The sequence below is a fragment of the Aphelocoma coerulescens genome, unplaced genomic scaffold, assembly GCF_041296385.1.
Source record: "Aphelocoma coerulescens isolate FSJ_1873_10779 unplaced genomic scaffold, UR_Acoe_1.0 HiC_scaffold_77, whole genome shotgun sequence".
In the NCBI taxonomy this organism is placed as follows: Eukaryota; Metazoa; Chordata; class Aves; order Passeriformes; family Corvidae; genus Aphelocoma; species Aphelocoma coerulescens.
This window is the reverse complement of record NW_027184063.1, coordinates 377673-516343: the sequence shown is the minus strand read 5'-3', so window position 1 is coordinate 516343 and position 138671 is coordinate 377673. Positions and strand designations below refer to the sequence as shown.

The 138671-nt window shown below is 54.7% G+C and overlaps 5 protein-coding genes and 1 pseudogene across 5 annotated transcripts; 3 read left to right on the top strand and 3 right to left on the bottom strand.

The window, feature by feature from the left end:
* Window positions 1–7456: 7456 nt before the first annotated feature.
* On the bottom strand, window positions 7457–9926 carry LOC138102474 (serine/threonine-protein kinase pim-1-like). Its single transcript, XM_069000174.1, has 7 exons — window positions 9591–9926; window positions 9402–9534; window positions 9174–9253; window positions 8605–8971; window positions 7811–7987; window positions 7675–7678; window positions 7457–7559 (listed from the first exon to the last, which is right to left on the bottom strand). The coding sequence occupies exons 1-7, from the start codon at window positions 9924–9926 to the stop codon at window positions 7457–7459; spliced, it is 1200 nt and encodes a 399-aa protein (XP_068856275.1).
* A 12349-nt stretch (window positions 9927–22275) lies between these two features.
* LOC138102493 (maestro heat-like repeat-containing protein family member 7) lies at window positions 22276–28411 on the top strand. Its single transcript, XM_069000190.1, has 15 exons — window positions 22276–22387; window positions 22941–23005; window positions 23120–23449; window positions 23633–23781; window positions 24038–24185; window positions 24394–24581; window positions 24664–24801; window positions 25054–25168; window positions 25341–25478; window positions 25719–25895; window positions 26450–26605; window positions 26765–26866; window positions 27246–27348; window positions 27738–27794; window positions 28108–28411. Exons 1-15 carry the CDS (start codon window positions 22276–22278, stop codon window positions 28227–28229), a joined length of 2100 nt encoding a protein of 699 aa, XP_068856291.1. The 3' UTR covers window positions 28230–28411.
* A 15756-nt stretch (window positions 28412–44167) lies between these two features.
* LOC138102473 (zinc finger and SCAN domain-containing protein 2-like) lies at window positions 44168–108242 on the top strand (annotated as a pseudogene).
* LOC138102520 (serine/threonine-protein kinase pim-1-like) lies at window positions 70326–79425 on the bottom strand. The gene is made up of 7 exons (XM_069000220.1): window positions 79401–79425; window positions 72252–72756; window positions 72043–72175; window positions 71474–71840; window positions 70680–70856; window positions 70544–70547; window positions 70326–70428 (listed from the first exon to the last, which is right to left on the bottom strand). Exons 1-7 carry the CDS (start codon window positions 79423–79425, stop codon window positions 70326–70328), a joined length of 1314 nt encoding a protein of 437 aa, XP_068856321.1.
* On the top strand, window positions 85118–91392 carry LOC138102489 (maestro heat-like repeat-containing protein family member 7). The gene is made up of 15 exons (XM_069000186.1): window positions 85118–85229; window positions 85863–85927; window positions 86042–86371; window positions 86555–86703; window positions 86960–87107; window positions 87316–87503; window positions 87586–87723; window positions 87976–88090; window positions 88263–88400; window positions 88641–88817; window positions 89373–89528; window positions 89688–89789; window positions 90169–90271; window positions 90719–90775; window positions 91089–91392. The coding sequence occupies exons 1-15, from the start codon at window positions 85118–85120 to the stop codon at window positions 91208–91210; spliced, it is 2100 nt and encodes a 699-aa protein (XP_068856287.1). The 3' UTR covers window positions 91211–91392.
* Window positions 108243–133304: 25062 nt separating the features above from the next.
* On the bottom strand, window positions 133305–135756 carry LOC138102472 (serine/threonine-protein kinase pim-1-like). Its single transcript, XM_069000173.1, has 6 exons — window positions 135385–135756; window positions 135022–135072; window positions 134453–134819; window positions 133659–133835; window positions 133523–133526; window positions 133305–133407 (listed from the first exon to the last, which is right to left on the bottom strand). Exons 1-6 carry the CDS (start codon window positions 135754–135756, stop codon window positions 133305–133307), a joined length of 1074 nt encoding a protein of 357 aa, XP_068856274.1.
* Window positions 135757–138671: the final 2915 nt, after the last annotated feature.

Here is a 138671-nt window from a genome sequence, read left to right as displayed (position 1 = left end):
CAAAATTTACCAGTGACCTTTGGGTCCTGGCCAAGCATTTTCTGGAGGGTATTTAGTGTTACATCCCTGAGCAGCCATGGCTAAAGAATTTGTATTGTCAGCACTATTTCACATTATTATTTATTATCTATACAATATAAATATTATTTTATAGATATATAAACTAGGATATTATACTAGTTCACTTGCACAAAGAAATTTGAGCTCAAGATTAAAAACTTCTTCTATTGCTCCATGTGGGAGCATTCCAACAACAATTGCTCCTTCTGTTGGTGCTGTTTCCAATACGCTGTTAACAAAATCCATCCTCCTCTTCCCGAACCCACAAGCTCTTTTCCTTTTTCCATATCCAATTTCGGGATGCATTTTAAGACATTCAGCGCTTCAGCTCCTTTTAACCGACTGCCCCACTGCTCACACGGTGCTCCGACCTCAGCCCACTCCAGAGCCAGCGAACTCCAGGGAAGCTCTTCCCATCCGGGATTTCAGACAGGACTGATTCCTTACATTTACATTTAAAAAGCGACATTTTGGTGTGATCCGGCCAGACTACGCCAATTTTGTTGTACCAGTGGGCAGGGCCAGCACCAAAGACACAGACACCAACTGAAGGAACTGCGTCATTTGCTACAGCTCAAAGCAGCAAAGAATCACAGCAGGAACGGCTCAGCAATGCCCCCAATCATCAGTGCCAAAGATTGCCTGCAGTGATTAACCAAGATCCAGCCCCAGTGACCCTCAGACTTTACCATCACCCAGAGCCACCCATCAGCTGGGGGAAGCTGTCCCAGCCAAGGACTGCAGAGCCACTCCCGGACACTGGGAATTCCTGCAGCTGCCTCCAGCCACAGCTGAGGCTCCAACCCCGCTGCGAGAGGGCCCAGCTTTGACAGTGCTGGAGAAACAACCTGACAGCACTTCTAGTGCGGGAACATCTGCTTTCATCCTCCTCTTGGCTTCCTCCTAAGCCTGGCCAGGGCTCAAGGAGGAGCCAAGGGAGCCGACTTTGACCATACAGCCCCAAACAAGGCCAGATGTGGCCTTGTCCAGTTTCTACATACAGAAAGGTAAATCTATGTTTCACCAATGCACAGGTACATAGAACATATTGTTAATAGTACTTTGTTAATGAGTTAATGAGTGGGATACAAATATAACCTTTGGTTGGAATGTTCATCAGGAGGTCAGCTTTGGCCCAGGGCCTGTTGTTCAGGCCTCACTCAGGGCCTGGTGTTCAGACCTTGGAACTTCAATTGCTACTTTGACCTAGAGATGAACTACAACCTTCACAACAATTCTTTCAATAACAGAGTCTTAGATTTAGGTATTAGGCATAAAGGCGTTGCATCTTGTTCTCCAATTAAGTGCTGCTCAAAGTCATCACTCACAGCTATAATTCACATTCCTTTTAAAACAAGCCTCATTAGTTGCTATTCTCTGTTATTTATCAAATCCCCTTTTTTTCTAGAGACTGTGTCTCTTTTTAGACAAGTCTCAGTGCTCCATTTCCCAGCACAAAGTGTCACAACAGCTCTAACATGGAATCAAAACACACCAAGTGCTCACACTGCAGTGATTACAGTGACTGCCACAAATGCATTTCGCAGCAGCCTCCAGTTTGGCAGCCCCAAAGCCAATCCCACCAAGAAGAATTTTCTTCTTTCTGCCACTCTTCCACTGCTCTTTCCATCAAGGTGATTCCTGACTGTTGGACTTCAAACCCATCCCTGATAACAGTGCAGCATTCCTGTCCTAGAATAGCCCAGGCTCCTCCTTGGCCAGCAAGCAGATAATCCAAGGCCATGCGGGTCTGCAGGGCCCCCGTTCGTGTTTGTTGGAGCTCACAGGATGTGCTGTTGGATATTTTAACAGTATCATTTGCTGCTTCTTCTAATAATCAATTTAGCTCGTTAATGTGAACTCCACAGGACGAGGCAGCGCATGTGGGGCACAGGGTGAACCAGAATCTTTGGCTTTCTGAAATCCAAGGCACTCCTTGGGTGGGAAATGCTCTCTTAACATTAAACTCTTGCTTGTGTTTGTTGCTGAAGTACCCTAAAGGGAGGCATCACTCTTTTTCCTCAGTCTCATTCGGGTTAGGAACAATAATTCCATTGTCCATGGAGCTGGCACCTTTTTAATTCCAGAATAATGCCCCCAAGGTCCTTTGCTGTTCAGCTTTACCGCGGTGTCAGGGGTAACAAGGCTTGGTGGGTCCTTTCCCCTTTGGCTGGAGAGGTGCCGGGTCCCAGTCCCTGAGGGGCACCCAGGCTCCTGGCTGGAATTCATGTGGAAGTCACTCAGAGTCACATCAGCCTTCACACGGAGCCCCGTGGCTTTTCCAAAGGGGGCCATTGGGGGCAAACAGGGAGATTGGGTCTGGCAGGATCTGTAAAACAATATCCTGTAACATCTCCTTGTTTTCACACAGAACACTTGGCTGCAGGGACACATTCCCATCGTTCTGCCCAGGTTCCAGGATTCAAACAGTGCTGTCTTTCCCCGGAGCTGTTCCTTCAGCTGCCTCGGGAGGGCCATTGGGCCTCTGGACCCACACTCTGGCTCCATTATTAGGATTGCTGGATCCAAACCCTTTATCTCCACCAACAGTGGTCATTTGAGGTGGATCTCCTTTTTTCACAATTGTTTATAAAACTGCAATATCAAGAATTGTGCTGGCCTGTCATGGAGTTAAATAATCCAATCTTGTTCATTATCGTTTAACAGCATTACTTTGATTTCTCCTTGATAATCTGCATCAATTCCTCCTCCCATGACATGAACGCTTTGCAGGGCCAAGCTCCAGCGAGCAGTTATCAAACCTAAGTGTCCTGGAGGAATCTGAATTCCTATTCCTGCATTGATAACTCTCACTTGCTTCTGATTTATCCCAATTAATCCTAATGCAGGAAGGCCCAGCCCTGCAGCCTCTGGGGTGGCCCTGTCAGGGCCCATCGCACCCAGAAGGATTTCCCAGGAAGTCCAAGTCTCCCTGTCCATGGGTGGATTTGCAGACTGGGTGCAGCCGGGCACACCCAGGGGTTTCCATTTCCCCAGCGGGGCCGTTGTTAAGGGTATGGAGCACATCTGGGAGATGGGTTCTCCATCGGGACGGGTTCCCATCTCCTCATTTTTTCAGCTGCTCTTTTAACAACCCCTCCATCTGTTCAACCAATCCTGCAGCTTGTGGATAGTCTGGGATATGAAAAACCCAGCAGTCTTCATCACTGTCTTTTTCACAGGAACAGACAAAGCATTCCAGATCACAGTATCAGCAAACCCTATAAAAACAGCCAATTCCATCCCTTCCTCCTTTATTCATTGTGTGCAATCTCACAAAATTTACCAGTGACCTTTGGGTCCTGGCCAAGCATTTTCTGGAGGGTATTTAGTGTTACATCCCTGAGCAGCCATGGCTAAAGAATTTGTATTGTCAGCACTATTTCACATTATTATTTATTATCTATACAATATAAATATTATTTTATAGATATATAAACTAGGATATTATACTAGTTCACTTGCACAAAGAAATTTGAGCTCAAGATTAAAAACTTCTTCTATTGCTCCATGTGGGAGCATTCCAACAACAATTGCTCCTTCTGTTGGTGCTGTTTCCAATACGCTGTTAACAAAATCCATCCTCCTCTTCCCGAACCCACAAGCTCTTTTCCTTTTTCCATATCCAATTTCGGGATGCATTTTAAGACATTCAGCGCTTCAGCTCCTTTTAACCGACTGCCCCACTGCTCACACGGTGCTCCGACCTCAGCCCACTCCAGAGCCAGCGAACTCCAGGGAAGCTCTTCCCATCCGGGATTTCAGACAGGACTGATTCCTTACATTTACATTTAAAAAGCGACATTTTGGTGTGATCCGGCCAGACTACGCCAATTTTGTTGTACCAGTGGGCAGGGCCAGCACCAAAGACACAGACACCAACTGAAGGAACTGCGTCATTTGCTACAGCTCAAAGCAGCAAAGAATCACAGCAGGAGCGGCTCAGCAATGCCCCCAATCATCAGTGCCAAAGATTGCCTGCAGTGATTAACCAAGATCCAGCCCCAGTTACCCTCAGACTTCACCATCACCCAGAGCCACCCATCAGCTGCGGGAAGCTGTCCCAGCCAAGGACTGGAGAGCCCCTCCCGGACACTGGGAATTCCTGCAGCTGCCTCCAGCCACAGCTGAGGCTCCAACCCTGCTGGGAGAGGGCCCAGCTTTGACAGTGCTGGAGAAACAACCTGACAGCACTTCTAGTGCGGGAACATCTGCTTTCATCCTCCTCTTGGCTTCCTCCTACGCCTGGCCAGGGCTCAAGGAGGAGCCAAGGGAGCTGACTTTGACCATACAGCCCCAAACAAGGCCAGACGTCGGATTTCATGGCCTTGTCTGGATTCTAAACACAGAAAGGTCAATACATGTTTCACTGACGAGAGGATACATCAATCACAAAGCTAATGATCACGGAAATTTCGGTAATGAGCAGATACAAAGATAACCTTTGGTTGGAAGGCTCATCCAGAGGTCACCTTTGGCTCAGGGCCTGTTGTTCAGGCCTCAGTCAGGCCTCTTGTCCAGGCCTTGGCACTTCAGGGACGTGGTTTAGTGCTGGGCTTGACAGTGCTGGGATAATGGTTCGACTTGATGAGCTCAGAGGTCTTTTCTAACAGAAAGGATTCTGCAATTCCAGGATTCTGTCTGCTGCATTCAGCCAGGTCCATGGCACCAGCATTACTTTGGTCAAAAAGGCTCCTCTTGCTCAGCTCTTGTGGCCTAAGGCTTCAGCTCCTTCAGCTCCTGGTGCTGAGCTGCTCATGCTGAACGAGACGACTCGGAGAGAAGAATACAGTTCATCCAATTCCTTCTGGCACACGGAGAGGGGAGGCTGTGAAAACAGGAGCATTGTTTGCTGTGGCCTCCTCTGTGCCCTTCACGCCTTTCAGCACTTTGAAACAGCCAAGAGCTTTCTCCAAGAGGGCAATGAAGCAGCTGTTCCTGCTCCCAGCTCTCGCCCTTCCCAGTCTCTGCCCTTGACTGCTTTTGTCCCTCTTGCTGTGCCCTCTGTGCCCCCGGGGCTCGGTGGCTGCTGCCCAGGGCTGTGGCACTGGCACAGCTCCAGTGCTCGAGACCCTCCTTTCCCTGCCCTTGGAGCTGCCTGCTCACAGCAGCCTTTTCCACCTGCAAGCTCCACATGGACAGGGAGTGCCCACCTCTGCTCCTTGCACACCCTGCAGGAGCCCAGGGCTGCCATCTCCAGTCCCTGCTGGCACTGAGGGCTCCCAGGTGCCCCAGGCTGCTGTGGCACCGCTGCCAACAGGAGGGAACAGCGGCAGGGACTGTGCTGAAAGTCAGCTCCATTTGCTGCTGCTGCTGCTGCTGCTGCTGCTGTGGGGGTCATTTGTCCAGCCCTGCCCCAGAGTCAGGGATCAGATCCAGGCCCTGCTGCTGCTCCCTCGGGATCAGCCACAGTTTGGGTGTTGCTGTCAGTGCCAGCAGGAGCGGGCGCTGGAGCAGCGGGTGCTGACAGTGCCCCAAGCCCCGGGGCCCGAGGGGTGCCTGGGCTGCGGGGCTGGCAGGGAGCTGCCCCTTGTTCTCCCTGTGCCTCACGCAAAGCTGGGCCGCTCACAAGTGGGGCAGCACAGCAAACAGGGAGCCTGCCAGTCTCTGCCAGCCCTGTCTGCTCTGAGATTGGGCCTTGGAGCTGCAGGGGGACAAAGGCAGCTGCTTCTGGTCCCTCTGCATGTCCCCGTGTTCAGCAGTGCTGCTCCATCATTTAGGATGTTTTAGGTTTAATTAATAGAAAAAAACAAAAGAAAAAGACCAGAAAATATTATGAAACATAAAACCAAAACCCAAATGTGGAGTGAAAAGTCTTATGTAACTCTGGATTAAGAGGTAACTGATCTTTTCAAAAAGAAAACTCAGGTATTTGTAAATATGCTGATTGCATTGATCCATCTTACTGACCTCAGCAGTCCTTTTTCAAAGATTTTGGGCTTTGTTTCCAACATTGTTATTTTAAGTTGTGGTTGAAGCAATAGGAAATTGATTGTGCTCTGCCAGCTCCGAGCAGGACTGGCAATCTAAACTCTGTCCCACCCCAACTCACTGAGAAGAAGCCCTTCCTTCTCACCCTGCCAATGAGCTGCACATTCCCTTGGAAATTGTCAGGGGGTTCTTAAAGACACCAAGTCCCACTTAGGGCTTTTTGCTCTGGTTTGGCACTGGAGAAGGGCAATTCTTCATCCATCAGCTCCAGACTGCACTGCCTCAGGGACACGGCCCACTTGCCAGGTTGGGCCCACTCATGGCACTTCTAGAGGAGGAAGAAAGTGCAATGGCACAATTCCAGCCCAAAAGAAAGGAAGAGTGGGACAGACAGAACCCCCTGTGCAGATCCAGGCGTTCAGCTGGGACTGTGCAGAGTTTGGCTTCTTGCCAGTGGGATGTGTGTCCCTGACTGCAAGCTCTTGGCCTGCATGAGAGTCTCACTCACCTGCAAAAGCAGAAAGCTCCGTTGCTGTGCTCGCAAGGGGCTCGTCTGATGCAAAGCTGTCAGAGCCCTGTGAGGGGAGAGCGGGCCCAGCGGTGCGCGGGGCTGAGCCCCAGCAGAGCCCTGGAGGAGCCCAGAGCAGCCTCAGCATCCGCAGAGCCCGGCTGTAAGGAGAGAAACCAGAACCCCCCCGTCAGCTGAAGCCTCCTGTCCCCTTGTCCCAGCGGCCTGCAGTGCCCAGGCCGTGCTGGCCGTGCTCAGAGCAGGGCCCAAAGCTGCCCAGCATTGCTGCCTTTGGGAGCAGAGCAGGAGGGCAGGACATGTGCCCAGCCTGCAGCCAGCCATGGCACAGCCACCTCCTCAGCAGCTGCCCAGAGCCCAAAAGCAGCTTGGCAGCCACTGAAGAATTCCCTGCAGCCGCCCCAGCAAAGGGGGAACCTTTGGTGCCCGGCCAGGCCGTGCCATGCCCAGCTCTGGCAGCATCCCCCTGGCTCTGGACTCACCTGCACGCTGGCCGTGGAGCGTGTCTTTGGAGAAGGTGCCAGAATCAAAGGCCATCATCTTCAGCTGCCACTGGCCAGCTCCAGGAAGAGGTTGTCGTCCTTGAGCTCGTCCTTGGTGGCTCCAGCAGCAGCAGCCCCACCTGCTACAGCTTCTCCAGGGGCTCCTTCTCCTTCCCTGGGGCCACACCAGGCTCTCAGGGTTCTGCCCAGGGCCCCAGCCATCAATGAACCAGACAAGCAAAACCAGGGGGGATGGTGGCCCCCAGTGCTTGCCAGAGCAGGCCTCCAGCTCAGCTGCAGCCCAAGAGCTGCGTGTTCCCTTCTGATGCTCCCTGCTCAGAGCTACAGACAGGACAAAATAGTCTGCTTTGCTTTGCCACTGATTGCCAAGAGATGTGTGGGGCTGTTACCTGCCAGGCCCCTGGATCACACTGTGCCCGTGGGTCCCTGCCATCCTCTAGGGCACATGAACACCCTGCAGCCAAGGGGCACTGAAGAGCTCTTCCAAGGACGGCCTGTCCAAGGGCTGCATGGACAAGCACCTCTTAAGAACATTCTGGGCACAGAAACCAGAAACCACCAGGCAGCTGCAGAAGGATCCCGCCCGCTTTGCCCCCCGTTCCCGTGCCCAGGCCATGCTGGCTGTGCCCAGAGCTGGGCCTAAACTTGCCCATGCATTCTGTGCTTTGGAGGGCAGCAGGAGAGCAGGACATGTGCCACCTCCTCAGAGCTGCCAGAGCGGGATGCTCCTGAGCCCGCTGCTGGCTCCCAGCCCTGCTATTCCCCCCGTGCTGCAGAGATGAGGATCCACCGGGAGAGAGCCATCGTGGGAACAGGATCCGCCCCCAGATGATCTCCTGGCCCCTCCTGAACGGGTGCTTCCCCACCACCAGGTGGTACAGCAGGAGGCCCAGGGACCAGATCGTCGCTGCCTCGCCGTGGTAGCGGTGGTGGTGGATCCACTCGGGTGGGCTGTACAACAGGGTTCCTGTGGAACACAGACCGAGTCCATCAGGGGATGCTGCTGCTCCCAGAGCCTCGCCCCAGCATCCCTGGGCACGCAGGGGCTACACCAGTGGCACACGGGATGACCCGCTGCCCTTTTGCCAGCACCTGGGACTTGTGTACAAACTGGTGTTGGAAAAGAGGCCGCTGGTGTTGGGAAAGGGCAGCGGAAGCCCTGGGGAGGCCCAACCATGACATGCAAATGAAAAACCCACCCAGTGGTGGGGAAAACCCACTCTCCTCCCTGCCTGCAATGCCCCAAGAAACATCAATAAGCCAAGGCAAACCAGGGCAGCGGAGCAGTCCAGGCCCTTCCTCGCCTGCACACCAAACCGGCCGGTGCACGGAGTCTGACCCCCCTCTCTGCTACCCCCATGAGGGATTTTGTTGGGCTGGCTGCCCCCGCTCCAGCCCCAGCCCAGGGCAGAGTGGGTGCTGAAGGCTGCCGGCAGGGCCGGGAACTGCCTCCTCCCAGCCCCACCCAAAAGCAACTTGGCTCAAGAATTAATCCCATCCTGGCAACAATGAGGGGAAGCCCCGGTGCTACTACACCCAGGCTGGGCCATGAGATGCCCAGGAGCATCCCCTGGGAGGGCTCACCTGCAAACTGAGTGTAGGCTGTGTCCTGGAGAAAGGCGCCGCAGCCAAAGTCGATCAGTTTCAGCTGCCTGGTGGCCAGGTCGAGCAGGATGTTCTCGGGCTTGATGTCCCGGTGCAGGACCCCGCAGCTGGTGCAGTGCCGCACGGCCTCCAGCACCTGGCCGAACAGCCCCCGCGCCTCCTCCTCGGGCAGGAACCTCCGCTCCGCCAGCAAACCCGACAGGCCCTGACACCGCTCCGGACGCTCCAGCACCAGCAAGAAGCTGCTGGGCAGCTCAACCCACTCCAGGAGCCGGATGACACCACGGAACCCAGTGGACACCTTGTCCAGCAGCACGATCTCCAGGGGCGCACGGGCGCCGTCGGGCTGCGGGAGGAGCACGGTGCCGTCGGTGGGGCTGAGGCCGTGCCGGGGCTCTGGGACCCCTCACCCAGCCCGGGACGCTCTGCGCCCCCCGCTCACCCCCGCCCGCTCTCCCTCCGGGGCTCCCGGCGGCTCCCACCCCGCCGGGCCCCGGCTCCTCGCCGCCCGGCACGCCCCGCCTCTGCCGCTGGCCCCGCTCACTCACCAGCTCGCCCCAGTGCCGGACGCGGTCCCGCGGCACGCATTTGAGGGCCACCTGCGAGCAAGGGGCAGCAGCGGGCTGAGCTCGCCGCCCGCCCCGCCGCGCCCCGGCCTCCTCCCCCTCCGCCCTCCTCCTCCTGCACCCTCCTTCTCCTTCTCCCCCGCCCTCCTCCTGCACCCTCCTTCTCCTTCTCCCCCGCCCTCCTCCTGCACCCTCCTTCTCCTTCTCCGCCCTCCTCGTCCTCGTCCTCGTCCTCGTCCTCGTCCTCGTCCTCGTCCTCGTCCTCGTCCTCGTCCTCCTCGTCTTTCTCGTCGTCCTCGTCGTCCTCGTCGTCCTCGTCGTCCTCGTCCTCGTCCTCGTCCTCCTCCCCGACCGCCCCCCGACCGCCCCGGCCCGGGCATCCCCATCCGAACGGGACACCGGCGGCTCGGGGCCGGCGGCCGCGCTGCCGAGCGGCGGAGCTCGGGCCGGGGAAGCCGCAGCGGAGGAGGCGGCGGGAGCAGCCGCGCCCCGGGTGTCCTCCGCGGGTCCCGGGAGGAGCCGGGCCCGGAGCCGAGGGCGGAGCCGGGGCCGGGGCCGGGCTCGGGACAGGCGGAGCCAAAGGGTGGCGATGCCGCCCCAGCCCCGGGCACCGATGCCCGCCCGGCAGCGCCACAGCCAGGACGGCGAGAGCCGGGCGGAGGCGAGACCGCGGCGGGACGCCCGGGGCCGGGAAGGGGACGGCCCTGCCCGGGGCCGGGGGCGGGCCTGGGGCATGGCCCGGCCCGGCAGGGGGAGGGGGAGAGACCGGGAGAGGAGGGGGACACGGGGAAGAGGAGGCGGGGAGAAGGTGCGGAACAGAGGGAGAGGAGGAGCAAGAGCAAGAAACGGAGAGTCTGTTGAGTCGATTCGGATTTCGCTGCTGCCGCTGCTGCCGCTGCTGCCGCTGCACTGAAGCGCCGGGGCCGTTTGTCCGAGTGTCCGAGTGTCCGCGTGTCCGCGTGTCCGCGTGTCCGAGTGTCCGTTCCCCGCTCGCCCCACGCTCCCTACGGCCGAGCCCGCTCTCCCCGGGGGCAGCCCCTGAGTCTGTGCGAACACGGGAACTTTGCCGTGTCCAGCCCTGATCCAGAGTCCTCGCTCCTGCACGGTGGCAGAGAAATCCCCTCGGCTGCTGCTGTGCCTTGCCCCTGCTGAGGGTCAGACACTGCCGGGCCACATTCCCTGCCTGTAGAATTCGCGTCCCACCCAAGCTCTGCACTTTTGTCTCCAGCATTGCTTTCCAATAAAAACGGGGGAAGGCAAACTGTGTGCAGCTCATGATATTTCAGAGTGTCTAAAACTCGCTAAGGCACAGATCTTAGAGGTGAGATCCATTTGGAATTCATGGGATGGAGAAGCAGTGAAACATGGAAAAGGGGAGCACAGAAATAGAGAGGAGAACACCTTGGATTGTTTCTTTCCATTTTCATTTCACTTCTGGAAAGCTGTTTCAGTTTTCTGGGAATCTTCTCCACAGTCCTGTCTGCTCTTTTCAAGAACCTTTCCGGGAGAACGAGGTGCAGCTCCTGTCACAAGATGTGCCCCCAACTGCAGCTTCTCTTGGCTTCCCACACTGTGAGTGCAGCACGACTGCTGCAGCAAAGCAGGACAAATGCTGGGAGAACTTTACAAGTTGTCCTTTCTTTTCCCTGTGGGCTGGGCAGTTGTGCCATCGGTGAGGTTTTCATTGTGGCTGTTCTAACCTAAGAAACCAGGAGGTGGAACCAGGAATTGTTAGGCACTGCAACCCTGGCTGAACTCAAAGAATCCCCAGAGCCTGCAGCCAGAAATGGAGAGGTGTGTGATAATCATTCCCACATCTCCATGGGCATCTGGAAAGTGATCTAGAACATGAAAATGGGCTGACAGAGGTACTTTGTTTCTGTGTTCAGTTTAGATCAGTCTACATCTCTTGCATTGGTATAAATCAAGAGCACAATCAGTTCATGCAAGCTGGACCTCTCAGACACTGAAATAATCTGAAAAGGAGAAATGCAGAGAATGATTTGGTGAGCTTTGTCTAGAAGAAGGATAATTTTTTCTAATAATTTCTAATCCATTTCCTCTGCTTTTATCCTTCCTAACAAGGCCATTTGCATGCCAGATTCCTCATCAAATGAGAACCCTGAGCTTGTGGAACTGCCTGAAAGATGCCCTGTTCTTCTGCAGGAACACTCAGGCTGAAACAGGAGCCGAGCCCTCTCTTGGGAAGCCTCCTCCCAGCTGGAATTTGTGCCGTGCTGGGAGAGCAGGAGGGGGAGAGCGATGGGCGCTGTGTGGGAGGAGCAGGAGGTTTGGACCGCAGGACGTTCCCTCTGCGCCGCTGCCCCGCAATCGGCGGCCGTGCCCAGGGCTTCGGGCCTGGCCCCGCGTGCGCTGAGCTCCCGACACTGCGGGAGCTGCCCGGGCTGGGCTCCGGTTCCGCTGGGACCCTGCGGCAGGCTGGGCTCCAGCTGGGATCAGCAGCAGCTGCAAACAGCTCTGGGCGTCTCCCATTTCTGCTGCTGGGAAGAAGCCATGAAGAGAGTCAAGAAGTTCTGTTTTCTCTTCCTCCTGGTGGATTTCTTAGTTTTCTTTGCCACTCCACAGGCAATTTCTGAGATGGGCTCTGTAAGCTGATTTTATTTCAACAGCACCAGCAACAGGGCTGTGTTTGAGCACTGTGACTGTGGTCTGGATGGCTTCAATTCCCCTCAACTGAGTGCTCAAGGACTTGTGAGCATTTCAGTCTCTGCTAATCATGATGCCTGTGACAAAAATACTGAGTTCACTGTCACGAAAGCACCGTGGGTAGTGCTGATCAAAAGAGGCAATTGCAGTTTTCCTGATAAAATTCAGGTGGCAACCAGAAGAGGGGCAAGAGTAGCCGCGATCTCCAGTTCCCAAGACAAAGGCAACAACAGCCCCGTGCTGTCAGCTCAGGGGGAGTAAAACCGTGCTGAGAGCAGCGCTGGAACCCGATCCTTCCTTTCTCTGAAGGCTGGCTCAGGGCAGCACAGCCGGGCCCTGAGGAATCGGGGCTGTTTGGGGGTGATGGTTGCTCTGCTCCAGAATTCACCTGGAAAAAGCCCTTGGGAAGCCGAGGCGGGAGCGGGCGGGAAGGGCCGGCGCTGCTGCTGCTCGTGCCCGGGAGCCCCGGCCGGGCCGGGCCGGCGCCCGCTGCGCTGCGGCTCCTGCTGCTGCCAGAGCCGGGCGGGACTCGGGGACAGGGAACGGGCCCGGGGGACAGCAAAGGCTCGGGGGCTGCAGGGATGTTCGCGCTCGGGCCAGCGCCGGCACAGAGCTTCGGCCTCGGCATTAACCCCGAGGGAAACGCTGGGGAAAGGCTCCGGTTCAGCCTTTCTGTGCTCGTTGCTGTGAAGTGCCCGAAATAAAAGGAGAACAAGCAGGGCCTGACCCCTTCTCCTTGGGAGGAGCCCACGCCTGGGGCTGTGAGGGGCTGAGAGGGGCTGAGAGGGGCTGTGAGGGGCTGTGAGGGGCCGTGAGGAGCGTCAGTCATGGCAGGAGGATGTCCTGCCATGTCCCTCCCTCCCTCCTTTTCTCTCGTTGCCTTTTTTTTTCTTTTCTCTTTCTCTCTCTCTCTCTTGTTGGAGAGGACGAAAGTTTGGTAAGAAAGTTTGGTAAGGTATGTAGGCTTGGCAGAAAGATCTCTGAATGTAGAAACTGAGGATGAGCTAGAAATGAAAGCAAGTTTTGATATAGACTAAAAGATGTTTTGCTGAAACACTGATCGCTGAGTAACTGAGAAGGCAAAGGTTGGAGATGAGTTGGAAGGAGATTTTTATGATTAGGACAAAGGTATGTGACTACAAACAAAGACCTGTTTTTCACCAAGTAAATAAGTCTCAAGAAGAGCATAAGTAAATAGAAAACATGTCTTTACCAAATAGAGAGCTATTGCAGGCAAACAAGAAATGTTGATGTAGCAAGAAGAAGAGAGGTCTAAGAATTTTCCACTGTAAGCTTAAATTGTAACTTACTCTTGTGATTGGATAATAATGACCATAATATGGTGATGGTAGTAGTTATGATAGGCTATAGGCAAATGTAAAGGTATTGTGTATGGTGCTTATTGGTTGTTATGTGTTAAGATACTCTGCAAAGAAAAGTATAAAATGCTTTGTAACTTGAACAGCAAGTGGCTTCAGGTATGTCTACAGCTGGAGCTGGCAGCTGTAGGGCTGGCTCTGGATACCCACTCCCTGAGCTGCTGTAACTTCGCCTATGCAATAAACAGCTTTCAGGAGAGCTGCCTGAAGTCCAGACATCCTTAGTGAAACATTCTCCTATACTTTTGCAAAAAAGACAATAAACACGGCACAATGAGCAGGATGCAAAAAATAACCAATAGGATCAGGCATCTAATTTTAAGCAGATTTTTGATCTATCTTGCAATTTGCCAGTTGCCAAACAAACTGTTGAGCCAATCAGATTCTGATTCTTCGTGCAATTTTGACACGCTTGTTTGTAATTCTTTAATGTGGGCATGAATAGATTTTGAAAGATCAGACAAATTCATACAACACATTCCATTGAAATCCTCACATCTACGTCCATGTGCTAAGAACAAAAAATCAATGGCAGCTCTATTTTGCAGTGTAGCGTGCCTTACTGAACCGACACCTGTTCATAATCCGGCTAAAGCAAGGGAAGTGGTGTTAGCCTGCCAAGCTAGCCAACATCCTAACTTGTTTAACAGTCCCAGGGCTTTAGCAGCTGCTATTTGTGGAGAAAGGAAGGAAACAGCCCATCGAGCACCTGATGGCCAAAATTTGGTGTTGTCATCACAATCAGGGGCAAACACACGGGTGCTGCATTTTCCTCTCCGTAGTTTATGCTGTAAAATCATAGCTACGTGTTAGGTGTTAACAGTGAGAGTCGTCCTAAGCTGCAAGGACCTCCCTTGATGTGTGATGGAATCGCAGCCCATGCTCGGGTCTCTGCAAATAAAAAACACCCCTGGAGGCAAAGCCAGAGGAACAGTAGTAGAGTGTGAAATATGTGGTGAACTGGAATTGCACCAGGCACTTTCATTTGCAAATATGGGTTGGTTAGGAGAAACATCCCATACTTTGGACTGATCAGATCCAGAGTAATTAAATTTAGCACAAAGGCCTATTTTCACAGATCCTAAAAGCTCTATTTCTTGCAGCTCAAGAGTTGCCCGGGGAAGGTGTGAAGCCCACTGATCTCAAGCATCAGCGTGATTGCGTGATTGTAAAAGCTTGCTAACTGCCTTAGGCTTTGGCCAGTCACCTATTGGCAAGCCAACAAGGCCGGTAGAAAGAGGATTGTCAGGAGTAGCAGTGGCTAAGCACAGAGTATCTTGCCCTGTTGCATTGGCCAGGGTAACTCACACGTTGGTTCTTGGCTGACTGACAGGCCAAGCAGAAACAGCAGGCACTAAGCTCAGCAAAACTGACAAGGACAATATTGGCACCTGCATTTTTTTGTTATTCGTTGCCATTTGCACTCCAGTACATCCCAGTGCAAGCCAATACCCTTGATCACAGGGATATCAGTGCAATACAGTCCTCCTTGCTCTCTAAGAGATTGTCAATCCAGCTGTCAATCTCCCCAGCGTGTCTCACGATAAAATTGATGGGATCCCAGCTCCTGATTTATGGAAGACACAGAAACAGAGAGCATTGCACAAACCTAGCGAGAAAGTGCAGAATGCTAAAGCAAAAAATACGGGAACAACTCGGCCTACGGCACCCCCAGAGCCTCAACGGGACTTCACATCTGCTTGCGGAGGGCCCACCGCGAGCGGGTCGGCTGTTCTGGGGGAGAGGGAGGGCTGGGGACCCTATTCTGACCTGTATCCCTGGAAAGACACTAGGGAAATAATTCAGCATGTTAAACAAGAATGAGATAATGGCCAAGCTCCCGTGCAATCAGCACAAAAGGACTGGCGGCTTCCCATGGAGCTTCAGATACTTTGGAAAAACTGGTCCTCACAAACTGTAAAAGCCTGGATTCACACCAGAGCGGAGGCCTCTTTACATTTATGGGAACCCCAAGAAATTTAAAGGACAACCAGTGATTATTACAGATTTGGTGGGGGGAAACAAATTGAAGCTGTGCAAACACAAATCAAAATGAAACTAGGGAACCTTCCCGGATGATTGCATTCAGTTATGATTGTCCTGGTCCCTGAATATATAGTTGGGATTGGTATCTTAATGGGACTGGCTTTAAATTTATCCAATGGTTTATATCAGTTTGGGACAAAGCCTTATATCAGTGCCCGGCCAGTTTTAGTCAGGCAGGTGAAAATGCCCCCTGTGCAGATTCCTGCCACAGCTAAATTGGTAACCATGAAGCAGTACCAAATCCCAGGGGGGCATGAAGACATTTCACCGGCAATTAAAGACTTAGTGGGTGTTTTAAAACCCACTAGAATGGCTTGGAATAACCCTGTCTGGCCTGCCAAGAAAAGTGACAGGTCATGGAGAATGACCGTGGACTTTAGAGAATCAAATAAACACAGCCACCTCTTGCAGCAGCTGTACCAGATATTGTTACTTTAATAGAAAAAATCCAGGAACACTCTGGAAGAACCTGGTATGCAGTAATTGATTTGGCTAATGCTTTCTTTGCAGGACCCACTGCTGAGGAGCAGGGGCGTCACTTTGCCTTTACGTGGCAGGGATGACACTACACACTCAGCACATTGCCCCAGGCATGTGTGCACGGCCCAACAATTTGTCATCAGCGGCTGAGCACTTGGATGAAATCAAACTGACTCCTCATACACAACTCATTCATTATATAGATGACATCTTGGTCCAGGGCAGCAATGAGGAGGAAGTGCAACAAGTCCTTGAATTAGTTGTGGATCATAGGAAACAAAGACTGGGAAATTAACCCTACCAAAATTCAAGTGAAATTTTTGGGAATTCAGTGGCAATGCAGGCATCGGGAAATCTTCCCCAAAGCCCGACAGAAAATTTTAGAGTTTGCTGTGCCACCAAATAAAAAGGAGGCACCAAGATTTATTGGATTATTCGTCTTTTGGAGACAACATATTCTGCATCTGAGACAAATCTCAACCCCTCTGCATAAAGTAACCAGGGGAAATAGGGAATTGGAATGGGGAAGTGAGCAGCAGGCTGCCTTTGAATTAGCCAAAGAGGCTATTAGCCAAAAAGGCCTTTAGATCTATGGCCTATGCAAAAGGGAGAAGTTGAGTTAAATGTACCTGTAAATGGGTCACATACTGATGGGAGCCTCTGGCAGAAACAGGGAAAGAAAAAGGTTCCCCCAGGGTTTTGGGGGAGGAAGTTGCCAGAAGCAGGAAACAACTACACACCGTTTGAGAAACAGTTATTGGCAGGTTATTGGGCACTGATGGAAACAGAACAACTTACCATAGGGTATGAAGTGGCTCTTCATCCGGAAATTCCTATAGTGCAGTGGGTCAGAAGGTCCCCAAAAGCCCATTGGATTGGGCACGCTCCGGAGTGTGGTACTGTAAATTGGAAGTGGTATATTCGGGATAGGGCCAAGGTGGGAACGGGGCGGATAGCCACTCTTCATGAGCCAATAGCAGCTGCCCCCGGGAGGGACCAAGAGGTGAGGGCCAACTTCACAGCTGAGAGAGAATCTCCAGGGAAGTGGGAAAAGCCTTCAAATCAACTAACGCCACAGGAAAAAGAACATGCTTGGTTTACGGATGGGTCGGCTAAATATATAGGAGGGAAAAGGTTTTGGAAAGCAGTAGCTGACCATCCTCATTCAGAAAAGTTTTTAGAAATGATCAGAGAGAGGAAAAGCAGTCAATATGCTGAATTCTATGCAATTGATATGGCTTTAAAACAAGAAGATCTAGGAGAATGCCTTTCCTATACTGCTTCTTGGTCGGTAGCTAAATGGGTTTGCTCTGTGGCTACCAACATGGGTGGGCAGAGCCTGGAAAATCTACTCCAAAGAGGTCTGGGGAAAGGAACTGTGGAGTGACCTTTGGGAAATGGTGCAAAGAACTGATGTGACTGTGATTCATGTTGATGTCCATAGTGACACAGACACTTTAGAGTGACTTTATAACTCTGTTGCAGGCAACCGGGCAAAGATTTCCCAAGCCAGACCGGAGTTCCCTCCAAAGGAGGATCACGAAGGCCTGGCAAAATGTGCACACCAAAAATGTGTGCACCTTGGACAAAAAGCCCCTTACAGGTGGGCTCAAGAGCACGGCATTGCCATGTCACTCGATATGAGTAGAACTAGAATTGCTCAATGCCCCATGTGCCAACATATGTACAAACGCCCGGTGCCAAACATTGTAAAAGGACAGCTGGGGAGAGGAAAATTGCCTGGACCAACTTGGCAAATGGATTACATTGGACCTCTACCCCAGGACCGAGGGTGTAAATATATCTGCCATAGACACATATCCTGGGTATTTGATTGCCCATCCTTGTGAGAAGGCCGCTCAGCACAGCACCATCTGTACTATAGACACAATAATTCTGTATTACGGAATGCCATTACCCAGTCAAACAGATAATGGGTCTCATTTCCAGAACAAATTCATTCAGCAGTACGCTGAGCAGAAAAACATTCAGTGGGGTTTTCACACACCATATTATCCCCAAGCTGTGGGATTACCTGAGCGAATGAATGGGCTGTTGAAAGAGCAGTGGAGAAACCTGGGAGATGGGCACCTGTCCTGGTGGAGAACCCATCTCACTGATGCACTGCACATCCTTAACAATAGGCCCATCAGGGACATGGACACAAAGTCAGGGGACAGCGCTCAGAGTCAAAGTATATCATGATTTGGTCAGAGAAACATGGTCTCTTGACACCTCCCTAAGTAAGGGAAGCTCCCAAAGATGGGGACATGATGAACGGCCACTTGAGAGAGTTCTACAACATTATGGAGTGGCTCCATGGAGCCCTAGCCAATTGGTGTCAGGGGCCAGAGAACCTGCCTATAATCTGAATTGGATAATAAGACTGCAAGCTGTCTCGGAGATAATAACTAACCAGAGGGCTGCCGCCCCTGACCTTATGGCCGACCAATCCACGCAAACGCGGAATGCGATTTTCCAGCATCGCGGGGTTTTAGACTACCGGCAGAAGAAGGAGGAGTTTGCAGGAAAGAAAATGAATCCAACTGTCGCTTACAAATTGATGACAATGGAAAAGTAGGAAAACAGACAACTCGGGAGATGAGAAAATTAGCCCATGTACCAACCCAGACATGGGAATGTTGGGAACCAGATATATTCTTGTGGCTGCCAGGGAGTCTGTGGCTCAAAGGGGCCCTTTCTCCTTTCCCTTTGTGAATGTCTTGGGGTGACCTTATGATGTGTATACCATATCGCTGCCTGTGCCCAGAAATTAATGCTGGGGGGGGGGGGAAGGGGTGGTTGTGCCTTCTCTCAGAGGATATATTTCTAAATTTGGCCAAACCGGAACAGTGCAGCTGCTACCTTCCTGTTTATTCCTTGTTTCTTTCCTTGTATTGTACGACTCATCCAGCACACAGTACAGGGAAGGCAGCTCGCAGCTACACCTCAAGATCCACCAACCCCATATGCAACAACTGCAGAGGCAATCTGACAACCATGATTCATCCTGTAAGTCAGAGGAGCGACTGATGTGCTGAGGCCTGAGCAGCAGGCCTCAGCCGGAGCTGACCTACAAGATGAACCCTGGCCAATCTGTGACTAACACCATCAGTATTATTCAGCTAAAAACAGATGACAAAGATGCTTATGCTAGCTGTTTAATGCCAAACGGGCTGCTTTAGAAACTTTCCCATAATCGTGTACAGTTATCTGCAAGAAATGGATAATTTAAGAAACTTTCCCCAGCTGACATGAATAAAGGTTGGTTTGCAGGGTGTTTGAGGGGAAACCCTCCCAGGCAAGGCCTGGGCACTGGCCAAGCTGTGGCCCCTGCTGGTTGCAAAGTGTGCCATCAGACCCAGGTGTTTCCAGACTAAAAACACAATCAAGTCGCTTGGACTTCCTGATTTGGGCCTCTAAAAGCTGGACCCGAGTTTGGGGCAAATTTGGAGGCCTCACATACGGGTAGATGCACCCATAGGATTCTCCCAATTGACGGGAAGGGTTCTCCAGCTCCTTGCTGCAAAACGGGGCTCCCCAATGACTGCGGATCTGGATGGTGGCAAGGTATTTAGGCAATTGGTGATGCATCTTTCTAAATCACTCTCCTTTCTCTTGGATAGTAATAATTAGGTGCATTACCTTGCTTATTTTTGCTTGTTGCTAAATCCAAGCCCCTAGTTTTATTGAATGTATCGTTTTACATTTGCGGTTCCTTAATTTCACAGTAAAATAAGAGCATTCTTCCCGGTGCTGTGTCCTTTAAATCGCCTCTGCCCCTTGGCAGAACAACAGGAGGCCCCTGAGGGGCTGGGGTGGTGGGAAGGCCCGAGGAAGTGGCTGTCAGAGGCCATAAGCAGCCTCCAGGCAGCCGCCTCGTTCCTGCCGCCCGGCTGCTCTGGCGCTTCCCCGAAGCATCTCCCAGGCCTGCGGCAGAAGCCCTCAAGGCCGGGCCTCAGCAGGAGGGTGGGGAGCACCCCGAGGTGCCGAGGCTGGGCTGGCTGGGGACAAGGAGGGCGGGGAGCCCTGCTGGGGCACGGCCCCTGGCTGCTGCCAAGAAGGGGCGGTGGGCAGAGGCAGGGCTGGCGGCCAGCCCGGGCCCCCGCGGCTGCCCAGGCCACGGGGCTGTGACCGAGGCCCCCCTGGCACAGAGCTCTGGGCCCGCACAGCTGCTGCCACCATGGGGAGGGCGGCGATGTCTCCTCGAGCAGGGCTGCCGAGTCGCTGCTGCCGAAACAGCTCTGGACGCCACAGAAACAGCACCAGAGCGTGCACAGGAACAGCAGGAGCCCCAATGCCGGCACCAGCTCAACAAGGCATCCGCACCAGCCGGGACGCCAAACGGGGCCATACTGTGGGCACAGCTGCACGTGGCTGGGCAAAAGGCTCCAGCAGAATTGGCCACAATGGCTTCCTCTTGCCTTGCCAGCCTCACAGCGACGCTTGGCAGCTTCAGCTGCAGCCTGTGCCCCTGACTGACTTCAGTGGCCGTGCTTGAGGGCAGACTCGCCTTCCACAGTCAGGCGTCCCAAGGCAGCAGCATTGGTGCCATCGTGAGAGAGAGACTCTGATGGGACACAAGCCCTGCACTGCAGGTGCCATCCCTCTCCTGCATGCAGGCCCCTTAAAGACACGTACATGAGCTTCCAAACTAAATCCTGGACTTGCTTGGAACAAAGGAAGATGCAGCCGGCACTAAAGAAAAGCTGGCAGACGTTCAGGGGTGGAGGGAAGCACTTTGCTGTGTGCAGAGGAGATGGCCCGGTTCACAAGCTCAGGCTTTGCTGCCAGAGGATCCTGCTTTGCTCTTGCTGGAGGCCGTTCCCTACCAATGCATGGCCCTCCATTGTTCCTGCATCACGGCTGCTGGACCTGTGGCAACAAGTGTGTCCCGAGTCCATGTGACAGCAGAAAAGGGTGGGACCTGTGTGCTTCCAGCGCCTGTCTTGGCTGCTCCTTCAGGGTGCTGGCACCATCATCAGAGACACAGAACAGCTTCTCCTCCCACAGCTATCCCTATCCTCTGCACTTCCCCAGGTGTCTCCCTTGATGTTCCCTGGGGAACCTCCCTGTTTGTGGCCGTCCATTGCCCTGCTCAGCAGGGACGCAGTTGTGTTTGAATGTGAGCTGCCACAGCCAGACACACAGCAACAGGAATGTTGAATATCAGAGGCTGGGCCAATTCTTTCATTTCCAGAATGCAAGAAAGACAGAAAAGCACAAGGAAACGTCACAGTGTCTCTGTAGAATCTCTTTGCCCTGTGAAACTCAGCAGCTGATGCTGTTCTGGTGCTACTGCTAATCCCTTCCATGAAAAAATTCACTCCAGGAAGGAGCAACATCTCCTGTTGGATACCAAGCGCTGCCCCCAGTCACTCCAGCTGCTCCTGCCAACAGCCCCCTGTAGGAAGGAGCACAGACCCCAATGCACCTTGGCTTTGGCTGCCCTCTGGCAGAGAAGCCCCTGGGGGCACAGGTCTCTGGGGCAGGAGATGGGCACCAGCGCTGCCAGGGCTTGGGGGTGGCAGGTCTGCTTCGGAGGGGACTCTGCCACACCTGCTGATTTCAGCGCTCCCCGGGCCCCAGGGGTCAGAGCAGCATTCGTGCCCTGGCCCACACGTTCCTTGTCTGTGTCACAGCCCCGGCTTTAGGATGGCCACCGGCCGGGACGTGTCCCAAGGAGGCCGTGCCAGCTTCTGTGGAAGAGCCCTTCCCGCGGCGGCTGCGGCGGCAGCCGTGGGGGCTCCTGGTGCTGCCCCGAGCCCACAGAGCAGGGGAGCGTTTGCTTATGGCTGGAGCCGATGCTAAAATTCCTGTTGGGCTGCCTTAGACACTTGGGGCAGGGCATTCCTTCCAACCTGGGCCACTTGGGGTGGGCTGGGGGTGGCCCCAGGGCAGGTGGCAGCGTGTGCAAGGGCCCTTTGTGACATGGTGCAGCACGGTCACCGTGGGGTGGAACGGGACAGGGTGTCCCAGGGCCCTTTGTGACACGTGCTGACATAGGGGCTGGCGGCGACGCGGCCACGCCACAGTGCTCGGAGCACGCGACGGGACAGGACGGGACAGAGCGGTGCCGTGAGGAGCCCCCGCACAGCGCACTCGTTCCTCGCTGACCCGGAGCTTTTCCGAGGCGTTATTCCTGCAGGTGACCTCGAGGCCAGACCACAGGACTTGGTGACCTGTGGCCTTCTCGAGGCTTCTCTTTTGCAGGTGCCCTCAAGGGCAGACCGTGGGACTTGGTGCCCCGGAGCTTTTCCGAGGCATCTCCCATCCCTGTGGCCGGTGCCCTCAAGGCCAGACCCTTGGCTTTGCTGACCACAATCCTTGACGAGGAGTCTCCTGTCCTTGTGGCAGGAGCCCTCTGAGACCAGGGTGCAGGACTTGCTGTCCTGTAGCCTTCCTGAGGCTTCTCTGCTGCTGGTGCCTTCAAGGCACAAGTGCAGGACTTGTTCACTCAGAGCTTTCCCCAGGCATCTCTCTTGAAGGTGCCCTCGAGGCCAGACTGCGGCATGGCGGGCAGATTCCGTGGCCTGTTCAAAGTGTTCAGGGGGAAAAAAGGCCCTGGAGCTGCCCCAGCACAACAGCCTGAAGAGCTGGAGCAGTTCCAGCCACGGCAGGACAGTGAGTGACAGAGCTGGGCCACAGGGCTGATGGCGGCAGCCAGCTTGGCACCATCCCATCCCATCCCATCCCATCCCATCCCATCCCATCCCATCCCATCCCATCCCATCCCATCCCATCCCATCCCATCCCATCGCGTCCCATCGCGTCCCATCGCGTCCCGTTCCATCCCATCCCATCCCTTCCCATCCCATCCCATCCCATCCCATCCCATCCCATCCCATCCCATCCCATCCCATCCCATCCCATCCCATCCCATCCCATCCCATCCCATCCCATCCCATCCCATTGCATCCCATCGCGTCCCATCCCTTCCCATCCCATCCCATCCCATCCCATCCCATCCCATCCCATCCCATCCCATCCCATCCCATCCCTGGAGAACAGGCCCATGGATAGGACGGAAGAGGGGCCAGGCCAGACCCCCTGCAGCAGTCATGTTCCATCCCCTGGGCATCCCGGGGCTGTCCCTGCCTGGGGAGTGCAGGGCTGGGCTGCGTTCTCCGGCCTCTCCCGCAGCCCCTCAGCTCTGGCTGCGCTCGCTCTTTGCCAGATGCAGCCCTGGACCGGACACAAAAGAAGGACCGTGCCCATGGCCGCTTCCGGAGAACAGTGCAGGTACCTGCAGCCATCCCCACCTGGGCTGGGCCTGCTGTCGCTGCTCAGCCGAGCACCGCTCCTGGAGCACCCCTTGGAACATCCCTCTCTTCCCTGTCCTTTGTTCTCCTGCAGATGTTCCGGAAGTTCATGTGCATCCGGCGTGGAAAGACCAGCACCAAAGCAACTGAGGGCACAGCTGAGCCTGACTCTGGGCTGACCAAGCTCCAGGCAGAGCCTGGTGTCAGCACAGATATCACTGCACCCTCAGAAGACTCTGACAGTCCAATGAATGATCACACGGCGAAGACTCTCATGGCAGGGACTGAGGACATGGCCATCACAAACACCGACACCGGAGAGACTCAGGGCATCCCAAATACTGACACTATGCCCATTCCCACTGGGATTCATGCTCCCAAACTGGGTTATTTCAAGGAGAGTGCTGATTCTTCTCAGCAGCAGGTAAGCAGCCTGGGGCCAGGGCTGGACACTCCAAGGATCTTGTGCCCCCTCAAGCCACAGCTGCTGGGCCCCCTCAGCCTTTGAGACCAGAGCAGTGAGTCGAGAAGGGAAGCATTTCTTGGGGGCAGCTGGGGAAGTTGCTCCCTTGGACAGTGCTCCAAGTCTTCCCCATGCCTCCTCCAGGTGCCAGCCATGGTGAGGAACATTCACCAGAGACTCGGGTCCCATGTCACTGTGGATCCCAGGCTGCCCATTAACGTTCTGAGGCTGGCTGAAGAGCACCCCGCTGATGTGGTGCTGACCCTCCTGCGCTGTGCCCCATCGTGCGACAGGTACGGGGCCCAGCTGCCTTGAGAGCTCAGGGCTCACCAGCCCTTAGGGCCCATTGCCCTGTGCCGCCTGTCCAATGGGGTCTGCCAGACAGGCGGAGAGCTCCAGGACCCTCAGGCCCCTCTGTTTCCTGAGCCTGCTGCCATGCTCCCTCCCTGCCCCTCAGGGCACCGGGGCTCTGTCACCTGGGCCCCCACAGCTGCACAGGGCATGGTACTGTGACTGAGACGCCCCTGACTTAGAGCTCTGATCCCACAGAGCTGCCACAATGATGTGGAGACTCATAGGCTTGTCAGGCAGCACACTGGAGAAGGTGCTGCCAACACTGCTCTGTGTGATGGAGGACTGGCCTCTGCACAGCATGTCCACCTCTGATGGGGACAACAAGGACATTTTTGCCCTGGCTGTGAGTTTCTGGAACTGGCCTTTGCTTGCCCCCAAGCTGCCGCTCCAGCAGCTCTCCATCCTCTCCCTGCCTCAGGTGCTGGGCTGAAACCTGAGCTAGGGGCAGGCTCAGGGGGAACCAGGCCCGGTGCTCCCCCTGCATCTCCCCTCAGGCCCTGCCACATGGACAGCTCAGCACTGAGCGCTGTCTTGGGCTGCTTCTTTTTCAGGCAACTCTGGCACTGTGGGTGATTGTCCAGGTGCCTCGGTGCCACGAGGCAATGAACCTTTACTCCTCCCGCATCTTTGTGGCTCTGCTCTCCCATGTTGTCATCACCACACAGCAGATGCCAGAGGAAGTTGATCGCTTCTGGAGAGCGTGCCGGGAGGAACACCGCCTTCCCACCAACTCCAACAGGTCCCAGTCCTCCTGTCCTTCCCATGCCCTTGTGGCCAGCGCCAGTGCTCCCAGTGTGACCTGGGCTTTGTTCTGCACACAGGTTTGCAGTGCAGGCCATGAAGGCTCTGCTCTGTCGACTGCGCTGTGACAATGAGGTGGTGGCTATGGAGCGCAAGCGTGGCTGGGACACACTGCTGTGTGCTGACACCCAGCACTATGCAGTGGGTCTGCTGGCCAGGTGAGACCCCCTTCTCCCCACTGCCCCCGGCACTTGTGCCCTGTGCCCGAGGTGCCCCACACAGCCCCTGTGGCCATGGGCCAGAGGGCCTGGTCAATGAGGGATGGCCAAGGGCACTGGAAAAGGCTGGAGAAGGGTGCTCAGGAGCAGCCACCTCCTAGAGCACCCACATCCCCTGCACCTCTGTGAGTCAGTCCTGGGAGATGTTTGCCCCCCCAGCTCACAGCCTTGATGCCTTTTTCCCTCTGCCAGAGAGATGCGCCGGGTCTCCCTCCCCATGTGTTCTGGGATTGCACTCCTCCTGCTTGGGCTGCTGAGCAGGAAGGAGCCAGGCTGGGATCTGCCCTTCCTGGCATTCCTTGTGGAGGTGAGCCTGACGGCCAGCGCTGCCTCGCTGAGCTGCCTCCCGCCTCTCTGCCCTCTCGTAGCCGCAGCTGCCTGGGACGGTGCCCGCGCCCTGCGCTGCTGCCTGGGCCCAGCCCTGGGCGGTTCCGGGCTCCTGCCGGCCGGCTCCCCTGTCACTGCCCTGTGCCTTTCAGGTCCTCGAGTGCCTGGACTTGAGGGAATGCGGTGACAGTGTCCTGGAGATCATGTCCAGGTACCTGCTGAGCGAGTGCAGGCAGAGATGTCGCCTGGCACTCAGAGGCCTCGTGGTGCTCAGCAAGGATCCCGCAATGGTGAGAAGGCGGCAGCGGCTGAAGCTGCGCTGGGGAAAGCAGTCACATGGGCTTGGCTGGGCTTCAGGAGCTGAGGCAGCTGCTCCCAGCTCTCCTGCCTCCCGGCTCAGCTGCCCCAGTGCTTTGGGACAGGCCTTTGGCCTCTGGGCCCTGCGGCAGCAGGGTGGGCTTGCAGGGCCAGGGTGGTGTAGGCAGTGCAGACGTTCATGGCTTCACAGCACAGCCTTGTGTTCCACACAGGCCAGAAGGATGGGCAGCCTGTCCCAACGGCTTGTGGAGCTGCTGGGCGATGAAGATGGAGAGGTGGTCAGGATGTCCCTCTCTGTGTTCATGAATGTGCTCGAGAACAAAGACATCCTGGTATCCAGCACCACCGCCCCGAAACTGGCTGAGGCGCTCCTGCCACTCTTTGAAAATGTAAGGCTCTGTGCCCCAGCCATAGGCACTGGGTGCTGCCCAGAAATTTTGTGCCTTTTGCATTTTCAGGCCTTTGCCTAGGTGGGCCTGGAGTAGTTTGATGCCTTTTCCTGGTCTTAAAATCAAGAGTCAAACATGGTTAGAAGGGAGAAAGGGCTTTTACCTCTGTATTTATTATAAGGATCCTTAGGTGCACCACGCCCACGTGGAATGGGCCGAAATGCGCCCCGCAATGCACACACACGATAGATTGGGTATAACATTATAGATCTTACTAATTAGCATAGCTATCAAAGATTCCCCAGTGAGAGGCTCAATTGAGCCCCCCTCCCTAAGGAACCTTCCCCCTCGATGGCCCTATCTTAGTTTACAAAATGTGTTCTGGAGAGGACCTTGGTGTCTGCGGTTTCTAAGATGTTTAGTCTCCTAGCTTAACAAAATAAGTCTAAGAATGTAGGCCAAAAACCACTAAGAATATAAAAAGGTATATAAACGGGGTATGAAAGAAAAGGCAAAAAATCATCATGGCATCAAGTTGGTTTCCTTTCCTCCAGGACAATAGCCATGTGCAGCTGCTCTCCATTCACCTCTTCTCCAAGGTGATGGAGTTGGTAGTGGATGAGGGAAAAAAGCCCCTGAAGACGATTGTGAACCAGAGCCTTTACCCACTTATAATCTACTGGGATGATGAGAACTGGCGTGTGGCAAAGGTAAGGTTTTGTGTGATGCTGCTGCATCCCTGGGAGGGGGCTCGGCTGCCTCCAGCCCTGGCACCTCCCAGGCTGCAGCCTCCTCCCAGCCTTGGCACAGGGACACGGGTCCTGTGCCCTGGGCCGTGGTGCCATCTCTGGGTCTCTGCTGCTCTCCAGGCTTCTCGCGAAACATTGATTTGTGCAGCCAAGTTCCTGAAGAGGAGAGATCTCGAGCAGCTGCTCAAGAAGGACCAGAGGTTGAAGTTTGCCAAGCTCCTGGTAAGGACTGCCTGGAAGCCCAAGCTGAGCCTGGAGAAGCCCCCTGCCCCTGGTACCCAGTGTGTGGGGTTGGCTGCGGTGCTGCACCAGGGGCGCCAGCCTGCGCCCCACACGCCGCTCCCTTGCCTGGGCTCTTCTCCAGGCTCCTGTGGCCCCGAGCCGGCTGCCGATGGAGCCCCGGCCCCGCTGGGCCGTGGCGCGGGGCGGCACCGCGGCTCCCCGGGCAGCAGCCGGCCCTCGGCCCCCTCCAGAGCCCGGCGCCAGCGGCTGCTGGCCGGGCCTCGGGGCCGTGCGGGCAGGGGAGGCCAGGGCTGGGCGCAGAGAGCCCGGCCAAGGGGCTGAGCCCGCGCCAACCCTTCCCTCCTGGCGCTCTCTGCAGCTGGCAGAGGACAGGAGCCGAGCGGCCGAGCGCCTGCACCAGGCCCTGCCGTTCGTGGACAGCCCACAGCAGTCCCTGCGAGAGGCGGCCGTCAGGTTCATCGGTGAGCCACGAGCCCGGGGCCCCTCCCCGCCCCGCCGCAGCTCGGCCCCGGCCCCGGCTGCTGCCCCGGCAGCGGCATCCGGGCCCGGGGCCGTGGAGCCCCGCCTGCCCTCGGGGCCGCTGCCGCCCTCTCGCAGCCGGGCCCGGGGCCGTGCAGCCCCGCCTGCCCTCGGGGCCGCTGCCGCCCTCTCGCAGCCGTGCCCGGGGCCGTGGAGCCCCGCCTGCCCTCGGGGCCGCTGCCGCCCTCTCGCAGCCGTGCCCTCGGGCGTCAGGATGCGGCACGGGCCCGGGCTGAGCCCTGCCGGGGCAGGAGAGCGTGTGGCCACGGGGCTGGCAGCGCCGCTGCGAGGGAGCTGTGCCGCGGGGCCGTGACCGCCTCTGTGCTCCCAGGGACTGCCAGGGTGTTCTTGAGGGGGCAGAAGGAAGAGCTCCAGGTCCTCAGTGAGGGTGAGTGAGGGCAGCGGGCTGTCAGCGGGGGCTGGCGGGGGGAGCTGCAATGCCTGGCTCGGGAGCTGCAATCCCTGCCCTGGCTGTGGGGGGCTTTGCTCCATGTGTGGACTCGGGGTGACGTGGGCAGAGCACAGAGAGGTTTCAGGGACACGGTGGGGAGCTTCATGGCCAGCACCTTCTGGCTGATCTCCTTGGCCCCTGCTGTCTTCTGGCCATGGCAGGAGCTGGGCGAGATGGCCCTGGCAGGAAGGTCTGCTTGGATTCCTGCAGATCCAGGCTCTGACCGTGGCTCTGTTCCTGTCTCTTCCAGCCCTTCAAGCCCTGAGGAGAGACGACAGCCCTTCCCAGACAAACATCGTAGTTCAGGAAATATTCAACAAAAGAGCTGCAGAACTACGTTCATCTGCTGGCTCAGAACCAGAGTCCCTTTAAGATGTCCAGATATCCTGGAAGATGAGACCATCTGGAGACAGAGTAGAGCAGCTGGAGCTCCAGGCACAGCTGATGCTGGTCACAGCTGAGCCTGTGGAAAGCTCCCATAGCTTCTGCCCTCTCCCTCCCTTTTGACAGCTCCATCCCTCCAGCCCTCAGACCCTGCCCATCCCCTTTTTTCCTCCCAGCTCATCCCCTTTGCTTCGCCTCCTATTAATAAACAGTTTGGCTTCTTCACTTGACCTGCATCTCTGCGGTGCTGAAGCGGCGCAAAACCTGAGCCCTGGGACACACAGGCCCCTCCTGCCGCTCTCTTCCGTGCTATTACTGCAACCCTAGGGTATATCACCGTGTCCTGCAGCTGTAGGGAGGAGGAGAGAAGATCCAGCAGGCAGGAATTGTGCAGCAAGATTGATTTATTTAATTATTTTACAAACTCTTTCATAGACTTTTTTCTTCATAGTCTAATTGGACAAAGGATCAGCCACCCCTTGGCGTGATTGGCTAAAATCCTAAAGCATCCATTGTCAAAATATTTTTCTACTGTACTATAAACAAGACTTTTCAAAGCTGCAGGTGTTTGGTTGTTTACATAACTCTGCTGCCTCTTCTGTGAGAGAGAAAAGTCTCTCACGGGCTTAGAAAATAGCAAGAAAATCCTTGCTAGCAGCATTTTTGTATCCACACCATGCCATGTTTTGTGCAGAGACACAGAGGAACGAGGGCAGCTCAGGCTGGAAAGGTCCCTGTCCTGAAGGTCCAGTTCCACAACACTGTGGAGTCAGAGGTCTTGCTGAGCACCCTGATAGGCCCTGGATTTTAGAACAGCCAACAGGAGTATGCTCTGGAGGCAGCTGTGAGGGATTCCGTGGCAAGCCTCCACGGAGGGCAAAGGAGCTTGGAATGCTGGAAGCTTTCAAGAGCAGCTTCCTGAAAGCACAGCAGTGCTCCATCCCTGCACGGGATCAGGAAGAGGGCAGAAGCAGAGACCATCCGGGCTTAACAGTGGCCTCTGGGTGTTTGCCTACGAGCAAACGAAGCAGCAGCACAGTGGCCGAGACTCGGACGCGCGACCATCCCGGTGTCCGGAGCGCTGTCAGGCAGTGTTGGGATCCTGGGGGCGGTTCTGGTCTCCACAAGTGTGGAATCGCAGCCCCTGCTGATGCCTTGAGAGGCCACCTAAAAACAGAGGCTAGACCAGAATAAGGGAATAAAGGTAGGTATTTATTTGCAAGGCCTTCAAAGGTACACCCAGGGTAGCCAGAGGCTACTGCCAAGAGGGACCCCAAGATGGACAACAGGTCAGGAGTTCTTCACAGTTTTGTAAGTTTGGTTCATTTGCATATGTGCCAGTTTGGCCAAATTTAGAAATATATCCTCTGAGAGAAGGCACAACCACCCCTCCCCTGAACCTGGTTCAGGAAAAAATAAGTTTTCCTCAAAGGAAAGTGAAGGAGATAAAAACTATTTATTTAACAAACACACGGGAAAAGGAAAATAATGCTAAATAATAAAATCTTTCAGTGTGGAGGAAAAACCTGAGAAAATGTTAGAGTCCTTCCTTTGGTCTCCTCGGAGCTGGGGCTTGGGCCAGGGCCAGGCCCTCTGTGCTCAGTGGCAAGTCCTGCCAATGTGCTCTGATATTGAAGCAGCCCATCAGAAAAGGGAGAAAATCCAAAATTCCAGGGAATGAAAAAAAATTCAGCTCTCAGTCTCCCTTTGGAGAAAAAGAAGCTGAAGAACTGGCCAAAAGCTGACCAGGGAAGCAGCAAGCTGGGAAGAAGAAAGTCCCTATCTCTGTGTGACCTTGAACAAGCTGCAAACTGCTTTGAGAAAGTTTTGCTCAGATTTTTCCTTCTCCCTCTCAGGCTCAGTTTAGAGGCATAGAAAGGCACAAAGTTAATTTCTGGGCATAGGGCAGTGATACGGGATACACATCACAAAGTCACCCCAAGACATTCCACCCCTTATCCCATATCATTGGCTCAATGCCCAAACTAAGATATTCTAACTCTACACACCCACATCAATACATATACATATACATATACATATACATATACATATACATATACATATACATATACATATACACAGCTATGTACGAACAGTGACAGAGACAATCAGCAAGCAGTGGTACACAGGCATTCCACATTACAGATGGTTTTCACACAACAATCAGATCTCCCTGCGGTACACAACGTGTTGTTCCATCTTTCTGCATTACCCACCACGTGCAACCAGGTCCCTGAGCAAAGACAACCCCACAGATGGGTTTGTCTGTACTCGAGGCAGAATTTATCCACACAGTCTTTCCTAACAGGCCTCTGACATGCACTACTGGGACCTTATCTCCATCTACTGTATGCAGGGATTCAGATTGGGCTGGACCAGCTCTATTGGTGGAACCTCGGGTGTTAACTAACCAGGTGGCCTTTGCCAGATGCTGCTCCCAATTTTTGAAAGTTCCCCCACCCAGTGCCTTCAAGGTGGTTTTCAACAATCCATGGCACTGTTCCATTTTGCCTGCAGCTGGTGCATGGTAAGGGATGTGGTACACCCACTCAATGCCATGTTCTCTAGCCCAGGTGTTTATAAGGCTGTTCTTGAAATGAGTCCCATTGTCAGATTCAATTCTCTCAGGGGTACCATGCCTCCAAAGGACTTGCTTTTCCAGGCCCAGGATGGTGTTCCGGGCAGTAGCATGAGGCACAGGGTAGGTCTCCAGCCATCCTGTGGTGGCTTCTACCATTGTGAGCACATGGCGCTTGCCTTGGCGGGTTTGAGGCAGTGTGATGGAATCAATCTGCCAGGCCTCCCCATCCTTGTATTTGGACCACCGCCCACCGTACCACAGGGGCTTCACCTGCTTGGCCTGCTTGATCGCAGCGCATGTCTCACAATCATGGATCACCTGGGAGATACTGTCCATGCTTAGATCCACCCCTCGATCTCGTTCCCACTTATAGGTGGCATCTCTGCCCTGATGGCCTGAGGCATCATGGGCCCATCGAGCTAAGAACAACTCTCCTTTACATTTCCAAATCTAAATCTATCTGTGACACTTCTATCTTTGCAGCCTGATCTACCTGCTTGTTGTTTTGGTGTTCCTCATTAGCCCTACTCTTGGGGACATGGGCATCTACATGGCAGACTTTCACAACCAGCTTTCTTACTCGGGCAGCGATGTTTTTCCACTCTTCAGCAGCCCAGATTGGTTTTCCCCTACGCTGCCAATTAGCTTTTTCCCACTTTTCCAGCCATCCCCACAGAGCATTGGCTACCATCCATGAATCAGTGTAGAGGTAGAGCTTTGGCCACTTCTCTCTTTCAGCAATGTTCAGGGCTAGTTGAACAGCTTTGAGTTCAGCCAGCTGGCTTGATCCACCTTCTCCTTCAGTAGCTTCTGCAACCCATCATGGGGGACTCCATACGGCTGCTTTCCACTTTCGTTTCATCCCTACGATGCGACAAGAACCGTCGGTGAAAAGAGCGTAGCGTGTGTCTTCTGATGGCAGTTGGTTGTACGGTGGAGCTTCTTCAGCACGTGTCACTTGTTCTTCTTCATCAGCGAGACCAAAGTTTTCACCTTCAGGCCAGTTTGTGATTATTTCCAAAATCCCAGGGCGATTCAGTTTTCCGATACGGGCGCGCTGTGTGATGAGAGCAATCCATTTGCTCCATGTGGCATTAGTGGCGTGGTGGGTAGAGGGAACCTCTGCTTTGAACATCCACCCCAGCACCGATAGTTGAGGCGCCAGGAGGAGTTGTGCCTCAGTGCCGATTACTTCTGAGGCAGCTTGGATTCCTTCATAGGCTGCCAAGATTTCCTTCGCTGTTGGGGTGTAGTTGGCTTCAGACCCTCTGTAGCTTCGGCTCCAAAATCCCAGTGGTCGACCTCGAGTCTCACCAGACACCTTCTGCCAAAGGCTCCAGGACAGACCATGGCTCCCAGCTGCAGAGTAGAGCACGTTCTTCACTTTGGGTCCTGTCCTGACTGGGCCAAGGGCTACGGCATGAGCGATTTCCTGCTTGATTTGGGCAAAAGCTTGTTGCTGTTCGGGGCTCCAGTGGAAATCGTTCTTCTTGCGGGTAACCAGGTAGAGAGGGCTCACAATCTAGCTGTACTCAGGAATATGCATCCTCCAAAAGCCTATGGCACCTAGGAAAGCTTGTGTTTCCTTCTTGTTGGTCGGTGGAGACATTGCTTTGATCTTATTGACAACCTCAGTGGGAATCTGATGCCATCCATCTTGCCACTTTACTCCCAGGAACTGGATCTCTCGGGCAGGTCCCTTGACTTTGCTCTTCTTGACGGCGAATCCAGCTTCCAGGAGAATTTGGACGATTTTCTCTCCTTTCTCAAACACTTCTGTCGAGGTGTTCCCCCACACAATGATGTCGTCAATGTACTGCAGATGTTCTGGGGCCTCACCCTTTTCCAGTGCAGCCTGGCTCAGTCCATGGCAGATGGTGGGACTGTGCTTCCACCCCTGGGGCAGTCGGTTCCAGGTGTACTGCACACCCCTCCAGGTGAAAGCAAACTGAGGCCTGCACTCTGCTGCCAAAGAAATGGAGAAAAATGCATTGGCAATGTCAATAGTGGCATACCACTTTGCTGCTTTGGACTCCAGCTCGTACTGGAGCTCCAACATGTCCGGCACAGCAGCGCTCAGCGGTGGAGTCACTTCATTCAAAGCACGATAGTCCACAGTCAATCTCCATTCCCCGTCAGACTTGCGCACAGGTCAAATGGGGCTGTTGAAGGGTGAGTGGGTCTTGCTGACCACCCCTTGGCTCTCCAGCTCACGGATCATCTTGTGGATGGGGATCACAGCATCTCAAGTTGTCCGGTACTGTCGGCGATGCACTGTTGAGGTAGCACTTGGTATTCTTTGTTCTTCCACCTTCAGAAGGCCGACTGCAGACGGGTTCTCTGACAGCCCAGGCAAAGTGTTCAATTGCTTAATGCCCTCTGTCTCCACAGCAGCTATTCCAAAAGCCCACCTGAGTCCCTTTGAGTCTCTAAAATACCCGTTCCAGAGGAAGTCTATGCCCAAAATGCACAGGGCCTCTGGGCCAGTCACAATGAGATGTTTCTTCCACTCATTTCCAGTCAGGCTCACCTCAGCTTCCACCAAGGTCAAATTTTGTGATCCACCTGTTACACCAGCAATAGAAACAGATTCTACCCCCACATGCTGCGATGGAATTATTGTACACTGCGCACCAGTGTCAACCAAGGCATCATATTTTTGTGGTTCTGATGTACCAGGCCAACGAATCCACACAGTCCAAAAACCACGGTTTTCCCTGACCTCTACCTGGCTAGAGGCAGGGCCCCTCTATGCCTGGTTATCCTTCTTTCCCTGGGCCTGTATCTTAGAGGTTCCTTCATGGGAATTGGACATGCCATCGTCTTTTCCATCATTTCTGGCAGTTTGGCTACAGGCAACTGGAGCTACTTCCTTTTTGGTAGATCCTCCTTTCTGAGACGTGCGCTCCTTCAGTTCACTCACTCGTGCTGCCAGAGCAGAAGTGGGTTGTCCACCCCACTTCCTCATGTTTTCCCCACTGTCACACAGGAAATTCCACAGCTCACTTCATGGGATGTACCTTCTCTCTGGAGAAGGCACTCTTTAATCTCCTGGAGACTCTTCTTCATTTCATCTTCCATTTTCTGCATATGTGTTTCCACAGCTGCGATTCTTGCATGTGTTGGGCCATGCACAGAGTCTGCAGATGCTCAGAGCTTCACTGCCATATCCCTCACGGTCTCATTCGCATCGTAGTCCAGTTTCATTATTGCTAAAGCAGAAGCGTATTCTGGTGGCCCAAGTTGTATGAGTTTTTGCCACATGTATGGAATAACTCTGGCCTGGTCTGGACTTTTCAATCCTGGGTCATTTGCGAAGATAACCTCTCCCACCCTTAGTTCTCTCCCTTGTTCTGTGGTCTTCCACGGGGTTTGCTGCATGTAGAGATCATCTCCGCACATGTATCTTTCAGTCACGCCTGTCAGAACCCGTCTCCAGACACTGGTAGAGTCAGCCCCCCTTTTCATCGCTTGGTTGATCACTGGATCATGTGACAGGGATCCCAAATGCCTCGCTTCAGCACCGTCCAGCATCACATCATCACCTGCTGCATCCCAAATACGGACCATCCAACTTACTATGGATTCATCTGACTGTCGGGTGTAATCCTTTCTTAGGCTGTGAAGGTCCTTTATGGACATGGACTCAGTAATGGTTTCTGTGCCTGACTCCGTTGGTGGTTTTGAGGTTCCTTCCCCTGCATCTTTTGAGGTTCCTTCCCCTGCATCATCATCATCTTTCACTGGGCGATCAGTTTTGGTTGTGTGCTTTTTCCTCGTGACAGGAGCCACTGTCAGTGGCTTAGACTCTCCATCTGGTTTGGGCTGGCTGTCTGGTTTATCTGCAGCCTGAGTGACTGGGGTATCTGCAGGCTTTGCTGATTGATCTTCCTGCCTCTCTACCATTACCTGCTGCAGCGTGCAATAGGCATATGCCAAAGCCCAACATATTGCAAGGAGCTTGTTCTCATTGCAATTGTCATTGTATTTCTCTTTCAGATATTTCCCCACCTCAGCTGGTTTCTGAATTTGTTCAGATGGGAAATCCCAAACTATCGGGTCAGAGAATTTCTTTAGGGTTTGGCCGATGTCCTCCCATTCCCCACACCACTCAGGATTTTCCACCTCTGGGTCAGGTGTCTCAGCAGTCACCCTGGAAATCTGAGCTCTCATTCTAGACAAGCTGCGAGACATACAGAGCACATAGAGGAAGCTTATCAGATTAAATGCCAGGAAGGTGGTCTCTTTAACATCCAGGGGATACTGAACATTCTCAAAAGATAACCTATCAAATTTAAAGGGAAGGGAAATCCCGTCTCCTCCTCCTCTAACAATCTGGCTGCAATTACTAATAAATTCCCAAAACAGGCTACCGAAGCTAGGACTGGGGTTAGGACGGAGAAACCACTTATCATACACACCTCGAACAGCTGCCTGTGCCTCTGTCAACTTCTTATAAATCATTATCACCGAGCACAGCAAAATAGAAATCCTGATTCGTCTCCCTGCTCTGTAAAATTTACATATCAGGGACAAGATTGGAGCAAGTTGTGGATAGGCAAACAACCCTAGGGACCAAAAAAGCACTAGTACCTCAATGAAGCCTAAGGACCAGAAAGACATGAGTACATTGATCCAGAGAGACATTATGAACTCAACCAGCATGGTGACTACTTTACCCCAACACAGAATAGGTAAATTCAAACCAAAATGTAATTAGCACAGGGTTATTTTTCACTTTCCTTCGAGCCACGCAGTTGGGCACCACTAAATTTGTTCCAGTTTGGCCAAATTTAGAAATATATCCTCTGAGAGAAGGCACAACCACCCCTTCCCCCCCCACTCCCCCCCCAGATTCGGGAAAAAATAAGTTTTCCTTGAAGGAAAGTGAAGGAGATAAAAACTATTTATTTAACAAACACACGGGAAAAGGAAAATAATGCTAAATAATAAAATGTTTCGCTGTAGAGGAAAAACCTGGGAAAGTGTCAGAGTCCTCCCTTTGGTCTCCTCGGAGCTGGGGCTTGGGCCAGGGCCAGGCCCTCTGTGCCCAGTGGAAAGTCCTCCCGATGTGCTCTGAGGTTGAAAGCAGTCCAGTAGTAAAGGGAGAAAATCCGGAATTCCAGGGAAGCAAAAGCAAAGTCCATCTCTCAGTCTCTCTCTCCAGAAAACAAGAAACTGAAACAACTGGCCAAAAGCTGACTGGAAAGCAGCAAGCCGGGTGCTTCCTCACTCCCCTGCCACAGCTAGGGGAAAAAAAAAAGCCTGCTATCTCTATGTGACCTTGAACAAGCTGCAAACTGCTTTGAAAAAGTTTTGCTCAGTTTTTCCTTCCCCCTCTCAGGCTCAGTTTAGAGGCATAGAAAGGCACAAAGTTAATTTCTGGGCATAGGCAGCGATATGGGATACGCATCATAAGGTCACCCCAAGACAGTTTCGGAAATATTCAGCCCCTCAGCAGCGATGTCTGTCCCAGCCCACCGGTTCTTGGCTCAGACCCAGCTCGGAGCTCGGAGAAGAGACCCAAAGTCCCAACAGAATGACCTCTGCCGTTATTTTCTTTTTTTTCCCATAATCATTTTATGCTATTTTACTGTAAAATCTATTTTACTTTTAGTTTTTTTTTTTTTTTTTCCTTCTAGTACATCGGTTTTTTTTCTCTATAAACACATGGTAATAAATGTCTTTTGAGCTGAGAAACTACAGAGCCAGGAACCGAGATATCTTAGAGGAACAAAGAAGACAAACCGCGTGCATCCCAGGAAGACTGTTCTCTCCTCAGAACTCACCCCTCCCAAGGGAACTGGCAGCTGCAAATGAGGCTGGAGACTGGGGAGGCACCGGAGGGGGGTGCCTGCCTTCAGTTCTGAAGCGATCCCGAGCACCGAGGCGGCGGCGTGCTGGGGGAAGGGGCAGAGACCGGAGAGGGGGAAAGGTGAGTGAAGTGTAAATGACTTTGTGGGCTTAATGAATACGGAACAGTTTAAGAGAGTCCTTAAGTCCACAGGAAAATGAATGGAGGGCGCCTCTGGAGAGGGGGGAAAGTTGAGTGAAGTGTAAATGACTTTGTGGGCTTAATGAATATGGAACAGTTTAAGAGAGTCCTTAAGTCCACAGTAAAATGAATGGAGGGCGCCTCTGGCAATATTGCCAAGCGCCCCAGCGCTGTGATTTGCCTTTGTTCTACTAATAAATGTTCAATATTATATTGCTAAAATATGTAGGTTTTGTATTCATTTCTTCAGAGGGAGAATAAAGAGAGAGAGTGAAGAGAAAGGGAATAAAAAGAGAGGGGGGAAAAGAGAGACACGATAAGAAGAAAGAGAATAGAGTGAGAGTAAAGAGAGAGGGGATAAAGAGAGGGGGTAAAAGAGAGACACGATAAGAAGAAAGAGAATGGAGTGAGAGTAAAGAGAGAGGGAATAAAGACAGAGAGAATAAACACAAACATTGCTGCTAAAGAACGTCCGTGCAGTCCCAAACGCCTTCGCACACCGGCCCCAGTGTCCGTGCTCGGGGCTTGATTTACCAAGATGTGAATATCGATCTCATATCGATATCCAGCTGACACAGACAAAAGCTCTCTAACAGTTTAGAGTAGAAAGTGAATGTTTTATTGGCGCCGGACAGCGGCGTGGAACAGCTTCCTAATGCGCAGTGCCCAGGTATGAACGGTTACAGAGTTCATTTAGCCACAAAAGTGATGAATATCCAAACTACAAATACATATTTATAACAGTGACCCCTGCCGTTCTCCGCTTCGTATGGAAATGAGCTTTAATGTCACTAAGCATGCGCAGTGCGTGCTCTGAATTGAGTCGCTGCTCTCGAATTGGGTCGGTGGTCCCAGACAGATGAAGTAAGTTCATCTCCCTCACTTGGACCTTTTTTGCCTCTCTGAACTTTAACAATCTTAATTACTTTAGTGACCTCCAAATTTCCTCTTGCCTGACTTTTGAATAGGTTCCCACAGAGGGAGGAAATTGGGAATTGTCCTTGTTCCCTACACCAACTGATCAATATTTCTGTTCCCCGTTCTAATTCTAAGCACAGCTAAACAAACATACAAATGACAGATCATCAAGTATTCTGTAATCAATTACTAACATCTTAAAAACCATTTCAAATCTCTTATTAATTATTTTAATTAACTCTAGTCCAGCTCAACTTCTTTCTTATTCTAACTAATTTCAACACAGCTAGCCTATAACTAAAATCTTTGTTTCTTTTAAATCTGTGTTTCAGGGTGTCACCATGGCCACGGGGCTGCCCCAGGGCAGAAATCCCCTGCGGAGACACCGGGACCGGCTGTGGGAGATGGGACACCAAACACACCGGCTTTAGTCTCTTTGGGATGAAGAAACGTGATTTTTGATCTCTTTGGACAGAAAACTACTTGAGATTGCATCAGTCTGTTGTACATGGTGTTCCAAAGGCATAATAAATACTAAAAAGAATAATGATAAATACCTGTGGCTCAAAAGGCATAAAGAAGTAGTTGGGCACAACATATCTACTGACAAAAGATTTAATAAAAGAAAAACTATGCTGTAATAAAATCTTTCTTCTGCATTTTCATCAGAGGTTGTTCTTGAGTTTTTAAATTTCTTGTTTCCTCTGATCTGCTTTGTTTTACGGGCATTGAAGCTAAAATGAGCAACATCAGGACCAAATCAACAGTTGGGTGCAAAGCCTCAGAATGAATGTGGAACTAATGGAGGATTCACGTGCTTTAGACGCGTGCGTGCACAGGTGCAGAAAAGCATCGCTCCTTTTGGAGGCTGCATTACAGCACACGGGTGGTAAAATCAGATTGACTCCTGTTTTCACAGGCTTCCCGGGCAGCACTTATCAAGGATCTCCTCAAGCCCAGTGAGTGATCGAGGACAGATCAAGGGGGGTTCTGGATAATCTATTTTCACTCAAATTTTCCAACTCCTCCCACTGGTTTGAAGTGCCAGTGTCCATTGTTGGAGCCACCACAGTGGAAAGGAGCAGCACAGCTGAATAGAGAAAGCGACTTTTGCCCTCAGAGCAGAGCAAGCAGGAAGGCACACGGCTTGCACACATGAAGGTCTCTTGTCCATTCCAAGAAAAAGGCATCCACCAAAAGCAGAGGTTTGTTGAATTCAGTGTAACAATACAGCGATTTCAGGGAAACATTGAAAGGAATGTGATGAATGTGTCTCTGCAAACAGACCCTCTGAATCTGCTGGGAGGCGGGGCCAGGGACTTGTAGGTAGGGAAGTGACAGAAGAAACTATCAGCTCGAGAGTCTTCCTGATGCAGAGTGAAGTAGAATCTGCAACCAGAATCAGCATCCATTGAGCACCTCACACCCAGCATCAGCTCTGGATGCCCCCAGCTCCCAGCATCCAGCCCTGGATCCCCCCAGCTCCCAGCATCCAGCCCTGGACCTGCCCAGCCCCCTCACCCAGCTCTGGAACCACCAGCCCTCGGCTCCCAGGCCTGGACCCCCAGCTCCCATTCACCCGTCTGTGCCCCCCAGATTTCTTCTGCAGCCCCCCGGGAGAGTGGGGGGTGGGGGCCGAGTGCTGGTGCCCCCCTGCCTGCAGCAGATCCAGCGGTGAGGGGAGTTCAGGGGGTCCCTCAGCATTTGGGGTCCCCCGGGATTGGGGGTGAACCCCCCGGGCCCCCCAGGATCTCCCTGAACACGCTGACGCTGCCCGTGCGCAGCGAGAAGGTTCATACCCGGCACGGGGTCCCCAGCTCTGTCACCGGCATCGCCCAGGTACCCCAAAACCTCCCGGGAATCCCCAACACCCCCCCGGGGAACCCCAACCTCTCCTGGGACCCCGAAAATATCCCCGGGACCCTCCAAAAACTCCCCAGGACCGCAAAGCCCCATACAGACCCCCCAAAACCCTCTCAGGACACCAAAATTCCCACAGCACCTCCCAACACCCCCCGGGACCCCTTGAGAAGGTTTATACCTGGCATGGAGTCCCCATCTCCATCACCGGCAGGGACTCCAAAACAGCCTTGGGACCCCCAAATATTCCCACCGGGATCACCCAAACCCTCGCTTTGAGATGCCTGAAAACCCCCCTCAGGAACCGCCAAAAACCCCCGGGACCCCAAAAACCCCCGGGACCCACAAAACCCCCTAAGAGTCCCTCGCGAATGTTCACACCCAGCACGGGGTCCCCATAGCCATCATCGGCACCACCCAGGTACCCCCAAACCCTCCCGGGGCCCCCAAACCCTGCCCGGACCCCCAAACCCCCCCGGGGCTCTGCTGCCGGAATCAACGGGAGTGGTGTTGCCCTTTTAACGGGAGTTATAGTGGGCACCGACTTTACCAGGGCATCTTAAAGCGCCGATGGTAGAGCGAACCCCAAAAATTCACTCGGGGGGCACTGTCCCGTTTGCTGCACTCGGGGGAGCCCCGAACGGCGACGGGTCCTGGGCTGAGCCCCCCACTCAGCCGGAGGTGGGGAGGGAACGGGGAGGGCTGGGACGGGGTTTGGGGGTGCTGGGGTTAACTGGGGGACCCCACTGGGACCCCTTTCCCGCTGTCCCACCTCCCCGGATCCCCCCTCTCCCACCCCTTTCCCGTTGTTGCCCCAAACCTCCGCTGCCCCAGCTCGCCCTGGGCTGACCCAGCCCTTTCCCATCGTGGCCCGGCCCGGCCCCGCTGCCCCGAGAGCTCCCGGGCCGCGGCCGCTGCGACGGAGGAAGGGCAGGAGGAGGAGGAGGCGGGACAGAGGAGGAGGAAGAGGAGGGCCGGGGGGAAGAAGGAGGAGCCGGAGCAGGCGGAGGAGGCTCCACGTGCGGGCAGCGCTCTCTGCATCCGCAGCCGCTCGGGCCGGGAGCATCGCCCGCCCCGCATCCCGCAGGTGCCCGGGGAGAGGGAGCTCGGCCCAAACATCCCGGGCGGTGCTTTTGGAGGGGGGAGGGATATTTGGAGCTCCCAGGAAATCTATTTGGGGCTCGCTGTTTTCATCCTCTCTGTCGGGGCGGGCGCGATGTTTGGAGCTTGCGGGACTCCAAAGGCGAGCCGCAGATGCCCCTCGGGCGGATATCGGGGCGTCCCGGGAGGTGTTTTTGGGGGTCCCGGTGGCGGCAGAGCCGCGGCGGGGGCGGGGGGATGCGGGTCCCCCCGCGGTGGGGGTTGGGCTTCCCGGGCCGGGCCCTCCGAGCTCTGCCGGGGCCCCGTGGGGACGGCGCGGGGCCGGCGGGGCCGGGGGGACACCGGTTTTGGGGACCCCCGGGAGAGCCGCGGCTTCCCTAAGCGGGACCCCGGAGAGAGGAGAGCCCCAGAAGCCCAAAGCGGGGCCCCCGAGAGGGGGAACCCCTGGGATTGCCGGGACCCCGTCGGGGGATCTGGGGGCTGCAGGGGCGGCATGGCCGGGAAAGGGGCTCGGGGGTCCCGGGGCCGGAAAGGGCTGCTCCCAGTATGAGCCCAGTATGATCCCAGTATGATCCTGGTCATTTCCCCTCACTCCCTGCAGAATCCCTGTTGCTCCCAGTATGAACCCAGTCACTCCCCATTATGATGCAATTTGCCCCCAGCACAGTCTCAGTTGCTCCCAGTTCTTCCCACTTTTGTCCAGTGTGTTCCCAGTTCTCCCAGTTGCCCCAGCATAGTCCAGTCACTCCCAGTATGAGGCCAGTCTCTCCCAGCAGGGCCCCAGTCACTCACATTTGCCCCCAGCGTGGTCCCAGTTCTCCCCAGCACATTCCCAGTCACACCCAGTGTGGTCCCAGTCACCACCCGCATGGTCTCAGACACTCCCAGTATATCCCAGTTGCCCTGACCATTCTCATGCTCATTCCCAGGCACTCCCAGTTACCTTAGCATCAGTTGGATCAGTTGCCCCCAGATTTATCCCAGTCACTGCCAGTACATCCCAGTTGTCACCAGCATGCATCCTATCATTCCCAGTTTTTCCCAGTGCATCCCCAGTAGGCTCTCAGCATGGGCCTGGTAGCTCCCAGTAACCCCCACTGACACCCACTATAATCTCAGCAAGGCCCCAGTCACTCCCAATATGATGCCAGTGACCCCCAGTGTGATCCCAGTTGCTCCCTGTCAATGCCAGCATGAGCCCCCGTGACTCCCTGTCTCTCCCAGTATATCCCAGTCACCCCCAGCATGCTCCCAGTCACTCCCACTTCTTCCCAGTTGCTTTCAGCACGATTCCAGTTGCTCACAGCCACTCCCAGTCAATCCCAGTATGATTCCAGTCACCCTCAGTATGATCCCAGTCTCGCCCAGCATGGACCCACTGTGATTTGGTATGATCCCAGTTGCCCCCAGCATAGTTCCAGTTGTTCCCAGTTTCTCCCAGTATGATCCCAGTTGCCCCTAGAATAGTCCCAGTCATGCCCAGTTGCCCCCAGCATAGATCCAGTTGCTCCCAGGTGCCCCCAGCATGGTCCCATTTCCCCCCAGCATGATCCCAGCTGTTCCCAGTGCGGTTCCAGTCACCCCCAGGATGGTTACAGACACTCCCAGTATATCCCAGTTGCCCTCAGCATGCTTGTAGTCATTCCCAGGCACTCCCAGTTGCCCCAGTAAGGTTCCAGTTACCTCAGGATGATCCCAGTCTTTCCCAGTTACTTCCAGGGTCCTCCAGCATGATCCCAGTTTCTGTCAGTTTCCCAAAGTGTGGTCCCAGTTGCTCCCAGTATGATGCCAGTTGTGGTCTCAGTTGTGGTCTCAGTCCCCTCAGTATGGTTCCAGTACCTTCCAGTTGATCCCAGTTGCTCCCAAAGTGTCCACATTTTCCTCCCAACATGGGCCCAGCAGCTCCCAGTAACCCCCAGTCAGGTTCCATTCACGCCTGCTGTAATCCCAGTGGTTCCCAGGATGATCCCAGTAGGACCCATAGTCACTCCCAGTATGGTTCCAGTCACTTCCAGTATGGTCCCAGTGTCCCCAGATGTGATCCCAACTGCTCCCTCTCAATGCCAGTATGATCCCAGTTGCTTTCAGTCACTCCCAGTATGATCCCAGTTGCACCCAATCACCCCCAGCATGGTTACATGTTTCCAGTATGACCCCAGTCACTCCCAGATACTCCCAGTATTATTCCAGTCATGCCCAGAGTGACTCCCTGTCACTCCCAGTGTGGGCCCAGTTGCTCCCAGTATGAATCCAGTCACTCCAAGTTACTCCAAATACGATCCCATTTGCTCCCAGCATGGTCTCTGTTGCTCCCAGTCACCTCCAGTGTGGTTCCAGTCATGTCCAGCACCTTTCCAGTCCCTCCCAGTCTGATTCCAGTATGATCACAGATACTCCCAGTATGATCCCAGTCACTTCCAATAGGATCCCAGTATGACCCCAGCATGGGCATAGCTGCTCCCATTATCTTCCAGTGTGGTTCCAGTTGAACCCAGTTGCCCCCAGTTCAGACCCAGTCACTCCCCACATGAGGTCGAGGGCTCCCTGAATTCACAGCCCCCCACCCGTGGGATCATCGCCCCCCATCCCGCAGGTGCCCGGGGAGGGGGAGCTCGGCCCAGATATCCCGGGGAGGTTCCCTGGGTTGGGTTTTTTTGGGGGGGATGTTTGGAGAATGAAGAACTCCAAAGCTGAGCAGAAAATGCCCCTTGTGAGGACATTGGGGGTCCCCAGGAGGTGTTTTTGGGGGTCCCTGTGGCGGTGCCAGCAGAGCCCTGGCAGCGGGCAGGGGGATGTGGGGTACGCCCCGTGGTGGGGGTTGGGTCTGCCCGGGTCAGGCACAGCCACCTCCAGCCCAGATCCAGGGGGCTGCGGGACCCCTTGGGAGAGCCGGAGGGGGAACCTCGGGACCCCCAGAGTGGGACGAGCAGAGAGGGGCAGTACCGGGACCAGGGGAGCCCCGGCAGTCTGGAGGAGCAAACCCCTGTGACCCCCAGGACCCCAAAGTGGGGAGCCCAGAGAGGGGGGAGCGCCGCCATTCATGGGACCCTCAACAGCCTGGAGAGGCGGAGGGGGGACTCCTTGGACCCCCTGCACCCCAAAGCAGAGAATAAGGGGAGAAGGGACCTGGGGATCCCATAACCCCCAGCATCCCTAAGTAGGAAGACCAAAGGGGGAGCTTTGGATTCCTGGACTCCCAGCAGCCTGGGGAGGGTGGAGACCAAGTAGAGAGGGGGACCCTGATAAAAGAGGGACCCCCAGCAGCTGGGACAGGGGGAACCCCCAAACACCAAAGGGGAGAGACCAGAGACAGGGAACTCCTGAGAGGCTTTTTCAGAGCAGATTTTTATGGACACACAGTGCCCAGTGACTTCTAGAGATGGACTTGGGCAGAGGGACCTTCAAACTCAATGTGCTCATTCCTTGTTTTCCCCAAACCAGGATTTCCCATTCCCAACCCGTGGCCAGATGGAGGAGGAGGCTGTGAGGAAGAGGAAGATACCCCGGGACCCCCAGGCAGGTGAGGAGGAAGTCAGTGCCCCTTTCCCCCTCTCTCCTGCTCCATCTCCCAGCCCAGCATCGCCCCCGGCTGCAGGACAACCCCGCTGCCGACGCCGTCCTGCCGGGGACGGACTGGGGGGATCTCCTTCCCCTTCCCTGTGGCATGGAGGCAAATCCCATCCTCTCCTTGTCTTTCCTCCCCCAGACAAGGAGCTGAGCTCGGAGCCCAGGGAGGACAAATCCCCGCGGCAGAACCTGGTGGAAGAGGCCGTTTTGAGCGGCTCCACGGCGCAGGAATCCAACAGGGAGGAAAAGCCCTGGAGATCCCGCAGGAGGAGGGGCTGCGAACGCAGCCCAGGGTGCTCTGAGGAGGAAAGACCCACCCTGTGCCGGGAAGGCGGCCGGAGATCCAGCCAGAGGTCAGAGCGGGTGGTTCATGAGCAGCTTCACAATGGGGAGAAGCCCCACAAGTGTGGGGAATGTGGGAAGAGCTTCAGGTGGAGCTCCAACCTGATTGTCCATCAAAGGAGTCACACTGGGGAGAGGCCTTATGAGTGTGGGGAATGTGGGAAGAGCTTCAGCCACAGCTCTCACCTGCTCTGCCACCAGAGGATCCACACTGGGGAGAGGCCCTACGACTGTCCCTAGTGTGGGAAGAGCTTCTCACAGAGATCCAGCCTGTATATCCACCAGCGCATCCACACTGGGGAGAGGCCCTACGAGTGTTCTGAGTGTGGGAAGAGGTTTCACACCTCTTTCCAGTCTCCTCCGGCACCAGCGGATTCACACGGATGAGAGGCCCTTCCGCTGCCCCGACTGCAGGAAGGGCTTCAAGCAAAACTCCACCCTCGTCACCCACCGGTGCATCCACACTGGGGAGAGGCCCTACGAGTGTCCCCAGTGTGGGAAGAGCTGCTCAGACAGCTCCAACTTGACCCGACACCAACGGAGGCACTGCTAAGGGAAGCTCTGCGAGTGCCCCAGCTGCGGGAAGAGCTTTGTCCTCTGCTCCAGCTCCATCTCCCATCAGAGGAGCCACGTTTGGCAGAGCCCTGGTGACCCACATTCCCTGTGATCCGTGTTGGGAAGACCCCTGGCTGGTGCTCTCCATGTTCTCCTGGATCCCTATAGGCACCTGGGTGAACGCAGGGGCAGGAACATCCATCGGGACTCAGATCAACATTGGAAATTCATTGGGAAGAGCTGATTTTTTAACTTTACACCCTAAAAAATGTCATCTACTCTGTCCAAATGTTTCTTCTGCTGGCATCAAGCCACCCTGGATGATCTTGGAGGTCTTTTCCAGCCTAAGTAATTTCCATGTTTATCCTGTCAAAACAATCAAAATTGGGGTAAAAATGAAGAAATTAAACAAAGAGATCTAAAGCTCCACCATTTTCCCGGAATTTGGGGATGAATTTGTGGTTCAGGGAAATATTTGGGAGGATCTGAGTGTTGCAGGGCTGCAAAGCCAGGCAGATTGGAGCCACAATCTCGTAGTTGTGCTGGCAGAACGTGTCCACCTGAGCCCATCTGTTCTCCAGGAATTCCGGTTGTCTGTCCCAGTCCCTGCCCTGGGTCTCCCCCTTTGGGGTGTGACCTCCAAAGTGCCCAAATCGTTGCTGAAGTGCCCGAGCTACTCTGGGCTGTGGATATTCCTGTCCACCAACCTGTCCTGGTCAGTGCCATGGGGTCTGGGAGGGGGTCTGGGGAGACTGGGTGGGAGGGGATTTGGGGGGCTTTTGGGGCAGTCTGTGAGGGAGTTTTGTGGTCCTGGCATGGCTCTGTGGCTTTAAGAGAATTTGGGTGGGTGTTGGGGGAGATGGGAAGGGGATTTGGTGGCTCTTGGAGCCATTTCTATTGCAGGGAGTGGTTGGGGGAGTCCTGGCTGGGAGCTGTGGGGTGGTTTGAGGCATCCAGGAGCAGCTGTGGGGCTGGGAGGTGGTTTTAGGGCAGATGTGACCTCTCCAGACCCCCAAAGCTGCCACCAGACCTCACCCCCAAGATGCTGCCGGGGGTGGGGGGTTCCATGTTGGGGTTCATCCTCCTGGCACTGCAGGAGAAGGTGAGGGGGGTCCCCAGGGGCCGTGTGTGTCCCCCCAGAGCGTGTGTGACCCCCCTCATCCCGGTGTCACCCCCTTTTCCCTGCCCACAGGGCTCCTGAGCCAGCCCCTGCTGCCCCGGGAGGGAATTTGGGGAGGGGGCAGAGGGGGTGCGCAGCCCCCGCCGGGGGATGACCCCGGCCCAGCGCCCTTTGTTCAGCACCGAGCTGGGCTTGGGGCCGCAGGAGGAAGAGGCCGATGGGAAGCATCGGGGGGACAGGGCTTGGGCTCAGGGCAAGGTTCTGCCCTGCACACCTGGCTCAGGTGTGAGCCTGCCCCGGGAAGGGAGCGGGACATTCCCATCCCCACGGATCAGGGCTGGGAGCAGCACGGGGACCACGGACATGGAAATCCTGGGAGCCACTGGGGCCGCACTGGGGGGTGAATTATCCCCCCCAGCACCTTCCCAGGCCGCCCTGTGACCTGAGAAATGCTCGCTGGGCCTCGGCCTTGGCCAAGAGCCCCCGGGCTCAGCTGCTCTGAGCTCAGCCGCTGCCGGCTCCCGCAGCCCGCCCAGGGCCGCCCTGCCCGTGCCGGGGCTGTGCTGGAATTCTCTGCTGCTGCTGGGCCACTCGGGGGGTCTGGCCCAGCAGGAAAGGTGACCTTGAGCCAGGAGCTTTCCTTGGCCACAGCAAAGCCTCGGCACGGAAAGACCTTCCCAGCGCTGTGCCCTGGGCCGGGAGGGATTGTGCCACCAGAGCTGTCCCTCCATTTCTTCTGCCAGGCAGCTCTAGGACATGGAAAGTGGAGAAGCCAGAGCTGCCTCTCAGCTTTCCGCAGTCCTGCAGAGGAATCCTGTGTGGGAAGCAGCCTGGGAACAGGGTTGAGGTGCCAGGGCAGGGGAATTCAGAGCCCTTTCCTCCCCTGTGGGCCGAGGCTCTGGCCCTTGCCCTTTGCAATGGCCCTGCAGCTGCCAGAGGGGCCTTTTTGGCTCAGCTGAGAGCAGTCCTGCTGCAAGGCTGTCCTCGAGCTGCTTGGGCTGCACATGTGCCCAGGGAATGCTCATTGCTTGCAGTCTCAGGCGCTGTGGGTGTGCAGGTGTAACTACTGCAGGAGGGAACAGCTCTGCTGGGAGCAGTTCTTGCAAGGTCCTGACCCTGGCTCGGGGCTGGGCCGGGGCCAGCGGCAGAAAATCAACTTGCAGCTCGGGCCCCGCAGCAGGGAGGAGCAGCAATTGCTGGGGGAGAGAGACTCTTGCCAAGGGCCTGCGGGGCCGGGCCCCAGGGAACGGCTTCCCGCTGCCCGAGGGCAGGCTGAGATGGGATGTGGGGCAGCAATGGTTCCCTGGCAGGGCGCTCAGGGCCTGGCACAGGCTGGCCCCAGAAGCTGCGGCTGCCCCCGCATCCCTGCAAGTGTCCCAGGCCGGCTCGGCCATTGGGGCTTCCTGCCCAGGAGGGCTGGGCTGGGCTGGGGCTGCTGAGGGCGGGATGGGCTCTGGCTGAGCCAGCTGAAGGCTGCGCATGATGAGGCCAGGGGGACCCCGTTGCTGAGTGGGTTCTGGGGTATCCCACATTCCTGAAGGGATTTCAGGGTATGTCCCATTCCTGAGGCAGTTTTGGGGTCCCCCCCAATGCTTAGGGAGGGGTTCTGAGAGGGGGGCTCTGGTGCTTGGATGGGTGTTGCCTCTCGGAGGCGTAGCGACCTGGTTCAGGAATGGCACGACGACCACCTCAGGTCGTTCGGACCATCAGCTCACAGACACCAATGTGGTGGACGGCAAAATGGCGTTTATTCATGGATTACATAGGGTTAAATAACCTGGGTTTGCCACGTCACTTCCTTCTGCTCACCTATTACCTGTAGAGGGGAGGGGTTTGACCTGTCCCATACAACACGATATCTTCCGAACGCCTGTCCCTAGTCACCTACATTTCCCCCCCCTCTATCCTGAATGACCCACATTTTCCCCCCCCCCCATGATTGATTAGGAAACATACAAAGTATAAATGGAATAAAATTTCAAGAACTAGTAAAACCTACATAACAAGTTATAAAAAGTGATATAACATTCACAAAATAGATGCGCTCTAGAGCAGTTGTTGGCGGCCAACAAATAGAATGTTAACCTTTTCTAACCGGCTTTTAACAAATGACACCAATTTGTTTAGTATGCAAGGCCCGAAAATCAACGTTAGGAGTAACATAGTGAGGGGGCCTATTAGAGTGGAAACAAGGGTGGTCAGCCATGGAGACTGGTTAAACCATGACTCAAACCATCCTTGTTGGGCTTCTCTTTCTCTTTTTCTCTGGGCTAGCCTTTCCCTTAGTTCAGTCATTGAGTCCCGTACGACTCCGGTGTAGTCTGCATAAAAGCAGCATTCTTCTTTCAAGGCGGCACACAGGCCTCCTTGTTGCATGAGCAGGAGGTCCAGTCCTCGCCTGTTCTGCAGGACGACTTCTGAGAGCGAGGAGACAGATTTCTCTAGAAAGGAGATGGATTTTTCAATTCTTTGTAAGTCCTCATCAATAGTCATCTGCAGCTGAGAAAGTCCCTGGTGTTGGGTCACGAGGGCTGAAACACCTGTGGCTGCGCCGGTGGCTCCGAGGCCGAGCAGCATTGCGATGGTTATGCCTGTTATTATTTCTCTCTTGTGGAGCCGGCTAGGTTCTTCAAGAAGGTGGTACATTTCTTCTTCTTGGTGATACAGGACTCTAGGAACAATTAAAACGTTGTTGTTTGGATTTCACTGGTGTAGGATTCTCGGGCACTGTCGGGCTGCTCGATGACTTGTCGCTTTCTTCGCGCACTGGGATGTATCGGTCATGGAGGCGTCCAAAGATCCAGTCCTGCAAACAAAACCTCGCAGTTTTCATTAGTCTTATTCTGAAGGTCAGGTTTGATTGACCTAAGTGGACACCATTTGACTCTACCATCTTTTTTAACAGCTGAGTACCCTCGCCCCGTGAGCACTAGTCTTCAGCCCTGTTCCCATTTCCCCAACTCATTTTTGATTACAACTTGCGGGCCTTCGTCTAGTGCTCGAGTGGCCCAGTGTTTTTGGGCGGGACTGTTTGTCTCATCCCCCCTAGGGAATTGGTTCAGTGCTAGCAGGGCAGTTGCCAGTATGCGTGCCTGGTCCCCTGGGGAAATAGAATTGCTAAAGCCCTCTGTTTTTGCTAGCACTTCCAATTTGGTTTTTAGGGTTTGATTTGCCCGCTCAACAATGGCCTGCCCGGTGCTATTGTACGGGATGCCATGTACCAGAGTGATACCCCACTTTGAAACAAATGTTTGGCTCGATTTTGAAATAAAGTTCGGGCCGTTGTCTGTCTTGATCTGCTTCGGAACGCCGAGCCACGCCATAGCTGTCAGCCAATGTTGGATGGTTGCTTTAGAATCAGTTCTTAGGTGTTGTGTGGCCACGATCATTCCGCTGTAGGTGTCCACAGTCACAGCAAGCCATGCTCGGGGTTTCAGTAGATGACATAGTGTAAAGTCTGTTTGCCATATTTCTGAGGCTTTAAGGCCTCTGGGGTTGACTCCACTGGACCACAGCGGTGATTTTTGACAGTGGGGGCACGTGGCTACGATGTGTTTCGCATCAGTGGTCGAAATCCCACACCTTTTTGCCAGTGCTTTAGCTCCGATGTGGAGAGACTCGTGTAGCTGACGGGCATCTCTCAGTGTCCACAGTCCTTTTGCGGCGGCGTCTGCTTTGTCGTTTCCGATTTGAAAGAATCCTTTAACCGGATTATGGCTGTTAACGTGCATGACAGATATGGTGCCCTTCCGCGAAGAGAGTGCTTCTTCAAGCATCACAGCCACCGTGGACACTGACACGTCAGGCCCTGACATGGCTAGGCAAAGCTTAGCCACAAACATAGAGTCAGTTACAATGTTGAGGTGCTCCTCCGGGAACAGTCCACACGCCAGCACTACGGCGGCTGCTTCGAGTTGCTGGACCGAGAGCGTAGGGTCGGTTGCTTTGATGCACTGCCACTGCTCTCCCGACTGCCATACCGCTGCTGCAGTTGAGGTCAGCGACGATGCGTCTGTGAAGACTGTCGGTCCTGGTAGCGGTCGGTCGATGACTTTTGGCGGGAGATCGATGTCGATGATCGCAAGGAGCTGGGTCCATGGGGGTTTTGCAGCATAGGGAATCTCTCCTCCAAAACCAGCGAGGGCTATGGCTAAAAGCTCTGATATTGTCGGCGATTGCGCGGAGAGCTGCTTGCGGAAGGGTAGGTATATCCTGGCGGGCTCCGTGCCCAAGTGCCTTAGGGCAAGTCTTCTCCCTTTCATGATAAGGTTGCCAAGACACTCAACTCCCGGGGAGAATGCACGTGACGGCTTTCCCAAGACCACCCACTGTATCGGTTGGGCTTTGTCAGGGGTCCCCGGGCTAGCGCTCCTACCCCTCCTTTCTTTGTAAAGTGTACATATAAATCAAGTGGTGCTCCCGGGTCCCACCTAGCAAGCGTACTCACAGACATTTGCTGCTCGATAAAGTCGAGCAAGCTTGTCGCTTCTGGTGTCAGAACTTTCTGTTCCCATGAGTTTTTTCCTCTCAGGAGGTCATTTAAGGGGTCCATGACCTCAGGAGCAATCAGGATGATGTTACGGAGCCATTGTAGAGATCCCACCAGCTGCTGCATATCATGGAGCGTCTTGATATCCCTGCAGATTTTTATCTGGAGCAGGGTTATGTAGGAGCTTGTAATTCCTTCTCCTAGAAAGGTTACACATGGTCCCTTTTTTATTTTCGCGCTCGCGATTTCAAAGCCATTTGTTTTCAGGGTCTCTGAGACTGTTGACACTAGTCGGTCTACCTGGCTCGCTGATGGCGCGGCAATCAGGATGTCATCCATGTACTGAATAATGGTCGCGGCTGGGTCGCTGTGGCGGACTGGTGCTAGTGCTCAGTCAACCGTGATTTGGCAGATGGTGGGGGAGTTGACCATTCCTTGGGGCAATACCTCAATACCTTCCACTGGAAGCGCAGGTTAGGCCATTGACTGTTTGGGAAGACGATGGAAAAGGCAAACCGCTCTTTGTCTTCATCATGCAGGGGTATGGAAAAGAAACAGTCTTTAATGTCAAGCACCACGCAGGGCTGCCCTTTTGGTATCATCGAGTTCATGGGCAGCAAGGTTTGGACTGGACCTGTTGGTTGGATTTTCTTGTTCACCTCCCGCAGGTCGTGCAGGAGGCGGAAGCCCTCGCCAGATCGTTTGGGTATTACGAAAACCGGGGTGTTCCATGGGCTTGTGGAGGGCTCTGTGTGGTTCCGCTGTAGCTCGCGGCTAACGAGCTCGAGGAGGGCGGTCATTCGAGGCTTTGACAAGGGCCACTGCTCGATCCACACCGGGTCAACCGATTTCCATGCCAGTTTGATGGGCGGCGGTGGGTATGCGGCAGTGGCCCTTAGAATAAATTTGTCACCCTGACTTTCAGCAGGGCAAGGGCATCCCTCCCCAACAAGGGTGGACATTTTGGCATAACATATGGGAAAAGGGTGATAGTTTTCTCCGGTCCTTTTTCGGTGCAGAGCGTTATCGCTATCAGTTGGGTGCTTTTTTGGGCCCGAGATAATCCCCCAACTCCACCCACCATGGGGGCCTCCTCCAGTTCCCAATGTAAAGGCCAGTACGTTTCTGGGATGACGGTAACATCTGATCCTGTATCAATCAAAAAGGGGAGACGAATAGCAGTCACCTGGGTTGTTATGGAGACAGCAAACTCCCCACACTATCGGCGGGTGGCTGCCCACTTTCATGGCCAAAGCCACCCAGGGATCTCGCTCCCAGGGGGTTGTTCCTGCTGTGCCTGGAGTGCAGACAGGTTTAACTGAGCCATTGGTTGAGCTGTGGAATTGGTCATTTCCCGGGGGAGCAGTGGGTGCGGGAGCTCCACGGCCCATTGAGGATTGGCATAGCTGGGCCGCTTCATGTCCCGAGTGGGAGGGAGCTGTGTGCGGCCCGGATGCCCCCTCCCCCTCCCGTTTCCCTGGAGCTTGGATCTGCATTCTCTGGCAAAATGTCCCTTTTTCCCACATGCCCAGCATGGCCCTCTAGGTCGCGTCTGGCATGGGGGAACTGCTGTTGATGGAGGCTCTAATTGGGGGCAATTCATTACAGCGTGGCCTGCCTGGCCACACTTAAAGCATGCCATTACACTGGTTATCGCAGTGCGGACGGCTGCCTGGAGGCGGTCCACAAACTGTGTGAAACTTTCGTTCTTGCTCTGCTTTATTGTGGACCATGGCGATGGTCTAGCAATAACTCTGGAAGCAGAGCGGATAGCTTCTCTAGCGGCACGGGTAGTTGCCGTGACTTCGTGGGCCCGTAGGCCCTCGGCCTGCGCCTGGGGGGTGATCATGGTCGGGTCCGTGCCCATTAGCCGCTGCAGGCTGGAGCCGTGGAGGGGGTGGTCTGCCCCAGTTACTAGGGCTAATTGCTTTGTGCAATTGTCTTCCCACTCTTGTTTGAAAACAATCATCCCTGCCCCATCAAAACTTAATCTGCAGGTTTGTTTAATGTCAAATGGGAGCATGTCATCCCCTCCAAAAAGGCTGTCGATGAGGGTGGAAACCATAGCCGAATTAATCCCTCTGTCTGCAAGTGCTTTAACAATTGCTTGTATATCTTTAGGATTTATCGGTGAGTAAATCCTCTGGTTTCCGGCTTGCCCTCCTACTCGGACCGGGAAAGCTAGTGTGGCTGAAGGGGCCCATTCAGCACAGGCTGTTTTTATCTTTCTCCAGTCTGTAAGCGGAGTACGTTCTTTTTCAAATTTCCCCTTGGCCCGAGTAGGAGCGCGGTGGTTATAGCTTTTATCTATTCTGAAATCATCTTTGTCGGAGTCGGAGTCGGTTACGGACCATTCGTCAAGCCACTCGCTCCAGCTATAGTCCGACTCGGAGCAGGAAGTCGACTGACTGGATACTTCCAGGCTCCGGAGCTTTTTCCCCGGGCTCCTACCCCGCCCCTTTCCCTTAGGATTGGGCCGCTCCTTCCCCCTGGGCTCGCCCCGCCTCCTGCTGAGGGAGGCTCTTGCTATATGAGGGCATGTTTCCGGGTGAGCGCTCTGGTTGGCCTTGGTTCCCCCTCCGGGATTTCCCCCCCCCTTTTCCGTTCACGCGCGTCTGTGGCATCCAGCGGACCTTCTTTGATCCCGCCGGCCGCGTCTGTGTTACCTGGCGCAGCTCCCCCGCTCCCTCCAGCCGTGTCTGTGTTATCTGGCGCACCTCCCCCGCTCCCTCCAGCCGTGTCTGTGTTACCTGGCGCACCTCCCCCGCTCCCTCCGGCCGTGTCTGTGTTACCTGGCGCACCTCCCCCGCTCCCTCCGGCCGTGTCTGTGTTACCTGGCGCACCTCCCCCGCTCCCTCCGGCCGTGTCTGTGTTACCTGGCGCACCTCCCCCGCTCCCTCCAGCCGTGTCTGTGTTACCTGGCGCACCTCCCCCGCTCCCTCCAGCCGTGTCTGTGTTACCTGGCGCACCTCCCCCGCTCCCTCCGGCCGTGTCTGTGTTACCTGGCGCACCTCCCCCGCTCCCTCCGGCCCCGTGTGCGCCCCCCCCATGCCCTCCGGGGTCGGGGCCATTCTGCGGGGCATAGGGCGGGGGTCTCGCCCACGCCGTTTCGGACTCCGCTTTAATGGCAGCCTCCCTGGCTTCCTCCACCAGCCCTCCCCAGAATGACTGCACCCGCTCCTTTCCCTCTGTAGGTAGGGTTGGGCTGGGGGGCCGTGGAGAGGGTGCTTGCTCCTGTGAGTCTGTGCGCTCGGCAGGGCTGCTTTCATCTGTAGTTTGCGTGGCCGCCCCAACTCCCAACCGAGGTGTGGCCAGCAAACAGTTCCGTGCGGCTTTCCAGGTCTCCTGCTCTCGCAGGGCCTTACGCAAAGCCTGCACGACTTTTCCCCATAATTTAAGGTATTTCCCCGAACCCGAGGACATTGTTTCATCAGCTAGAGCCGTAGTACATTTGTCCCATACTTCTGGGTGGAGGATATCCACCGGTCAGTCTATGACCCCAATTTCCAATAGCCTCGCAAGAGCGAGTGTAAAATCTTTCGGTTTGCAATCGATACCACATTGCTTATGAATCTGAGATACGACCTTCGCAAGAGCTTCCATCCTCCTCGCTGGTCCGGGAGCGTCCTCCCCGCCGGGCTGGTCCTGCCGCACCGGCCGCCGTTAACCCGTCCAGGCGAATTCCCGATCCCGATTCCGGATCCCGGGTTTCGGCACCAATTGTTGCCTCTCGGAGGCGTAGCGACCTGGTTCAGGAACGGCACGACGACCACCTCAGGTCGTTCGGACCATCAGCTCACAGACACCAATGTGGTGGGTGGCAAAATGGCGTTTATTCATGGATTACATAGGGTTAAATAACCTGGGTTTGGCACGTCACTTCCTTCTGCTCACCTATTACCTGTAGAGGGGAGGGGTTTGACCTGTCCCATACAACGCGATATCTTCCGAACGCCTGTCCCTAGTCACCTACAGATGGGGGACCTATTGTCAGGGAGCCGGGGAGCCCATTTTGGGAAGGATGCTGCTGTTTCTGGCAATGTTGAGAGGTTCTGAATGGGCTGTGGGGCCCTGGCTCTCATTTTGGGACTTGAGGTGAGCCCATGGGCACAGCAAGGGCTGAGGAGAGGTTCCAAGCTCCCATTTGGGATGGAGGGATTGAGCGGGTGCCTCCAATAAACTCAATCCCAGCCCCAATGTGTCGATGGCAGCCCCAAATGGCTCGATCCGTCAGCCCCAAGGCCCGGCTGTGGGGAGTCAGGAGCCACAGAAGGGGAATTGGTGTCCAGGAGGGGTGGGATGGGATGGGGAGGGGTGCTGTGTGATGGGATGGGGTGGTTTGGGCACTTGGAGTGGGGCACTCCAGGGAGGAAAAGCAGGAGCTGCTTTTGGGGAGGCTCCTGCTGCTTTTTGACAATTTTGGGGCCTCTAAGTGGTTTCTGGGAGGTTGCAGTGATTTTGGGGCAGGTGCTGTAAGCCTCCCGCAATTTGTGGGACTGAGGCGAAGTCCCCACATTTTTGGAGGGTGAGGGGACCCCAATTGGAAGGGGATCCTGCTGCTTTGCACCCCTTCAATGGGTTGGGAAGCGGCTTGTTAGGGAAGGAAGGAAGGAAGGAGGGAAGGAAGGAAGGAAGGAAGGAAGGAAGGAAGGAAGGAAGGAAGGAAGGAAGGAAGGAAGGAAGGAAGGAAGGAAGGAAGGAAGGAAGGAAAACAGTGTAAGTTCTGAATGAAACAAAAAAAAAAGGTAAATAATTGAGTTGTCTTTTAAAAAATACCAATTCCCTCTGAATCCAAAGTTGCAGAAGACTTTTCACTCCACATTTGGGTTTTGTTTTTATTTCTCATACTTCTTCTGGTTCTTTTCTTTCTTCTCTTGTTTTTAATAGATAACCCCTGCTAGGAAAGGAATGCAGAGCAAAATGAGACCCATTTCTGGCAGGCAATGAAAGTGTGGGCTCCTGGTTGGGTTCCTTTTGTGTGGATCCCTCATCTCTGTGGCACGGGGGGAATAGCAGGGCTGGGAGCCAGCAGCGGGCTCAGGAGCATCCCGCTCTGGCAGCTCTAGGAGGTGGCACATGTCCTGCTCTCCTGCTGCCCTCCAAAGCACAGAATGCATGGGCAAGTTTAGGCCCAGCTCTGGGCACAGCCAGCATGGCCTGGGCACGGGAACGGGGGGCAAAGCGGGCGGGATCCTTCTGCAGCTGCCTGGTGGTTTCTGGTTTCTGTGCCCAGAGTGCCAGGATGTTCTTAAGAGGTGCTTGTCCATGCAGCCCTTGGACAGGCCGTCCTTGGAAGAGCTCTTCAGTGCCCCTTGGCTGCAGGGTGTTCATGTGCCCTAGAGGATGGCAGGGACCCACGGGTACAGTGTGATCCAGGGGCCTGGCAGGTAACAGCCCCACACAGCTCTTGGCAATCAGTGGCAAAGCAAAGCAGACTATTTTGTCCTGTCTGTAGCTCTGAGCAGGGAGCATCAGAAGGGAACACACAGCTCTTGAGCTGCAGCTGAGCTGGAGGCCTGCTCTGGCAAGCACTGGGGGCCACCATCCCCCCTGGTTTTGCTTGTCTGGTTCATTGATGGCTGGGGCCCTGGGCAGAACCCTGAGAGCCTGGTGTGGCCCCAGGGAAGGAGAAGGAGCCCCTGGAGAAGCTGTAGCAGGTGGGGCTGCTGCTGCTGGAGCCACCAAGGACAAGCTCAAGACTGACAACCTCTTCCTGGAGCTGGCCAGTGGCAGCTGAAGATGGTGGCCTTTGATTCTGGCACCTTCTCCAAAGACATGCTCCACGGCCAGCGTGCAGGTGAGTCCAGAGCCAGGGGGATGCTGCCAGAGCTGGGCATGGCACGGCCTGGCCGGGCACCAAAGGTTCCCCCTTTGCTGGGGCGGCTGCAGGGAATTCTTCAGTGGCTGCCAATACATGTGTGTCAGTACAAAGCACTCAAGGGACTGATTAAAGCAGAGGACTGGAGACCATGACTGCACAAAGCTCTCAGAGACTCAAGTGTGGAAAAAGGAAAGTACCTTAGAAAAACCAGAAGTACCTTGAAGCATTAATGAACTGTTGTTAATGACCAAGGCTCTCAAGGGACTGATTAAAGCAGATAATTGGGGACCATGACTGCAGAAACCTCTCAGAGACTCAGTGTCAAAAAGAGGTGCTTTAATTACCCTGGAGTATCTCAAAGCATTAATGAACCCCAGTGAGTGTTGTTACTGACAAAGAATCTCCAGGGACTCATTAGAGCAGATAATTGGGGGCCAGGATTGCACAAAGCTCTCAGAGACTCCCAGGCAAAAGCCAAAGCCAAAGTCCTTTGAAAACCCTGCAGTCCCTGGGAGCATTCAGGAGCCCCCAGGGCCATTCGTGACCAAGGCTCCCCAGGGACTCCTTCCAGCAGATCCCTGAGGCCACTGGGATGTGGGGGGATGCTGAGGGCAGGACAAGGGGCTGACAGTGCCCAGCCTTGCTGGGGCTGTGCCAGGAGTTCCCAGGGCCTCGGGACAAGGTGTTTCCTCCCAGCCCTTGGTGGCACAGACGCTGCTGTGCCCCAGGGCACCAAGACTTGGCTTCTCCTGGGCACTGCCAGCCCTGCCAGGGCCCTTGGCCATGTCCAGCACAGCTTGTCCTGCGCTTTCCCACCGCTGCTGCTGTGTCCCTGCAGGCTGCACACTCCCATCTCGCTGCCCCACCACCAGCTCTGCCCTGCCACCTCCAGCCCTGGCCTGAGCTGTGCCCAGCCTCACCCTCTGTGCCTTGGACACACACACATGCCCTGAGCTCATCCTCCCTCTGGATGCTTCTCCTGCCCCAGCGCTGCCCTGGGAGGGACATTTCCTCCTCCTCATGCCCAGTGTCCCCCTTCCCAGCTGCTCTGTGGGGCAGTGCGTGTCTCTCCTGCTGTTCCCTGCCTCCCAGGAAAGCTGTACCATGTGGGGCACGGCCCTTCCAGCAGCCTCCCAGCCCCTCAGCCTTGTTGGACCCTTTCCCCTGAGCAGACAGCAGCAGCATCTCTGTGCTCTGCCCAGCGTGCTCCTTTCGTCACCAAACTGCGGGAAAATAGAAACTGTCCTACACCATCTCTGAAGTGTCAGAGAATCAGGCCCTGTGGAACCAACGAGCCCTTGGGACACAGGAGGATCTCGTGTAACCAAGGGTCAGTTCTGACACTGCAGATCCAAAGAGATCCTTGTGACACTCTGGGGCCTTGTGGAACCCTTCTGCCCTGGTCTCTGCACCAAGGAGACCCTTGTGCCACTACGGGACCTTGTGCAGCCAAGGAGAGCATTGTGAGAGTGCGGGGCCATGGAACCAAGGGACCATTGTGACCTTGTGGGACCTCATGGACTCAAGGGACCATTGCCACACTGTGGGGCCTCATGGAATGAAGGGTCCATTGTGACACTGCAGAACCAAGGACACCATGGTTACACTGTGGGGCCCATGGAACCAAGGCACCATTGGGACACCCCGTGGCCTCATCCTCTTGAATTTCAACAGATCTGAGGGATGGCAGGACCTGCAGGCAGCACTGAAGGATTCTGGGGAGAACCTTTGATCCCTGCTCCAAAGGAAATCAGAGAAAGACCCCTGGTAAGATAAAGGCACCTTTTCCTTTCCCGCTGTAAACTGTTGACCTGCCTGTAAGGTGCAGCAAAAGCTTTGCAGGGTTTGGTTCAAGGTACCCAAGGTTGGAACAGGGAAGTGTTCGAGTCCCTTCTAAGAGAAGGGTTGGAGTCTTTGTGCTATGGCTGCCTGGGATCCATGGAACAAGTGTGTTCTGGCAGACTCTGGGACCTCGAGAGCAATCCCATGCAGGAGCCAGCACTGGACCTGCACCCTGGTGGGAGCAGCGTGGTACGGATGGAAAACGGGCAGCTGGGTGTGCAGTGGGAACCTCAACCCAGGTCATAGAAACCCAGGCTTTAGCTTTGAACACATCAGCACAAAAAGCAGAATGAATGACCTTTCCTAGAAATCACTGAAGGAAAAAGGGTGAACATATGGACTGATTTGAACTATGGGTTTGGAATAATAGACGCCCAGGGAGCCACATGGAAGGAAAGGGCACAGAGGTCTCCAGTGAGTACAAAAAGAAATCAGTCACCTACTGCAGAGTGTGCCAAAGCCAAAAGAAGTGGCCCTGATGCCCTTGTAAAGCCCATGGGTTTGGAGACTCCCCAGTTAATCCAGGGAATCCATTGGCTGACCAAACAGCTCAAGAGGGTGCTGAAAAAGCTCTCCTTGCACTAATACCTGGCAAAAACTTGAATGTTCTGCAACAAAAGCCAGATTCCAGTGATCAGGACAGGCAGTCAGCCCCATCAGCAGCAGCTACGGAAAATCCCAGCAGGTGATTGGTAACCCCGTGTGGGCAGGTAATTGTAGCTCCACAATTAATGTATAACGGAACTAAAACATCAGGAAACACATTAGGAAATGGAGAATATGGTGGCCAGTTTACAAAGGCATCTAGTAAGCACAAAAATGGCAAAAGATAATAGATCAGTTGTTGAGAAAGATGTGGTTGGTTTTGAAGGAAGAAGGCTGCCTCCAGGGCTCGTTACATGGGAATCACCAGGTGATTTTGGCCAACTGATTTTGCAGAACTGCCCAGGCAGAAGGGGGACTGGCACATTTTGGCATTGGTGGATCCTTTTTCTGGATGGCCAGAAGCTTTCCCATGTGGCACCAACAAGACAAGGGAAGTCTCAGAAGTTTTGCTGAAATGAATATTTAATAGCACTGGGACTAACTCTTGTAAGCCTTAAAAGGTGCATGGTTCTCAACAGATCATTGGGGCTGGACTCGCCTGTACATCCTTTCCAACCAGGAGATGCGGTGTGCATCAGAACCTGGAATTTTGGAACAATCCAGCCAAAGTGGAAGGGACCATCTCAAGTCCTCCTGGTAACCTACCCTGCACTCAAGGTAGAAGGAATCAAACTCGGGGTTCATCACATGTGGGTAAAACCAGCGAGCACACATTAAATACAGCAGAAACAAGACTGACTGACACCGTGGAGTTTGGGGTTTTGCATAAATCCTATTGTTTTAGGTATTGAATAGGATTTTCTAAGGGGATACTATTTATTGGATCTAGATGAAGATGATCAATAATTGTGTATCTATAATAATAATAGAAACGATGTTCCTGACTTCTGGGAAGGGAAATGTGGTTTTCAAAGTCAGTGCAAGATGTTGGCAGATGACAGAATGTGACCCCTGTAACAGCTTGTTTGCCAACACCAACCTGTGCAGAAAATCCAGTTCCGTGGGGAGCTTCAGTCAGCAATTTAACAAAAATCTGGGAACGCTTGTGGAAGGAAATAGCACCCAGGGCACCTGGACAGGGATGGAAGGAGAATATTCCTTACCATGGGCACATAAGAACGATACTGCTGAGAATTGTAACATTTCCAAACTGGATCTGGAAATTACCTCAGGAAATATTGATCAGCTGACAGATTGCACTGATACCCCCTGGGGCTGTCAAATTCCAGAAGTATGGAATCACCCTCAGACAGGACAATGGGAATGTTTCCAGCCAGTTCAGGGGTGTCTGGGCTGGAAAGGAAGCCCAGGCCTCCCACAGGACCCCTTACAGGTGGGTATAAAATATCCTGATTTAACAAGGTCAAGGCCAAAGGATCCCAGGACAAAGGAAAAGTGGGATTGCCCTGGGACAGACACTTGAGCTGTTTGGAATCCTGAGGTCCAGCAGCTCCTGGCTGTGGCCCAGGCTCTGAGGCTAGGCTGTGTTTGTAGAAATGATTCTGCCTTTCTCAGTGACACCTGGGCTCAGCCAACAAACAACGAGCCTTGGAGAGGCACAGAGTGTCAGCAGGACACAGTCAGATCCTTAGGAGCCCCAGGATGGGTGGGAAGTGATGGAATTTGGAGCACACGTTTGGCCCTGGGAGAATCAGGAGCACCAAGGACACTGGGGGTATTAACGTTCCGTCCCTCGTGCAAGGAGTCACCACCGGGAACCCGACTGTGGGGAAAGGTTAAAGGGGATGGAACTTGGAAACATCCCAGTGCGGGAACTACAGTGGGATGGATTTTAGAATCCATCTCTGCTTCACAAAGATCTGCCTTTAGGAACAGAGCAGCCACACACCATTGGGCTCTGCAGATGGAAACTTGAGTGAATGCAGCTCCTTTGGGGTTTGCTGAAATAAAGGAACAATTTCCAGCCACAGCTAAAATGACCTCACAGAGCAGATTGGTTTTAGCCCTATTGCTGTGACATGGACAGGGAGTATGTGGATTCTTGAACTGGAACAGCAGCACTTGTTGTGTGCACATTCCAAATGTGATGCTGGATGGGATGATCAGGGGGAGAGGATAAAATCAGTTGCTGCATCCAGCAGGGAATTAAGGGGAGGGTTAGACAGTAACTGTTTGGATAAAATATTTAAAGGGCTTGGATTTTCCCTGACTGATGGTTGGCCTGACTTTTGCAAAGTCTAACTGGGATCCCAGCAATACTTGTGCTTGTGACACTTGCTTTGAGCTGTGTAAAGAACATGGTTGTGAAAGCAGCTGAGGAACTCGTGGGATGTGAGTAAAGGAGCAGAGTGAGGCTTACGAAGGCTTGAAGGGAAGAGAAGCTTCCCAACCCTCCAAGGGGGGAAATTTGCCAGATGAAAAACCGTTTGCACCTGGTGGGTTCATACAATGCTTCTTCTCCAAAAGCCACTGGCCATGGAACCGCACAAGGCTGATTCTGTAGGCAGCAACCAGCCCAGGTGTGCCAACTTTCACCAGTTCACCGGGCAGTCAGGGCTGGCTTTGGGGTCACCGACCACCAGGGACCCCCAAAGAGAGCCCCAGGGCAGAAGAACGGATGTGCAAAGGGGTGGGGGAAATATGCAATGATTTTGGGGCAATGATTGTCGTGTGTGTGTTTATTGTGGGACAATCTGGGAATGAGTCTGTGAAACACAGTCTGCAAACAGGAACATTCCTGAACTCGGCACACACGACCTTGGGAGGGGCTCTCCCCTTGTGCATCCGGCCCAATAAAGAATGCTGCTGCTTCGTGCTGCGCTGGTGCTGAGGAGGTTTTGTTTCCCTGAAGTGTTGGTAACACCTCTGTGCCTGTGTCACAGAGCCACAGAGCAGCTGTGATGTCAGAAAGGGGCTGTGTGACATCACAGAGTGGGCTGTGACATCACAGGGTATTGGTGTGACATCACAGAGAGGGCTGGGCCATCCCAGAAGAGGCTGTGACATCACAGAGTGGGTTGTGACATCAGGAAGTGGGTTGTGACATCACAGGGTGGCTGTATGATATCATAGATTCTACTGTGACATCATGGAGCAGCTCTGTGACATCACAGAGTGGTGCTGTGACATCACAGGGTAGAGGTCAGATATCATTGAGCAGACTATGACATCACAGAGCAATTGTGACTTCACAGAGGAGGCTGTGACATCACAGGGTGCTGGTGTGACATCACAGAGTGGTCATGTGACATCCCAGAACAGGCTGTGACATCACAGAGTGGATTGTGACATCACAGGGGGGCTGTATGACATCATAGAGTCAGCTGTGACATCACAGAGCAGATGTGTGATGTCACAGAGAGGACTGTGACATCACAGGTGGTGTGACAGCACCGAGTGGATATGACATCACAGGGTTGCTATGTGACATCACAGAGTGAGCTGTGACATTGCAGATAAGGCTGTGATATCACAGGGCAGAGGTCTGACATCATAGAGCAGACTATGACATAACCGAGTGGTTGTGACATCCCAGGGTGGCTGTGGGACATCCCAGGGTGGCTGTGTGACATCCCAGGGGGTTGGATGCCATGGCAACCCTCATCAGTTCCAGTTCCCTTGGAAACCCCCCCAGGACCCATTGCTGCAGTCAGGGTCCGTGGCCACTTGCCCGCAGACCTGTGGCTGCCCTCGGCCGCCATGGCAGCCCTCAGGACAGAGCGGTGCCGGGGCTGGTGCCAGCTACAATTGCACTGACACTCGCTGATGCCCTCAGGTGCCACGGCAGCGGCCACAGGGACCCGTTCCTCACTTTGGTGCCACGGACACCAACGCTTGGCCCCGCTGCCATGGGGATTGGCACGGTCACCTGCACTCAGGGCCCGTGGCCGGGCACTGCTGCCATGGACACGGGCACTGAGCCCTGGGCCACAGTCGGCTGCCGTGGCCACCAGCCCAAGGTCCCGTGGCCAGGGCCGGGGCCATGGAAAGGAACCCGTGGAGCCGTGGTGATGGTGGATGGCCATGGGGTGCTGCTGTGGGCTGGGGCAAAGGGAATTTCCTTGCCAGGCCTTTCTCTGGGGCTGTGTTTGGCTCTGTGCTGAGCACAGCGTTGCTCACACGGAGATGGTTTTGTTCTTGCTGAGCTTGCACAGAGCCAAGGCCTTTCCTGCCCCTCGTCCGGCCACGCTGGGGAGGGGCTGGGGGTGAGGGGGAGCTTGGCAGGGGTCACAGCCAGGACAGGTGACCCCAACTGACCCCAGGGATATCCCAGACCACAGGACATCATGGCCAGTGTATAAAATGGGGGAACAAGGAGGAAGGGGGGACATTTGGAGTGAGGGTTTTTGTCTTCTCAGGTAACACTCAGGCAGGATGGGGCCCTGTTTTGCCAGTGGGCAGGGTCAGCACCAAAGACACAGACACTACTGAAGGGGTTGTGCAATTTATAAAATGCAAATCTGCAAAGAATTACAAAAGCATAAGCTCAGCAAAGCACATAATCATTAGCAAAGAATCACAGCAGGAACAGCTCAGCAATGCCCCCAATCATCAGTGCCAAAGATTGCCTGCAGTGATTAACCAAGATCCAGCCCCAGTGACCCTCAGACTTTACCATCACCCAGAGCCACCCATCAGCTGCGGGAAGCTGTCCCAGCCAAGGACTGGAGAGCCACTCCCGGACACTGGGAATTCCTGCAGCTGCCTCCAGCCACAGCTGAGGCTCCAACCCCGCTGCGAGAGGGCCCAGCTTTGACAGTGCTGGAGAAACAACCTGACAGCACTTCTAGTGCGGGAACATCTGCTTTCATCCTCCTCTTGGCTTCCTCCTAAGCCTGGCCAGGGCTCAAGGAGGAGCCAAGGGAGCCGACTTTGACCATACAGCCCCAAACAAGGCCAGATGTGGCCTTGTCCAGTTTCTACATACAGAAAGGTAAATCTATGTTTCACCAATGCACAGGTACATAGAACATATTGTTAATAGTACTTTGTTAATGAGTTAATGAGTGGGATACAAATATAACCTTTGGTTGGAATGTTCATCAGGAGGTCAGCTTTGGCCCAGGGCCTGTTGTTCAGGCCTCACTCAGGGCCTGGTGTTCAGACCTTGGAACTTCAATTGCTACTTTGACCTAGAGATGAACTACAACCTTCACAACAATTCTTTCAATAACAGAGTCTTAGATTTAGGTATTAGGCATAAAGGCGTTGCATCTTGTTCTCCAATTAAGTGCTGCTCAAAGTCATCACTCACAGCTATAATTCACATTCCTTTTAAAACAAGCCTCATTAGTTGCTATTCTCTGTTATTTATCAAATCCCCTTTTTTTCTAGAGACTGTGTCTCTTTTTAGACAAGTCTCAGTGCTCCATTTCCCAGCACAAAGTGTCACAACAGCTCTAACATGGAATCAAAACACACCAAGTGCTCACACTGCAGTGATTACAGTGACTGCCACAAATGCATTTCGCAGCAGCCTCCAGTTTGGCAGCCCCAAAGCCAATCCCACCAAGAAGAATTTTCTTCTTTCTGCCACTCTTCCACTGCTCTTTCCATCAAGGTGATTCCTGACTGTTGGACTTCAAACCCATCCCTGATAACAGTGCAGCATTCCTGTCCTAGAATAGCCCAGGCTCCTCCTTGGCCAGCAAGCAGATAATCCAAGGCCATGCGGGTCTGCAGGGCCCCCGTTCGTGTTTGTTGGAGCTCACAGGATGTGCTGTTGGATATTTTAACAGTATCATTTGCTGCTTCTTCTAATAATCAATTTAGCTCGTTAATGTGAACTCCACAGGACGAGGCAGCGCATGTGGGGCACAGGGTGAACCAGAATCTTTGGCTTTCTGAAATCCAAGGCACTCCTTGGGTGGGAAATGCTCTCTTAACATTAAACTCTTGCTTGTGTTTGTTGCTGAAGTACCCTAAAGGGAGGCATCACTCTTTTTCCTCAGTCTCATTCGGGTTAGGAACAATAATTCCATTGTCCATGGAGCTGGCACCTTTTTAATTCCAGAATAATGCCCCCAAGGTCCTTTGCTGTTCAGCTTTACCGCGGTGTCAGGGGTAACAAGGCTTGGTGGGTCCTTTCCCCTTTGGCTGGAGAGGTGCCGGGTCCCAGTCCCTGAGGGGCACCCAGGCTCCTGGCTGGAATTCATGTGGAAGTCACTCAGAGTCACATCAGCCTTCACACGGAGCCCCGTGGCTTTTCCAAAGGGGGCCATTGGGGGCAAACAGGGAGATTGGGTCTGGCAGGATCTGTAAAACAATATCCTGTAACATCTCCTTGTTTTCACACAGAACACTTGGCTGCAGGGACACATTCCCATCGTTCTGCCCAGGTTCCAGGATTCAAACAGTGCTGTCTTTCCCCGGAGCTGTTCCTTCAGCTGCCTCGGGAGGGCCATTGGGCCTCTGGACCCACACTCTGGCTCCATTATTAGGATTGCTGGATCCAAACCCTTTATCTCCACCAACAGTGGTCATTTGAGGTGGATCTCCTTTTTTCACAATTGTTTATAAAACTGCAATATCAAGAATTGTGCTGGCCTGTCATGGAGTTAAATAATCCAATCTTGTTCATTATCGTTTAACAGCATTACTTTGATTTCTCCTTGATAATCTGCATCAATTCCTCCTCCCATGACATGAACGCTTTGCAGGGCCAAGCTCCAGCGAGCAGTTATCAAACCTAAGTGTCCTGGAGGAATCTGAATTCCTATTCCTGCATTGATAACTCTCACTTGCTTCTGATTTATCCCAATTAATCCTAATGCAGGAAGGCCCAGCCCTGCAGCCTCTGGGGTGGCCCTGTCAGGGCCCATCGCACCCAGAAGGATTTCCCAGGAAGTCCAAGTCTCCCTGTCCATGGGTGGATTTGCAGACTGGGTGCAGCCGGGCACACCCAGGGGTTTCCATTTCCCCAGCGGGGCCGTTGTTAAGGGTATGGAGCACATCTGGGAGATGGGTTCTCCATCGGGACGGGTTCCCATCTCCTCATTTTTTCAGCTGCTCTTTTAACAACCCCTCCATCTGTTCAACCAATCCTGCAGCTTGTGGATAGTCTGGGATATGAAAAACCCAGCAGTCTTCATCACTGTCTTTTTCACAGGAACAGACAAAGCATTCCAGATCACAGTATCAGCAAACCCTATAAAAACAGCCAATTCCATCCCTTCCTCCTTTATTCATTGTGTGCAATCTCACAAAATTTACCAGTGACCTTTGGGTCCTGGCCAAGCATTTTCTGGAGGGTATTTAGTGTTACATCCCTGAGCAGCCATGGCTAAAGAATTTGTATTGTCAGCACTATTTCACATTATTATTTATTATCTATACAATATAAATATTATTTTATAGATATATAAACTAGGATATTATACTAGTTCACTTGCACAAAGAAATTTGAGCTCAAGATTAAAAACTTCTTCTATTGCTCCATGTGGGAGCATTCCAACAACAATTGCTCCTTCTGTTGGTGCTGTTTCCAATACGCTGTTAACAAAATCCATCCTCCTCTTCCCGAACCCACAAGCTCTTTTCCTTTTTCCATATCCAATTTCGGGATGCATTTTAAGACATTCAGCGCTTCAGCTCCTTTTAACCGACTGCCCCACTGCTCACACGGTGCTCCGACCTCAGCCCACTCCAGAGCCAGCGAACTCCAGGGAAGCTCTTCCCATCCGGGATTTCAGACAGGACTGATTCCTTACATTTACATTTAAAAAGCGACATTTTGGTGTGATCCGGCCAGACTACGCCAATTTTGTTGTACCAGTGGGCAGGGCCAGCACCAAAGACACAGACACCAACTGAAGGAACTGCGTCATTTGCTACAGCTCAAAGCAGCAAAGAATCACAGCAGGAGCGGCTCAGCAATGCCCCCAATCATCAGTGCCAAAGATTGCCTGCAGTGATTAACCAAGATCCAGCCCCAGTTACCCTCAGACTTCACCATCACCCAGAGCCACCCATCAGCTGCGGGAAGCTGTCCCAGCCAAGGACTGGAGAGCCACTCCCGGACACTGGGAATTCCTGCAGCTGCCTCCAGCCACAGCTGAGGCTCCAACCCTGCTGGGAGAGGGCCCAGCTTTGACAGTGCTGGAGAAACAACCTGACAGCACTTCTAGTGCGGGAACATCTGCTTTCATCCTCCTCTTGGCTTCCTCCTAAGCCTGGCCAGGGCTCAAGGAGGAGCCAAGGGAGCTGACTTTGACCATACAGCCCCAAACAAGGCCAGACGTCGGATTTCATGGCCTTGTCTGGATTCTAAACACAGAAAGGTCAATACATGTTTCACTGACGAGAGGATACATCAATCACAAAGCTAATGATCACGGAAATTTCGGTAATGAGCAGATACAAAGATAACCTTTGGTTGGAAGGCTCATCCAGAGGTCACCTTTGGCTCAGGGCCTGTTGTTCAGGCCTCAGTCAGGCCTCTTGTCCAGGCCTTGGCACTTCAGGGACGTGGTTTAGTGCTGGGCTTGACAGTGCTGGGATAATGGTTCGACTTGATGAGCTCAGAGGTCTTTTCTAACAGAAAGGATTCTGCAATTCCAGGATTCTGTCTGCTGCATTCAGCCAGGTCCATGGCACCAGCATTACTTTGGTCAAAAAGGCTCCTCTTGCTCAGCTCTTGTGGCCTAAGGCTTCAGCTCCTTCAGCTCCTGGTGCTGAGCTGCTCATGCTGAACGAGACGACTCGGAGAGAAGAATACAGTTCATCCAATTCCTTCTGGCACACGGAGAGGGGAGGCTGTGAAAACAGGAGCATTGTTTGCTGTGGCCTCCTCTGTGCCCTTCACGCCTTTCAGCACTTTGAAACAGCCAAGAGCTTTCTCCAAGAGTGCAATGAAGCAGCTGTTCCTGCTCCCAGCTCTCGCCCTTCCCAGTCTCTGCCCTTGACTGCTTTTGTCCCTCTTGCTGTGCCCTCTGTGCCCCCGGGGCTCGGTGGCTGCTGCCCAGGGCTGTGGCACTGGCACAGATCCAGTGCTCGAGACCCTCCTTTCCCTGCCCTTGGAGCTGCCTGCTCACAGCAGCCTTTTCCACCTGCAAGCTCCACATGGACAGGGAGTGCCCACCTCTGCTCCTTGCACACCCTGCAGGAGCCCAGGGCTGCCATCTCCAGTCCCTGCTGGCACTGAGGGCTCCCAGGTGCCCCAGGCTGCTGTGGCACCGCTGCCAACAGGAGGGAACAGCGGCAGGGACTGTGCTGAAAGTCAGCTCCATTTGCTGCTGCTGCTGCTGCTGCTGCTGCTGTGGGGGTCATTTGTCCAGCCCTGCCCCAGAGTCAGGGATCAGATCCAGGCCCTGCTGCTGCTCCCTCGGGATCAGCCACAGTTTGGGTGTTGCTGTCAGTGCCAGCAGGAGCGGGCGCTGGAGCAGCGGGTGCTGACAGTGCCCCAAGCCCCGGGGCCCGAGGGGTGCCTGGGCTGCGGGGCTGGCAGGGAGCTGCCCCTTGTTCTCCCTGTGCCTCACGCAAAGCTGGGCCGCTCACAAGTGGGGCAGCACAGCAAACAGGGAGCCTGCCAGTCTCTGCCAGCCCTGTCTGCTCTGAGATTGGGCCTTGGAGCTGCAGGGGGACAAAGGCAGCTGCTTCTGGTCCCTCTGCATGTCCCTGTGTTCAGCAGTGCTGCTCCATCATTTAGGATGTTTTAGGTTTAATTAATAGAAAAAAACAAAAGAAAAAGACCAGAAAATATTATGAAACATAAAACCAAAACCCAAATGTGGAGTGAAAAGTCTTATGTAACTCTGGATTAAGAGGTAACTGATCTTTTCAAAAAGAAAACTCAGGTATTTGTAAATATGCTGATTGCATTGATCCATCTTACTGACCTCAGCAGTCCTTTTTCAAAGATTTTGGGCTTTGTTTCCAACATTGTTATTTTAAGTTGTGGTTGAAGCAATAGGAAATTGATTGTGCTCTGCCAGCTCCGAGCAGGACTGGCAATCTAAACTCTGTCCCACCCCAACTCACTGAGAAGATGCCCTTCCTTCTCACCCTGCCAATGAGCTGCACATTCCCTTGGAAATTGTCAGGGGGTTCTTAAAGACACCAAGTCCCACTTAGGGCTTTTTGCTCTGGTTTGGCACTGGAGAAGGGCAATTCTTCATCCATCAGCTCCAGACTGCACTGCCTCAGGAACACGGCCCACTTGCCAGGTTGGGCCCACTCATGGCACTTCTAGAGGAGGAAGAAAGTGCAATGGCACAATTCCAGCCCAAAAGAAAGGAAGAGTGGGACAGACAGAACCCCCTGTGCAGATCCAGGCGTTCAGCTGGGACTGTGCAGAGTTTGGCTTCTTGCCAGTGGGATGTGTGTCCCTGACTGCAAGCTCTTGGCCTGCATGAGAGTCTCACTCACCTGCAAAAGCAGAAAGCTCCGTTGCTGTGCTCGCAAGGGGCTCGTCTGATGCAAAGCTGTCAGAGCCCTGTGAGGGGAGAGCGGGCCCAGCGGTGCGCGGGGCTGAGCCCCAGCAGAGCCCTGGAGGAGCCCAGAGCAGCCTCAGCATCCGCAGAGCCCGGCTGTAAGGAGAGAAACCAGAACCCCCCCGTCAGCTGAAGCCTCCTGTCCCCTTGTCCCAGCGGCCTGCAGTGCCCAGGCCGTGCTGGCCGTGCTCAGAGCAGGGCCCAAAGCTGCCCAGCATTGCTGCCTTTGGGAGCAGAGCAGGAGGGCAGGACATGTGCCCAGCCTGCAGCCAGCCATGGCACAGCCACCTCCTCAGCAGCTGCCCAGAGCCCAAAAGCAGCTTGGCAGCCACTGAAGAATTCCCTGCAGCCGCCCCAGCAAAGGGGGAACCTTTGGTGCCCGGCCAGGCCGTGCCATGCCCAGCTCTGGCAGCATCCCCCTGGCTCTGGACTCACCTGCACGCTGGCCGTGGAGCGTGTCTTTGGAGAAGGTGCCAGAATCAAAGGCCATCATCTTCAGCTGCCACTGGCCAGCTCCAGGAAGAGGTTGTCGTCCTTGAGCTCGTCCTTGGTGGCTCCAGCAGCAGCAGCCCCACCTGCTACAGCTTCTCCAGGGGCTCCTTCTCCTTCCCTGGGGCCACACCAGGCTCTCAGGGTTCTGCCCAGGGCCCCAGCCATCAATGAACCAGACAAGCAAAACCAGGGGGGGATGGTGGCCCCCAGTGCTTGCCAGAGCAGGCCTCCAGCTCAGCTGCAGCCCAAGAGCTGCGTGTTCCCTTCTGATGCTCCCTGCTCAGAGCTACAGACAGGACAAAATAGTCTGCTTTGCTTTGCCACTGATTGCCAAGAGATGTGTGGGGCTGTTACCTGCCAGGCCCCTGGATCACACTGTGCCCGTGGGTCCCTGCCATCCTCTAGGGCACATGAACACCCTGCAGCCAAGGGGCACTGAAGAGCTCTTCCAAGGACGGCCTGTCCAAGGGCTGCATGGACAAGCACCTCTTAAGAACATTCTGGGCACAGAAACCAGAAACCACCAGGCAGCTGCAGAAGGATCCCGCCCGCTTTGCCCCCCGTTCCCGTGCCCAGGCCATGCTGGCTGTGCCCAGAGCTGGGCCTAAACTTGCCCATGCATTCTGTGCTTTGGAGGGCAGCAGGAGAGCAGGACATGTGCCACCTCCTCAGAGCTGCCAGAGCGGGATGCTCCTGAGCCCGCTGCTGGCTCCCAGCCCTGCTATTCCCCCCGTGCTGCAGAGATGAGGATCCACCGGGAGAGAGCCATCGTGGGAACAGGATCCGCCCCCAGATGATCTCCTGGCCCCTCCTGAACGGGTGCTTCCCCACCACCAGGTGGTACAGCAGGAGGCCCAGGGACCAGATCGTCGCTGCCTCGCCGTGGTAGCGGTGGTGGTGGATCCACTCGGGTGGGCTGTACAACAGGGTTCCTGTGGAACACAGACCGAGTCCATCAGGGGATGCTGCTGCTCCCAGAGCCTCGCCCCAGCATCCCTGGGCACGCAGGGGCTACACCAGTGGCACACGGGATGACCCGCTGCCCTTTTGCCAGCACCTGGGACTTGTGTACAAACTGGTGTTGGAAAAGAGGCCGCTGGTGTTGGGAAAGGGCAGCGGAAGCCCTGGGGAGGCCCAACCATGACATGCAAATGAAAAACCCACCCAGTGGTGGGGAAAACCCACTCTCCTCCCTGCCTGCAATGCCCCAAGAAACATCAATAAGCCAAGGCAAACCAGGGCAGCGGAGCAGTCCAGGCCCTTCCTCGCCTGCACACCAAACCGGCCGGTGCACGGAGTCTGACCCCCCTCTCTGCTACCCCCATGAGGGATTTTGTTGGGCTGGCTGCCCCCGCTCCAGCCCCAGCCCAGGGCAGAGTGGGTGCTGAAGGCTGCCGGCAGGGCCGGGAACTGCCTCCTCCCAGCCCCACCCAAAAGCAACTTGGCTCAAGAATTAATCCCATCCTGGCAACAATGAGGGGAAGCCCCGGTGCTACTACACCCAGGCTGGGCCATGAGATGCCCAGGAGCATCCCCTGGGAGGGCTCACCTGCAAACTGAGTGTAGGCTGTGTCCTGGAGAAAGGCGCCGCAGCCAAAGTCGATCAGTTTCAGCTGCCTGGTGGCCAGGTCGAGCAGGATGTTCTCGGGCTTGATGTCCCGGTGCAGGACCCCGCAGCTGGTGCAGTGCCGCACGGCCTCCAGCACCTGGCCGAACAGCCCCCGCGCCTCCTCCTCGGGCAGGAACCTCCGCTCCGCCAGCAAACCCGACAGGCCCTGACACCGCTCCGGACGCTCCAGCACCAGCAAGAAGCTGCTGGGCAGCTCAACCCACTCCAGGAGCCGGATGACACCACGGAACCCAGTGGACACCTTGTCCAGCAGCACGATCTCCAGGGGCGCACGGGCGCCGTCGGGCTGCGGGAGGAGCACGGTGCCGTCGGTGGGGCTGAGGCCGTGCCGGGGCTCTGGGACCCCTCACCCAGCCCGGGACGCTCTGCGCCCCCCGCTCACCCCCGCCCGCTCTCCCTCCGGGGCTCCCGGCGGCTCCCACCCCGCCGGGCCCCGGCTCCTCGCCGCCCGGCACGCCCCGCCTCTGCCGCTGGCCCCGCTCACTCACCAGCTCGCCCCAGTGCCGGACGCGGTCCCGCGGCACGCATTTGAGGGCCACCTGCGAGCAAGGGGCAGCAGCGGGCTGAGCTCGCCGCCCGCCCCGCCGCGCCCCGGCCTCCTCCCCCTCCGCCCTCCTCCTCCTGCACCCTCCTTCTCCTTCTCCCCCGCCCTCCTCCTGCACCCTCCTTCTCCTTCTCCCCCGCCCTCCTCCTGCACCCTCCTTCTCCTTCTCCGCCCTCCTCGTCCTCGTCCTCGTCCTCGTCCTCGTCCTCCTCGTCTTTCTCGTCGTCCTCGTCGTCCTCGTCGTCCTCGTCGTCCTCGTCCTCGTCCTCGTCCTCCTCCCCGACCGCCCCCCGACCGCCCCGGCCCGGGCATCCCCATCCGAACGGGACACCGGCGGCTCGGGGCCGGCGGCCGCGCTGCCGAGCGGCGGAGCTCGGGCCGGGGAAGCCGCAGCGGAGGAGGCGGCGGGAGCAGCCGCGCCCCGGGTGTCCTCCGCGGGTCCCGGGAGGAGCCGGGCCCGGAGCCGAGGGCGGAGCCGGGGCCGGGGCCGGGCTCGGGACAGGCGGAGCCAAAGGGTGGCGATGCCGCCCCAGCCCCGGGCACCGATGCCCGCCCGGCAGCGCCACAGCCAGGACGGCGAGAGCCGGGCGGAGGCGAGACCGCGGCGGGACGCCCGGGGCCGGGAAGGGGACGGCCCTGCCCGGGGCCGGGGGCGGGCCTGGGGCATGGCCCGGCCCGGCAGGGGGAGGGGGAGAGACCGGGAGAGGAGGGGGACACGGGGAAGAGGAGGCGGGGAGAAGGTGCGGAACAGAGGGAGAGGAGGAGCAAGAGCAAGAAACGGAGAGTCTGTTGAGTCGATTCGGATTTCGCTGCTGCCGCTGCTGCCGCTGCTGCCGCTGCACTGAAGCGCCGGGGCCGTTTGTCCGAGTGTCCGAGTGTCCGCGTGTCCGCGTGTCCGCGTGTCCGAGTGTCCGTTCCCCGCTCGCCCCACGCTCCCTACGGCCGAGCCCGCTCTCCCCGGGGGCAGCCCCTGAGTCTGTGCGAACACGGGAACTTTGCCGTGTCCAGCCCTGATCCAGAGTCCTCGCTCCTGCACGGTGGCAGAGAAATCCCCTCGGCTGCTGCTGTGCCTTGCCCCTGCTGAGGGTCAGACACTGCCGGGCCACATTCCCTGCCTGTAGAATTCGCGTCCCACCCAAGCTCTGCACTTTTGTCTCCAGCATTGCTTTCCAATAAAAACGGGGGAAGGCAAACTGTGTGCAGCTCATGATATTTCAGAGTGTCTAAAACTCGCTAAGGCACAGATCTTAGAGGTGAGATCCATTTGGAATTCATGGGATGGAGAAGCAGTGAAACATGGAAAAGGGGAGCACAGAAATAGAGAGGAGAACACCTTGGATTGTTTCTTTCCATTTTCATTTCACTTCTGGAAAGCTGTTTCAGTTTTCTGGGAATCTTCTCCACAGTCCTGTCTGCTCTTTTCAAGAACCTTTCCGGGAGAACGAGGTGCAGCTCCTGTCACAAGATGTGCCCCCAACTGCAGCTTCTCTTGGCTTCCCACACTGTGAGTGCAGCACGACTGCTGCAGCAAAGCAGGACAAATGCTGGGAGAACTTTACAAGTTGTCCTTTCTTTTCCCTGTGGGCTGGGCAGTTGTGCCATCGGTGAGGTTTTCATTGTGGCTGTTCTAACCTAAGAAACCAGGAGGTGGAACCAGGAATTGTTAGGCACTGCAACCCTGGCTGAACTCAAAGAATCCCCAGAGCCTGCAGCCAGAAATGGAGAGGTGTGTGATAATCATTCCCACATCTCCATGGGCATCTGGAAAGTGATCTAGAACATGAAAATGGGCTGACAGAGGTACTTTGTTTCTGTGTTCAGTTTAGATCAGTCTACATCTCTTGCATTGGTATAAATCAAGAGCACAATCAGTTCATGCAAGCTGGACCTCTCAGACACTGAAATAATCTGAAAAGGAGAAATGCAGAGAATGATTTGGTGAGCTTTGTCTAGAAGAAGGATAATTTTTTCTAATAATTTCTAATCCATTTCCTCTGCTTTTATCCTTCCTAACAAGGCCATTTGCATGCCAGATTCCTCATCAAATGAGAACCCTGAGCTTGTGGAACTGCCTGAAAGATGCCCTGTTCTTCTGCAGGAACACTCAGGCTGAAACAGGAGCCGAGCCCTCTCTTGGGAAGCCTCCTCCCAGCTGGAATTTGTGCCGTGCTGGGAGAGCAGGAGGGGGAGAGCGATGGGCGCTGTGTGGGAGGAGCAGGAGGTTTGGGCCGCAGGACGTTCCCTCTGCGCCGCTGCCCCGCAATCGGCGGCCGTGCCCAGGGCTCCGGGCCTGGCCCCGCGTGCGCTGAGCTCCCGACACTGCGGGAGCTGCCCGGGCTGGGCTCCGGTTCCGCTGGGACCCTGCGGCAGGCTGGGCTCCAGCTGGGATCAGCAGCAGCTGCAAACAGCTCTGGGCGTCTCCCATTTCTGCTGCTGGGAAGAAGCCATGAAGAGAGTCAAGAAGTTCTGTTTTCTCTTCCTCCTGGTGGATTTCTTAGTTTTCTTTGCCACTCCACAGGCAATTTCTGAGATGGGCTCTGTAAGCTGATTTTATTTCAACAGCACCAGCAACAGGGCTGTGTTTGAGCACTGTGACTGTGGTCTGGATGGCTTCAATTCCCCTCAACTGAGTGCTCAAGGACTTGTGAGCATTTCAGTCTCTGCTAATCATGATGCCTGTGACAAAAATACAGAGTTCACTGTCACGAAAGCACCGTGGGTAGTGCTGATCAAAAGAGGCAATTGCAGTTTTCCTGATAAAATTCAGGTGGCAACCAGAAGAGGGGCAAGAGTAGCCGCGATCTCCAGTTCCCAAGACAAAGGCAACAACAGCCCCGTGCTGTCAGCTCAGGGGGAGTAAAACCGTGCTGAGAGCAGCGCTGGAACCCGATCCTTCCTTTCTCTGAAGGCTGGCTCAGGGCAGCACAGCCGGGCCCTGAGGAATCGGGGCTGTTTGGGGGTGATGGTTGCTCTGCTCCAGAATTCACCTGGAAAAAGCCCTTGGGAAGCCGAGGCGGGAGCGGGCGGGAAGGGCCGGCGCTGCTGCTGCTCGTGCCCGGGAGCCCCGGCCGGGCCGGGCCGGCGCCCGCTGCGCTGCGGCTCCTGCTGCTGCCAGAGCCGGGCGGGACTCGGGGACAGGGAACGGGCCCGGGGGACAGCAAAGGCTCGGGGGCTGCAGGGATGTTCGCGCTCGGGCCAGCGCCGGCACAGAGCTTCGGCCTCGGCATTAACCCCGAGGGAAACGCTGGGGAAAGGCTCCGGTTCAGCCTTTCTGTGCTCGTTGCTGTGAAGTGCCCGAAATAAAAGGAGAACAAGCAGGGCCTGACCCCTTCTCCTTGGGAGGAGCCCACGCCTGGGGCTGTGAGGGGCTGAGAGGGGCTGAGAGGGGCTGTGAGGGGCTGTGAGGGGCCGTGAGGAGCGTCAGTCATGGCAGGAGGATGTCCTGCCATGTCCCTCCCTCCCTCCTTTTCTCTCGTTGCCTTTTTTTTTCTTTTCTCTTTCTCTCTCTCTCTCTTGTTGGAGAGGACGAAAGTTTGGTAAGAAAGTTTGGTAAGGTATGTAGGCTTGGCAGAAAGATCTCTGAATGTAGAAACTGAGGATGAGCTAGAAATGAAAGCAAGTTTTGATATAGACTAAAAGATGTTTTGCTGAAACACTGATCGCTGAGTAACTGAGAAGGCAAAGGTTGGAGATGAGTTGGAAGGAGATTTTTATGATTAGGACAAAGGTATGTGACTACAAACAAAGACCTGTTTTTCACCAAGTAAATAAGTCTCAAGAAGAGCATAAGTAAATAGAAAACATGTCTTTACCAAATAGAGAGCTATTGCAGGCAAACAAGAAATGTTGATGTAGCAAGAAGAAGAGAGGTCTAAGAATTTTCCACTGTAAGCTTAAATTGTAACTTACTCTTGTGATTGGATAATAATGACCATAATATGGTGATGGTAGTAGTTATGATAGGCTATAGGCAAATGTAAAGGTATTGTGTATGGTGCTTATTGGTTGTTATGTGTTAAGATACTCTGCAAAGAAAAGTATAAAATGCTTTGTAACTTGAACAGCAAGTGGCTTCAGGTATGTCTACAGCTGGAGCTGGCAGCTGTAGGGCTGGCTCTGGATACCCACTCCCTGAGCTGCTGTAACTTCGCCTATGCAATAAACAGCTTTCAGGAGAGCTGCCTGAAGTCCAGACATCCTTCGTGAAACATTCTCCTATACTTTTGCAAAAAAGACAATAAACACGGCACAATGAGCAGGATGCAAAAAATAACCAATAGGATCAGGCATCTAATTTTAAGCAGATTTTTGATCTATCTTGCAATTTGCCAGTTGCCAAACAAACTGTTGAGCCAATCAGATTCTGATTCTTCGTGCAATTTTGACACGCTTGTTTGTAATTCTTTAATGTGGGCATGAATAGATTTTGAAAGATCAGACAAATTCATACAACACATTCCATTGAAATCCTCACATCTACGTCCATGTGCTAAGAACAAAAAATCAATGGCAGCTCTATTTTGCAGTGTAGCGTGCCTTACTGAACCGACACCTGTTCATAATCCGGCTAAAGCAAGGGAAGTGGTGTTAGCCTGCCAAGCTAGCCAACATCCTAACTTGTTTAACAGTCCCAGGGCTTTAGCAGCTGCTATTTGTGGAGAAAGGAAGGAAACAGCCCATCGAGCACCTGATGGCCAAAATTTGGTGTTGTCATCACAATCAGGGGCAAACACACGGGTGCTGCATTTTCCTCTCCGTAGTTTATGCTGTAAAATCATAGCTACGTGTTAGGTGTTAACAGTGAGAGTCGTCCTAAGCTGCAAGGACCTCCCTTGATGTGTGATGGAATCGCAGCCCATGCTCGGGTCTCTGCAAATAAAAAACACCCCTGGAGGCAAAGCCAGAGGAACAGTAGTAGAGTGTGAAATATGTGGTGAACTGGAATTGCACCAGGCACTTTCATTTGCAAATATGGGTTGGTTAGGAGAAACATCCCATACTTTGGACTGATCAGATCCAGAGTAATTAAATTTAGCACAAAGGCCTATTTTCACAGATCCTAAAAGCTCTATTTCTTGCAGCTCAAGAGTTGCCCGGGGAAGGTGTGAAGCCCACTGATCTCAAGCATCAGCGTGATTGCGTGATTGTAAAAGCTTGCTAACTGCCTTAGGCTTTGGCCAGTCACCTATTGGCAAGCCAACAAGGCCGGTAGAAAGAGGATTGTCAGGAGTAGCAGTGGCTAAGCACAGAGTATCTTGCCCTGTTGCATTGGCCAGGGTAACTCACACGTTGGTTCTTGGCTGACTGACAGGCCAAGCAGAAACAGCAGGCACTAAGCTCAGCAAAACTGACAAGGACAATATTGGCACCTGCATTTTTTTGTTATTCGTTGCCATTTGCACTCCAGTACATCCCAGTGCAAGCCAATACCCTTGATCACAGGGATATCAGTGCAATACAGTCCTCCTTGCTCTCTAAGAGATTGTCAATCCAGCTGTCAATCTCCCCAGCGTGTCTCACGATAAAATTGATGGGATCCCAGCTCCTGATTTATGGAAGACACAGAAACAGAGAGCATTGCACAAACCTAGCGAGAAAGTGCAGAATGCTAAAGCAAAAAATACGGGAACAACTCGGCCTACGGCACCCCCAGAGCCTCAACGGGACTTCACATCTGCTTGCGGAGGGCCCACCGCGAGCGGGTCGGCTGTTCTGGGGGAGAGGGAGGGCTGGGGACCCTATTCTGACCTGTATCCCTGGAAAGACACTAGGGAAATAGTTCAGCATGTTAAACAAGAATGAGATAATGGCCAAGCTCCCGTGCAATCAGCACAAAAGGACTGGCGGCTTCCCATGGAGCTTCAGATACTTTGGAAAAACTGGTCCTCACAAACTGTAAAAGCCTGGATTCACACCAGAGCGGAGGCCTCTTTACATTTATGGGAACCCCAAGAAATTTAAAGGACAACCAGTGATTATTACAGATTTGGTGGGGGGAAACAAATTGAAGCTGTGCAAACACAAATCAAAATGAAACTAGGGAACCTTCCCGGATGATTGCATTCAGTTATGATTGTCCTGGTCCCTGAATATATAGTTGGGATTGGTATCTTAATGGGACTGGCTTTAAATTTATCCAATGGTTTATATCAGTTTGGGACAAAGCCTTATATCAGTGCCCGGCCAGTTTTAGTCAGGCAGGTGAAAATGCCCCCTGTGCAGATTCCTGCCACAGCTAAATTGGTAACCATGAAGCAGTACCAAATCCCAGGGGGGCATGAAGACATTTCACCGGCAATTAAAGACTTAGTGGGTGTTTTAAAACCCACTAGAATGGCTTGGAATAACCCTGTCTGGCCTGCCAAGAAAAGTGACAGGTCATGGAGAATGACCGTGGACTTTAGAGAATCAAATAAACACAGCCACCTCTTGCAGCAGCTGTACCAGATATTGTTACTTTAATAGAAAAAATCCAGGAACACTCTGGAAGAACCTGGTATGCAGTAATTGATTTGGCTAATGCTTTCTTTGCAGGACCCACTGCTGAGGAGCAGGGGCGTCACTTTGCCTTTACGTGGCAGGGATGACACTACACACTCAGCACATTGCCCCAGGCATGTGTGCACGGCCCAACAATTTGTCATCAGCGGCTGAGCACTTGGATGAAATCAAACTGACTCCTCATACACAACTCATTCATTATATAGATGACATCTTGGTCCAGGGCAGCAATGAGGAGGAAGTGCAACAAGTCCTTGAATTAGTTGTGGATCATAGGAAACAAAGACTGGGAAATTAACCCTACCAAAATTCAAGTGAAATTTTTGGGAATTCAGTGGCAATGCAGGCATCGGGAAATCTTCCCCAAAGCCCGACAGAAAATTTTAGAGTTTGCTGTGCCACCAAATAAAAAGGAGGCACCAAGATTTATTGGATTATTCGTCTTTTGGAGACAACATATTCTGCATCTGAGACAAATCTCAACCCCTCTGCATAAAGTAACCAGGGGAAATAGGGAATTGGAATGGGGAAGTGAGCAGCAGGCTGCCTTTGAATTAGCCAAAGAGGCTATTAGCCAAAAAGGCCTTTAGATCTATGGCCTATGCAAAAGGGAGAAGTTGAGTTAAATGTACCTGTAAATGGGTCACATACTGATGGGAGCCTCTGGCAGAAACAGGGAAAGAAAAAGGTTCCCCCAGGGTTTTGGGGGAGGAAGTTGCCAGAAGCAGGAAACAACTACACACCGTTTGAGAAACAGTTATTGGCAGGTTATTGGGCACTGATGGAAACAGAACAACTTACCATAGGGTATGAAGTGGCTCTTCATCCGGAAATTCCTATAGTGCAGTGGGTCAGAAGGTCCCCAAAAGCCCATTGGATTGGGCACGCTCCGGAGTGTGGTACTGTAAATTGGAAGTGGTATATTCGGGATAGGGCCAAGGTGGGAACGGGGCGGATAGCCACTCTTCATGAGCCAATAGCAGCTGCCCCCGGGAGGGACCAAGAGGTGAGGGCCAACTTCACAGCTGAGAGAGAATCTCCAGGGAAGTGGGAAAAGCCTTCAAATCAACTAACGCCACAGGAAAAAGAACATGCTTGGTTTACGGATGGGTCGGCTAAATATATAGGAGGGAAAAGGTTTTGGAAAGCAGTAGCTGACCATCCTCATTCAGAAAAGTTTTTAGAAATGATCAGAGAGAGGAAAAGCAGTCAATATGCTGAATTCTATGCAATTGATATGGCTTTAAAACAAGAAGATCTAGGAGAATGCCTTTCCTATACTGCTTCTTGGTCGGTAGCTAAATGGGTTCGCTCTGTGGCTACCAACATGGGTGGGCAGAGCCTGGAAAATCTACTCCAAAGAGGTCTGGGGAAAGGAACTGTGGAGTGACCTTTGGGAAATGGTGCAAAGAACTGATGTGACTGTGATTCATGTTGATGTCCATAGTGACACAGACACTTTAGAGTGACTTTATAACTCTGTTGCAGGCAACCGGGCAAAGATTTCCCAAGCCAGACCGGAGTTCCCTCCAAAGGAGGATCACGAAGGCCTGGCAAAATGTGCACACCAAAAATGTGTGCACCTTGGACAAAAAGCCCCTTACAGGTGGGCTCAAGAGCACGGCATTGCCATGTCACTCGATATGAGTAGAACTAGAATTGCTCAATGCCCCATGTGCCAACATATGTACAAACGCCCGGTGCCAAACATTGTAAAAGGACAGCTGGGGAGAGGAAAATTGCCTGGACCAACTTGGCAAATGGATTACATTGGACCTCTACCCCAGGACCGAGGGTGTAAATATATCTGCCATAGACACATATCCTGGGTATTTGATTGCCCATCCTTGTGAGAAGGCCGCTCAGCACAGCACCATCTGTACTATAGACACAATAATTCTGTATTACGGAATGCCATTACCCAGTCAAACAGATAATGGGTCTCATTTCCAGAACAAATTCATTCAGCAGTACGCTGAGCAGAAAAACATTCAGTGGGGTTTTCACACACCATATTATCCCCAAGCTGTGGGATTACCTGAGCGAATGAATGGGCTGTTGAAAGAGCAGTGGAGAAACCTGGGAGATGGGCACCTGTCCTGGTGGAGAACCCATCTCACTGATGCACTGCACATCCTTAACAATAGGCCCATCAGGGACATGGACACAAAGTCAGGGGACAGCGCTCAGAGTCAAAGTATATCATGATTTGGTCAGAGAAACATGGTCTCTTGACACCTCCCTAAGTAAGGGAAGCTCCCAAAGATGGGGACATGATGAATGGCCACTTGAGAGAGTTCTACAACATTATGGAGTGGCTCCATGGAGCCCTAGCCAGTTGGTGTCAGGGGCCAGAGAACCTGCCTATAATCTGAATTGGATAATAAGACTGCAAGCTGTCTCGGAGATAATAACTAACCAGAGGGCTGCCGCCCCTGACCTTATGGCCGACCAATCCACACAAACGCGGAATGCGATTTTCCAGCATCGCGGGGTTTTAGACTACCGGCAGAAGAAGGAGGAGTTTGCAGGAAAGAAAATGAATCCAACTGTCGCTTACAAATTGATGACAATGGAAAAGTAGGAAAACAGACAACTCGGGAGATGAGAAAATTAGCCCATGTACCAACCCAGACATGGGAATGTTGGGAACCAGATATATTCTTGTGGCTGCCAGGGAGTCTGTGGCTCAAAGGGGCCCTTTCTCCTTTCCCTTTGTGAATGTCTTGGGGTGACCTTATGATGTGTATACCATATCGCTGCCTGTGCCCAGAAATTAATGCTGGGGGGGGGGGGGGGAAGGGGTGGTTGTGCCTTCTCTCAGAGGATATATTTCTAAATTTGGCCAAACCGGAACAGTGCAGCTGCTACCTTCCTGTTTATTCCTTGTTTCTTTCCTTGTATTGTACGACTCATCCAGCACACAGTACAGGGAAGGCAGCTCGCAGCTACACCTCAAGATCCACCAACCCCATATGCAACAACTGCAGAGGCAATCTGACAACCATGATTCATCCTGTAAGTCAGAGGAGCGACTGATGTGCTGAGGCCTGAGCAGCAGGCCTCAGCCGGAGCTGACCTACAAGATGAACCCTGGCCAATCTGTGACTAACACCATCAGTATTATTCAGCTAAAAACAGATGACAAAGATGCTTATGCTAGCTGTTTAATGCCAAACGGGCTGCTTTAGAAACTTTCCCATAATCGTGTACAGTTATCTGCAAGAAATGGATAATTTAAGAAACTTTCCCCAGCTGACATGAATAAAGGTTTGTTTGCAGGGTGTTTGAGGGGAAACCCTCCCAGGCAAGGCCTGGGCACTGGCCAAGCTGTGGCCCCTGCTGGTTGCAAAGTGTGCCATCAGACCCAGGTGTTTCCAGACTAAAAACACAATCAAGTCGCTTGGACTTCCTGATTTGGGCCTCTAAAAGCTGGATCCACATTTGGGGCAAATTTGGAGGCCTCACATACGGGTAGATGCACCCATAGGATTCTCCCAATTGACGGGAAGGGTTCTCCAGCTCCTTGCTGCAAAACGGGGCTCCCCAATGACTGCGGATCTGGATGGTGGCAAGGTATTTAGGCAATTGGTGATGCATCTTTCTAAATCACTCTCCTTTCTCTTGGATAGTAATAATTAGGTGCATTACCTTGCTTATTTTTGCTTGTTGCTAAATCCAAGCCCCTAGTTTTATTGAATGTATCGTTTTACATTTGCGGTTCCTTAATTTCACAGTAAAATAAGAGCATTCTTCCCGGTGCTGTGTCCTTTAAATCGCCTCTGCCCCTTGGCAGAACAACAGGAGGCCCCTGAGGGGCTGGGGTGGTGGGAAGGCCCGAGGAAGTGGCTGTCAGAGGCCATAAGCAGCCTCCAGGCAGCCGCCTCGTTCCTGCCGCCCGGCTGCTCTGGCGCTTCCCCGAAGCATCTCCCAGGCCTGCGGCAGAAGCCCTCAAGGCCGGGCCTCAGCAGGAGGGTGGGGAGCACCCCGAGGTGCCGAGGCTGGGCTGGCTGGGGACAAGGAGGGCGGGGAGCCCTGCTGGGGCACGGCCCCTGGCTGCTGCCAAGAAGGGGCGGTGGGCAGAGGCAGGGCTGGCGGCCAGCCCGGGCCCCCGCGGCTGCCCAGGCCACGGGGCTGTGACCGAGGCCCCCCTGGCACAGAGCTCTGGGCCCGCACAGCTGCTGCCACCATGGGGAGGGCGGCGATGTCTCCTCGAGCAGGGCTGCCGAGTCGCTGCTGCCGAAACAGCTCTGGACGCCACAGAAACAGCACCAGAGCGTGCACAGGAACAGCAGGAGCCCCAATGCCGGCACCAGCTCAACAAGGCATCCGCACCAGCCGGGACGCCAAACGGGGCCATACTGTGGGCACAGCTGCACGTGGCTGGGCAAAAGGCTCCAGCAGAATTGGCCACAATGGCTTCCTCTTGCCTTGCCAGCCTCACAGCGACGCTTGGCAGCTTCAGCTGCAGCCTGTGCCCCTGACTGACTTCAGTGGCCGTGCTTGAGGGCAGACTCGCCTTCCACAGTCAGGCGTCCCAAGGCAGCAGCATTGGTGCCATCGTGAGAGAGAGACTCTGATGGGACACAAGCCCTGCACTGCAGGTGCCATCCCTCTCCTGCATGCAGGCCCCTTAAAGACACGTACATGAGCTTCCAAACTAAATCCTGGACTTGCTTGGAACAAAGGAAGATGCAGCCGGCACTAAAGAAAAGCTGGCAGACGTTCAGGGGTGGAGGGAAGCACTTTGCTGTGTGCAGAGGAGATGGCCCGGTTCACAAGCTCAGGCTTTGCTGCCAGAGGATCCTGCTTTGCTCTTGCTGGAGGCCGTTCCCTACCAGTGCATGGCCCTCCATTGTTCCTGCATCATGGCTGCTGGACCTGTGGCAGCAAGTGTGTCCCAAGTCCATGTGACAGCAGAAAAGGGTGGGACCTGTGTGCTTCCAGCGCCTGTCTTGGCTGCTCCTTCAGGGTGCTGGCACCATCATCAGAGACACAGAACAGCTTCTCCTCCCACAGCTATCCCTATCCTCTGCACTTCCCCAGGTGTCTCCCTTGATGTTCCCTGGGGAACCTCCCTGTTTGTGGCCGTCCATTGCCCTGCTCAGCAGGGACGCAGTTGTGTTTGAATGTGAGCTGCCACAGCCAGACACACAGCAACAGGAATGTTGAATATCAGAGGCTGGGCCAATTCTTTCATTTCCAGAATGCAAGAAAGACAGAAAAGCACAAGGAAACGTCACAGTGTCTCTGTAGAATCTCTTTGCCCTGTGAAACTCAGCAGCTGATGCTGTTCTGGTGCTACTGCTAATCCCTTCCATGAAAAAATTCACTCCAGGAAGGAGCAACATCTCCTGTTGGATACCAAGCGCTGCCCCCAGTCACTCCAGCTGCTCCTGCCAACAGCCCCCTGTAGGAAGGAGCACAGACCCCAATGCACCTTGGCTTTGGCTGCCCTCTGGCAGAGAAGCCCCTGGGGGCACAGGTCTCTGGGGCAGGAGATGGGCACCAGCGCTGCCAGGGCTTGGGGGTGGCAGGTCTGCTTCGGAGGGGACTCTGCCACACCTGCTGATTTCAGCGCTCCCCGGGCCCCAGGGGTCAGAGCAGCATTCGTGCCCTGGCCCACACGTTCCTTGTCTGTGTCACAGCCCCGGCTTTAGGATGGCCACCGGCCGGGACGTGTCCCAAGGAGGCCGTGCCAGCTTCTGTGGAAGAGCCCTTCCCGCGGCGGCTGCGGCGGCAGCCGTGGGGGCTCCTGGTGCTGCCCCGAGCCCACAGAGCAGGGGAGCGTTTGCTTATGGCTGGAGCCGATGCTAAAATTCCTGTTGGGCTGCCTTAGACACTTGGGGCAGGGCATTCCTTCCAACCTGGGCCACTTGGGGTGGGCTGGGGGTGGCCCCAGGGCAGGTGGCAGCGTGTGCAAGGGCCCTTTGTGACATGGTGCAGCACGGTCACCGTGGGGTGGAACGGGACAGGGTGTCCCAGGGCCCTTTGTGACACGTGCTGACATAGGGGCTGGCGGCGACGCGGCCACGCCACAGTGCTCGGAGCACGCGACGGGACAGGACGGGACAGAGCGGTGCCGTGAGGAGCCCCCGCACAGCGCACTCGTTCCTCGCTGACCCGGAGCTTTTCCGAGGCGTTATTCCTGCAGGTGACCTCGAGGCCAGACCACAGGACTTGGTGACCTGTGGCCTTCTCGAGGCTTCTCTTTTGCAGGTGCCCTCAAGGGCAGACCGTGGGACTTGGTGCCCCGGAGCTTTTCCGAGGCATCTCCCATCCCTGTGGCCGGTGCCCTCAAGGCCAGACCCTTGGCTTTGCTGACCACAATCCTTGACGAGGAGTCTCCTGTCCTTGTGGCAGGAGCCCTCTGAGACCAGGGTGCAGGACTTGCTGTCCTGTAGCCTTCCTGAGGCTTCTCTGCTGCTGGTGCCTTCAAGGCACAAGTGCAGGACTTGTTCACTCAGAGCTTTCCCCAGGCATCTCTCTTGAAGGTGCCCTCGAGGCCAGACTGCGGCATGGCGGGCAGATTCCGTGGCCTGTTCAAAGTGTTCAGGGGGAAAAAAGGCCCTGGAGCTGCCCCAGCACAACAGCCTGAAGAGCTGGAGCAGTTCCAGCCACGGCAGGACAGTGAGTGACAGAGCTGGGCCACAGGGCTGATGGCGGCAGCCAGCTTGGCACCATCCCATCCCATCCCATCCCATCCCATCCCATCCCATCCCATCCCATCCCATCCCATCCCATCCCATCCCATCCCATCCCATCCCATCGCGTCCCATCGCGTCCCATCGCGTCCCGTTCCATCCCATCCCATCCCTTCCCATCCCATCCCATCCCATCCCATCCCATCCCATCCCATCCCATCCCATCCCATCCCATCCCATCCCATCCCATCCCATCCCATCCCATCCCATCCCATCCCATCCCATCCCATCCCATTGCATCCCATCGCGTCCCATCGCGTCCCATCGCGTCCCATCCCTTCCCATCCCATCCCATCCCATCCCATCCCATCCCATCCCATCCCATCCCATCCCATCCCATCCCATCCCATCCCATCCCATCCCATCCCATCCCATCCCATCCCTGGAGAACAGGCCCATGGATAGGACGGAAGAGGGGCCAGGCCAGACCCCCTGCAGCAGTCATGTTCCATCCCCTGGGCATCCCGGGGCTGTCCCTGCCTGGGGAGCGCAGGGCTGGGCTGCGTTCTCCGGCCTCTCCCGCAGCCCCTCAGCTCTGGCTGCGCTCGCTCTTTGCCAGATGCAGCCCTGGACCGGACACAAAAGAAGGACCGTGCCCATGGCCGCTTCCGGAGAACAGTGCAGGTACCTGCAGCCATCCCCACCTGGGCTGGGCCTGCTGTCGCTGCTCAGCCGAGCACCGCTCCTGGAGCACCCCTTGGAACATCCCTCTCTTCCCTGTCCTTTGTTCTCCTGCAGATGTTCCGGAAGTTCATGTGCATCCGGCGTGGAAAGACCAGCACCAAAGCAACTGAGGGCACAGCTGAGCCTGACTCTGGGCTGACCAAGCTCCAGGCAGAGCCTGGTGTCAGCACAGATATCACTGCACCCTCAGAAGACTCTGACAGTCCAATGAATGATCACACGGCGAAGACTCTCATGGCAGGGACTGAGGACATGGCCATCACAAACACCGACACCGGAGAGACTCAGGGCATCCCAAATACTGACACTATGCCCATTCCCACTGGGATTCATGCTCCCAAACTGGGTTATTTCAAGGAGAGTGCTGATTCTTCTCAGCAGCAGGTAAGCAGCCTGGGGCCAGGGCTGGACACTCCAAGGATCTTGTGCCCCCTCAAGCCACAGCTGCTGGGCCCCCTCAGCCTTTGAGACCAGAGCAGTGAGTCGAGAAGGGAAGCATTTCTTGGGGGCAGCTGGGGAAGTTGCTCCCTTGGACAGTGCTCCAAGTCTTCCCCATGCCTCCTCCAGGTGCCAGCCATGGTGAGGAACATTCACCAGAGACTCGGGTCCCATGTCACTGTGGATCCCAGGCTGCCCATTAACGTTCTGAGGCTGGCTGAAGAGCACCCCGCTGATGTGGTGCTGACCCTCCTGCGCTGTGCCCCATCGTGCGACAGGTACGGGGCCCAGCTGCCTTGAGAGCTCAGGGCTCACCAGCCCTTAGGGCCCATTGCCCTGTGCCGCCTGTCCAATGGGGTCTGCCAGACAGGCGGAGAGCTCCAGGACCCTCAGGCCCCTCTGTTTCCTGAGCCTGCTGCCATGCTCCCTCCCTGCCCCTCAGGGCACCGGGGCTCTGTCACCTGGGCCCCCACAGCTGCACAGGGCATGGTACTGTGACTGAGACGCCCCTGACTTAGAGCTCTGATCCCACAGAGCTGCCACAATGATGTGGAGACTCATAGGCTTGTCAGGCAGCACACTGGAGAAGGTGCTGCCAACACTGCTCTGTGTGATGGAGGACTGGCCTCTGCACAGCATGTCCACCTCTGATGGGGACAACAAGGACATTTTTGCCCTGGCTGTGAGTTTCTGGAACTGGCCTTTGCTTGCCCCCAAGCTGCCGCTCCAGCAGCTCTCCATCCTCTCCCTGCCTCAGGTGCTGGGCTGAAACCTGAGCTAGGGGCAGGCTCAGGGGGAACCAGGCCCGGTGCTCCCCCTGCGTCTCCCCTCAGGCCCTGCCACATGGACAGCTCAGCACTGAGCGCTGTCTTGGGCTGCTTCTTTTTCAGGCAACTCTGGCACTGTGGGTGATTGTCCAGGTGCCTCGGTGCCACGAGGCAATGAACCTTTACTCCTCCCGCATCTTTGTGGCTCTGCTCTCCCATGTTGTCATCACCACACAGCAGATGCCAGAGGAAGTTGATCGCTTCTGGAGAGCGTGCCGGGAGGAACACCGCCTTCCCACCAACTCCAACAGGTCCCAGTCCTCCTGTCCTTCCCATGCCCTTGTGGCCAGCGCCAGTGCTCCCAGTGTGACCTGGGCTTTGTTCTGCACACAGGTTTGCAGTGCAGGCCATGAAGGCTCTGCTCTGTCGACTGCGCTGTGACAATGAGGTGGTGGCTATGGAGCGCAAGCGTGGCTGGGACACGCTGCTGTGTGCTGACACCCAGCACTATGCAGTGGGTCTGCTGGCCAGGTGAGACCCCCTTCTCCCCACTGCCCCCGGCACTTGTGCCCTGTGCCCGAGGTGCCCCACACAGCCCCTGTGGCCATGGGCCAGAGGGCCTGGTCAATGAGGGATGGCCAAGGGCACTGGAAAAGGCTGGAGAAGGGTGCTCAGGAGCAGCCACCTCCCAGAGCACCCACATCCCCTGCACCTCTGTGAGTCAGTCCTGGGAGATGTTTGCCCCCCCAGCTCACAGCCTTGATGCCTTTTTCCCTCTGCCAGAGAGATGCGCCGGGTCTCCCTCCCCATGTGTTCTGGGATTGCACTCCTCCTGCTTGGGCTGCTGAGCAGGAAGGAGCCAGGCTGGGATCTGCCCTTCCTGGCATTCCTTGTGGAGGTGAGCCTGACGGCCAGCGCTGCCTCGCTGAGCTGCCTCCCGCCTCTCTGCCCTCTCGTAGCCGCAGCTGCCTGGGACGGTGCCCGCGCCCTGCGCTGCTGCCTGGGCCCAGCCCTGGGCGGTTCCGGGCTCCTGCCGGCCGGCTCCCCTGTCACTGCCCTGTGCCTTTCAGGTCCTCGAGTGCCTGGACTTGAGGGAATGCGGTGACAGTGTCCTGGAGATCATGTCCAGGTACCTGCTGAGCGAGTGCAGGCAGAGATGTCGCCTGGCACTCAGAGGCCTCGTGGTGCTCAGCAAGGATCCCGCAATGGTGAGAAGGCGGCAGCGGCTGAAGCTGCGCTGGGGAAAGCAGTCACATGGGCTTGGCTGGGCTTCAGGAGCTGAGGCAGCTGCTCCCAGCTCTCCTGCCTCCCGGCTCAGCTGCCCCAGTGCTTTGGGACAGGCCTTTGGCCTCTGGGCCCTGCGGCAGCAGGGTGGGCTTGCAGGGCCAGGGTGGTGTAGGCAGTGCAGCCGTTCATGGCTTCACAGCACAGCCTTGTGTTCCACACAGGCCAGAAGGATGGGCAGCCTGTCCCAACGGCTTGTGGAGCTGCTGGGCGATGAAGATGGAGAGGTGGTCAGGATGTCCCTCTCTGTGTTCATGAATGTGCTCGAGAACAAAGACATCCTGGTATCCAGCACCACCGCCCCGAAACTGGCTGAGGCGCTCCTGCCACTCTTTGAAAATGTAAGGCTCTGTGCCCCCAGCCATAGGCACTGGGTGCTGCCCAGAAATTTTGTGCCTTTTGCATTTTCAGGCCTTTGCCTAGGTGGGCCTGGAGTAGTTTGATGCCTTTTCCTGGTCTTAAAATCAAGAGTCAAACATGGTTAGAAGGGAGAAAGGGCTTTTACCTCTGTATTTATTATAAGGATCCTTAGGTGCACCACGCCCACGTGGAATGGGCCGAAATGCGCCCCGCAATGCACACACACGATAGATTGGGTATAACATTATAGATCTTACTAATTAGCATAGCTATCAAAGATTCCCCAGTGAGAGGCTCAATTGAGCCCCCCTCCCTAAGGAACCTTCCCCCTCGATGGCCCTATCTTAGTTTACAAAATGTGTTCTGGAGAGGACCTTGGTGTCTGCGGTTTCTAAGATGTTTAGTCTCCTAGCTTAACAAAATAAGTCTAAGAATGTAGGCCAAAAACCACTAAGAATATAAAAAGGTATATAAACGGGGTATGAAAGAAAAGGCAAAAAATCATCATGGCATCAAGTTGGTTTCCTTTCCTCCAGGACAATAGCCATGTGCAGCTGCTCTCCATTCACCTCTTCTCCAAGGTGATGGAGTTGGTAGTGGATGAGGGAAAAAAGCCCCTGAAGACGATTGTGAACCAGAGCCTTTACCCACTTATAATCTACTGGGATGATGAGAACTGGCGTGTGGCAAAGGTAAGGTTTTGTGTGATGCTGCTGCATCCCTGGGAGGGGGCTCGGCTGCCTCCAGCCCTGGCACCTCCCAGGCTGCAGCCTCCTCCCAGCCTTGGCACAGGGACACGGGTCCTGTGCCCTGGGCCGTGGTGCCATCTCTGGGTCTCTGCTGCTCTCCAGGCTTCTCGCGAAACATTGATTTGTGCAGCCAAGTTCCTGAAGAGGAGAGATCTCGAGCAGCTGCTCAAGAAGGACCAGAGGTTGAAGTTTGCCAAGCTCCTGGTAAGGACTGCCTGGAAGCCCAAGCTGAGCCTGGAGAAGCCCCCTGCCCCTGGTACCCAGTGTGTGGGGTTGGCTGCGGTGCTGCACCAGGGGCGCCAGCCTGCGCCCCACACGCCGCTCCCTTGCCTGGGCTCTTCTCCAGGCTCCTGTGGCCCCGAGCCGGCTGCCGATGGAGCCCCGGCCCCGCTGGGCCGTGGCGCGGGGCGGCACCGCGGCTCCCCGGGCAGCAGCCGGCCCTCGGCCCCCTCCAGAGCCCGGCGCCAGCGGCTGCTGGCCGGGCCTCGGGGCCGTGCGGGCAGGGGAGGCCAGGGCTGGGCGCAGAGAGCCCGGCCAAGGGGCTGAGCCCGCGCCAACCCTTCCCTCCTGGCGCTCTCTGCAGCTGGCAGAGGACAGGAGCCGAGCGGCCGAGCGCCTGCACCAGGCCCTGCCGTTCGTGGACAGCCCACAGCAGTCCCTGCGAGAGGCGGCCGTCAGGTTCATCGGTGAGCCACGAGCCCGGGGCCCCTCCCCGCCCCGCCGCAGCTCGGCCCCGGCCCCGGCTGCTGCCCCGGCAGCGGCATCCGGGCCCGGGGCCGTGGAGCCCCGCCTGCCCTCGGGGCCGCTGCCGCCCTCTCGCAGCCGTGCCCGGGGCCGTGGAGCCCCGCCTGCCCTCGGGGCCGCTGCCGCCCTCTCGCAGCCGTGCCCGGGGCCGTGGAGCCCCGCCTGCCCTCGGGGCCGCTGCCGCCCTCTCGCAGCCGGGCCCGGGGCCGTGCAGCCCCGCCTGCCCTCGGGGCCGCTGCCGCCCTCTCGCAGCCGTGCCCTCGGGCGTCAGGATGCGGCACGGGCCCGGGCTGAGCCCTGCCGGGGCAGGAGAGCGAGTGGCCACGGGGCTGGCAGCGCCGCTGCGAGGGAGCTGTGCCGCGGGGCCGTGACCGCCTCTGTGCTCCCAGGGACTGCCAGGGTGTTCTTGAGGGGGCAGAAGGAAGAGCTCCAGGTCCTCAGTGAGGGTGAGTGAGGGCAGCGGGCTGTCAGCGGGGGCTGGCGGGGGGAGCTGCAATGCCTGGCTCGGGAGCTGCAATCCCTGCCCTGGCTGTGGGGGGCTTTGCTCCATGTGTGGACTCGGGGTGACGTGGGCAGAGCACAGAGAGGTTTCAGGGACACGGTGGGGAGCTTCATGGCCAGCACCTTCTGGCTGATCTCCTTGGCCCCTGCTGTCTTCTGGCCATGGCAGGAGCTGGGCGAGATGGCCCTGGCAGGAAGGTCTGCTTGGATTCCCGCAGATCCAGGCTCTGACCGTGGCTCTGTTCCTGTCTCTTCCAGCCCTTCAAGCCCTGAGGAGAGACGACAGCCCTTCCCAGACAAACATCGTAGTTCAGGAAATATTCAACAAAAGAGCTGCAGAACTACGTTCATCTGCTGGCTCAGAACCAGAGTCCCTTTAAGATGTCCAGATATCCTGGAAGATGAGACCATCTGGAGACAGAGTAGAGCAGCTGGAGCTCCAGGCACAGCTGATGCTGGTCACAGCTGAGCCTGTGGAAAGCTCCCATAGCTTCTGCCCTCTCCCTCCCTTTTGACAGCTCCATCCCTCCAGCCCTCAGACCCTGCCCATCCCCTTTTTTCCTCCCAGCTCATCCCCTTTGCTTCGCCTCCTATTAATAAACAGTTTGGCTTCTTCACTTGACCTGCATCTCTGCGGTGCTGAAGCGGCGCAAAACCTGAGCCCTGGGACACACAGGCCCCTCCTGCCGCTCTCTTCCGTGCTATTACTGCAACCCTAGGGTATATCACCGTGTCCTGCAGCTGTAGGGAGGAGGAGAGAAGATCCAGCAGGCAGGAATTGTGCAGCAAGATTGATTTATTGAATTATTTTACAAACTCTTTCATAGACTTTTTTCTTCATAGTCTAATTGGACAAAGGATCAGCCACCCCTTGGCGTGATTGGCTAAAATCCTAAAGCATCCATTGTCAAAATATTTTTCTACTGTACTATAAACAAGACTTTTCAAAGCTGCAGGTGTTTGGTTGTTTACATAACTCTGCTGCCTCTTCTGTGAGAGAGAAAAGTCTCTCACGGGCTTAGAAAATAGCAAGAAAATCCTTGCTAGCAGCATTTTTGTATCCACACCATGCCATGTTTTGTGCAGAGACACAGAGGAACGAGGGCAGCTCAGGCTGGAAAGGTCCCTGTCCTGAAGGTCCAGTTCCACAACACTGTGGAGTCAGAGGTCTTGCTGAGCACCCTGATAGGCCCTGGATTTTAGAACAGCCAACAGGAGTATGCTCTGGAGGCAGCTGTGAGGGATTCCGTGGCAAGCCTCCACGGAGGGCAAAGGAGCTTGGAATGCTGGAAGCTTTCAAGAGCAGCTTCCTGAAAGCACAGCAGTGCTCCATCCCTGCACGGGATCAGGAAGAGGGCAGAAGCAGAGACCATCCGGGCTTAACAGTGGCCTCTGGGTGTTTGCCTACGAGCAAACGAAGCAGCAGCACAGTGGCCGAGACTCGGACGCGCGACCATCCCGGTGTCCGGAGCGCTGTCAGGCAGTGTTGGGATCCTGGGGGCGGTTCTGGTCTCCACAAGTGTGGAATCGCAGCCCCTGCTGATGCCTTGAGAGGCCACCTAAAAACAGAGGCTAGACCAGAATAAGGGAATAAAGGTAGGTATTTATTTGCAAGGCCTTCAAAGGTACACCCAGGGTAGCCAGAGGCTACTGCCAAGAGGGACCCCAAGATGGACAACAGGTCAGGAGTTCTTCACAGTTTTGTAAGTTTGGTTCATTTGCATATGTGCCAGTTTGGCCAAATTTAGAAATATATCCTCTGAGAGAAGGCACAACCACCCCTCCCCTGAACCTGGTTCAGGAAAAAATAAGTTTTCCTCAAAGGAAAGTGAAGGAGATAAAAACTATTTATTTAACAAACACACGGGAAAAGGAAAATAATGCTAAATAATAAAATCTTTCAGTGTGGAGGGAAAAGCTGAGAAAATGTTAGAGTCCTTCCTTTGGTCTCCTCGGAGCTGGGGCTTGGGCCAGGGCCAGGCCCTCTGTGCTCAGTGGCAAGTCCTGCCAATGTGCTCTGATATTGAAGCAGCCCATCAGAAAAGGGAGAAAATCCAAAATTCCAGGGAATGAAAAAAAATTCAGCTCTCAGTCTCCCTTTGGAGAAAAAGAAGCTGAAGAACTGGCCAAAAGCTGACCAGGGAAGCAGCAAGCTGGGAAGAAGAAAGTCCCTATCTCTGTGTGACCTTGAACAAGCTGCAAACTGCTTTGAGAAAGTTTTGCTCAGATTTTTCCTTCTCCCTCTCAGGCTCAGTTTAGAGGCATAGAAAGGCACAAAGTTAATTTCTGGGCATAGGGCAGTGATACGGGATACACATCACAAAGTCACCCCAAGACATTCCACCCCTTATCCCATATCATTGGCTCAATGCCCAAACTAAGATATTCTAACTCTACACACCCACATCAATACATATACATATACATATACATATACATATACATATACATATACATATACATATACATATACATATACACAGCTATGTACGAACAGTGACAGAGACAATCAGCAAGCAGTGGTACACAGGCATTCCACATTACAGATGGTTTTCACACAACAATCAGATCTCCCTGCGGTACACAACGTGTTGTTCCATCTTTCTGCATTACCCACCACGTGCAACCAGGTCCCTGAGCAAAGACAACCCCACAGATGGGTTTGTCTGTACTCGAGGCAGAATTTATCCACACAGTCTTTCCTAACAGGCCTCTGACATGCACTACTGGGACCTTATCTCCATCTACTGTATGCAGGGATTCAGATTGGGCTGGACCAGCTCTATTGGTGGAACCTCGGGTGTTAACTAACCAGGTGGCCTTTGCCAGATGCTGCTCCCAATTTTTGAAAGTTCCCCCACCCAGTGCCTTCAAGGTGGTTTTCAACAATCCATGGCACTGTTCCATTTTGCCTGCAGCTGGTGCATGGTAAGGGATGTGGTACACCCACTCAATGCCATGTTCTCTAGCCCAGGTGTTTATAAGGCTGTTCTTGAAATGAGTCCCATTGTCAGATTCAATTCTCTCAGGGGTACCATGCCTCCAAAGGACTTGCTTTTCCAGGCCCAGGATGGTGTTCCGGGCAGTAGCATGAGGCACAGGGTAGGTCTCCAGCCATCCTGTGGTGGCTTCTACCATTGTGAGCACATGGCGCTTGCCTTGGCGGGTTTGAGGCAGTGTGATGGAATCAATCTGCCAGGCCTCCCCATCCTTGTATTTGGACCACCGCCCACCGTACCACAGGGGCTTCACCTGCTTGGCCTGCTTGATCGCAGCGCATGTCTCACAATCATGGATCACCTGGGAGATACTGTCCATGCTTAGATCCACCCCTCGATCTCGTTCCCACTTATAGGTGGCATCTCTGCCCTGATGGCCTGAGGCATCATGGGCCCATCGAGCTAAGAACAACTCTCCTTTACATTTCCAAATCTAAATCTATCTGTGACACTTCTATCTTTGCAGCCTGATCTACCTGCTTGTTGTTTTGGTGTTCCTCATTAGCCCTACTCTTGGGGACATGGGCATCTACATGGCAGACTTTCACAACCAGCTTTCTTACTCGGGCAGCGATGTTTTTCCACTCTTCAGCAGCCCAGATTGGTTTTCCCCTACGCTGCCAATTAGCTTTTTCCCACTTTTCCAGCCATCCCCACAGAGCATTGGCTACCATCCATGAATCAGTGTAGAGGTAGAGCTTTGGCCACTTCTCTCTTTCAGCAATGTTCAGGGCTAGTTGAACAGCTTTGAGTTCAGCCAGCTGGCTTGATCCACCTTCTCCTTCAGTAGCTTCTGCAACCCATCATGGGGGACTCCATACGGCTGCTTTCCACTTTCGTTTCATCCCTACGATGCGACAAGAACCGTCGGTGAAAAGAGCGTAGCGTGTGTCTTCTGATGGCAGTTGGTTGTACGGTGGAGCTTCTTCAGCACGTGTCACTTGTTCTTCTTCATCAGCGAGACCAAAGTTTTCACCTTCAGGCCAGTTTGTGATTATTTCCAAAATCCCAGGGCGATTCAGTTTTCCGATACGGGCGCGCTGTGTGATGAGAGCAATCCATTTGCTCCATGTGGCATTAGTGGCGTGGTGGGTAGAGGGAACCTCTGCTTTGAACATCCACCCCAGCACCGATAGTTGAGGCGCCAGGAGGAGTTGTGCCTCAGTGCCGATTACTTCTGAGGCAGCTTGGATTCCTTCATAGGCTGCCAAGATTTCCTTCGCTGTTGGGGTGTAGTTGGCTTCAGACCCTCTGTAGCTTCGGCTCCAAAATCCCAGTGGTCGACCTCGAGTCTCACCAGACACCTTCTGCCAAAGGCTCCAGGACAGACCATGGCTCCCAGCTGCAGAGTAGAGCACGTTCTTCACTTTGGGTCCTGTCCTGACTGGGCCAAGGGCTACGGCATGAGCGATTTCCTGCTTGATTTGGGCAAAAGCTTGTTGCTGTTCGGGGCTCCAGTGGAAATCGTTCTTCTTGCGGGTAACCAGGTAGAGAGGGCTCACAATCTAGCTGTACTCAGGAATATGCATCCTCCAAAAGCCTATGGCACCTAGGAAAGCTTGTGTTTCCTTCTTGTTGGTCGGTGGAGACATTGCTTTGATCTTATTGACAACCTCAGTGGGAATCTGATGCCATCCATCTTGCCACTTTACTCCCAGGAACTGGATCTCTCGGGCAGGTCCCTTGACTTTGCTCTTCTTGACGGCGAATCCAGCTTCCAGGAGAATTTGGACGATTTTCTCTCCTTTCTCAAACACTTCTGTCGAGGTGTTCCCCCACACAATGATGTCGTCAATGTACTGCAGATGTTCTGGGGCCTCACCCTTTTCCAGTGCAGCCTGGCTCAGTCCATGGCAGATGGTGGGACTGTGCTTCCACCCCTGGGGCAGTCGGTTCCAGGTGTACTGCACACCCCTCCAGGTGAAAGCAAACTGAGGCCTGCACTCTGCTGCCAAAGAAATGGAGAAAAATGCATTGGCAATGTCAATAGTGGCATACCACTTTGCTGCTTTGGACTCCAGCTCGTACTGGAGCTCCAACATGTCCGGCACAGCAGCGCTCAGCGGTGGAGTCACTTCATTCAAAGCACGATAGTCCACAGTCAATCTCCATTCCCCGTCAGACTTGCGCACAGGTCAAATGGGGCTGTTGAAGGGTGAGTGGGTCTTGCTGACCACCCCTTGGCTCTCCAGCTCACGGATCATCTTGTGGATGGGGATCACAGCATCTCAAGTTGTCCGGTACTGTCGGCGATGCACTGTTGAGGTAGCACTTGGTATTCTTTGTTCTTCCACCTTCAGAAGGCCGACTGCAGACGGGTTCTCTGACAGCCCAGGCAAAGTGTTCAATTGCTTAATGCCCTCTGTCTCCACAGCAGCTATTCCAAAAGCCCACCTGAGTCCCTTTGAGTCTCTAAAATACCCGTTCCAGAGGAAGTCTATGCCCAAAATGCACAGGGCCTCTGGGCCAGTCACAATGAGATGTTTCTTCCACTCATTTCCAGTCAGGCTCACCTCAGCTTCCACCAAGGTCAAATTTTGTGATCCACCTGTTACACCAGCAATAGAAACAGATTCTACCCCCACATGCTGCGATGGAATTATTGTACACTGCGCACCAGTGTCAACCAAGGCATCATATTTTTGTGGTTCTGATGTACCAGGCCAACGAATCCACACAGTCCAAAAACCACGGTTTTCCCTGACCTCTACCTGGCTAGAGGCAGGGCCCCTCTATGCCTGGTTATCCTTCTTTCCCTGGGCCTGTATCTTAGAGGTTCCTTCATGGGAATTGGACATGCCATCGTCTTTTCCATCATTTCTGGCAGTTTGGCTACAGGCAACTGGAGCTACTTCCTTTTTGGTAGATCCTCCTTTCTGAGACGTGCGCTCCTTCAGTTCACTCACTCGTGCTGCCAGAGCAGAAGTGGGTTGTCCACCCCACTTCCTCATGTTTTCCCCACTGTCACACAGGAAATTCCACAGCTCACTTCATGGGATGTACCTTCTCTCTGGAGAAGGCACTCTTTAATCTCCTGGAGACTCTTCTTCATTTCATCTTCCATTTTCTGCATATGTGTTTCCACAGCTGCGATTCTTGCATGTGTTGGGCCATGCACAGAGTCTGCAGATGCTCAGAGCTTCACTGCCATATCCCTCACGGTCTCATTCGCATCGTAGTCCAGTTTCATTATTGCTAAAGCAGAAGCGTATTCTGGTGGCCCAAGTTGTATGAGTTTTTGCCACATGTATGGAATAACTCTGGCCTGGTCTGGACTTTTCAATCCTGGGTCATTTGCGAAGATAACCTCTCCCACCCTTAGTTCTCTCCCTTGTTCTGTGGTCTTCCACGGGGTTTGCTGCATGTAGAGATCATCTCCGCACATGTATCTTTCAGTCACGCCTGTCAGAACCCGTCTCCAGACACTGGTAGAGTCAGCCCCCCTTTTCATCGCTTGGTTGATCACTGGATCATGTGACAGGGATCCCAAATGCCTCGCTTCAGCACCGTCCAGCATCACATCATCACCTGCTGCATCCCAAATACGGACCATCCAACTTACTATGGATTCATCTGACTGTCGGGTGTAATCCTTTCTTAGGCTGTGAAGGTCCTTTATGGACATGGACTCAGTAATGGTTTCTGTGCCTGACTCCGTTGGTGGTTTTGAGGTTCCTTCCCCTGCATCTTTTGAGGTTCCTTCCCCTGCATCATCATCATCTTTCACTGGGCGATCAGTTTTGGTTGTGTGCTTTTTCCTCGTGACAGGAGCCACTGTCAGTGGCTTAGACTCTCCATCTGGTTTGGGCTGGCTGTCTGGTTTATCTGCAGCCTGAGTGACTGGGGTATCTGCAGGCTTTGCTGATTGATCTTCCTGCCTCTCTACCATTACCTGCTGCAGCGTGCAATAGGCATATGCCAAAGCCCAACATATTGCAAGGAGCTTGTTCTCATTGCAATTGTCATTGTATTTCTCTTTCAGATATTTCCCCACCTCAGCTGGTTTCTGAATTTGTTCAGATGGGAAATCCCAAACTATCGGGTCAGAGAATTTCTTTAGGGTTTGGCCGATGTCCTCCCATTCCCCACACCACTCAGGATTTTCCACCTCTGGGTCAGGTGTCTCAGCAGTCACCCTGGAAATCTGAGCTCTCATTCTAGACAAGCTGCGAGACATACAGAGCACATAGAGGAAGCTTATCAGATTAAATGCCAGGAAGGTGGTCTCTTTAACATCCAGGGGATACTGAACATTCTCAAAAGATAACCTATCAAATTTAAAGGGAAGGGAAATCCCGTCTCCTCCTCCTCTAACAATCTGGCTGCAATTACTAATAAATTCCCAAAACAGGCTACCGAAGCTAGGACTGGGGTTAGGACGGAGAAACCACTTATCATACACACCTCGAACAGCTGCCTGTGCCTCTGTCAACTTCTTATAAATCATTATCACCGAGCACAGCAAAATAGAAATCCTGATTCGTCTCCCTGCTCTGTAAAATTTACATATCAGGGACAAGATTGGAGCAAGTTGTGGATAGGCAAACAACCCTAGGGACCAAAAAAGCACTAGTACCTCAATGAAGCCTAAGGACCAGAAAGACATGAGTACATTGATCCAGAGAGACATTATGAACTCAACCAGCATGGTGACTACTTTACCCCAACACAGAATAGGTAAATTCAAACCAAAATGTAATTAGCACAGGGTTATTTTTCACTTTCCTTCGAGCCACGCAGTTGGGCACCACTAAATTTGTTCCAGTTTGGCCAAATTTAGAAATATATCCTCTGAGAGAAGGCACAACCACCCCTTCCCCCCCCACTCCCCCCCCAGATTCGGGAAAAAATAAGTTTTCCTTGAAGGAAAGTGAAGGAGATAAAAACTATTTATTTAACAAACACACGGGAAAAGGAAAATAATGCTAAATAATAAAATGTTTCGCTGTAGAGGAAAAACCTGGGAAAGTGTCAGAGTCCTCCCTTTGGTCTCCTCGGAGCTGGGGCTTGGGCCAGGGCCAGGCCCTCTGTGCCCAGTGGAAAGTCCTCCCGATGTGCTCTGAGGTTGAAAGCAGTCCAGTAGTAAAGGGAGAAAATCCGGAATTCCAGGGAAGCAAAAGCAAAGTCCATCTCTCAGTCTCTCTCTCCAGAAAACAAGAAACTGAAACAACTGGCCAAAAGCTGACTGGAAAGCAGCAAGCCGGGTGCTTCCTCACTCCCCTGCCACAGCTAGGGGAAAAAAAAAAGCCTGCTATCTCTATGTGACCTTGAACAAGCTGCAAACTGCTTTGAAAAAGTTTTGCTCAGTTTTTCCTTCCCCCTCTCAGGCTCAGTTTAGAGGCATAGAAAGGCACAAAGTTAATTTCTGGGCATAGGCAGCGATATGGGATACGCATCATAAGGTCACCCCAAGACAGTTTCGGAAATATTCAGCCCCTCAGCAGCGATGTCTGTCCCAGCCCACCGGTTCTTGGCTCAGACCCAGCTCGGAGCTCGGAGAAGAGACCCAAAGTCCCAACAGAATGACCTCTGCCGTTATTTTCTTTTTTTTCCCATAATCATTTTATGCTATTTTACTGTAAAATCTATTTTACTTTTAGTTTTTTTTTTTTTTTCCTTCTAGTACCTCGTTTTTTTTCTCTATAAACACATGGTAATAAATGTCTTTTGAGCTGAGAAACTACAGAGCCAGGAACCGAGATATCTTAGAGGAACAAAGAAGACAAACCGCGTGCATCCCAGGAAGACTGTTCTCTCCTCAGAACTCACCCCTCCCAAGGGAACTGGCAGCTGCAAATGAGGCTGGAGACTGGGGAGGCACCGGAGGGGGGTGCCTGCCTTCAGTTCTGAAGCGATCCCGAGCACCGAGGCGGCGGCGTGCTGGGGGAAGGGGCAGAGACCGGAGAGGGGGAAAGGTGAGTGAAGTGTAAATGACTTTGTGGGCTTAATGAATACGGAACAGTTTAAGAGAGTCCTTAAGTCCACAGGAAAATGAATGGAGGGCGCCTCTGGAGAGGGGGGAAAGTTGAGTGAAGTGTAAATGACTTTGTGGGCTTAATGAATATGGAACAGTTTAAGAGAGTCCTTAAGTCCACAGTAAAATGAATGGAGGGCGCCTCTGGCAATATTGCCAAGCGCCCCAGCGCTGTGATTTGCCTTTGTTCTACTAATAAATGTTCAATATTATATTGCTAAAATATGTAGGTTTTGTATTCATTTCTTCAGAGGGAGAATAAAGAGAGAGAGTGAAGAGAAAGGGAATAAAAAGAGAGGGGGGAAAAGAGAGACACGATAAGAAGAAAGAGAATAGAGTGAGAGTAAAGAGAGAGGGGATAAAGAGAGGGGGTAAAAGAGAGACACGATAAGAAGAAAGAGAATGGAGTGAGAGTAAAGAGAGAGGGAATAAAGACAGAGAGAATAAACACAAACATTGCTGCTAAAGAACGTCCGTGCAGTCCCAAACGCCTTCGCACACCGGCCCCAGTGTCCGTGCTCGGGGCTTGATTTACCAAGATGTGAATATCGATCTCATATCGATATCCAGCTGACACAGACAAAAGCTCTCTAACAGTTTAGAGTAGAAAGTGAATGTTTTATTGGCGCCGGACAGCGGCGTGGAACAGCTTCCTAATGCGCAGTGCCCAGGTATGAACGGTTACAGAGTTCATTTAGCCACAAAAGTGATGAATATCCAAACTACAAATACATATTTATAACAGTGACCCCTGCCGTTCTCCGCTTCGTATGGAAATGAGCTTTAATGTCACTAAGCATGCGCAGTGCGTGCTCTGAATTGAGTCGCTGCTCTCGAATTGGGTCGGTGGTCCCAGACAGATGAAGTAAGTTCATCTCCCTCACTTGGACCTTTTTTGCCTCTCTGAACTTTAACAATCTTAATTACTTTAGTGACCTCCAAATTTCCTCTTGCCTGACTTTTGAATAGGTTCCCACAGAGGGAGGAAATTGGGAATTGTCCTTGTTCCCTACACCAACTGATCAATATTTCTGTTCCCCGTTCTAATTCTAAGCACAGCTAAACAAACATACAAATGACAGATCATCAAGTATTCTGTAATCAATTACTAACATCTTAAAAACCATTTCAAATCTCTTATTAATTATTTTAATTAACTCTAGTCCAGCTCAACTTCTTTCTTATTCTAACTCATTTCAACACAGCTAGCCTATAACAAAAATCTTTATGTTTCTTTTAAATCTGTGTTTCAGGGTGTCACCATGGCCACGGGGCTGCCCCAGGGCAGAAATCCCCTGCGGAGACACCGGGACCGGCTGTGGGAGATGGGACACCAAACACACCGGCTTTAGTCTCTTTGGGATGAAGAAACGTGATTTTTGATCTCTTTGGACAGAAAACTACTTGAGATTGCATCAGTCAGTTGTACATGGTGTTCAAAATACTAAAAAGAATAATGATAAATACCTGTGGCTCAAAAGGCATAAAGAAGTAGTTGGGCACAACATATCTACTGACAAAAGATTTAATAAAAGAAAAACTATGCTGTAATAAAATCTTTCTTCTGCATTTTCATCAGAGGTTGTTCTTGAGTTTTAAAATTTCTTGTTTCCTCTGATCTGCTTTGTTTTACGGGCATTGAAGCTAAAATGAGCAACATCAGGACCAAATCAACAGTTGGGTGCAAAGCCTCAGAATGAATGTGGAACTAATGGAGGATTCACGTGCTTTAGACACGTGCGTGCACAGGTGCAGAAAAGCATCGCTCCTTTTGGAGGCTGCATTACAGCACACGGGTGGTAAAATCAGATTGACTCCTGTTTTCACAGGCTTCCCGGGCAGCACTTATCAAGGATCTCCTCAAGCCCAGTGAGTGATCGAGGACAGATCAAGGGGGGTTCTGGATAATCTATTTTCACTCAAATTTTCCAACTCCTCCCACTGGTTTGAAGTGCCAGTGTCCATTGTTGGAGCCACCACAGTGGAAAGGAGCAGCACAGCTGAACAGAGAAAGCGACTTTTGCCCTCAGAGCAGAGCAAGCAGGAAAGCACACGGCTTGCACACATGAAGGTCTCTTGTCCATTCCAAGAAAAAGGCATCCACCAAAAGCAGAGGTTTGTTGAATTCAGTGTAACAATACAGCGATTTCAGGGAAACATTGAAAGGAATGTGATGAATGTGTCTCTGCAAACAGACCCTCTGAATCTGCTGGGAGGCGGGGCCAGGGACTTGTAGGTAGGGAAGTGACAGAAGAAACTATCAGCTCGAGAGTCTTCCTGATGCAGAGTGAAGTAGAATCTGCAACCAGAATCAGCATCCATTGAGCACCTCGCACCCAGCATCCAGCCCTGGATCCCCCCAGCTCCCAGCATCCAGCCCTGGATCCCCCCAGCTCCCATCATCCAGCCCTGGACCTGCCCAGCCCCCTCACCCAGCTCTGGAACCACCAGCCCTCGGCTCCCAGGCCTGGACCCCCAGCTCCCATTCACCCGTCTGTGCCCCCCAGATTTCTTCTGCAGCCCCCCGGGAGAGTGGGGGTGGGGGCCGAGTGCTGGTGCCCCCCTGCCTGCAGCAGATCCAGCGGTGAGGGGAGTTCAGGGGGTCCCTCAGCATTTGGGGTCCCCCGGGATTGGGGGTGAACCCCCCGGGTCCCCCAGGATCTCCCTGAACACGCTGACGCTGCCCGTGCGCAGCGAGAAGGTTCATACCCGGCACGGGGTCCCCAGCTCTGTCACCGGCATCGCCCAGGTACCCCAAAACCTCCCGGGAATCCCCAACACCCCCCCGGGGAACCCCAACCTCTCCTGGGACCCCGAAAATATCCCCGGGACCCTCCAAAAACTCCCCAGGACCGCAAAGCCCCATACAGACCCCTCAAAACCCTCTCAGAACACCAAAATTTCCACGGCACCTCCCAACACCCCCCGAACCCCCTTGAGAAGGTTTATACCTGGCACGGAGTCCCCATCTCCATCACCGGCAGGGACCCCAAAACAGCCTTGGGACCCCCAAATATTCCCACCGGGATCACCCAAACCCTCGCTTTGAGACGCCTGAAAACCCCCCTCGGGAACCGCCAAAAACCCCCGGGACCCCAAAAACCCCCTAAGAGTCCCTCGCGAATGTTCACAGCCGGCACGGGGTCCCCATAGACATCATCGGCACCACCCAGGTACCCCCAAACCCTCCCCGGGCCCCCAAACCCTGCCGGGACCCCCAAACCCCCCCGGGGCTCTGCTGCCGGAATCAACGGGAGTGGTGTTGCCCTTTTAACGGGAGTTATAGTGGGCACCGACTTTACCAGGGCATCTTAAAGCGCCGATGGTAGAGCGAACCCCAAAAATTCACTCGGGGGGCACTGTCCCGTTTGCTGCACTCAGGGGAGCCCCGAACGGCGACGGGTCCTGGGCTGAGCCCCCCACTCAGCCGGAGGTGGGGAGGGAACGGGGAGGGCTGGGACGGGGTTTGGGGGTGCTGGGGTTAACTGGGGGACCCCACTGGAACCCCTTTCCCGCTGCCCCACCTCCCCGGATCCCCCCTCTCCCACCCCTTTCCCGTTGTTGCCCCAAACCTCCGCTGCCCCAGCTCGCCCTGGGCTGACCCAGCCCTTTCCCATCGTGGCCCGGCCCGGCCCCGCTGCCCCGAGAGCTCCCGGGCCGCGGCCGCTGCGACGGAGGAAGGGCAGGAGGAGGAGGAGGCGGGACAGAGGAGGAGGAAGAGGAGGGCCGGGGGGGAAGAAGGAGGAGGCGGAGCAGGCGGAGGAGGCTCCACGTGCGGGCAGCGCTCTCTGCATCCGCAGCCGCTCGGGCCGGGAGCATCGCCCGCCCCGCATCCCGCAGGTGCCCGGGGAGGGGGAGCTCGGCCCAAACATCCCGGGCGGTGCTTTTGGAGGGGGGAGGGATATTTGGAGCTCCCAGGAAATCTATTTGGGGCTCGCCGTTTTCATCCTCTCTGTCGGGGCGGGCGCGATGTTTGGAGCTTGCGGGACTCCAAAGGCGAGCCGCAGATGCCCCTCGGGCGGATATCGGGGGGTCCCGGGAGGTGTTTTTGGGGGTCCCGGTGGCGGCAGAGCCGCGGCGGGGGCGGGGGGATGCGGGTCCCCCCGCGGTGGGGGTTGGGCTTCCCGGGCCGGGCCCTCCGAGCTCTGCCGGGGCCCCGTGGGGACGGCGCGGGGCCGGGGGGGGCGGGGGGACACCGGTTTTGGGGACCCCCGGGAGAGCCGCGGCTTCCCTAAGCGGGACCCCGGAGAGAGGAGAGCCCCAGAAGCCCAAAGCGGGGCCCCCGAGAGGGGGAACCCCTGGGATTGCCGGGACCCCGTCGGGGGATCTGGGGGCTGCAGGGGCGGCATGGCCGGGAAAGGGGCTCGGGGGTCCCGGGGCCGGAAAGGGCTGCTCCCAGTATGAGCCCAGTATGATCCCAGTATGATCCTGGTCATTTCCCCTCACTCCCTGCAGAATCCCTGTTGCTCCCAGTATGAACCCAGTCACTCCCAGTCACTCCCCATTATGATGCAATTTGCCCCCAGCACAGTCTCAGTTGCTCCCAGTTCTTCCCACTTTTGTCCAGTGTGTTCCCAGTTCTCCCAGTTGCCCCAGCATAGTCCAGTCACTCCCAGTATGAGGCCAGTCTCTCCCAGCAGGGCCCCAGTCACTCACATTTGCCCCCAGCATGGTCCCAGTTCTCCCCAGCACATTCCCAGTCACACCCAGTGTGGTCCCAGTCACCACCCGCATGGTCTCAGACACTCCCAGTATATCCCAGTTGCCCTGACCATTCTCATGCTCATTCCCAGGCACTCCCAGTTACCTTAGCATCAGTTGGATCAGTTGCCCCCAGATTTATCCCAGTCACTGCCAGTACATCCCAGTTGTCACCAGCATGCATCCTATCATTCCCAGTTTTTCCCAGTGCATCCCCAGTAGGCTCTCAGCATGGGCCTGGTAGCTCCCAGTAACCCCCACTGACACCCACTATAATCTCAGCAAGGCCCCAGTCACTCCCAATATGATGCCAGTGACCCCCAGTGTGATCCCAGTTGCTCCCTGTCAATGCCAGCATGAGCCCCCGTGACTCCCTGTCTCTCCCAGTATATCCCAGTCACCCCCAGCATGCTCCCAGTCACTCCCACTTCTTCCCAGTTGCTTTCAGCACGATTCCAGTTGCTCACAGCCACTCCCAGTCAATCCCAGTATGATTCCAGTCACCCTCAGTATGATCCCAGTCTCGCCCAGCATGGACCCACTGTGATTTGGTATGATCCCAGTTGCCCCCAGCATAGTTCCAGTTGTTCCCAGTTTCTCCCAGTATGATCCCAGTTGCCCCTAGAATAGTCCCAGTCATGCCCAGTTGCCCCCAGCATAGATCCAGTTGCTCCCAGGTGCCCCCAGCATGGTCCCATTTCCCCCCAGCATGATCCCAGCTGTTCCCAGTGCGGTTCCAGTCACCCCCAGGATGGTTACAGACACTCCCAGTATATCCCAGTTGGCCTCAGCATGCTTGTAGTCATTCCCAGGCACTCCCAGTTGCCCCAGTAAGGTTCCAGTTACCTCAGGATGATCCCAGTCTTTCCCAGTTACTTCCAGGGTCCTCCAGCATGATCCCAGTTTCTGTCAGTTTCCCAAAGTGTGGTCCCAGTTGCTCCCAGTATGATGCCAGTTGTGGTCTCAGTTGTGGTCTCAGTCCCCTCAGTATGGTTCCAGTACCTTCCAGTTGATCCCAGTTGCTCCCAAAGTGTCCACATTTTCCTCCCAACATGGGCCCAGCAGCTCCCAGTAACCCCCAGTCAGGTTCCATTCACGCCTGCTGTAATCCCAGTGGTTCCCAGGATGATCCCAGTAGGACCCATAGTCACTCCCAGTATGGTTCCAGTCACTTCCAGTATGGTCCCAGTGTCCCCAGATGTGATCCCAACTGCTCCCTCTCAATGCCAGTATGATCCCAGTTGCTTTCAGTCACTCCCAGTATGATCCCAGTTGCACCCAATCACCCCCAGCATGGTTACATGTTTCCAGTATGACCCCAGTCACTCCCAGATACTCCCAGTATTATTCCAGTCATGCCCAGAGTGACTCCCTGTCACTCCCAGTGTGGGCCCAGTTGCTCCCAGTATGAATCCAGTCACTCCAAGTTACTCCAAATACGATCCCATTTGCTCCCAGCATGGTCTCTGTTGCTCCCAGTCACCTCCAGTGTGGTTCCAGTCATGTCCAGCACCTTTCCAGTCCCTCCCAGTCTGATTCCAGTATGATCACAGATACTCCCAGTATGATCCCAGTCACTTCCAATAGGATCCCAGTATGACCCCAGCATGGGCATAGCTGCTCCCATTATCTTCCAGTGTGGTTCCAGTTGAACCCAGTTGCCCCCAGTTCAGACCCAGTCACTCCCCACATGAGGTCGAGAGCTCCCTGAATTCACAGCCCCCCACCCGTGGGATCATCGCCCCCCATCCCGCAGGTGGCCGGGGAGGGGGAGCTCGGCCCAGATATCCCGGGGAGGTTCCCTGGGTTGGGTTTTTTTGGGGGGGATGTTTGGAGAATGAAGAACTCCAAAGCTGAGCAGAAAATGCCCCTTGTGAGGACATTGGGGGTCCCCAGGAGGTGTTTTTGGGGGTCCCTGTGGCGGTGCCAGCAGAGCCCTGGCAGCGGGCAGGGGGATGTGGGGTACGCCCCGTGGTGGGGGTTGGGTCTGCCCGGGTCAGGCACAGCCACCTCCAGCCCAGATCCAGGGGGCTGCGGGACCCCTTGGGAGAGCCGGAGGGGGAACCTCGGGACCCCCAGAGTGGGACGAGCAGAGAGGGGCAGTACCGGGACCAGGGGAGCCCCGGCAGTCTGGAGGAGCAGACCCCTGTGACCCCCAGGACCCCAAAGTGGGGAGCCCAGAGAGGGGGGAGCACCGCCATTCACGGGACCCTCAACAGCCTGGAGAGGGGGAGGGGGGACTCCTTGGACCCCCTGCACCCCAAAGCAGAGAATAAGGGGAGAAGGGACCTGGGGATCCCATAACCCCCAGCATCCCTAAGTAGGAAGACCAAAGGGGGAGCTTTTGGATTCCTGGACTCCCAGCAGCCTGGGGAGGGTGGAGACCAAGTAGAGAGGGGGACCCCGATAAAAGAGGGACCCCCAGCAGCTGGGACAGGGGGAACCCCCAAACACCAAAGGGGAGAGACCAGAGACAGGGAACTCCTGAGAGGCTTTTTCAGAGCAGATTTTTATGGACACACAGTGCCCAGTGACTTCTAGAGATGGACTTGGGCAGAGGGACCTTCAAACTCAATGTGCTCATTCCTTGTTTTCCCCAAACCAGGATTTCCCATTCCCAACCCGTGGCCAGATGGAGGAGGAGGCTGTGAGGAAGAGGAAGATACCCCGGGACCCCCAGGCAGGTGAGGAGGAAGTCAGTGCCCCTTTCCCCCTCTCTCCTGCTCCATCTCCCAGCCCAGCATCGCCCCCGGCTGCAGGACAACCCCGCTGCCGACGCCGTCCTGCCGGGGACGGACTGGGGGGATCTCCTTCCCCTTCCCTGTGGCATGGAGGCAAATCCCATCCTCTCCTTGTCTTTCCTCCCCCAGACAAGGAGCTGAGCTCGGAGCCCAGGGAGGACAAATCCCCGCGGCAGAACCTGGTGGAAGAGGCCGTTTTGAGCGGCTCCACGGCGCAGGAATCCAACAGGGAGGAAAAGCCCTGGAGATCCCGCAGGAGGAGGGGCTGCGAACGCAGCCCAGGGTGCTCTGAGGAGGAAAGACCCACCCTGTGCCGGGAAGGCGGCCGGAGATCCAGCCAGAGGTCAGAGCGGGTGGTTCATGAGCAGCTTCACAATGGGGAGAAGCCCCACAAGTGTGGGGAATGTGGGAAGAGCTTCAGGTGGAGCTCCAACCTGATTGTCCATCAAAGGAGTCACACTGGGGAGAGGCCTTATGAGTGTGGGGAATGTGGGAAGAGCTTCAGCCACAGCTCTCACCTGCTCTGCCACCAGAGGATCCACACTGGGGAGAGGCCCTACGACTGTCCCTAGTGTGGGAAGAGCTTCTCACAGAGATCCAGCCTGTATATCCACCAGCGCATCCACACTGGGGAGAGGCCCTACGAGTGTTCTGAGTGTGGGAAGAGGTTTCACACCTCTTTCCAGTCTCCTCCGGCACCAGCGGATTCACACGGATGAGAGGCCCTTCCGCTGCCCCGACTGCAGGAAGGGCTTCAAGCAAAACTCCACCCTCGTCACCCACCGGTGCATCCACACTGGGGAGAGGCCCTACGAGTGTCCCCAGTGTGGGAAGAGCTGCTCAGACAGCTCCAACTTGACCCGACACCAACGGAGGCACTGCTAAGGGAAGCCCTGCGAGTGCCCCAGCTGCGGGAAGAGCTTTGTCCTCTGCTCCAGCTCCATCTCCCATCAGAGGAGCCACGTTTGGCAGAGCCCTGGTGACCCACATTCCCTGTGATCCGTGTTGGGAAGACCCCTGGCTGGTGCTCTCCATGTTCTCCTGGATCCCTATAGGCACCTGGGTGAACGCAGGGGCAGGAACATCCATCGGGACTCAGATCAACATTGGAAATTCATTGGGAAGAGCTGATTTTTTAACTTTACACCCTAAAAAATGTCATCTACTCTGTCCAAATGTTTCTTCTGCTGGCATCAAGCCACCCTGGATGATCTTGGAGGTCTTTTCCAGCCTAAGTAATTTCCATGTTTATCCTGTCAAAACAATCAAAATTGGGGTAAAAATGAAGAAATTAAACAAAGAGATCTAAAGCTCCACCATTTTCCCGGAATTTGGGGATGAATTTGTGGTTCAGGGAAATATTTGGGAGGATCTGAGTGTTGCAGGGCTGCAAAGCCAGGCAGATTGGAGCCACAATCTCGTAGTTGTGCTGGCAGAACGTGTCCACCTGAGCCCATCTGTTCTCCAGGAATTCCGGTTGTCTGTCCCAGTCCCTGCCCTGGGTCTCCCCCTTTGGGGTGTGACCTCCAAAGTGCCCAAATCGCTGCTGAAGTGCCCGAGCTACTCTGGGCTGTGGATATTCCTGTCCACCAACCTGTCCTGGTCAGTGCCATGGGGTCTGGGAGGGGGTCTGGGGAGACTGGGTGGGAGGGGATTTGGGGGGCTTTTGGGGCAGTCTGTGAGGGAGTTTTGTGGTCCTGGCATGGCTCTGTGGCTTTAAGAGAATTTGGGTGGGTGTTGGGGGAGATGGGAAGGGGATTTGGTGGCTCTTGGAGCCATTTCTATTGCAGGGAGTGGTTGGGGGAGTCCTGGCTGGGAGCTGTGGGGTGGTTTGAGGCATCCAGGAGCAGCTGTGGGGCTGGGAGGTGGTTTTAGGGCAGATGTGACCTCTCCAGACCCCCAAAGCTGCCACCAGACCTCACCCCCAAGATGCTGCCGGGGGTGGGGGGTTCCATGTTGGGGTTCATCCTCCTGGCACTGCAGGAGAAGGTGAGGGGGGTCCCCAGGGGCCGTGTGTGTCCCCCCAGAGCGTGTGTGACCCCCCTCATCCCGGTGTCACCCCCTTTTCCCTGCCCACAGGGCTCCTGAGCCAGCCCCTGCTGCCCCGGGAGGGAATTTGGGGAGGGGGCAGAGGGGGTGCGCAGCCCCCGCCGGGGGATGACCCCGGCCCAGCGCCCTTCGTTCAGCACCGAGCTGGGCTTGGGGCCGCAGGAGGAAGAGGCCGATGGGAAGCAGATCCTGCAGGGGGGACAGGGCTTGGGCTCAGGGCAAGGTTCTGCCCTGCACACCTGGCTCAGGTGTGAGCCTGCCCCGGGAAGGGAGCGGGACATTCCCATCCCCACGGATCAGGGCTGGGAGCAGCGCTGGGACCAGGGACATGGAAATCCTGGGAGCCACTGGGGCCGCACTGGGGGGTGAATTATCCCCCCCAGCACCTTTCCAGGCCGCCCTGTGACCTGAGAAATGCTCGCTGGGCCTCGGCCTTGGCCAAGAGCCCCCGGGCTCAGCTGCTCTGAGCTCAGGCGCTGCCGGCTCCCGCAGCCCGCCCAGGGCCGCCCTGCCCGTGCCGGGGCTGTGCTGGAATTCTCTGCTGCTGCTGGGCCACTCGGGGGGTCTGGCCCAGCAGGAAAGGTGACCTTGAGCCAGGAGCTTTCCTTGGCCGCAGCAAAGCCTCGGCACGGAAAGACCTTCCCAGCGCTGTGCCCTGGGCCGGGAGGGATTGTGCCACCAGAGCTGTCCCTCCATTTCTTCTGCCAGGCAGCTCTAGGACATGGAAAGTGGAGAAGCCAGAGCTGCCTCTCAGCTTTCTGCAGTCCTGCAGAGGAATCCTGTGTGGGAAGCAGCCTGGGAACAGGGTTGAGGTGCCAGGGCAGGGGAATTCAGAGCCCTTTCCTCCCCTGTGGGCCGAGGCTCTGGCCCTTGCCCTTTGCAATGGCCCTGCAGCTGCCAGAGGGGCCTTTTTGGCTCAGCTGAGAGCAGTCCTGCTGCAAGGCTGTCCTCGAGCTGCTTGGGCTGCAGATGTGCCCAGGGAATGCTCATTGCTTGCAGTCTCAGGCGCTGTGGGTGTGCAGGTGTAACTACTGCAGGAGGGAACAGCTCTGCTGGGGGCAGTTCTTGCAAGGTGCTGGCCCTGGCTCGGGGCTGGGCCGGGGCCAGCGGCAGAAAATCAACTTGCAGCTCGGGCCCCGCAGCAGGGAGGAGCAGCAATTGCTGGGGGAGAGAGACTCTTGCCAAGGGCCTGCGGGGCCGGGCCCCAGGGAACGGCTTCCCGCTGCCCGAGGGCAGGCTGAGATGGGATGTGGGGCAGCAATGGTTCCCTGGCAGGGCGCTCAGGGCCTGGCACAGGCTGGCCCGAGAAGCTGCGGCTGCCCCCGCATCCCTGCAAGTGTCCCAGGCCGGCTCGGCCATTGGGGCTTCCTGCCCAGGAGGGCTGGGCTGGGCTGGGGCTGCTGAGGGCGGGATGGGCTCTGGCTGAGCCAGCTGAAGGCTGCGCATGATGAGGCCGGGGGGACCCCGTTGCTGAGTGGGTTCTGGGGTATCCCACATTCCTGAAGGGATTTCAGGGTATGTCCCATTCCTGAGGCAGTTTTGGGGTCCCCCCAATGCTTCGGGAGGGGTTCTGAGAGGGGGGCTCTGGTGCTTGGATGGGTGTTGCCTCTCGGAGGCGTAGTGACCTGGTTCAGGAATGGCACGACGACCACCTCAGGTCGTTCGGACCATCAGCTCACAGACACCAATGTGGTGGACGGCAAAATGGCGTTTATTCATGGATTACATAGGGTTAAATAACCTGGGTTTGCCACGTCACTTCCTTCTGCTCACCTATTACCTGTAGAGGGGAGGGGTTTGACCTGTCCCATACAACGCGATATCTTCCGAACGCCTGTCCCTAGTCACCTACATTTCCCCCCCCTCTATCCTGAATGACCCACATTTTCCCCCCCCCCATGATTGATTAGGAAACATACAAAGTATAAATGGAATAAAATTTCAAGAACTAGTAAAACCTACATAACAAGTTATAAAAAGTGATATAACATTCACAAAATAGATGCGCTCTAGAGCAGTTGTTGGCGGCCAACAAATAGAATGTTAACCTTTTCTAACCGGCTTTTAACAAATGACACCAATTTGTTTAGTATGCAAGGCCCGAAAATCAACGTTAGGAGTAACATAGTGAGGGGGCCTATTAGAGTGGAAACAAGGGTGGTCAGCCATGGAGACTGGTTAAACCATGACTCAAACCATCCTTGTTGGGCTTCTCTTTCTCTTTTTCTCTGGGCTAGCCTTTCCCTTAGTTCAGTCATTGAGTCCCGTACGACTCCGGTGTAGTCTGCATAAAAGCAGCATTCTTCTTTCAAGGCGGCACACAGGCCTCCTTGTTGCATGAGCAGGAGGTCCAGTCCTCGCCTGTTCTGCAGGACGACTTCTGAGAGCGAGGAGACAGATTTCTCTAGAAAGGAGATGGATTTTTCAATTCTTTGTAAGTCCTCATCAATAGTCATCTGCAGCTGAGAAAGTCCCTGGTGTTGGGTCACGAGGGCTGAAACACCTGTGGCCGCGCCGGTGGCTCCAAGGCCGAGCAGCATTGCGATGGTTATGCCTGTTATTATTTCTCTCTTGTGGAGCCGGCTAGGTTCTTCAAGAAGGTGGTACATTTCTTCTTCTTGGTGATACAGGACTCTAGGAACAATTAAAACGTTGTTGTTTGGATTTCACTGGTATAGGATTCTCGGGCACTGTTGGGCTGCTCGATGACTTGTCGCTTTCTTCGCGCACTGGGATGTATCGGTCATGGAGGCGTCCAAAGATCCAGTCCTGCAAACAAAACCTCGCAGTTTTCATTAGTCTTATTCTGAAGGTCAGGTTTGATTGACCTAAGTGGACACCATTTGACTCTACCATCTTTTTTAACAGCTGAGTACCCTCGCCCCGTGAGCACTAGTCTTCAGCCCTGTTCCCATTTCCCCAACTCATTTTTATTACAACTTGCGGGCCTTCGTCTAGTGCTCGAGTGGCCCAGTGTTTTTGGGCGGGACTGTTTGTCTCATCCCCCCTAGGGAATTGGTTCAGTGCTAGCAGGGCAGTTGCCAGTATGCGTGCCTGGTCCCCTGGGGGAATAGAATTGCTAAAGCCCTCTGTTTTTGCTAGCACTTCCAATTTGGTTTTTAGGGTTTGATTTGCCCGCTCAACAATGGCCTGCCCGGTGCTATTGTACGGGATGCCATGTACCAGAGTGATACCCCACTTTGAAACAAATGTTTGGCTCGATTTTGAAATAAAGTTCGGGCCGTTGTCTGTCTTGATCTGCTTCGGAACGCCGAGCCACGCCATAGCTGTCAGCCAATGTTGGATGGTTGCTTTAGAATCAGTTCTTAGGTGTTGTGTGGCCACGATCATTCCGCTGTAGGTGTCCACAGTCACAGCAAGCCATGCTCGGGGTTTCAGTAGATGACATAGTGTAAAGTCTGTTTGCCATATTTCTGAGGCTTTAAGGCCTCTGGGGTTGACTCCACTGGACCACAGCGGTGATTTTTGACAGTGGGGGCACGTGGCTACGATGTGTTTCGCATCAGTGGTCGAAATCCCACACCTTTTTGCCAGTGCTTTAGCTCCGATGTGGAGAGACTCGTGTAGCTGACGGGCATCTCTCAGTGTCCACAGTCCTTTTGCGGCGGCGTCTGCTTTGTCGTTTCCGATTTGAAAGAATCCTTTAACCGGATTATGGCTGTTAACGTGCATGACAGATATGGTGCCCTTCCGCGAAGAGAGTGCTTCTTCAAGCATCACAGCCACCGTGGACACTGACACGCCAGGCCCTGACATGGCTAGGCAAAGCTTAGCCACAAACATAGAGTCAGTTACAATGTTGAGGTGCTCCTCCGGGAACAGTCCACACGCCAGCACTACGGCGGCTGCTTCGAGTTGCTGGACCGAGAGCGTAGGGTCGGTTGCTTTGATGCACTGCCACTGCTCTCCCGACTGCCATACCGCTGCTGCAGTTGAGGTCAGCGACGATGCGTCTGTGAAGACTGTCGGTCCTGGTAGCGGTCAGTCGATGACTTTTGGCGGGAGATCGATGTCGATGATCGCAAGGAGCTGGGTCCATGGGGGTTTTGCAGCATAGGGAATCTCTCCTCCAAAACCAGCGAGGGCTATGGCTAAAAGCTCTGATATTGTCGGCGATTGCGCGGAGAGCTGCTTGCGGAAGGGTAGGTATATCCTGGCGGGCTCCGTGCCCAAGTGCCTTAGGGCAAGTCTTCTCCCTTTCATGATAAGGTTGCCAAGACACTCAACTCCCGGGGAGAATGCACGTGACGGCTTTCCCAAGACCACCCACTGTATCGGTTGGGCTTTGTCAGGGGTCCCCGGGCTAGCGCTCCTACCCCTCCTTTCTTTGTAAAGTGTACATATAAATCAAGTGGTGCTCCCGGGTCCCACCTAGCAAGCGTACTCACAGACATTTGCTGCTCGATAAAGTCGAGCAAGCTTGTCGCTTCTGGTGTCAGAACTTTCTGTTCCCATGAGTTTTTTCCTCTCAGGAGGTCATTTAAGGGGTCCATGACCTCAGGAGCAATCAGGATGATGTTACGGAGCCATTGTAGAGATCCCACCAGCTGCTGCATATCATGGAGCGTCTTGATATCCCTGCAGATTTTTATCTGGAGCAGGGTTATGTAGGAGCTTGTAATTCCTTCTCTTAGAAAGGTTACACATGGTCCCTTTTTTATTTTCGCGCTCGCGATTTCAAAGCCATTTGTTCTCAGGGTCTCTGAGACTGTTGACACTAGTCGGTCTACCTGGCTCGCTGATGGCGCGGCAATCAGGATGTCATCCATGTACTGAATAATGGTCGCGGCTGGGTCGCTGTGGCGGACTGGTGCTAGTGCTCGGTCAACCGTGATTTGGCAGATGGTGGGGGAGTTGACCATTCCTTGGGGCAATACCTCAATACCTTCCACTGGAAGCGCAGGTTAGGCCATTGACTGTTTGGGAAGACGATGGAAAAGGCAAACCGCTCTTTGTCTTCATCATGCAGGGGTATGGAAAAGAAACAGTCTTTAATGTCAAGCACCACGCAGGGCTGCCCTTTTGGTATCATCGAGTTCATGGGCAGCAAGGTTTGGACTGGACCTATTGGTTGGATTTTCTTGTTCACCTCCCGCAGGTCGTGCAGGAGGCGGAAGCCCTCGCCAGATCGTTTGGGTATTACGAAAACCGGGGTGTTCCATGGGCTTGTGGAGGGCTCTGTGTGGTTCCGCTGTAGCTCACGGCTAACGAGTTCGAGGAGGGCGGTCATTCGAGGCTTTGACAAGGGCCACTGCTCGATCCACACCGGGTCAACCGATTTCCATGCCAGTTTGATGGGCGGCGGTGGGTATGCGGCAGTGGCCCTTAGAATAAATTTGTCACCCTGACTTTCAGCAGGGCAAGGGCATCCCTCCCCAACAAGGGTGGACATTTTGGCATAACATATGGGAAAAGGGCGATAGTTTTCTCCGGTCCTTTTTCGGTGCAGAGCGTTATCGCTATCAGTTGGGTGCTTTTTTGGGCCCGAGATAATCCCCCAACTCCACCCACCATGGGGGCCTCCTCCAGTTCCCAATGTAAAGGCCAGTACGTTTCTGGGATGACGGTAACATCTGATCCTGTATCAATCAAAAAGGGGAGACGAATAGCAGTCACCTGGGTTGTTATGGAGACAGCAAACTCCCCACACTATCGGCGGGTGGCTGCCCACTTTCATGGCCAAAGCCACCCAGGGATCTCGCTCCCAGGGGGTTGTTCCTGCTGTGCCTGGAGTGCAGACAGGTTTAACTGAGCCATTGGTTGAGCTGTGGAATTGGTCATTTCCCGGGGGAGCAGTGGGTGCGGGAGCTCCACGGCCCATTGAGGATTGGCATAGCTGGGCCGCTTCATGTCCCGAGTTGGGAGGGAGCTGTGTGCGGCCCGGATGCCCCCTCCCCCTCCCGTTTCCCTGGAGCTTGGATCTGCATTCTCTGGCAAAATGTCCCTTTTTCCCACATGCCCAGCATGGCCCTCTAGGTCGCGTCTGGCATGGGGGAACTGCTGTTGATGGAGGCTCTAATTGGGGGCAATTCATTACAGCGTGGCCTGCCTGGCCACACTTAAAGCATGCCATTACACTGGTTATCGCAGTGCGGACAGCTGCCTGGAGGCGGTCCACAAACTGTGTGAAACTTTCGTTCTTGCTCTGCTTTATTGTGGACCATGGCGATGGTCTAGCAATAACTCTGGAAGCAGAGCGGATAGCTTCTCTAGCGGCACGGGTAGTTACCGTGACTTCGTGGGCCCGTAGACCCTCGGCCTGCGCCTGGGGGGTGATCATGGTCGGGTCCGTGCCCATTAGCCGCTGCAGGCTGGAGCCGTGGAGGGGGTGGTCTGCCCCAGTTACTAGGGCTAATTGCTTTGTGCAATTGTCTTCCCACTCTTGTTTGAAAACAATCATCCCTGCCCCATCAAAACTTAATCTGCAGGTTTGTTTAATGTCAAATGGGAGCATGTCATCCCCTCCAAAAAGGCTGTCGATGAGGGTGGAAACCATAGCCGAATTAATCCCTCTGTCTGCAATTGCTTTAACAATTGCTTGTATATCTTTAGGATTTATCGGTGAGTAAGTCCTCTGGTTTCCGGCTTGCCCTCCTACTCGGACCGGGAAAGCTAGTGTGGCTGAAGGGGCCCATTCAGCACAGGCTGTTTTTATCTTTCTCCAGTCTGTAAGCGGAGTACGTTCTTTTTCAAATTTCCCCTTGGCCCGAGTAGGAGCGCGGTGGTTATAGCTTTTATCTATTCTGAAATCATCTTTGTCGGAGTCGGAGTCGGTTACGGACCATTCGTCAAGCCACTCGCTCCAGCTATAGTCCGACTCGGAGCAGGAAGTCGACTGACTGGATACTTCCAGGCTCCGGAGCTTTTTCCCCGGGCTCCTACCCCGCCCCTTTCCCTTAGGATTGGGCCGCTCCTTCCCCCTGGGCTCGCCCCGCCTCCTGCTGAGGGAGGCTCTTGCTATATGAGGGCATGTTTCCGGGTGAGCGCTCTGGTTGGCCTTGGTTCCCCCTCCGGGATTTCCCCCCCCCTTTTCCGTTCACGCGCGTCTGTGGCATCCAGCGGACCTTCTTTGATCCCGCCGGCCGCGTCTGTGTTACCTGGCGCAGCTCCCCCGCTCCCTCCAGCCGTGTCTGTGTTATCTGGCGCACCTCCCCCGCTCCCTCCAGCCGTGTCTGTGTTATCTGGCGCAGCTCCCCCGCTCCCTCCAGCCGTGTCTGTGTTATCTGGCGCACCTCCCCCGCTCCCTCCAGCCGTGTCTGTGTTACCTGGCGCACCTCCCCCGCTCCCTCCAGCCGTGTCTGTGTTACCTGGCGCACCTCCCCCGCTCCCTCCGGCCGTGTCTGTGTTACCTGGTGCACCTCCCCCGCTCCCTCCGGCCCCGTGTGCGCCCCCCCCATCCCCTCCGGGGTCGGGGCCATTCTGCGGGGCATAGGGCGGGGGTCTCGCCCACGCCGTTTCGGACTCCGCTTTAATGGCAGCCCCCCTGGCCTCCTCCACCAGCCCTCCCCAGAATGACTGCGCCCGCTCCTTTCCCTCTGTAGGTAGGGTTGGGCTGGGGGGCCGTGGAGAGGGTGCTTGCTCCTGCGAGTCTGTGCGCTCGGCAGGGCAGCTTTCATCTGTAGTTTGCGTGGCCGCACCAACTCCCAACCGCGGTGTGGCCAGCAAACAGTTACGTGCGGCTTTCCAGGTCTCCTGCTCTTGCAGGGCCTTACGCAAAGCCTGCACGACTTTTCCCCATAATTTAAGGTATTTCCCCGAACCCGAGGACATTGTTTCATCAGCTAGAGCCATAGTACATTTGTCCCATACTTCTGGGTGGAGGATATCCACCGGTCAGTCTATGACCCCAATTTCCAATAGCCTCGCAAGAGCGAGTGTAAAATCTTTCGGTTTGCAATCGATACCACATTGCTTATGAATCTGAGATACGACCTTCGCAAGAGCTTCCATCCTCCTTGCTGGTCCGGGAGCGTCCTCCCCGCCGGGCTGGTCCTGCCGCACCAGCCGCCGTTAACCCGTCCAGGCGAATTCCCGATCCCGATTCCGGATCCCGGGTTTCGGCACCAATTGTTGCCTCTCGGAGGCGTAGCGACCTGGTTCAGGAACGGCACGACGACCACCTCAGGTCGTTCGGACCATCAGCTCACAGACACCAATGTGGTGGGTGGCAAAATGGCGTTTATTCATGGATTACATAGGGTTAAATAACCTGGGTTTGGCACATCACTTCCTTCTGCTCACCTATTACCTGTAGAGGGGAGGGGTTTGACCTGTCCCATACAACGCGATATCTTCCGAACGCCTGTCCCTAGTCACCTACAGATGGGGGACCTATTGTCAGGGAGCCGGGGAGCCCATTTTGGGAAGGATGCTGCTGTTTCTGGCAATGTTGAGAGGTTCTGAATGGGCTGTGGGGCCCTGGCTCTCATTTTGGGACTTGAGGTGAGCCCATGGGCACAGCAAGGGCTGAGGAGAGGTTCCAAGCTCCCATTTGGGATGGAGGGATTGAGCGGGTGCCTCCAATAAACTCAATCCCAGCCCCAATGTGTCAATGGCAGCCCCAAATGGCTCGATCCGTCAGCCCCAAGGCCCGGCTGTGGGGAGTCAGGAGCCACAGAAGGGGAATTGGTGTCCAGGAGGGGTGGGATGGGATGGGGAGGGGTGCTGTGTGATGGGATGGGGTGGTTTGGGCACTTGGAGTGGGGCACTCCAGGGAGGAAAAGCAGGAGCTGCTTTTGGGGAGGCTCCTGCTGCTTTTTGACAATTTTGGGGCCTCTAAGTGGTTTCTGGGAGGTTGCAGTGATTTTGGGGCAGGTGCTGTAAGCCTCCCGCAATTTGTGGGACTGAGGCGAAGTCCCCACATTTTTGGAGGGTGAGGGGACCCCAATTGGAAGGGGATCCTGCTGCTTTGCACCCCTTCAATGGGTTGGGAAGCGGCTTGTTAGGGAAGGAAGGAAGGAGGGAAGGAAGGAAGGAAGGAAGGAAGGAAGGAAGGAAGGAAGGAAGGAAGGAAGGAAGGAAGGAAGGAAGGAAGGAAGGAAGGAAGGAATTCGGAAGGAAGGAAGGAAGGAAGGAAGGAAGGAAGGAAGGAAGGAAGGAAGGAAGGAAGGAAGGAAGGAAGGAAGGAAGGAAGGAAGGAAGGAAGGAAGGAAGGAAGGAAGGAAGGAAGGAAGGAAAACAGTGTAAGTTCTGAATGAAACAAAAAAAAAGGTAAATAATTGAGTTGTCTTTTAAAAAATACCAATTCCCTCTGAATCCAAAGTTGCAGAAGACTTTTCACTCCACATTTGGGTTTTGTTTTTATTTCTCATACTTCTTCTGGTTCTTTTCTTTCTTCTCTTGTTTTTAATAGATAACCCCTGCTAGGAAAGGAATGCAGAGCAAAATGAGACCCATTTCTGGCAGGCAATGAAAGTGTGGGCTCCTGGTTGGGTTCCTTTTGTGTGGATCCCTCATCTCTGTGGCACGGGGGGAATAGCAGTGCTGGGAGCCAGCAGCGGGCTCAGGAGCATCCCGCTCTGTCAGCTCTGAGCAGGTGGCACATGTCCTGCTCTCCTGCTGCCCTCCAAAGCACAGAATGCATGGGCAAGTTTAGGCCCAGCTCTGGGCACAGCCAGCATGGCCTGGACATGGGAACGGGGGGCAAAGCGGGCGGGATCCTTCTGCAGCTGCCTGGTGGTTTCTGGTTTCTGTGCCCAGAGTGCCAGGATGTTCTTAAGAGGTGCTTGTCCATGCAGCCCTTGGACAGGCCGTCCTTGGAAGAGCTCTTCAGTGCCCCTTGGCTGCAGGGTGTTCATGTGCCCTAGAGGATGGCAGGGACCCATGGGTACAGTGTGATCCAGGGGCCTGGCAGGTAACAGCCCCACACAGCTCTTGGCAATCAGTGGCAAAGCAAAGCAGACTATTTTGTCCTGTCTGTAGCCCTGAGCAGGGAGCATCAGAAGGGAACACACAGCTCTTGGGCTGCAGCTGAGCTGGAGGCCTGCTCTGGCAAGCACTGGGGGCCACCATCCCCCCTGGTTTTGCTTGTCTGGTTCATTGATGGCTGGGGCCCTGGGCAGAACCCTGAGAGCCTGGTGTGGCCCCAGGGAAGGAGAAGGAGCCCCTGGAGAAGCTGTAGCAGGTGGGGCTGCTGCTGCTGGAGCCACCAAGGACAAGCTCAAGACTGACAACCTCTTCCTGGAGCTGGCCAGTGGCAGCTGAAGATGGTGGCCTTTGATTCTGGCACCTTCTCCAAAGACATGCTCCACGGCCAGCGTGCAGGTGAGTCCAGAGCCAGGGGGATGCTGCCAGAGCTGGGCATGGCACGGCCTGGCCGGGCACCAAAGGTTCCCCCTTTGCTGGGGCGGCTGCAGGGAATTCTTCAGTGGCTGCCAATACATGTGTGTCAGTACAAAGCACTCAAGGGACTGATTAAAGCAGAGGACTGGAGACCATGACTGCACAAAGCTCTCAGAGACTCAAGTGTGGAAAAAGGAAAGTACCTTAGAAAAACCAGAAGTACCTTGAAGCATTAATGAACTGTTGTTAATGACCAAGGCTCTCAAGGGACTGATTAAAGCAGATAATTGGGGACCATGACTGCAGAAACCTCTCAGAGACTCAGTGTCAAAAAGAGGTGCTTTAATTACCCTGGAGTATCTCAAAGCATTAATGAACCCCAGTGAGTGTTGTTACTGACAAAGAATCTCCAGGGACTCATTAGAGCAGATAATTGGGGGCCAGGATTGCACAAAGCTCTCAGAGACTCCCAGGCAAAAGCCAAAGCCAAAGTCCTTTGAAAACCCTGCAGTCCCTGGGAGCATTCAGGAGCCCCCAGGGCCATTCGTGACCAAGGCTCCCCAGGGACTCCTTCCAGCAGATCCCTGAGGCCACTGGGATGTGGGGCGGATGCTGAGGGCAGGACAAGGGGCTGACAGTGCCCAGCCTTGCTGGGGCTGTGCCAGGAGTTCCCAGGGCCTCGGGACAAGGTGTTTCCTCCCAGCCCTTGGTGGCACAGACGCTGCTGTGCCCCAGGGCACCAAGACTTGGCTTCTCCTGGGCACTGCCAGCCCTGCCAGGGCCCTTGGCCATGTCCAGCACAGCTTGTCCTGCGCTTTCCCACCGCTGCTGCTGTGTCCCTGCAGGCTGCACACTCCCATCTCGCTGCCCCACCACCAGCTCTGCCCTGCCACCTCCAGCCCTGGCCTGAGCTGTGCCCAGCCTCACCCTCTGTGCCTTGGACACACACACATGCCCTGAGCTCATCCTCCCTCTGGATGCTTCTCCTGCCCCAGCGCTGCCCTGGGAGGGACATTTCCTCCTCCTCATGCCCAGTGTCCCCCTTCCCAGCTGCTCTGTGGGGCAGTGCGTGTCTCTCCTGCTGTTCCCTGCCTCCCAGGAAAGCTGTACCATGTGGGGCACGGCCCTTCCAGCAGCCTCCCAGCCCCTCAGCCTTGTTGGACCCTTTCCCCTGAGCAGACAGCAGCAGCATCTCTGTGCTCTGCCCAGCGTGCTCCTTTCGTCACCAAACTGCGGGAAAATAGAAACTGTCCTACACCATCTCTGAAGTGTCAGAGAATCAGGCCCTGTGGAACCAACGAGTCCTTGGGACACAGGAGGATCTCGTGTAACCAAGGGTCAGTTCTGACACTGCAGATCCAAAGAGATCCTTGTGACACTCTGGGGCCTTGTGGAACCCTTCTGCCCTGGTCTCTGCACCAAGGAGACCCTTGTGCCACTACGGGACCTTGTGCAGCCAAGGAGAGCATTGTGAGAGTGCGGGGCCATGGAACCAAGGGACCATTGTGACCTTGTGGGACCTCATGGACTCAAGGGACCATTGCCACACTGTGGGGCCTCATGGAATGAAGGGTCCATTGTGACACTGCAGAACCAAGGACACCATGGTTACACTGTGGGGCCCATGGAACCAAGGCACCATTGGGACACCCCGTGGCCTCATCCTCTTGAATTTCAACAGATCTGAGGGATGGCAGGACCTGCAGGCAGCACTGAAGGATTCTGGGGAGAACCTTTGATCCCTGCTCCAAAGGAAATCAGAGAAAGACCCCTGGTAAGATAAAGGCACCTTTTCCTTTCCCGCTGTAAACTGTTGACCTGCCTGTAAGGTGCAGCAAAAGCTTTGCAGGGTTTGGTTCAAGGTACCCAAGGTTGGAACAGGGAAGTGTTCGAGTCCCTTCTAAGAGAAGGGTTGGAGTCTTTGTGCTATGGCTGCCTGGGATCCATGGAACAAGTGTGTTCTGGCAGACTCTGGGACCTCAAGAGCAATCCCATGCAGGAGCCAGCACTGGACCTGCACCCTGGTGGGAGCAGCGTGGTACGGATGGAAAACGGGCAGCTGGGTGTGCAGTGGGAACCCCAACCCAGGTCATAGAAACCCAGGCTTTAGCTTTGAACACATCAGCACAAAAAGCAGAATGAATGACCTTTCCTAGAAATCACTGAAGGAAAAAGGGTGAACATATGGACTGATTTGAACTCTGGGTTTGGAATAATAGACGCCCAGGGAGCCACATGGAAGGAAAGGGCACAGAGGTCTCCAGTGAGTACAAAAAGAAATCAGTCACCTACTGCAGAGTGTGCCAAAGCCAAAAGAAGTGGCCCTGATGCCCTTGTAAAGCCCATGGGTTTGGAGACTCCCCAGTTAATCCAGGGAATCCATTGGCTGACCAAACAGCTCAAGAGGGTGCTGAAAAAGCTCTCCTTGCACTAATACCTGGCAAAAACTTGAATGTTCTGCAACAAAAGCCAGATTCCAGTGATCAGGACAGGCAGTCAGCCCCATCAGCAGCAGCTACGGAAAATCCCAGCAGGTGATTGGTAACCCCGTGTGGGCAGGTAATTGTAGCTCCACAATTAATGTATAACGGAACTAAAACATCAGGAAACACATTAGGAAATGGAGAATATGGTGGCCAGTTTACAAAGGCATCTAGTAAGCACAAAAATGGCAAAAGATAATAGATCAGTTGTTGAGAAAGATGTGGTTGGTTTTGAAGGAAGAAGGCTGCCTCCAGGGCTCGTTACATGGGAATCACCAGGTGATTTTGGCCAACTGATTTTGCAGAACTGCCCAGGCAGAAGGGGGACTGGCACATTTTGGCATTGGTGGATCCTTTTTCTGGATGGCCAGAAGCTTTCCCATGTGGCACCAACAAGACAAGGGAAGTCTCAGAAGTTTTGCTGAAATGAATATTTAATAGCACTGGGACTAACTCTTGTAAGCCTTAAAAGGTGCATGGTTCTCAACAGATCATTGGGGCTGGACTCGCCTGTACATCCTTTCCAACCAGGAGATGCGGTGTGCATCAGAACCTGGAATTTTGGAACAATCCAGCCAAAGTGGAAGGGACCATCTCAAGTCCTCCTGGTAACCTACCCTGCACTCAAGGTAGAAGGAATCAAACTCGGGGTTCATCACATGTGGGTAAAACCAGCGAGCACACATTAAATACAGCAGAAACAAGACTGACTGACACCGTGGAGTTTGGGGTTTTGCATAAATCCTATTGTTTTAGGTATTGAATAGGATTTTCTAAGGGGATACTATTTATTGGATCTAGATGAAGATGATCAATAATTGTGTATCTATAATAATAATAGAAACGATGTTCCTGACTTCTGGGAAGGGAAATGTGGTTTTCAAAGTCAGTGCAAGATGTTGGCAGATGACAGAATGTGACCCCTGTAACAGCTTGTTTGCCAACACCAACCTGTGCAGAAAATCCAGTTCCGTGGGGAGCTTCAGTCAGCAATTTAACAAAAATCTGGGAACGCTTGTGGAAGGAAATAGCACCCAGGGCACCTGGACAGGGATGGAAGGAGAATATTCCTTACCATGGGCACATAAGAACGATACTGCTGAGAATTGTAACATTTCCAAACTGGATCTGGAAATTACCTCAGGAAATATTGATCAGCTGACAGATTGCACTGATACCCCCTGGGGCTGTCAAATTCCAGAAGTATGGAATCACCCTCAGACAGGACAATGGGAATGTTTCCAGCCAGTTCAGGGGTGTCTGGGCTGGAAAGGAAGCCCAGGCCTCCCACAGGACCCCTTACAGGTGGGTATAAAATATCCTGATTTAACAAGGTCAAGGCCAAAGGATCCCAGGACAAAGGAAAAGTGGGATTGCCCTGGGACAGACACTTGAGCTGTTTGGAATCCTGAGGTCCAGCAGCTCCTGGCTGTGGCCCAGGCTCTGAGGCTAGGCTGTGTTTGTAGAAATGATTCTGCCTTTCTCAGTGACACCTGGGCTCAGCCAACAAACAACGAGCCTTGGAGAGGCACAGAGTGTCAGCAGGACACAGTCAGATCCTTAGGAGCCCCAGGATGGGTGGGAAGTGATGGAATTTGGAGCACACGTTTGGCCCTGGGAGAATCAGGAGCACCATGGACACTGGGGGTATTAACGTTCCGTCCCTCGTGCAAGGAGTCACCACCGGGAACCCGACTGTGGGGAAAGGTTAAAGGGGATGGAACTTGGAAACATCCCAGTGCGGGAACTACAGTGGGATGGATTTTAGAATCCATCTCTGCTTCACAAAGATCTGCCTTTAGGAACAGAGCAGCCACACACCATTGGGCTCTGCAGATGGAAACTTGAGTGAATGCAGCTCCTTTGGGGTTTGCTGAAATAAAGGAACAATTGCCAGCCACAGCTAAAATGACCTCACAGAGCAGATTGGTTTTAGCCCTATTGCTGTGACATGGACAGGGAGTATGTGGATTCTTGAACTGGAACAGCAGCACTTGTTGTGTGCACATTCCAAATGTGATGCTGGATGGGATGATCAGGGGGAGAGGATAAAATCAGTTGCTGCATCCAGCAGGGAATTAAGGGGAGGGTTAGACAGTAACTGTTTGGATAAAATATTTAAAGGGCTTGGATTTTCCCTGACTGATGGTTGGCCTGACTTTTGCAAAGTCTAACTGGGATCCCAGCAATACTTGTGCTTGTGACACTTGCTTTGAGCTGTGTAAAGAACATGGTTGTGAAAGCAGCTGAGGAACTCGTGGGATGTGAGTAAAGGAGCAGAGTGAGGCTTACGAAGGCTTGAAGGGAAGAGAAGCTTCCCAACCCTCCAAGGGGGGAAATTTGCCAGATGAAAAACCGTTTGCACCTGGTGGGTTCATACAATGCTTCTTCTCCAAAAGCCACTGGCCATGGAACCGCACAAGGCTGATTCTGTAGGCAGCAACCAGCCCAGGTGTGCCAACTTTCACCAGTTCACCGGGCAGTCAGGGCTGGCTTTGGGGTCACCGACCACCAGGGACCCCCAAAGAGAGCCCCAGGGCAGAAGAACGGATGTGCAAAGGGGTGGGGGAAATATGCAATGATTTTGGGGCAATGATTGTCGTGTGTGTGTTTATTGTGGGACAATCTGGGAATGAGTCTGTGAAACACAGTCTGCAAACAGGAACATTCCTGAACTCGGCACACACGACCTTGGGAGGGGCTCTCCCCTTGTGCATCCGGCCCAATAAAGAATGCTGCTGCTTCGTGCTGCGCTGGTGCTGAGGAGGTTTTGTTTCCCTGAAGTTTTGGTAACACCTCTGTGCCTGTGTCACAGAGCAGCTGTGATGCCAGAAAGGGGCTGTGTGACATCACAGAGTGGGCTGTGACATCACAGGGTATTGGTGTGACATCACAGAGAGGGCTGGGCCATCCCAGAAGAGGCTGTGACATCACAGAGTGGGTTGTGACATCAGGAAGTGGGTTGTGACATCACAGGGTGGCTGTATGATATCATAGATTCTACTGTGACATCATGGAGCAGCTCTGTGACATCACAGAGTGGTGCTGTGACATCACAGGGCAGAGGTCAGATATCATTGAGCAGACTATGACATCACAGAGCAATTGTGACTTCACAGAGGAGGCTGTGACATCACAGGGTGCTGGTGTGACATCACAGAGTGGTCATGTGACATCCCAGAACAGGCTGTGACATCACAGAGTGGATTGTGACATCACAGGGGGCTGTATGACATCATAGAGTCAGCTGTGACATCACAGAGCAGATGTGTGATGTCACAGAGAGGACTGTGACATCACAGGTGGTGTGACAGCACCGAGTGGATATGACATCACAGGGTGTCTATGTGACATGACAGAGTGAGCTGTGACATTGCAGATAAGGCTGTGATATCACAGGGCAGAGGTCTGACATCATAGAGCAGACTATGACATCACCGAGTGGTTGTGACATCCCAGGGTGGCTGTGTGACATCCCAGGGGGTTGGATGCCATGGCAACCCTCATCAGTTCCAGTTCCCTTGGAAACCCCCCCAGGACCCATTGCTGCACTCAGGGTCCGTGGCCACTTGCCCGCAGACCTGTGGCTGCCCTCGGCCGCCATGGCAGCCCTCAGGACAGAGCGGTGCCGGGGCTGGTGCCAGCTACAATTGCACTGACACTCGCTGATGCCCTCAGGTGCCACGGCAGCGGCCACAGGGACCCGTTCCTCACTTTGGTGCCACGGACACCAACGCTTGGCCCCGCTGCCATGGGGATTGGCACGGTCACCTGCACTCAGGGCCCGTGGCCGGCCACTGCTGCCATGGACATGGGCACTGAGCCCTGGGCCACAGTCGGCTGCCGTGGCCACCAGCCCAAGGTCCCGTGGCCAGGGCCGGGGCCATGGAAAGGAACCCGTGGAGCCGTGGTGATGGTGGATGGCCATGGGGTGCTGCTGTGGGCTGGGGCAAAGGGAATTTCCTTGCCAGGCCTTTCTCTGGGGCTGTGTTTGGCTCTGTGCTGAGCACAGCGTTGCTCACACGGAGATGGTTTTGTTCTTGCTGAGCTTGCACAGAGCCAAGGCCTTTCCTGCCCCTCGTCCGGCCACGCTGGGGAGGGGCTGGGGGTGAGGGGGAGCTTGGCAGGGGTCACAGCCAGGACAGGTGACCCCAACTGACCCCAGGGATATCCCAGACCACAGGACATCATGGCCAGTGTATAAAATGGGGGAACAAGGAGGAAGGGGGGACATTTGGAGTGAGGGTTTTTGTCTTCTCAGGTAACACTCAGGCAGGATGGGGCCCTGTTTTGCCAGTGGGCAGGGTCAGCACCAAAGACACAGACACTACTGAAGGGGTTGTGCAATTTATAAAATGCAAATCTGCAAAGAATTACAAAAGCATAAGCTCAGCAAAGCACATAATCATTAGCAAAGAATCACAGCAGGAACAGCTCAGCAATGCCCCCAATCATCAGTGCCAAAGATTGCCTGCAGTGATTAACCAAGATCCAGCCCCAGTGACCCTCAGACTTTACCATCACCCAGAGCCACCCATCAGCTGCGGGAAGCTGTCCCAGCCAAGGACTGGAGAGCCACTCCCGGACACTGGGAATTCCTGCAGCTGCCTCCAGCCACAGCTGAGGCTCCAACCCCGCTGGGAGAGGGCCCAGCTTTGACAGTGCTGGAGAAACAACCTGACAGCACTTCTAGTGCGGGAACATCTGCTTTCATCCTCCTCTTGGCTTCCTCCTAAGCCTGGCCAGGGCTCAAGGAGGAGCCAAGGGAGCCGACTTTGACCATACAGCCCCAAACAAGGCCAGATGTGGCCTTGTCCAGTTTCTACATACAGAAAGGTAAATCTATGTTTCACCAATGCACAGGTACATAGAACATATTGTTAATAGTACTTTGTTAATGAGTTAATGAGTGGGATACAAATATAACCTTTGGTTGGAATGTTCATCAGGAGGTCAGCTTTGGCCCAGGGCCTGTTGTTCAGGCCTCATTCAGGGCCTGGTGTTCAGACCTTGGAACTTCAATTGCTACTTTGACCTAGAGATGAACTACAACCTTCACAACAATTCTTTCAATAACAGAGTCTTAGATTTAGGTATTAGGCATAAAGGCGTCACATCTTGTTCTCCAATTAAGTGCTGCTCAAAGTCATCACTCACAGCTATAATTCACATTCCTTTTAAAACAAGCCTCATTAGTTGCTATTCTCTGTTATTTATCAAATCCCCTTTTTTTCTAGAGACTGTGTCTCTTTTTAGACAAGTCTCAGTGCTCCATTTCCCAGCACAAAGTGTCACAACAGCTCTAACATGGAATCAAAACACACCAAGTGCTCACACTGCAGTGATTACAGTGACTGCCACAAATGCATTTCGCAGCAGCCTCCAGTTTGGCAGCCCCAAAGCCAATCCCACCAAGAAGAATTTTCTTCTTTCTGCCACTCTTCCACTGCTCTTTCCATCAAGGTGATTCCTGACTGTTGGACTTCAAACCCATCCCTGATAACAGTGCAGCATTCCTGTCCTAGAATAGCCCAGGCTCCTCCTTGGCCAGCAAGCAGATAATCCAAGGCCATGCGGGTCTGCAGGGCCCCCGTTCGTGTTTGTTGGAGCTCACAGGATGTGCTGTTGGATATTTTAACAGTATCATTTGCTGCTTCTTCTAATAATCAATTTAGCTCGTTAATGTGAACTCCACAGGACGAGGCAGCGCATGGGGGGCACAGGGTGAACCAGAATCTTTGGCTTTCTGAAATCCAAGGCACTCCTTGGGTGGGAAATGCTCTCTTAACATTAAACTCTTGCTTGTGTTTGTTGCTGAAGTACCCTAAAGGGAGGCATCACTCTTTTTCCTCAGTCTCATTCGGGTTAGGAACAATAATTCCATTGTCCATGGAGCTGGCACCTTTTTAATTCCAGAATAATGCCCCCAAGGTCCTTTGCTGTTCAGCTTTACCGCGGTGTCAGGGGTAACAAGGCTTGGTGGGTCCTTTCCCCTTTGGCTGGAGAGGTGCCGGGTCCCAGTCCCTGAGGGGCACCCAGGCTCCTGGCTGGAATTCATGTGGAAGTCACTCAGAGTCACATCAGCCTTCACACGGAGCCCCGTGGCTTTTCCAAAGGGGGCCATTGGGGGCAAACAGGGAGATTGGGTCTGGCAGGATCTGTAAAACAATATCCTGTAACATCTCCTTGTTTTCACACAGAACACTTGGCTGCAGGGACACATTCCCATCGTTCTGCCCAGGTTCCAGGATTCAAACAGTGCTGTCTTTCCCCGGAGCTGTTCCTTCAGCTGCCTCGGGAGGGCCATTGGGCCTCTGGACCCACACTCTGGCTCCATTATTAGGATTGCTGGATCCAAACCCTTTATCTCCACCAACAGTGGTCATTTGAGGTGGATCTCCTTTTTTCACAATTGTTTATAAAACTGCAATATCAAGAATTGTGCTGGCCTGTCATGGAGTTAAATAATCCAATCTTGTTCATTATCGTTTAACAGCATTACTTTGATTTCTCCTTGATAATCTGCATCAATTCCTCCTCCCATGACATGAACGCTTTGCAGGGCCAAGCTCCAGCGAGCAGTTATCAAACCTAAGTGTCCTGGAGGAATCTGAATTCCTATTCCTGCATTGATAACTCTCACTTGCTTCTGATTTATCCCAATTAATCCTAATGCAGGAAGGCCCAGCCCTGCAGCCTCTGGGGTGGCCCTGTCAGGGCCCATCGCACCCAGAAGGATTTCCCAGGAAGTCCAAGTCTCCCTGTCCATGGGTGGATTTGCAGACTGGGTGCAGCCGGGCACACCCAGGGGTTTCCATTTCCCCAGCGGGGCCGTTGTTAAGGGTATGGAGCACATCTGGGAGATGGGTTCTCCATCGGGACGGGTTCCCATCTCCTCATTTTTTCAGCTGCTCTTTTAACAACCCCTCCATCTGTTCAACCAATCCTGCAGCTTGTGGATAGTCTGGGATATGAAAAACCCAGCAGTCTTCATCACTGTCTTTTTCACAGGAACAGACAAAGCATTCCAGATCACAGTATCAGCAAACCCTATAAAAACAGCCAATTCCATCCCTTCCTCCTTTATTCATTGTGTGCAATCTCACAAAATTTACCAGTGACCTTTGGGTCCTGGCCAAGCATTTTCTGGAGGGTATTTAGTGTTACATCCCTGAGCAGCCATGGCTAAAGAATTTGTATTGTCAGCACTATTTCACATTATTATTTATTATCTATACAATATAAATATTATTTTATAGATATATAAACTAGGATATTATACTAGTTCACTTGCACAAAGAAATTTGAGCTCAAGATTAAAAACTTCTTCTATTGCTCCATGTGGGAGCATTCCAACAACAATTGCTCCTTCTGTTGGTGCTGTTTCCAATACGCTGTTAACAAAATCCATCCTCCTCTTCCCGAACCCACAAGCTCTTTTCCTTTTTCCATATCCAATTTCGGGATGCATTTTAAGACATTCAGCGCTTCAGCTCCTTTTAACCGACTGCCCCACTGCTCACACGGTGCTCCGACCTCAGCCCACTCCAGAGCCAGCGAACTCCAGGGAAGCTCTTCCCATCCGGGATTTCGGACAGGACTGATTCCTTACATTTACATTTAAAAAGCGACATTTTGGTGTGATCCGGCCAGACTACGCCAATTTTGTTGTACCAGTGGGCAGGGCCAGCACCAAAGACACAGACACCAACTGAAGGAACTGCGTCATTTGCTACAGCTCAAAGCAGCAAAGAATCACAGCAGGAGCGGCTCAGCAATGCCCCCAATCATCAGTGCCAAAGATTGCCTGCAGTGATTAACCAAGATCCAGCCCCAGTTACCCTCAGACTTTACCATCACCCAGAGCCACCCATCAGCTGGGGGAAGCTGTCCCAGCCAAGGACTGCAGAGCCACTCCCAGACACTGGGAATTCCTGCAGCTGCCTCCAGCCACAGCTGAGGCTCCAACCCTGCTGGGAGAGGGCCCAGCTTTGACAGTGCTGGAGAAACAACCTGACAGCACTTCTAGTGCGGGAACATCTGCTTTCATCCTCCTCTTGGCTTCCTCCTACGCCTGGCCAGGGCTCAAGGAGGAGCCAAGGGAGCTGACTTTGACCATACAGCCCCAAACAAGGCCAGACGTCGGATTTCATGGCCTTGTCTGGATTCTAAACACAGAAAGGTCAATACATGTTTCACTGACGAGAGGATACATCAATCACAAAGCTAATGATCACGGAAATTTCGGTAATGAGCAGATACAAAGATAACCTTTGGTTGGAAGGCTCATCCAGAGGTCACCTTTGGCTCAGGGCCTGTTGTTCAGGCCTCAGTCAGGCCTCTTGTCCAGGCCTTGGCACTTCAGGGACGTGGTTTAGTGCTGGGCTTGACAGTGCTGGGTTAATGGTTCGACTTGATGAGCTCAGAGGTCTTTTCTAACAGAAAGGATTCTGCAATTCCAGGATTCTGTCTGCTGCATTCAGCCAGGTCCATGGCACCAGCATTACTTTGGTCAAAAAGGCTCCTCTTGCTCAGCTCTTGTGGCCTAAGGCTTCAGCTCCTTCAGCTCCTGGTGCTGAGCTGCTCATGCTGAACGAGACGACTCGGAGAGAAGAATACAGTTCATCCAATTCCTTCTGGCACACGGAGAGGGGAGGCTGTGAAAACAGGAGCATTGTTTGCTGTGGCCTCCTCTGTGCCCTTCACGCCTTTCAGCACTTTGAAACAGCCAAGAGCTTTCTCCAAGAGGGCAATGAAGCAGCTGTTCCTGCTCCCAGCTCTCGCCCTTCCCAGTCTCTGCCCTTGACTGCTTTTGTCCCTCTTGCTGTGCCCTCTGTGCCCCCGGGGCTCGGTGGCTGCTGCCCAGGGCTGTGGCACTGGCACAGCTCCAGTGCTCGAGACCCTCCTTTCCCTGCCCTTGGAGCTGCCTGCTCACAGCAGCCTTTTCCACCTGCAAGCTCCACATGGACAGGGAGTGCCCACCTCTGCTCCTTGCACACCCTGCAGGAGCCCAGGGCTGCCATCTCCAGTCCCTGCTGGCACTGAGGGCTCCCAGGTGCCCCAGGCTGCTGTGGCACCGCTGCCAACAGGAGGGAACAGCGGCAGGGACTGTGCTGAAAGTCAGCTCCATTTGCTGCTGCTGCTGCTGCTGCTGCTGCTGTGGGGGTCATTTGTCCAGCCCTGCCCCAGAGTCAGGGATCAGATCCAGGCCCTGCTGCTGCTCCCTCGGGATCAGCCACAGTTTGGGTGTTGCTGTCAGTGCCAGCAGGAGCGGGCGCTGGAGCAGCGGGTGCTGACAGTGCCCCAAGCCCCGGGGCCCGAGGGGTGCCTGGGCTGCGGGGCTGGCAGGGAGCTGCCCCTTGTTCTCCCTGTGCCTCACGCAAAGCTGGGCCGCTCACAAGTGGGGCAGCACAGCAAACAGGGAGCCTGCCAGTCTCTGCCAGCCCTGTCTGCTCTGAGATTGGGCCTTGGAGCTGCAGGGGGACAAAGGCAGCTGCTTCTGGTCCCTCTGCGTGTCCCCGTGTTCAGCAGTGCTGCTCCATCATTTAGGATGTTTTAGGTTTAATTAATAGAAAAAAACAAAAGAAAAAGACCAGAAAATATTATGAAACATAAAACCAAAACCCAAATGTGGAGTGAAAAGTCTTATGTAACTCTGGATTAAGAGGTAACTGATCTTTTCAAAAAGAAAACTCAGGTATTTGTAAATATGCTGATTGCATTGATCCATCTTACTGACCTCAGCAGTCCTTTTTCAAAGATTTTGGGCTTTGTTTCCAACATTGTTATTTTAAGTTGTGGTTGAAGCAATAGGAAATTGATTGTGCTCTGCCAGCTCCGAGCAGGACTGGCAATCTAAACTCTGTCCCACCCCAACTCACTGAGAAGATGCCCTTCCTTCTCACCCTGCCAATGAGCTGCACATTCCCTTGGAAATTGTCAGGGGGTTCTTAAAGACACCAAGTCCCACTTAGGGCTTTTTGCTCTGGTTTGGCACTGGAGAAGGGCAATTCTTCATCCATCAGCTCCAGACTGCACTGCCTCAGGAACACGGCCCACTTGCCAGGTTGGGCCCACTCATGGCACTTCTAGAGGAGGAAGAAAGTGCAATGGCACAATTCCAGCCCAAAAGGAAGGAAGAGTGGGACAGACAGAACCCCCTGTGCAGATCCAGGCGTTCAGCTGGGACTGTGCAGAGTTTGGCTTCTTGCCAGTGGGATGTGTGTCCCTGACTGCAAGCTCTTGGCCTGCATGAGAGTCTCACTCACCTGCAAAAGCAGAAAGCTCCGTTGCTGTGCTCGCAAGGGGCTCGTCTGATGCAAAGCTGTCAGAGCCCTGTGAGGGGAGAGCGGGCCCAGCGGTGCGCGGGGCTGAGCCCCAGCAGAGCCCTGGCAGAGCCCAGAGCAGCCTCAGCATCCGCAGAGCCCGGCTGTAAGGAGAGAAACCAGAACCCCCCCGTCAGCTGAAGCCTCCTGTCCCCTTGTCCCAGCGGCCCGCAGTGCCCAGGCCGTGCTGGCCGTGCTCAGAGCTGGGCCCAAAGCTGCCCAGCATTGCTGCCTTTGGGAGCAGAGCAGGAGGGCAGGACATGTGCCCAGCCTGCAGCCAGCCATGGCACAGCCACCTCCTCAGCAGCTGCCCAGAGCCCAAAAGCAGCTTGGCAGCCACTGAAGAATTCCCTGCAGCCGCCCCAGCAAAGGGGGAACCTTTGGTGCCCGGCCAGGCCGTGCCATGCCCAGCTCTGGCAGCATCCCCCTGGCTCTGGACTCACCTGCACACTGGCCGTGGAGCGTGTCTTTGGAGAAGGTGCCAGAATCAAAGTCCATCATCTTCAGCTGCCACTGGCCAGCTCCAGGAAGAGGTTGTCGTCCTTGAGCTCGTCCTTGGTGGCTCCAGCAGCAGCAGCCCCACCTGCTACAGCTTCTCCAGGGGCTCCTTCTCCTTCCCTGGGGCCACACCAGGCTCTCAGGGTTCTGCCCAGGGCCCCAGCCATCAATGAACCAGACAAGCAAAACCAGGGGGGGATGGTGGCCCCCAGTGCTTGCCAGAGCAGGCCTCCAGCTCAGCTGCAGCTCAAGAGCTGTGTGTTCCCTTCTGATGCTCCCTGCTCAGAGCTACAGACAGGACAAAATAGTCTGCTTTGCTTTGCCACTGATTGCCAAGAGATGTGTGGGGCCTGACCTGCCAGGCCCCTGGATCACACTGTACCCATGGGTCCCTGCCATCCTCTAGGGCACATGAACACCCTGCAGCCAAGGGGCACTGAAGAGCTCTTCCAAGGACGGCCTGTCCAAGGGCTGCATGGACAAGCACCTCTTAAGAACATTCTGGGCACAGAAACCAGAAACCACCAGGCAGCTGCAGAAGGATCCCGCCCGCTTTGCCCCCCGTTCCCGTGCCCAGGCCATGCTGGCTGTGCCCAGAGCTGGGCCTAAACTTGCCCATGCATTCTGTGCTTTGGAGGGCAGCAGGAGAGCAGGACATGTGCCACCTCCTCAGAGCTGCCAGAGCGGGATGCTCCTGAGCCCGCTGCTGGCTCCCAGCCCTGCTATTCCCCCCGTGCTGCAGAGATGAGGATCCACCGGGAGAGAGCCATCGTGGGAACAGGATCCGCCCCCAGATGATCTCCTGGCCCCTCCTGAACGGGTGCTTCCCCACCACCAGGTGGTACAGCAGGAGGCCCAGGGACCAGATCGTCGCTGCCTCGCCGTGGTAGCGGTGGTGGTGGATCCACTCGGGTGGGCTGTACAACAGGGTTCCTGTGGAACACAGACCGAGTCCATCAGGGGATGCTGCTGCTCCCAGAGCCTCGCCCCAGCATCCCTGGGCACGCAGGGGCTACACCAGTGGCACACGGGATGACCCGCTGCCCTTTCGCCAGCACCTGGGACTTGTGTACAAACTGGTGTTGGAAAAGAGGCCGCTGGTGTTGGGAAAGGGCAGCGGAAGCCCTGGGGAGGCCCAACCATGACATGCAAATGAAAAACCCACCCAGTGGTGGGGAAAACCCACTCTCCTCCCTGCCTGCAATGCCCCAAGAAACATCAATAAGCCAAGGCAAACCAGGGCAGCGGAGCAGTCCAGGCCCTTCCTCGCCTGCACACCAAACCGGCCGGTGCACGGAGTCTGACCCCCCTCTCTGCTACCCCCATGAGGGATTTTGTTGGGCTGGCTGCTCCCGCTCCAGCCCCAGCCCAGGGCAGAGTGGGTGCTGAAGGCTGCCGGCAGGGCCGGGAACTGCCTCCTCCCAGCCCCACCCAAAAGCAACTTGGCTCAAGAATTAATCCCATCCTGGCAACAATGAGGGGAAGCCCCGGTGCTACTACACCCAGGCTGGGCCATGAGATGCCCAGGAGCATCCCCTGGGAGGGCTCACCTGCAAACTGAGTGCAGGCTGTGTCCTGGAGAAAGGCGCCGCAGCCAAAGTCGATCAGTTTCAGCTGCCTGGTGGCCAGGTCGAGCAGGATGTTCTCGGGCTTGATGTCCCGGTGCAGGACCCCGCAGCTGGTGCAGTGCCGCACGGCCTCCAGCACCTGGCCGAACAGCCCCCGCGCCTCCTCCTCGGGCAGGAACCTCCGCTCCGCCAGCAAACCCGACAGGCCCTGACACCGCTCCGGACGCTCCAGCACCAGCAAGAAGCTGCTGGGCAGCTCAACCCACTCCAGGAGCCGGATGACACCACGGAACCCAGTGGACACCTTGTCCAGCAGCACGATCTCCAGGGGCGCACGGGCGCCGTCGGGCTGCGGGAGGAGCACGGTGCCGTCGGTGGGGCTGAGGCCGTGCCAGGGCTCTGGGACCCCTCACCCAGCCCGGGACGCTCTGCGCCCCCCGCTCACCCCCGCCCGCTCTCCCTCCGGGGCTCCCGGCGGCTCCCACCCCGCCGGGCCCCGGCTCCTCGCCGCCCGGCACGCCCCGCCTCTGCCGCTGGCCCCGCTCACTCACCAGCTCGCCCCAGTGCCGGACGCGGTCCCGCGGCACGCATTTGAGGGCCACCTGCGAGCAAGGGGCAGCAGCGGGCTGAGCTCGCCGCCCGCCCCGCCGCGCCCCGGCCTCCTCCCCCTCCGCCCTCCTCCTCCTGCACCCTCCTTCTCCTTCTCCCCCGCCCTCCTCCTGCACCCTCCTTCTCCTTCTCCCCCGCCCTCCTCCTGCACCCTCCTTCTCCTTCTCCGCCCTCCTCGTCCTCGTCCTCGTCCTCGTCCTCGTCCTCGTCCTCGTCCTCCTCGTCTTTCTCGTCGTCCTCGTCGTCCTCGTCGTCCTCGTCGTCCTCGTCCTCGTCCTCGTCCTCCTCCCCGACCGCCCCCCGACCGCCCCGGCCCGGGCATCCCCATCCGAACGGGACACCGGCGGCTCGGGGCCGGCGGCCGCGCTGCCGAGCGGCGGAGCTCGGGCCGGGGAAGCCGCAGCGGAGGAGGCGGCGGGAGCAGCCGCGCCCCGGGTGTCCTCCGCGGGTCCCGGGAGGAGCCGGGCCCGGAGCCGAGGGCGGAGCCGGGGCCGGGGCCGGGCTCGGGACAGGCGGAGCCAAAGGGTGGCGATGCCGCCCCAGCCCCGGGCACCGATGCCCGCCCGGCAGCGCCACAGCCAGGACGGCGAGAGCCGGGCGGAGGCGAGACCGCGGCGGGACGCCCGGGGCCGGGAAGGGGACGGCCCTGCCCGGGGCCGGGGGCGGGCCTGGGGCATGGCCCGGCCCGGCAGGGGGAGGGGGAGAGACCGGGAGAGGAGGGGGACACGGGGAAGAGGAGGCGGGGAGAAGGTGCGGAACAGAGGGAGAGGAGGAGCAAGAGCAAGAAACGGAGAGTCTGTTGAGTCGATTCGGATTTCGCTGCTGCCGCTGCTGCCGCTGCTGCCGCTGCTGCCGCTGCACTGAAGCGCCGGGGCCGTTTGTCCGAGTGTCCGAGTGTCCGCGTGTCCGCGTGTCCGCGTGTCCGAGTGTCCGTTCCCCGCTCGCCCCACGCTCCCTACGGCCGAGCCCGCTCTCCCCGGGGGCAGCCCCTGAGTCTGTGCGAACACGGGAACTTTGCCGTGTCCAGCCCTGATCCAGAGTCCTCGCTCCTGCACGGTGGCAGAGAAATCCCCTCGGCTGCTGCTGTGCCTTGCCCCTGCTGAGGGTCAGACACTGCCGGGCCACATTCCCTGCCTGTAGAATTCGCGTCCCACCCAAGCTCTGCACTTTTGTCTCCAGCATTGCTTTCCAATAAAAACGGGGGAAGGCAAACTGTGTGCAGCTCATGATATTTCAGAGTGTCTAAAACTCGCTAAGGCACAGATCTTAGAGGTGAGATCCATTTGGAATTCATGGGATGGAGAAGCAGTGAAACATGGAAAAGGGGAGCACAGAAATAGAGAGGAGAACACCTTGGATTGTTTCTTTCCATTTTCATTTCACTTCTGGAAAGCTGTTTCAGTTTTCTGGGAATCTTCTCCACAGTCCTGTCTGCTCTTTTCAAGAACCTTTCCGGGAGAACGAGGTGCAGCTCCTGTCACAAGATGTGCCCCCAACTGCAGCTTCTCTTGGCTTCCCACACTGTGAGTGCAGCACGACTGCTGCAGCAAAGCAGGACAAATGCTGGGAGAACTTTACAAGTTGTCCTTTCTTTTCCCTGTGGGCTGGGCAGTTGTGCCATCGGTGAGGTTTTCATTGTGGCTGTTCTAACCTAAGAAACCAGGAGGTGGAACCAGGAATTGTTAGGCACTGCAACCCTGGCTGAACTCAAAGAATCCCCAGAGCCTGCAGCCAGAAATGGAGAGGTGTGTGATAATCATTCCCACATCTCCATGGGCATCTGGAAAGTGATCTAGAACATGAAAATGGGCTGACAGAGGTACTTTGTTTCTGTGTTCAGTTTAGATCAGTCTACATCTCTTGCATTGGTATAAATCAAGAGCACAATCAGTTCATGCAAGCTGGACCTCTCAGACACTGAAATAATCTGAAAAGGAGAAATGCAGAGAATGATTTGGTGAGCTTTGTCTAGAAGAAGGATAATTTTTTCTAATAATTTCTAATCCATTTCCTCTGCTTTTATCCTTCCTAACAAGGCCATTTGCATGCCAGATTCCTCATCAAATGAGAACCCTGAGCTTGTGGAACTGCCTGAAAGATGCCCTGTTCTTCTGCAGGAACACTCAGGCTGAAACAGGAGCCGAGCCCTCTCTTGGGAAGCCTCCTCCCAGCTGGAATTTGTGCCGTGCTGGGAGAGCAGGAGGGGGAGAGCGATGGGCGCTGTGTGGGAGGAGCAGGAGGTTTGGGCCGCAGGACGTTCCCTCTGCGCCGCTGCCCCGCAATCGGCGGCCGTGCCCAGGGCTTCGGGCCTGGCCCCGCGTGCGCTGAGCTCCCGACACTGCGGGAGCTGCCCGGGCTGGGCTCCGGTTCCGCTGGGACCCTGCGGCAGGCTGGGCTCCAGCTGGGATCAGCAGCAGCTGCAAACAGCTCTGGGCGTCTCCCATTTCTGCTGCTGGGAAGAAGCCATGAAGAGAGTCAAGAAGTTCTGTTTTCTCTTCCTCCTGGTGGATTTCTTAGTTTTCTTTGCCACTCCACAGGCAATTTCTGAGATGGGCTCTGTAAGCTGATTTTATTTCAACAGCACCAGCAACAGGGCTGTGTTTGAGCACTGTGACTGTGGTCTGGATGGCTTCAATTCCCCTCAACTGAGTGCTCAAGGACTTGTGAGCATTTCAGTCTCTGCTAATCATGATGCCTGTGACAAAAATACTGAGTTCACTGTCACGAAAGCACCGTGGGTAGTGCTGATCAAAAGAGGCAATTGCAGTTTTCCTGATAAAATTCAGGTGGCAACCAGAAGAGGGGCAAGAGTAGCCGCGATCTCCAGTTCCCAAGACAAAGGCAACAACAGCCCCGTGCTGTCAGCTCAGGGGGAGTAAAACCGTGCTGAGAGCAGCGCTGGAACCCGATCCTTCCTTTCTCTGAAGGCTGGCTCAGGGCAGCACAGCCGGGCCCTGAGGAATCGGGGCTGTTTGGGGGTGATGGTTGCTCTGCTCCAGAATTCACCTGGAAAAAGCCCTTGGGAAGCCGAGGCGGGAGCGGGCGGGAAGGGCCGGCGCTGCTGCTGCTCGTGCCCGGGAGCCCCGGCCGGGCCGGGCCGGCGCCCGCTGCGCTGCGGCTCCTGCTGCTGCCAGAGCCGGGCGGGACTCGGGGACAGGGAACGGGCCCGGGGGACAGCAAAGGCTCGGGGGCTGCAGGGATGTTCGCGCTCGGGCCAGCGCCGGCACAGAGCTTCGGCCTCGGCATTAACCCCGAGGGAAACGCTGGGGAAAGGCTCCGGTTCAGCCTTTCTGTGCTCGTTGCTGTGAAGTGCCCGAAATAAAAGGAGAACAAGCAGGGCCTGACCCCTTCTCCTTGGGAGGAGCCCACGCCTGGGGCTGTGAGGGGCTGAGAGGGGCTGAGAGGGGCTGTGAGGGGCTGTGAGGGGCCGTGAGGAGCGTCAGTCATGGCAGGAGGATGTCCTGCCATGTCCCTCCCTCCCTCCTTTTCTCTCGTTGCCTTTTTTTTTCTTTTCTCTTTCTCTCTCTCTCTCTTGTTGGAGAGGACGAAAGTTTGGTAAGAAAGTTTGGTAAGGTATGTAGGCTTGGCAGAA

Excerpts from the sequence above, each read along its gene's own strand:
- LOC138102474 (XM_069000174.1), bottom strand. The coding sequence starts at position 9,926 with ATGCCCCAGGCCCGCCCCCGGCCCCGGGCAGGGCCGTCCCCTTCCCGG. Across the intron at positions 9,254-9,401 it reads CGAGGACGAGGACGAGGAGG|CTCAGCCCGCTGCTGCCCCT; the intron begins GCGGAGAAGGAG and ends GCGGGCGGCGAG. Across the intron at positions 8,972-9,173 it reads TCCGGCACTGGGGCGAGCTG|CCCGACGGCGCCCGTGCGCC; the intron begins GTGAGTGAGCGG and ends CTCCTCCCGCAG.
- LOC138102493 (XM_069000190.1), top strand. The coding sequence starts at position 22,276 with ATGGCGGGCAGATTCCGTGGCCTGTTCAAAGTGTTCAGGGGGAAAAAA. Across the intron at positions 23,782-24,037 it reads TGTGCCCCATCGTGCGACAG|AGCTGCCACAATGATGTGGA; the intron begins GTACGGGGCCCA and ends CTGATCCCACAG. Across the intron at positions 25,169-25,340 it reads TCCTGGCATTCCTTGTGGAG|GTCCTCGAGTGCCTGGACTT; the intron begins GTGAGCCTGACG and ends TGTGCCTTTCAG.
- LOC138102520 (XM_069000220.1), bottom strand. The coding sequence starts at position 79,425 with ATGAAGAGCCACTTCATACCCTATG. Across the intron at positions 72,757-79,400 it reads GAGCCACTTCATACCCTATG|GCCCGCCCCCGGCCCCGGGC; the intron begins GTAAGTTGTTCT and ends GCCATGCCCCAG. Across the intron at positions 72,176-72,251 it reads GGCGGAGAAGGAGAAGGAGG|GAGGAGGAGGGCGGAGGGGG; the intron begins GTGCAGGAGGAG and ends AGGAGGGTGCAG.
- LOC138102489 (XM_069000186.1), top strand. The coding sequence starts at position 85,118 with ATGGCGGGCAGATTCCGTGGCCTGTTCAAAGTGTTCAGGGGGAAAAAA. Across the intron at positions 85,230-85,862 it reads GTTCCAGCCACGGCAGGACA|ATGCAGCCCTGGACCGGACA; the intron begins GTGAGTGACAGA and ends GCTCTTTGCCAG. Across the intron at positions 87,504-87,585 it reads CTTCCCACCAACTCCAACAG|GTTTGCAGTGCAGGCCATGA; the intron begins GTCCCAGTCCTC and ends TTCTGCACACAG.
- LOC138102472 (XM_069000173.1), bottom strand. The coding sequence starts at position 135,756 with ATGCCCCAGGCCCGCCCCCGGCCCCGGGCAGGGCCGTCCCCTTCCCGG. Across the intron at positions 135,073-135,384 it reads GGGATGCCCGGGCCGGGGCG|GTGGCCCTCAAATGCGTGCC; the intron begins GTCGGGGGGCGG and ends CCTTGCTCGCAG. Across the intron at positions 133,836-134,452 it reads AGCCTGCACTCAGTTTGCAG|GAACCCTGTTGTACAGCCCA; the intron begins GTGAGCCCTCCC and ends TGTGTTCCACAG.